The sequence below is a fragment of the Lygodium microphyllum genome, chromosome 6 (assembly GCF_053477565.2).
Source record: "Lygodium microphyllum isolate KBCC chromosome 6, Lygodium_microphyllum_v1.1.10, whole genome shotgun sequence".
Taxonomy (NCBI): Eukaryota; Viridiplantae; Streptophyta; class Polypodiopsida; order Schizaeales; family Lygodiaceae; genus Lygodium; species Lygodium microphyllum.
In genome coordinates, this window is record NC_141140.1 from 83,119,088 (window position 1) to 83,259,756 (window position 140,669).

The 140,669-nt window shown below is 41.8% G+C and overlaps 1 protein-coding gene across 1 annotated transcript; it reads right to left on the reverse strand.

Annotated features, from left to right (window-relative positions):
* Window positions 1–50,075: 50,075 nt before the first annotated feature.
* LOC148034741 (P-loop containing nucleoside triphosphate hydrolases superfamily protein) lies at window positions 50,076–107,693 on the reverse strand. The gene is made up of 13 exons (XM_087679697.1): window positions 107,067–107,693; window positions 106,848–106,933; window positions 106,753–106,762; window positions 106,580–106,642; window positions 94,837–94,950; window positions 93,595–93,656; window positions 74,757–74,811; window positions 73,589–73,790; window positions 73,042–73,148; window positions 72,910–72,965; window positions 72,693–72,785; window positions 50,599–50,708; window positions 50,076–50,402 (listed from the first exon to the last, which is right to left on the reverse strand). The coding sequence occupies exons 1-13, from the start codon at window positions 107,548–107,550 to the stop codon at window positions 50,333–50,335; spliced, it is 1,512 nt and encodes a 503-aa protein (XP_087535823.1). The 5' UTR covers window positions 107,551–107,693; the 3' UTR covers window positions 50,076–50,332.
* Window positions 107,694–140,669: the final 32,976 nt, after the last annotated feature.

Below are 140,669 nucleotides of genomic sequence, written 5' to 3' on the forward strand. Positions count from 1 at the left end.
TACACACACACATTCTCTCTCTCTCTCTCTCTCTCTCTCTCTCTCTCTCTCTCTCTCTCTCTCTCGATCACCTTTCTCTATTTAAAAGTTTTTGGTCCAAGTATAATTAGACTAAAAGGTCACATTTTGATTATAGTTTCAATAGTATACAACTTTTTTAAATCTTTGATACATCTTTATTTTTCCACACGTACAATGCAAAAGACAATAGCCATTATATGTTATGTTAATTATTAGTTTTCTATGCTAGGAGAAAATAAAGTCCTAAAAGATAGAACTTCTTTTTTTTCATAAGGTCCAAATATTTCACTATCGTTTATTCAAAAAGACTCAATCTATTATATCTTATATTAAAACATATCATAAATATACACATAATTTGATCTTCCTAACTAGTAATTATTTTTTTATCTCTTCTCTCATCAAATATTATTTTAAAACTTTCCTCTTATCTTCTTTCTCATCAAAAAATTATTGAGAGATATATCTCTCTCTTCTCTCTTTCTCTAATGACTTTAAAGAGAGAGAGAGAGAGAGAGAGAGAGAGAGAGAAATAAAGATAACGGCCATGCACAAATACATACATATACACATATAAAGAGAGAGGTGCATATACATGTTCACTAATTAATTTATTATTGAGTCAATAATTTAATCACTAATTATTTTTTAATTAATTACTAAATAAAAATATAAAGAGAGGGGAGAGAGAGAGAGACAAAGATGAATGAGAAAAGGAGAAAGCCAGAGAAACGAGAGAGAGAGAGAGAGAGAGAGAGAGAGAGATAATGTGATTTACTTTAACTTTTTTCGGTCAAGAAGGGGATTGCTAGCAACTTGTTGGGAAGAGGGTTGCTTGCAACCCCTTCTCAAGATGTTTTTTTTTTTCACAAGTCTCCTCCATAATTTCTTTGGGGGGACTTGTGAAATTTTTTTTCGCCGAATAGGGGATTGCCAACAATCCCTTCTCAATGAAAGTTTTTTTCACAAGTCCTCTCTAAATTTTTTTCTCACTAAACATGGAGCTATTAGCAATCCCTTTCTAACAAAAAATAATATTTCATAAGTCCTCTTAATGAGATGGAAGCAGCTTGTCAATTTTTTTTGGCCGAGAAGGGGTTGCTAGCAACCCTTGCCTGGCAACCAAAAAATTTATATCCCCTTAGAGAGATGATGGAGGGGAGTCGTAATCCAAAGTTATATATATATATATATATCGCAATGAGAAAACTACTACAACATTCAAGTGAACAAAGATTTATTCTTCTAGTTCACATAGAAGATAAAGAGAATTTCAAACTAGATGACGATAGAGTCTCAAAAGTCATATGAGTTAGCAACATGGAGACTTCTCTATAGGCATAACTCGGTATCCTTTTATAGAAGCATATTTGCAATGGTATCTTGTTGATATGTTCTCTGTATGTAATAGAACTATAAATGGTAGGTTCATGTGTAGGTGATTGGAGAAGGGGATGCAACAAACTTTGCCAAGGAAATGCATAGATTAGGTGCACTTGAAGGAGAAGTAGCTCATACATAAGGATCACCAAATTGAGCAACAGTGGAATGAGGAGGTATATTGGAGATATTCTGTAAGAAGCTGGGAATAACAAATTAGTGTTAATAACATTGATATTATGCCATGTCACACTGACATTGGTATAAAAGGAGAGAAGATGTAATTTTTCACATCTTTTTAACACAATAATACAATTACAGACTTTCTCTCCCTTCTTGCTCACAGCTTCTATGGCTTCCCCATCTTTCCTATCTTTCTCTCTAAATCTAGTCTTTCTCTCTCCTCGTCACTCTTCTTCTCTCTCCTCCTGCAGTCTTTCTCTCTCTTCTGCAGTCTTCTCTCTCCTCTTTCTCTCTCCCTAGTTCTCTCTCTGACAAGTGGTATCAGAGCTTGAGTCTTTGATCCATTCTTTTCTTCCATTTTCAGTCCTATTTCAAAATCAATTTCACACAAAAAAAATGGTACAAGATAGTGACTAGTGGAGTGTTGTAGGATATCTACAGTTAGTAAGAGACTACATCTGGAGATATCCAAGGTCAGATATGGTGGATAATGGCTTAAATGGCAGGATGTCATCAAATTTTATGCAAAATTGGAGGTAATTAGGGTAAAAGATGGTTAACCGGGCTTAGTTTGGGAACAAACTATGGTTACTTTGAAAAGAGGGAGTTCTCTTTCCCCTTTCCTAGAGTTTCTTGTAGGTTTCATGGAAGTTCAGCACCAAGATCTGTTCATTTCTCTCAAACCCCTGATCTTCTTGGCCAACAATCACTTGGATTAGCTTCCCCTGATCATGAGCTTCAGAATGAGCACAAGGTTGCTCAACCTTCAGCCAGGCAGCCAGGAGCAGCCCCGAAAATTGCGACGCAATTTTCGGGCTGATTCCAGCCTGCTCCCTGCTCAGTCTGCTCTTCCCTTCAGCTCTGGCACTCTTCCTAGTCTCTTGCAAGCATAAATCTTCAGCAAGATGAAGGTTCTCAACTCTATTCAAGGTTCTTCAGCCTCTTCCTAAACCCTAGGTGAACAGTCCATGGCAGCCATGAAAGCTTCAGCCCGACCTTTCAATTTTCAACAATTTCTTGAAGATTCTTCATCCTTTTAGCCCGCGGGATCATCTCAGCAAGGATTCTTCAACAAATTGCAAGGATTAAGCACAAAATGGCTAAAGATTGAAACTAAGAGCTTCTATGGAGAAAAAATTTAGGGGAAACGAGTTTAATGCTTCAATTTCAAGCATTTGAGGCTCCAAGATTATTCCTAAGTACCGGATAAACAAGCCTTATGGATTATTTTACCAACATTGGACAATTGGGGGCTCTATCAAGCATATGAGATTGATCAAGTTATCCTCAGCCATGTCAAAGGTACTCTTCTTCAATTCTTAATCTCTCTCATTATTCCAATTGCTGAGCTTAATCCATTTGATTGAGAGATTAAAGAATTGAATATTATTCATCAAATTCTCAGCCAACCTTTGCTTGAGTCCATCTATTCATGAATGCAATGCTTGCTTTATGCATATTAGCAGTGAATTAGAGGCTTCAATCTAAAATTTCAGCATAATACTTGAATCCCATTGACTGAATCCATTGATTGATGAATTTTTTTTACTCTAATCCAATTGATTGGCTGAATTTCTTTTGCCCAAGTTGAAATATTGTAAAAGGGTAAGTACTAGCAATCAGTGAGTCACTAAATTGCATTGGTAAGACCCTTCTCCTATCCCAATTTTTTCAAAATCTCATTCAATTGCATCTCATGAAAAGCTGAATGAATATTTCAGAAATGCATATCATGCTGATTGCTTAGAACACTAGCCTCTACCATGTTGATATTCCCACCGAGGAAAAAGGTGGATGCCGGGGGAGATAGTGGGACAAAAGAGAGGTGACCCTCCCTCACTATCGAAGATCCCGAAGGGGTGCAACCAACCGACCCGGGGGGAACTTTGCCCACCTCCCGGTGATTCGGAGCCCGTGTAGGGAGCCTGTCATGCCGTTTTATCCCTCACACTAGTATAGCGAGTGGAGAATTGAAGATTGAAGACTTTCCAAGGGCTCAAGTACCTACAGGACCAAAACAGGGTAAAACAGGGAATTTACAGGTCACTTATAGGGTACTTACAGATGGTTACAGGTACACCATTCATTACTGAAGCACAGATGCAGGTACTACAGGGTATCCACAAGTCCTATGTACCCTTTTGTAGGGTTTGGTAACCATTTGGGGTTACTATCTTGCATTACAGGGTCAAAACAGGGCACTTACATGTCTAGACAAGGTGTAGGACTGGACAGTTCTGACTCTGAAATCCAGCTACAGAATTTTCTATCCTAAACCTGTTATAGCGTGCTATAGCTCATCTCGAAGAGGGCATTCTTAGCTTCAATTTTCACTAAAAATTTCTGAAATCGGAGCTCCGTAGCAAAAGTTATAGCCATTTTTCTGATAGGGGGTACTATAAGACTACACTAATATGGCAGGACATAAAGGCAAAAATAAGGTCCAGGAAGATTATGCTCAGCAAATCAGGGATTCCATGATGGATAGTACACTTCAAGAGAACCCTGAAGAGCTTCAACAACAAGGAGAAGTCAATATACTCAATAATACTTTGTGTGCCCATGAACAAAGACATAGGGAACGACATGAGGCCATCTTGTCACGAATGGAGCAGATGGTTCTATCTACTGATCAAACCAAGGCTTCTATTGATAAGTTGGTGGAATCCAATGAACAAATTATGGCACAAATTTCTAAATTCATGCAGTTGCAAATGGCATTAAGAGAAGTTAATGAGAAGGCTTGTTCAAACAGTGGCCCTTCAGCCCCACTTCAGCCATCTAACCAAAATGGTCATGGAAATGGGATTATTGGAAGAAGAGGCATTCCCAATAGTCAGTATGAAGTAGGAGAAGCTTCACAAAGGCATGATGACTATTTGGGCAGTTTGAATGGGGCCAATACTCAAGCTTTTGGACTGCATACTCAAAATTCCAGGGGTGCTCTACCAACAGGAAGATTACATAGTAATTCTTAGCCACCTATTGGAAGATTTCCGTCTCAATTTGAAGGTTCCGTACTTGGTAATCCTGATCAGTCAATTTTGGGACAGCAACCCTTTCATGAAAGGGAGTTTAAGGACAAAATTGTTTTAGCCAAATTTAATGGCCAGTCATCTTCACCATCTGATTCAGAGGAATGGACCTCTAAGATGGAGTCCTACTTTGATATATACCCTAAAACTGATGATATGAAGATTCACTTTGCTTCCTTGCATCTAGAAAGATTTGCCCATACTTGGTGGAGGTATATCAAGAAAGAAAATATACTTGTAGAGAATTGGGAAGCTTTCAAGGCACTTATGAAGTCTTTGTTTCGCCTCTTGAGAAAGAGAAGTTAGCACGGAGATGGTATGGTTTGGAACAAAGGGGCCTAAGTGTAAGAGAGTATACAAACCAATTCCTCAACTTGACCATGTATGTGGAAAGCATCAGTGATGAGGCTAAGCTTCACAAGTTTATGTATGGTCTGGAACCATCTTTATCAGCAGCAGCTGATGTTATGGCACGAAATCCTACTTCACTTTTTAAGGCTATTGAGCTTGCGGAGTGCTATGGAAGAAAGTATAGAAAATAATCTTCATTTCAGCCTGGTTTTGGACAGCCAAGGACTGTTTTAAAGCAGGGACAAGTTGGTAACACTTATGGCAATAATCATGTGCCTAATGGGAGCTTATGGGTACCAACTTATCCTCCATTTAATGCTTCTAGGCCTCAAAGTAATTTCAGGACAGCAAATAGTCCAAAAGTTGATTTCAAACAGGGGGACGGCAAGCCTAAGTCCATTTCAGCTAATACAAATCTCAAATCTATTCCCATGGATCTTTACAAGGAAAGGAATGACAAAGGCTTATGTTTCAAGTATGGGGAAAAGTTTACACCTGATCATGCTTCAAAGTGTGTATACAAAAATGCCAAACTTAAGCTTCAGAGTATGTTGGTTTTTGAGGATTTTGAAGATGACATAGATGAAGCTAATGCAGTGGCATTTAATGCTAAAAATGAAGATCTTGAGGAGGAAGTTGGACAGGAGTACTTTTATGATCCAGCCGACTCTTTTCCTTTTGATCCAGGTGAAAATGTTCCGTTTGATCCTGGTGGATCTTGTGATGAGTTGCTTGCTGCCACTAATTGTTCTATCTATATGGATGCTTGGACGGGGTCTACGAGCCCTAATACACTTCGTATGAAGGGAAGCATATGTGGAAAGCCAGTGTTCATCCTGATAGACAGTGGCAGCACTCATAGTTTTGTTAATAAGTCCATCATGGACAAGTTAAATTGTGTTCCCAAAGACTTACATCAGCCCATTAGAGTTCAAGTGGCTAATGGTGAAGAAGAAATCAGCACACAGATTTGCCCATAGGTTTCTTTGCAGTTGGCTGAAAATTTTGAAACCAAAGTAAACCTGATCACTCTGGAAATGGGGCCCATAGATATTGTACTCGGTTGTGATTGATTAATGACATTAGGCAGGATCACTATGGATTTCTCACAGTTATATATGGAGTTTATCTCCAATGGCCAACTTATCCATTTACAGGGGATTCCTAGTAGATCAGATTTTCAGCTTATCACCATTCAACAACTCAAAAGAGAGTACAAGAAGCGCTCCCAAATATTTGTTTTGCATTTGAATAAAGAAACACAGGATTTACCCAATAATTCAGCAAACCATCCAACCTTGACAGCTCTTCTTGAGGAGTACAGAGATCTGTTTGAAGTACCTACTTCATTGCCTTCTAAGAGAGCAGTGGATCACCCCATTGATTTGGAGCCCAACTCAAAGACAATCAATAAGCCACCTTACAGATTATCAAAGTTTGAACGAGAGGAAGTAGCCAAGCAAATCAAAGAACTTCTTGAAATGGGATTCATTGAACCAAGTTCTTCACCTTACGCATCTCCAGTCCTGTTAGTTAAAAAGAAAGATGGATCTTTCAGAATGTGCATTGACTAGAGGGATCTCAATAAGATAACAGTGAAGAGTATGTATCCTATACCCAGGATTGATGATTTTCTTGATGAGCTTAAGGGGGCTCGATTCTTCACGAAGATTGATTTGAGATCAAGGTATCATCAAATTCACATGCGAGAGGGTGATGAAGTCAAGACTGCTTTCAGGACTGATCATGGGCTCTATCATTTCTTGGTGATGCCATTTGGGCTTACAAATGCTCCAGCTACCTTTCAAATACCGATGAATAAGATCTTGCAACCTTTCCTCTTTCAGTTTGTCTTGGTGTTCTTTGATGACATCTTGATCTATAGCAAGACTTTACAGGATCACTTGGCACATATGAGGAGGGTTTTTGATGTACTGAGACATCATAGGCTTTTTGTTAAGGAGAAAAAGTGCTCTTTCATGCAAACTGAAGTGGAATACTTGGGACATATTGTCAGTGAAAAAGGAATACAGGCTGATCCCAAGAAGGTACAATGCATAAGAGATTGGCCAATGCCTACTACTACTACCTCTCTTAGAGGATTCCTTGGTCTATCTTCATTCTATCGCCGATTTATAAAGCATTATGCAACCATTGCAGCTCCTTTGACTGACAAATTGAAGAAGGAGGCTTTCTTTTGGGATGCTCTTGCTGATAGCAGCTTCAACCAGTTAAAGGAACTCCTTGCTTCTGCTCATATCTTAGTATGCCCAGATTTCTCCAAAGAGTTTACTATACAGTGTGATACTAGTGGCCGTGGCATTGGGGCTGTTTTGCTTCAGGAACATGGAGTAATTGTATTTGAGAGCCGTAAGCTTACAGATAAGGAAATGGCCATGAATGTTTATGACTAGGAGATGTTGGCTATCCTGCATGTGATCAAGAAGTGGCACCATTACTTATATGGCAGCCGATTCAGAGTACATGGTGATCACAGGGTACTCAAGTATTTCCTTACTCAGTCAAATCTCACTCCAAAGCAACGTCGTTGGGTAGCTACATTACAGAATTATGATTTTGACATCACTCATACAAGGGGCAAAGATAACATAACGGCTGATTCTCTTTCTCGTATGTGGGCCTGCAAAGTTTCAGCTATGAGACAGAATTACATAATGACTGGATTGAAGAACTACAGGAGGCCTATCTTTTAGATGAGGAATTCAGCCAAATCTTCCAGAAATTACAGCAAGGTCTTATGGAAGAAAACTCGCATTACCAGCTTAAAAATGGTCTTATTTGGTGGAAAGGCAAGATTGTTATTCCCTCTACTTCTTCTTTTAAGCGAAAAATTATGGAGGAGTTACATTCTTCGCCTCTAGCTGGACACTTAGGAGTTTTCAAGACCTATGACAGGATCAGCAAAAGCTTTTATTAGAAAGGACTGTGGAAAGATATCAAGGACTTTGTAATGAAGTGTATGCCTTGTCAGCAAAATAAGGACAGCACCCATAAGCCAGGAGGTTTGTTACAGCCATTGCCTATTCCTACGGGTAAATGGACTCATATTACTATGGATTTCATTACTGGCTTACCTACTACCAAGAAGGGGTGGAATATATTTATGTGGTGGTAGACAAACTCACCAAGGCAGCTCATTTTATCCTAACCAAGATTTAGTTTACTGCTTCTCAAGTGGCCAACCAGTTTATGGAGCATATTTTTAGACTACATGGATTACCGCAGGTGATTGTCCATGATAGAGACTCAAAGTTTATGAGTAACTTTTGGCAGGTGGTATTTACATCTATGGGCACTAAATTGGCTCCATCTATGGCTTATCATCCTCAAACTGATGGACAAACAGAGATAGTTAATAAATGGTTGGAGACTTATCTTCGCCATTTTTGCTATGATATTCAAACTTCATGGGATTCTTGGTTACACTTGGCTGAGTTTGCTTATAACAATTCCACTCGTACAAGCATAGGAGTTTCACCATTTGAGGCTTTGTATGGTTATAAGGTGTCCTTACCCACAGTCATCTTTAATGAAAAGATCAATGCTCATGGGAAGGAGGAGTTGAAAAGAATGCAGACCCTTCTTCAGCAATGCAAGGTGAATCTAAGGAAGGCTCAAGATCAAATGAAAATGTATGCTGATGAGAAGAGGAGGCCTTTAATGAGAAGAGGAGGCCTTTAGAGTTCCAAGAAGGAGAGCTAATTTTGTTGAAGGTGCCCAAATCCAAGTACTCTACGTTTAAAGATGGATCTAGTAATAAGCTTGCCCACAGGTTTTATGGCCCTTACAGGATCCTCAAGTGAATTGGAGATTTGGCATACAAACTAGAGCTTCCCTCTTCTACAAAGATTCATAATGTTTTCCATGTTAGTCAGCTCAAGCCCTATTATGGTGATCCAGTGGATATAGTTGATGAGCTGCCACCCATTGATGAAGATGGTCTTATTCAGTACATCCTAGAGGCTGTTATAGGTCAGCGAGAAAAGAAGCTTCGATCACGTTCTATTGTGGAATATTTGACAAAATGGAGAGGTTTACCATCTGAAGATGCTTCTTGGAGACCTGATTCTACATTGGATGAGTATCCATACTTGAGGGAGACATTGGTCGCTGAAGCCTATTGCTTATGGAGCTAGTAATGATGCATACTGGTTCAGGACAGCATGCTATTTTAGAATAGTTTTTATCGTACCTAATTTTCAGAGTTAAGCTATCTATATAGGCTTAAAGTACTCTTCAAGAGCTTCGTTTTGATATATGGTACATCCCATTTGGACACTTCTATCAAAAGTTATGGCAGATTTGGTCCAGCAGGGACTGTTTACTCAGCAAGCTGTCTACTTTGTTCTGGGATTATTTATTGAAGACTTTATGGCTCCATTTGCCTCTGAAGTATTTCAAATCATGTATATAGCTGAGCTTACTTCCGTTCTTCAGATTCAGCTCATGTAGTGGTCATCTTTCATTCATTTCCCATTTGTAAAGCTATAAAACAGAGTAGTACTCTGTTCTATCCATCTCCTTTCTAGTTGTTTCTAGGTTTGTTTTTTAGAACAAAAACTTTTGGGATGGGATGGATTGTAAGAAGCTGGGAATAACAAATTAGTGTTAATAACATTGATATTATGCCATGTCACACTGACATTGATATAAAATGAGAGAAGATGTAAATTTTCACATCTTTTTGACACAATAATACAATTACAGACAATCCAAAGACACGAAGATGCGCATAAGAGGAAGGTTTTTCAGTCCATACCTCCTCTACAACCTGGAAATCCAAACCACTAGAGGGTGATCTGTTTATGACATGCACAGCTGTACTAATTGCCTCAGCCCAAAAGCTTTGTGGTAGGCCTGCATAGCTAAGCATACTGCATACATGCTCCTGGATGGTTCTATTCATCTGCTCAGCCAAACCATTCTGGGGGGGGCGTACGGGGTGGTCAACTAACGCTTAATACCCCTCTCATCACATAGCTGCTCAAAAGCACGTGAGACATACTCGCCCCCATTATCTATCCTTCGGCATTTTAGACTATACCCAGACTGGTTACCAACCAATGCAAGCCATCTCTGAAACACAGCCAAGACATCGAATTTCAACTTAATGGGATAAGCCCAAACTTTCCATGAAAAATCATCTATGAATGTAACAAAATACTTTGCACCACCCATAGACTGACAAGGCATGGGCCCACAGACATTCGAATGTACCAATGCCAAGGGCTCACTCATGCGTGGCCTACCAGACTTCTTATGTGTAGACCTAGTTTGCCTGCCATAAAGACAATTCTCACATGAATCAAAACATGCATAATCAAGGGGCGGTAAGTACTGCAAACCAGAAAGCATTTTCATTCCCTTCAAAGACATATGGCCCAAACGGACATGCCAAAGAGATACATGTGGGATAGAATCCACAGACAAAACATGATCAAGAGAAGAAGCTGATACAATCAAGGGGTAGAGACTGTCACCCTTGGCACCTCTCGCAATCACAAGTCTGCCACAAGTGATCTTCCATGTAGAGTCTCCAAAACATACATGATATCCTGCATCATCAAGCTGTCGAGCTGACATGAGACTACGTGTCAAAGCTGGTACATGACGTACATCCTACATAACAAAACTGCTGCCAAAAGGAAACTGCACCCTAACATCACCAATGCCCACAATATCAAGAGAGTTGTCATCACCCAAGTGCACAAAACCTAAAATAGTACGGTATGAATGAAACCACTCTTGGCAAGGTGTCACATGAAAGGACGCACCTGAGTCCAAGAGCCAACACTGTGCATACATAGAGTGTATCTCTGTCATCTGCGAAGCAGTAGAAGAAGCTGCTAGGATATAATCATCATCATCAACATTCTCAAGCTGCATAACATTAATCTCTTCAATTTTAACACTAGACTTTGCAGGTACTATGCTGTAATCAAAAGACTTATCCTGCACTTTGTCTTTCCCCTTATCTTTGCGCCTTTCATTGCGCAATTCATGGCATTGTGGCCTACTATAGCCCTTTTTCCCACAATGGTAACAAGTAACATCTGCATTCCTGCCATGGGATTTGCTACGTGACTTCCCACGAGACTTGGACCGAGATTGCTGAGAATCCCGTCCACGGCCACTACCACTGCCATGCTTTCCATATCCATCATTCCTGCCTCTAACTGTCATAGCATGAGACACACGAGAGGCATCCAAATTCTTACGGTTAACCTCTTCCTGCAGAAGAGCACTCTCAACATCAGATAATTTCAAGGTAGCAATAGAGGCACATAATGCAGTGTGGAATATATCCCATGACTCATTAAGAGTACCAAGAAAGAAAAGAGGAGTGACATCCTCTGCAAAAGTGATGTCCTGCAAAGTCAAGTTCTTGAGTACAACATGGAACTGGCTCAAGTGAGCAAACATAGTCACATTCTCCTTCATGCGCAGATCCATAAGCTGCTTAAGCCCAATACATCTAACTTGTTGGACTTTTCTTGACATAGAGATTTTTTATCTTTTCCCACAACTGCCATGCACTCTGTTCTTCCTCAAAGACATTATAGTGAACCTGTTCTATGAGAGACAATACAATAGTGGACTTGCATAACTCATCAAGCTCAAGCCATTCCTCATCTGGCATAGTTGCAGTCGGATGCCCGCTTAACCTCAAAGGTTTGATTTGCGATTTCTACACCAACACCTGCCAAATCTGGCTCTTCCAATAAGAGTAATTCGTACCATCAAGATGTTGAAAATAGCATGATCAGTGGATGAACTCACCATAATGTAGGCTGGAAGACTGTAGATAGTTCAAAAGTGCTTGCTGTTTATTGCAGAAAATGACCAAAAATTTACCAAAATCGAGGAAAAATGGCAAAGAAAGTGAAATCAAAGGCGCTGCCCACCAAGTACTAGTGAAAGTACATCATTTCAGAGTGGTTCAGCATGAAAAATCCATGTCAGTTATACGCTTACTGTAATAAATTTCAGATTTCAACAAAAGAGAGCTAACAATGCCAAAATCGGATCCCAAGGCAATCAGATACTGCCAAGACCAAAGCGGGCATCATGCGGGCATAGCATAAGCATATGACGGTCGATAAGCATGAATCCAACACCCAAGTATGTCATACAAACATCTGCTAGTGAGTAGGCACACCTCCCAGGCAACGAGGCAAAGTGTTCCTGCCACTACCAAAACTTGACACAAGTAGGTGTCAATTCACAAAGATACGGATCCAAAACTAAGACTTAGCTCATAAGCATACAGTGAACCAAGACATATGATGTATCATCCCAAAAGGTAAGAAGCCCCAAAGTCGCAAGTGTCTGTAATTGCTCAATAGCATGTAACAGCTCAATGCATAAAAGTACCACCTGCTCAATGTTTGATAAGCATTCAAGAATGCTCCCACTGGCATAAAAGTCATATGTACGAGCTCAAGAGCTCAAGCCAAGGCAAGACACAGTGCCAATGACATAAGTCCAAGACAATACATCAATAGTACATCCCGAACATGTAGGCGGTAGAGCATCCGTATGTAGCATCCATAAGCATGTAAGACATCAAGTACATCCCAAGATACAACTTTCATAAGCCAATAAATAGCTCAAGTAAGCTCCGAGAATCCAAGGTCAAGCAAAGACCAAGCTCCAATAGCAATAGGCTCCAAACAATGTAATTAGCATGTAGTAATGGCATAGGCTAAGTATGTCAAGACCGATCAGACATAAGCAACATACATGCCATAAGTACATTCAAGACATATCATCCAAATGCTTTGCAAAGTGCGCTCAAGCTCAACCAATGATCCCAAATCAAAACCAAGCGCTATGTCGAGCCCCAAGTGTCAATACATTACCATATATGTTCGAAACATAGCCTGAAAAGCATAGGCATAAGTATACATAAGTAAAATGACTTCAGCCCAACTGTGTATAGCAATGATTTACTATTCAAAACTGAGAATTTTAGCACCAAAATCTGCTCCAAATGGTTGCCAAACAATAGGCATTACATTTCCCTAACATCCGGGCATCAAACGAGACCAATCGGGCATCAAATGACAATGCCAAACAAGCTGTAGCATCAAATGTCAATGTAACACTGTCATAAACTACCTGTGGACTATTATGACAGTCCCAAAACAGTGTTAAATCAGTCCAAATGCTATGCTAACACATCAACCATCAAAACCAAGCATCAAAGCATGTTCATATGCCCAAAATGGAGCCTTTCCAAGTGCCAATGGAGGGGGAGAGCTGCTGTTGTGACTGTCAATGCTGAAGACACATATGGGAGGGCTGCGTGATTCCGCCAACTGTAAATGCTGGTCCGGGGGCTGCAAAAAATGGTCGCCAAGCTTCGGAGGGGTTTGGTCAAAGCCAAGGAAGACCTCAAATAAGCTCCAGCAAGTCTTGTTCAAAGGCAAGTGATATAAAGCAAGGGAGCTTCAATGGTGGCTGTCCCAATCTTGTTTACAGCCTGTGAGACCTGAGAACTCAAGTAAACCCTAAAGAAAATGATCAAATACCTCTGATGTAATGCCCTGAAGGTACCCAACAATGTTGGGAAGGTGCTCGGGAAGCTGGGAGTGTGACAGGAGCTCGAAGAAGTCGGATATGGCTGCCGGGAAGGAGACCCAATGCAAACAGGGAGTCGATGGGATGCTGAGAATGCCACGAACCAAGGTCAAGAGTCGGAAAGGAAAGCTCTGATACCAGTTGAAAGGGAGCGATGGATCGAAGGTTGGACTCGAGAGCTATGGCGCGAGAGCAAGAGCAAGAAAGGGAGAGACTAGAAATGGGAACTCCAAAAGTCACAATGTGTGACCGGGCCTTCCTTGATTCAAACTGTCACTAAAAGAATAAAGAATAAAGTGACGGTGATGGGCGCCCGCCACCTATAGTGTGCAGTGGCGGTGACTGTCAGTGTAGTAATACACGGGCAGCTAAGCAGAGGCGCCTTTACCCCCCAACAATATGTATGTGTAATTGAACCATTAACATTGTGATAATATTATCAAAGATAAGGAGATACGCTTAATCTAGTGATGTAAGTAAGTTAAGCAGAGAGAAGTACTAATGCATGGTGAGAGAGAGACACACACAAAGAGAGAGAGAGAGAGAGAGAGAGAGAGAGAGAGAGAGAGAGAGAGAGAGAGAGAAAGAGAGAGATGATAAATGTCAGAGATGGGGGTGAAAATGACAGAGAGAGAGAGGGTGTTATTGAGGGGGAGGAGGAGAGGGGAATGCATGTTGTGGGTCTCCAAAATATGAGAGAGAGAGAGAGAGAGAGAGAGAGAGAGAGAGAGAGAGAGAGAGAGAGAGAGAGGAGAATTGATTGTGGTTCTAATGAGGAGGAGAATCAAATGTGGTGGTAAAGTGGCGGTGCTAGTGGTAGAATTGTTATTGAGGGAAGTGTGATATCAGTGATTTGTCCCCAACATATGAGCAGAGAGAGAGGATAATTGGTTGTGGTTCTAATGAGGAGGGGGAGAGTAAGATGTCATGGTGATGGTGGCGGTGCTAGTGGTGGTGGCAGCAATGGAGGAGTAGCATTGGTACTTGATATGTGCCCAAAAGAAAAAGAGGACCAAGTGGACTATGTGGAATAAAACTCAAGGTTGCCAAAAAAAGCTAGCCCAAAAGCTCGCTTCTCACACACACTCAGAGAGAAGAATATTTAGAAATCTACAAAAAACGTATAAATAAACTACTTAGCCAAGGCCTGATTGAACCAACCATATCCCTATGGTCTTGGGAAGCATTTTATATGAAGAAGCATTTGGAGTAGAAAAGTGGAAAGAATGGATAAGAAACCTCTTAATAAATTCCTCATTGGGCCATGGGGTCAATCTATCCTAAACAAAGATTTTCTTATCAAAAGAATTCAAAAATACAATAATTTTAGCGATTTTGATCTAAAATCTAGATTTTTGCAATTAGTTTATCAAAGAGGAAGATAGGTTGAAGATAATATTCTCTATTTCCCAAGTACATTATCAATGGACTATTTGACCATTTGGCATCAAGACAAGACCTACGTATTTCTAAGGATGGAGAGACACAATATTTGGCAAGTTTCACTTTTTCCTTCTTTACATAGTTGATATGTGAGTGTCGTTTGAAACTATAGAAGCACACATATCTGATCTCAAATAGTTTATCGAAGTGGTAGAAGAAGTAGGAATGGTTTTTCACCAACAAAGTCTATTATCTTTGCCACAATAGTAGAATTCCTTGGATTGAAAATTTATCATAAAAAAGTTGGACTCGAGCAAAATGTTGCTAAGAAAATTTTAAATTTTCCAGACACATTTCCAAATGTTAATATGCTTTGGATATCTCAATTGGATTAATTTCTCAACTCCAAATTGGGCTCTCTACAATGTAGAACTGTATCCTCTCCTTCACCAAAATAGTTTCCATTTGGAAGGTCTACATACACTTTTACCTCCCTTATACTTACCCTCTCATTATGATCTTGTATTCTATTCAAATGCCTCTGAGATAGGTTGGAGGTGTGTAACATTTGAAAGTATTTCAAAAAAAAATGTAAGGAAAAGGCTCCAAGTTCGTAGATATGCTATGGGGTGTTTAATTCCACCCAAAAGAATTGCCATATAGGAGATTCTTGATATTATCAAATCTATGACATATTTGATGAGGTAGGTATCACTTTTGAGAAAATTAAAGTAAAAGATATTGTTCTAGAAAACCTACTCTTCAAAAGGCCTAACATCTCAATTGATGTGACATATGATCACTTTTTATCTTTCCATCCTATGAAAAGTTTCATTTTTATTATTATGCATTGGAAAGGAGAACATGCCTAATGTACTAGATTCTCTTTCCACCATCTTGATATAACCATTCATAATTCATCTCCCTCAGTTGTATCTATATAAGGGCAAGACCCTCTCATTTGTGAATAGGCAAACATTAAGCAATGTATTAGCCTCCTTGTATACTCTCGTCTTCTTGAGTATCCACTACTCTCCATTTTTCTTCTCAGTCCTCTCTATTCTATCCATTTCACTCGCTTCCCATTGTGCTCACTCAATGTTTGGTATCAGAGCCATTTCTTTAAGTGTATATTCTAAATGCTTTAATTCTACCTTATCTAAGAGGGTTTTAGTGACATTGTCATGGTTGTGGTACTTTGAAGATTGTTTGCGACCATGTTATCATGTGTTGTGATGTTGATGTGGTGAGGCCTTAAGTCATCAAAGAGTGCATAAGTAATGGCAATGATGAGCAAGAACCCTTTCTCATTAGCTCTCAAAGGCTTAACTAATCACTACAAATCATTGGGAAATTCTACTATCATAATAGATGAAGCAAATCTAAGTGCAAGATGGATCCTGTCCAAGAGTGATACTACAAACATCTACAGAGAAGAAGACAATGTTCAAGGTTAGAGCTTTAAATCTTACCTAGAATATTATGACTCCCAATCCACATAGAACACATCACCTGCAATCGAAATCACTTGATCCATCCATGCATCACCATAAAAAGGCCGCCCTGACTTGCTAGGAAAGACAACTTCAATCCCTTGATTGATGGTGCATTCAACATTCAAGGAACATAATGTGGTCAATGCTTTAAAAATTTTTGAATATGCTTAACAAACCCCAACTGCTAACTTCTGATTAGCCTCATCAAGAACCACATACTTTATAACATTGAGATTCAAAGCATCTCGCTTAAGTAAGTCAAAAATTTTGCCAAGTGTACCGACTATAACATGTACTCCCTTTTGAAATTTCCTGATTTGACCATCAATAGATACATCTCTATAAACATTGAATATCCATAATTGGGCATGATGCTTTAACCATCAATGGTGCTTTTCCATAACCCCTTGACATATGACTATTCTCCTTTATAATACTATCCAAAATCGAAATACCAAAGGCTTGAGTCTTCCCAATTTGTCTTCCATCCCCCCCCTCCCCTTCAGTCATCAAAGAATGTTTTTTTCCATAGTTACCTGCTTTTGATTCAGTGCAATTGTGTCCTATTCAAAAAAACATGCTTCCAAAATGTACACAAATGCTCAATCACATATGTGTTGAGAAAAAATGCAAAGTCAAATCCATGCTATGCAATCATACAAACAATGCTCCACACGAAATGATGGATGCACTGAAAAAATAGTGCCTAGCCTAACTACATGTGCATGTATATTATGCAAAATTGCAAACACAATTCCTTGATTTAATTATGATCCTTAACCTCACCTCTCATCTCTTAGCAAGAAAAATATTGTACTTCTCTCCACCCTCCCAAAATCTCACATTCTCTCAAGAAAATAATGGTCCTCAAGATGTTGACCAAGAAAAAACCCCATCTTACAATTGAAGGCATCCTTCACAACCCTCAAAACTCACCCAACCACCTTTCCTACTCAACCAGTGGTTCCTATTTTGGTGATGAAAATCCCAACACTCGTGTGTGCAAGAAACAAGGTGTGCACAATGAAAGGTGCTCTCTCAAGTGTGTGTGAATCTAAGATCTACTGCATATAGCTACAATGGGCATCATGCCGTACTAATGCTCAATAGTGGTACAAAACATGCATCAACCCAACCCATGGCATGGAAATATTTGATAAAATCAAGAGGAGACGACCATTGAGTGCAATGCATTGAACAAGTGCAACGTGAAGTGCTCATGAACCCATAATCCCCATGATGCGGAAAATTATCAGCATGAAAATTTACATTTTTTTAGATGTTCGACAGCTACCAACAAACTCTAGCTCCAATCTGTCCAAGGAAACACAAATCTCAACCAAGGCTATCAAGTTTCCACCAAATAGTCACACAAATAACTAAGTTGTAAAATCCTACCTATCTAAAGTTTAAGGGTTTTCACTTTACTCAAAAATGCTCGACAATGTGAAGAAAGTTTTCATACTGCATTCTCAAAAAATGAAAGTAATAAAAGAGCCAATGAAGGTTATGAGATCTACAATATATCCCATGTACTTCCACTAGAAACAACCAATATGCACAAGTTCAACCCCATGAATGGGTCAAAAATATTCTCTTTAGACTTTCCACAAATTCCTACAACTTATTCTTGCAACCTCCAAGACAAAGGCAAAAAAATTCTCAAAGACAATTTCTAGAGAAGAGAAGACCAAAGAAGATAATAATATACAAGAAAGCTAATATGTTGCTTAATGTTTTCCTATTTACAAATGACAGGGTCGATCCCTTATGTAGATACAAATGTCAGATGAATGATGAATGGTTATATCAAGATAGTGGAAAGAGAATCTAGTACCTTAGGCATAAGACTTTGTGCAGTGTTTTCCAAAGAACCTTAGGACTAAAAAAGAAATACTCTACACTTCTACAAGCATCCATCAACAAATAAATTCCTCAATGCCACTTGAGCAATGAATAGAGCTCTGAGATGTCAAATAATTGAATCAAAACCAATTCAAGCCATGGACAAAGTATTTGCTTAGCATAAATACACTTGGAGGGGGAGGTCCTATCGTAGCTATTTGTGTAAAAATGAGATTTTGAGGTAAATTAGCATGTTCCAAAGAATCTTATGGATATAGGACCTAATTTTATAATAATTGCTCCATTCGAATTATTTCCTTATACTACTATTGAGGAAAGGATCCCTACCTTCTTGGAGATTTCAAGCTCCCTATTTGAATTCAACTAATGAAAGGACTAAATTATGATCTAATTATTACAAATGATATCCTTCAACTCAACATATAGTTTCATAACTTTTTGTTCTAAGCATACCACATTCAATTTTAAAAGATAGCAAACAAGAGTTACAATGCTTAAGGAGCATATCACATTTAGTTTGAAAGGATAACATATATGATTGACAATGTTTAAAAATATTGGTGACACCATCTTCACCATGACTCAACTACCGAATGAAGAGAAGGAGAAAAAGAAAAAACAATGGCTAAAACAAAAAATGCTATAGCATGAAAATGAAGTAGCCCAAATCAAATCTAAGCATCAATATTTATATGTCTCGAAATCCCCTTGAATTCAAAGAAAAGAGAAAAAAAATTGCTATCACTTTGCCTTTAAAAGAGCATGCTAAGTGAACCAAAGTAGTGCATAAAGGGCATGCAAGATGAAGATGTAGAAATCTATAAAAAAGGATATAAATGGACTACTTAGACAAGGCCTCATTGAACCAACCATATCCCCATGGTCCTACCAAGATTTTTATGTGAAGAAGCATTCGAAGTAGAAAAGAGGAAATAAGAGATTATTGATTATTAATTAGAAACTTCTTAATAAATTCCTCACTGGTCATGTATATCCTATCCTAATCAAAGATTTATGAATCAAAAGGATTGAAAAATTCAAAAATTTTAGTAAGTTTGATTTGAAGTCTAGATTCTTGCAATTACCTACTATCAATGAGGAAGATACATAATTGCCAAAGTTTGAACTTGGAAATTACCTATCAAAGAGGAAGATATGTTTAAGACAACATGCCTTGGATTACAAATGTATAATGGAAAATTGAACTTTAGAAACGTGTTCCTAAGGAAATTTTAGTATTTCACACTAACGGGGGGTTGGGGGGAATCATAAGACCATCACAAGATCCCTCCTCACATTCTGTTGGTCCTAGAGCTAGCACAATGTGAAAAGATGTTGCTCGATACCTTCTATCCCAAGCCTACTTTCATATGATACGAGATTGACAAAAATAACAAGGAGGATTTAAAGAAAACAACAAGAAGAATAGAAAGCTACACATGGATGATAAACAATATCACTATTTACTATCTTAAATTTCTCAAGATCCTCTTACTTTATGTGCTTCAATAAATCCCCCCCACAAAAAAACTTAAAATATTTTATCCCTCCTCACATTTTGTTGGGCCTAGAGCTAGCACAATGTGAGAAGACCATTGTCAACACAATGTGAAAAGATGTTTCCTGAGACCTTCTGTCCCAAGCCTACTTTCATATGATACGAGGTTGACAAAAATAGCAAGGAGGATTTCAAGAAAACAACAAGAAGAATAGAAAGCTTCACATGGATGATAAACAATATCATTATTTAGTATCTTAAATTGCTTAAGATCCTCTTACTTTATATGCCTCAATAAATTTCCCCCAAAAAACCCTAAAATATTTTACATTGAAAATGATTAAAAATGGAATAAAATATCTTTTAAAATGAAAACTTTTCTATTTTACCATGATGGTAGCTCTTTGTCTACTAGTTGAGACACTTTCTTTTCCTAAAACTAAAAGGCCCAAACATGAGTCCCAATTTTTGCTAATGCCGCATGACTATGTCTTCCAATTTCCTATTAACATTAGCAACCCCCTCCTTTCAAGACAACTGCTAGTCCTATGGAACTCACGTCAAAGATACATGTGGAATGGTGGGATGAAGCACTAGACCGATAAAATGATGGTCTTGACAAAGAGTAATGTGTGTTGTTGGTAAAGAATTGTGGTTAATGAAAACAATGTTTCTACTAGATGATTGGTGTACTCATAGATGATGAGTGAAGAAGTTGTGATAGAATGATGAAAAGATTATGGCTACTTGAAAAATCATTGGTAGCATCACTAACGAAGAAATGTAGATCATGGAATGATGATGATATAGGAGCCATGTTGATGGGTCTTCACATGGTCCATCATAAAAACCTTCAAGTCAACTTGTGCTCTCCTTAAGTGTTGTATCTAGCTTACTTGTGTAGTGACTTATATACATGCATATGGAAATAGGAGATGGATCGAACTCCAAGAAAACCTAAAGTGTTATCCCTAGCTAATCAATGTAAATGGGCTTACTAAAGATCAATCCAGATATAGTGCATGGATTTGCCTAAGGATACTAGTGTGGTGCTAAAACATGTTATTCACTTGAGTGATTGGGAGATTAACTAAGCATTTTTTTAAGCTTTCATGCTTGCAAAAGGCTATGATTTCCATGCACGCATGATATTTTTCTTCTTGCAACAAAACAAAACCAACTCATCAAAGAAGAATCATCCAAATTTTCTTTCATCATCAAATCGAGAGCAGATTCAAAACTTTGATAGAAATCAAGAAGACCATTGACAATAATCTACACAAATAAACTATCTAGCAAGATCATCTACATCAATCAATTACTCCTTAAGATCTTTGATATTTGTCAAAGAACTATCTATAGATTCACTTCATCCATATGGTTACTCAAGTTAATTGCTTATGTAAAAAGCAATATGGGCTTCATTTCTTCCTTGATACAAACATGTAAGTATATCCTCAGCATTTTAAGTTGTCTTACATGAGTGAATATGTGAGATTATGGTATGTTTAACAAATAATGAAATCAAATCATAAGCCTCTCCATGTCTAGCACCCCAACAAATCTGCTCAAGAGTAGGTGGTGGTGGTGCTCTAGCATTAATTGGAGCAAAGCTAGAACCTCCAACATCCTCAAGAGCATTTATTTTTGTCATACTTGCAACTAATAGAACACCACCAAGCCATACTTTAATTTCACATGTAATATCCCCTTGTATGTGAATCCTATATATCACATGTGTTCAAGGGGTATTAGAAAATACACTTTCCTTACATGTTGTAAGGCAATAAAATTACCCCTTTTCCTTTAACCAGACTTACAAATTCTTTCCAAATTGTCATTTAAAAGCCCCTTCTATAAATATAATCCCATAAATTTTACTAAATAAAATAACCCTTCTATTGATCACACATGGTACACTTACATTTTTTGAGGTGTCCCTCCCCCCTTCCCTAGGGAGGTCAATCATTAATATATGTATGTATCATGTGGGTTCAACATAAGGAATTTTTAAAATACTATTTTTACACTTTTTTACATCCAAAAGGGTCCCATATAAAAGGGTTACTTACATATTGAATAGAAAAGGATTATGGTTTATTAGGGAAATTTTCATAGATAAGGATGTTTATAAATAGGCCTTGAATGCACGTGATATAGAGGGTATAAATATAGTGAATTCTGTAGCACCCCCCAAACCTCAAGAATGTTCCAAAGCCCTTTTGCAACCAACATGCAATGTATCATATAAGCCCACAATAGATTGTTGGTTCCATCCAACTTGTTCTCATTATCCAACATACAGAATATAACCTTATTACTAGCCATGGCCATTAACAACATTTGCTACAAAAGTTGCTTGTATAAAGGCAAATATGCATATTAAAACTAACATGTGCTATATAGTATATACTAGGTTGTAAAGGCTCTCACTTGAAGACTTGATTGCTATAAAAAACTATGAAAAAAAGAATGAAATGGCTTCCATAGTAGTACCAAAAGTGCAATCAAGAGCCAAAACCATGGCTTGAATGAAAAATCCAATGCTTATATACTAATCACATCTTGTCCCAATCAGACAAAATCAAGTTGATGTTGTTGATGGCTTTGCCCAAGAGGTGGATGCCCATTGTGATATTAATTATTAGATTTAGGATTGTAGAAATGCACACATGTAGCTTGGAGAAGAAGAAGCTTGAGAGCACACAACTTACAATATATTAAGTGGCATCGATAGATAAAATTTATATGACCAAGTATACCCTAAATTGAATAGGTATATATACAAGGTCAAGCAACAAAAACTCCTAAAGCGATATAAAAGTGCATCAACATGCCCTAAGTGTATTCACACCCATCACTACTTGAAATGGTAACATAGGCTATGAGTTATACATGTAAAGTAGTTGTAAGATTGCATTCATTTTGAATACAACCTCTTTTGTACAAAAATGAAGGGTTAAATATAAGTAAGAACTGTTGTAACATTATTAGAGATAATTTGAAGTATTGATGTTGAATCAACTATGTGATATAGTCAAATAATGGTCTCTAAATAATACATCCATGAGGAAGTAATATATGAAATGTTAGCATGCTTTCACATAATGGATGCCTTACCAAATATTAATATCAAAATAAATAGTATGAAGAAGCATGTATATTAATTGTTTCTACCTACTATAAGCAAAGCTAAGTATAGCATGCCCCTAGCATTATAAAGACAATAATCAATTTGTATTTCTAGACATCACTATGATGAATAACCATACCTACATTATGTGGAAAGACATATAAGGGTAGTTGTCTTGATCATGAAGAATGATAATAGCCATATGGGGTCCTAATCCCACCTACCCACCTACTTCTTGAATTGCTTCAACACCCAAAAAAACATTTATTACATTGATTTAATAATTGCTCCATTTAAAAGTTCAAAAATTTTAAAGCATAAAAAGGTTGATGAGATGGGTTGGTTTATTAGGTGACTGCTGAAAAGTGACACTTATTGCCATTCAATGCAATGATTTTACAAAAACTACTATGGATCACGCCCTCTCCCATTGTCTATTATGTTTGAAAACCCAAAACCAGTTGCAAATTAAAAAGCCATGGGGAAATGTGAACCTAACAATGGGTCTCGAACTTGATTGCAAGCCTAGTCTTGGTGGGAATAGGAACTGAAAAAACAATTATTCTACTCAAATATAGATGCTTATCAACATAAGAAGGATGCTATATAAATGTTTATCTAGGGAGCATTACTTCCTCCGAATAATGGATTCTATATGGATAATTTGGAGTTTTCCCAAATAATACATGTACATCCAAATAAATAGTCTCTCGATTAAAAAGGTTTTTAATCAAAAACTTTTCAATCTAAAACTTATATTACACAATTGGTACGTGTTTTTGCCAACTTTAAATGTCTATTGAAAGAGTTTTGAACTCTTGACCATCAAGAGGTCCTGCCCTTATTAAGCTATTGGTGTAGGTGGAAGGATCTCCTTGGCAATGTTTAAAGTGCTAGAATAAAAGGTTATATTGGTGTAGGTGGAAGGATCTCCTTGGCAATGTTTAAAGTGCTAGAATAAAAGGTTATTTTGGAGATGCACCTAGAATTGAGAATAATTGGCCTTTTGATTCAAAACTTCTAGATCTAAAGCTTTTAGGTATAAAAGTCTTTTTTATCAAAAAAATAAATAACTCTAATATGACACAAGGGGAATTCTAATCGTTTATAAGCTTCTACATTTCAATTGAAGCCTTTTTGAGTGAAATGTTTTTCAATGGAAACATAAGCATTATTCAATCCTTCTCCAAAATAGTTATGTGCCATTGGAATTTTTACATACTAACATAAAATTCAACCATTATTCACATTAAAAATGTATTTTGAATAACATAAGATGCAACCTAAATGTTTATATATATAAGTTCAAACTTCTAGATTAGTAGCCTATGCAACAAAAGGGGTGTTTGGACCACAAGTGGCTATTGCTAGGACATGATGTAATTATATTGTATAAAATAAAACATTATGTAATATAATATTATACTACATGCCTAGAAATCATGGCTAATGGTTGTGCAAGCATGGAGATTCTCCTTCGGTAGGCATTATTGGTAGGGCTACCCAATTTTAATATAAAACTTGTACATATTTAACACCTACTAATACATGCATGTTAATCCTACCATATACAAATGAGAGGGATCTACACAAGTAAGCTAATAATTTAACTACACAGGTAAAATTGACCCATAGTGCTAGCATGTTCTAGGGCAATGTAGTTTAGCTTGAAGAGGGAGTCAAGTATGGGGATGTATGAAAGCATCATAATCAATAGCATCATAACTAATAGTGAGATGTTATAAGAATGAAAGGAGAGTGTTGAAATAGAGTAGGGGTGCCATCAAGCAAAGTGTGTTTCTAGCATTGATATACTTGAGTAGATTAGGTGATATAGGATATTTAGACTTGGTAGCCATGGATTCACTATCATGAAGGCAACCATTGCTACGATAGTTGTTAAGCAATGAAGTTAAATACCATATAAAGATAGTGCTCAGTAAGAAGTGAATGTAGAGAACTTAGATGGTAGCTCCACCATCTTGATTGGAAGATCCACTTTAGCATATGAGAGGAGGTTGTGTGGTCCATCAATAAAGGGGAAGAGAGAGAGAACTGAGAGTCGAGGAGTGAGACTCAACCTATGGAGGAGGCTTAGAGTTTATCCTCTCTTGGTCATTGCATTACAAAATATCTATACTCCATAAAAGAAAAAGAGGGTCTTAGTGATAAGCTCCTATTTTTATAATAAGGATAAACCCTAGAGACGTGGGCTCCCCAAGAGGTGAATGCACTATTCCGAGAGAGAGAGAGAGAGAGAGAGAGAGAGGCATGGAGCTTCATTTCTCGTGTGTGGATGTTGGTGACATAGCAGCAAACGGTCCGTTCTCGAGTAATGGACAAGATGCCTTCTTTGACCACCTTGCAGCCAAATCATCTTTGCTTTTTCCATTTCTTGAGATGGATTGCTCTTTGTCACATAATTTGGTACACCCATAATGCCTTTGTTTTCAATTCTGCCTTAGGTATCGCTAGTGGTCGAGGATTACTATCATAGCAAATTTCTTCCATGGTTTTCCCAACCCCTCAAAGTTGCAGCAGTGGCTATGGCGGCTCTACTTCAAGGATAAGCCCTACTCGTGCAGGGATGAGGATAAATAACTTTACATTAAGTTTGTCATTTTCTCCAAGACACAGACATGTGTGGGTTGCCTCCGAATGGCACGCTCAACAATACTTAGAGAAAAAACGGTAGTGCAGGAATGAAGAAAAAATTAGGTGTGCAAAATTTTATTACCCAAATACTCGAAGATATGAAACCCAGATAGGTTTCCGGGATTGCATCACCTGTGAAGTTTGGACACGGAACACTCGACCTTCATGATACGATTATTACGATACCATTGAATTACCAGCACGCCACATCAATTTGGACGAACGACTTTGCTTTTGTTAGCAATCTACACACGAATAGATTCTCATAAATTAATTTTTAAAATGCGGCGCATGACATCGGCGCCCCCGCCGCCGCCGACACACACAAAAATTAACACCCGGAAACCGGCTACTGCCGGCACCTTTGCATCGATATTCCTCCTCTAGTTTACTAATGCACGTGCAACTGGACGGATGAGCAAGCCGAGAATCGTTGAAGCTCGTGTGATATCAGATGGTGGGCCCGTGCCGAGCGAGGCGATGGTGAAGCAGAAACATGCGCATGCATAGAAGGAGAGCGCATCAATAGAAGAACGCACGACACCATGCGGCGGATAATTAAACAGACCAAAACTAGTCTCTCTTTTAAATATTATAAGTGCTGGACGTCGGAGATCCACCACCCGGTGAGCGCACCCACAACACACGGGAAGGATCTACGCTCTCTCTCTCTCTCTCTCTCTCTCTCTCTCTCTCTCTCTCTCTGAGATGCATGCTTGTGTAATATATACAATCAACGGAGGCCTCCTCAGATCGCTGAGGATGTGCTATTCTGTGAAAGCAAGGTGTACCGCAAAACCACCTAGTTTGGATACGCCTTATCATCGCTGCTTCCAAAACTGGGTCTTGATATTCTTCCTCAAACGCCAGCTTGCTTTCTGCCTCCCCCCGCCCTCTCGTCCTGTACTGTGCTTAGTCTGCCGCATTTCTCCCACTCCGTGATTCACGAGACGACGAACATAGGATCAGATGAATGGGCAATATTTTATACGAATCTACGTTTTTGCTTTTCTGCATTCTCATCCGATTTTTAAAATGCGCTTTTCCATTCAGATAAGTAAAGAAATGTTTATATCGCCCTTTTAAGCGTTTCAGGCCATTGGCCATTGACATACAAAATCAAGGCATTGAGCCTAGCTTTTTGCCAAAAAGCTTGAAGATCCAGTGCTTCTAATTCTATAGTTCTAAGTATCATAGCCGGTTCAGCATGAAGGGACTCAGACCAATTGGCTAGGTTGTTAACTTGGGCACTTCTGAAAAGTATATTGTTTCTTCTGCTCCAGATATGCTTCATGACTATTGTTGAAATAAGCAATATCAATCTCCACGTGGCTTCATCCAAGTTGGCCTTGTCGCCAAAGAAAATAGTGGTAAAGCCAAACTCAGCATTCAGATTTGCACAGCGGGCAATCCCATAGTAAGTGTTTTTCATCCTCTTCATGTCTATTGCACAGCGGGCAAAGTGGAGAGATGGGGATCTTTCTAGCTAGCCTTGCCCTTACGGGAAGCTTCTTGATAAGAAGTCTCCATTTGAAGCAATTGAGCCTATGTGATGGTGTGTTCTTCCACACTCGCTTAGCTCGTCGTTGCCAAGTGGCAAGAGTGGCCAAAGGGCTGCATTTCTTCCATTTATCCTTCAATGTGAGAGGGATGGCCATAGAGGGAGGGCTAAAGTCCTTCAAAGACTTGCATTTGATAAGTTGTTTGCCCGCTTGGCTAGTTAGTGCAAGAAGGGGCGGTGAGTTCCTGGACACCGGTGAAGTGGACCAATCATTTCTGAGCTGCGCAAGAACACTCTATAACCACAATGACTCCCTACTTGTCAAGCCAAAGTTGGTTTTGACCGAGTCAAAAGGAGACCAATCATTGCGGGTAGGGTCCCAAAGCTGCAACTAGAATCTTAAGCCTTTAGTAGCTAATGTTTTTGCAAGAGATCTATTGTGAAGCATAGGTCAGCCTGGAGGATCAAATGGAAAGGGATTAAGCCAAATTGACGAGGATAGGGCCGTGTCACCTTGCCTGCTAAATTTAGGAGAACAGTCATATTGTGAGATGACAACTTGCCAGCTTCTTACTAAACTTTGGGCTGTTGCTGATTGCGGGATGTGTAACATTTTCTGGTAATTACATACCACATCGGTCCAAATTGCCCCAATCCATGCTCGTTCAGCTTTTCCTTGGAGGCCGTGATCCATGTCTTCAATATTACTGACCATGGCTGGTTGTCATTCAGCCTTGTGAGTACTCTAAATTATACTAGTCAGTTGGTCTTGTCTGCTAGGGCTTCTATACCAACACCCCCTTCATCTCTTCTTGAGGTGATTAGGTCCCATGAGATTTGGTGCATTGCAAGGCCTTCCTTCTTCTTCCACAAAAACTATGTGAACATCTTTTCGATTTGCCCCCAGGCTGTCTTCCCAAACACGAAGAGGGATGCCATGTACACAGTCTGTGAAGACAAAACATTCTTGATCACGGTGATTCGCCCTGCCATAGACAAGGATGAATTCATCCACTTGACCATTTTCTACTGGATCTTCTCTAGATACCATTTAAATCTTTGACTAGGAGTTATGCCAACCCATATTGGAGCTCCAAGGTAACGTACAATTTCCCCTGGCTTTACCACCTTAAAGCCATAATCAAGCATCCAGTTTTGTGGGTCCCCCAAAGTAAGAGGGATGAATTTAGTCTTGCTTCTGTTTATGACCAAAGAGAAGAGTAGTGCAAAGTCATTGAATGCGCCCATCAATTCATCCACTGATCTTAAGATCTGCTATCATCTGCAAAGAACTGAGGTGGTGAGCATGATCCGTCAGGCAAGGGCATCCCTTGGATCTTGTACTTTCTTGTCTATGTTGCGAAGGAGTGGATCAGTTATTAATGCAAACAAAAGTGGGGCCACACGGCACCCTTGGCAGATCGACCTCCTAAGAGAGAAAGGCTGGGTCACTAAGCCATTAAGGTCCACAAAGAATAGAAGATTTAACACTGCCTCGGGTGTACAATCTTACCCATTAGGTTTTTGATTAGGAGGGTAAGAGCTTTAGAAATTATCTTATAGTTGAAATTAAGCATGGTGAGTGGGCACCAGTTGTTTACCTTATTTCTCATAGGAGACTTAGGCAACACCGTCTTGATTAGGCCTTGATTAATTTCTCAGGTGATGCATCCAGACTTTCGGATGATGTTCATCATGTCCAGCAGGTCTTCCACACACGATGTCTAGAGGGCTTGGAAGAGCTTGGATGGCAGTCCGTCAGGGCTAGAAGCTTTGCCCTTCTTCATTTTGAAGACGGCTTACTAGACTTCCTCCAAAGTGAACGGTCTGTCTAAGGCAAGAGAGTCAACTGGTGTAATGGGGATCACAACTCCTTCCAAGAATCTAGCAACCTGCTGGTCATAGTCAAGGGGTAGCTCAGGCTCCTCCCCTACTATGGAGGACCGATGCTTCTCAAAGAGTCTCGAGATGGTGTGCTCATCAGTGTGGAGTGTTCAGTGTTTATCCTCAATCCCTGTGATGGTCTCTCTGGTCTGTTTTGCTCTAAGTGATGAGAAGAATAAAGCATTAGGTGCGTCGCCAAACCTTTCCCATTGGCCCCTGAGTAGAGTTTTGGCAGTCTCAACTAAGTAGTCCTCCTATGTTTTCAAGAAGTGCTCTATTTGCCTTAGATGGCTCTGAGCGGTGAGGTCTCCAGGGGTCATTGCTAGAACCCGCAGAAGGTGTTCTCTAGCATTTACAGCAGCTTGGATGTCCCTTTGCCTTCTCGCTGCAATCATTCAACCATGCTCTTTCGCAGTTTTGATGATAGCGTTCATGCATTTTTTTCCATCTAAACTCTAGTGCACCATGAGTTGGAAGGTGGTCAAAAGCTGTCATTTCACTTAGCATGTGGTATTTAACTCTCCCACACAACCACCATGCACCATGAGTTGCATAGAATTTATCAAGCCTGCGTGCATGCCACGTGTCGCCCACATGGCGATTATGCCAAGTGTAGGGAATTGTGTGCCTAAGGCAAGTGTGGCCACATCTCTTAGCTCACACGAGGTCTCAAACATGTGCCATGCTTCCAGCTCCTCTTGGAACATACACCGTGTGTCATGAGAGCAGTCTATGGGGAGGGCTGTCATATTCCAATCTCCAACTAAGAGTGCAGGCACATCCCCAATATGCTCCTTCATTAGTCGCCATTTCTTAGCACGCTGGGCAGAATTGTTGGCTGCATACACAGTGATGAGTATGAAATCTACACCATTGGCGTCCATTTTCACTTCCTATAATGCTATCACATGCTATTTGTATTTTCTGATTATTCCATAGCACACTTATTTGCGCCCGGTCTGAACTAAAACCTCTTACATTCCAGGAGATCACTTTTAGTCTAGGTGACCACTTGCTCTGTTCAGCACAATACATCAGGGGAGTCCATGAATTCGTGGTTATCGATGGCAGCATAGAAGTTGCGATCCACCAGTTGGCTGACAAGCATGCTATTTAATGGAAGGTTTGCCATTCTTCTTGTTGTTGCCCTTCTTATTTGGCAATAAGTTCTCCTTATTTTGTGTTGATGCATGATTGATGGGTTTTGGTGCCGCCTTCGAGGAACTAGGCTTATCCTTGCCATTAGCCTGGGCATCAACAAGGGGCTAACCTTGCTTTTGCTTCCCTTTGTCAGGGATTGGACTCGAAGCTTACCCTTTGCTGTCTGTTTGAGGCTGAGCATTGGAATTTTGGGGTGAGCTATCCTTCTTTTCCTCCTCGCTTTTTTCCTCAGCATGGCATTGGGGGCACATTTTGGGAAAGTGCCCGCTCCCATGACACAAGTAGCATGAGTCAGGGAATGCCGAGAACTTAAGTGCAAGGGTGATCTCCATTCTTGACGCATCTTGCAATTGGAGAAACTCCAATGGAGGGTTCCTATAGCCCCAGAGGAAGGGTCGTTGCAAAGGAGTCCCCATGCATTTGCAATGGTTGGGGTGTAGAGCACCTTCCCAAGTGATGAGGCAATGGAAGCCAGTTCTCCGTCTAGCCAAGGATGTAGATCCATAACATTAACCTAGATAGGGCATTCATGAAGTACTCCTTCAGGGGAGAATGTGGACAACCTCCATTCTTGACACAACTTGCAACTGGAGAAACTCCAATGGAGGGTTCCTATAGCCCCAGAGGATACAGAACCAAGGGTCGCTACGGAGGAGTCCCCATGCATTTGCAATGGTTGGGGTGTAGAGTACCTTCCCAAGTGATGAGGCAATGGAAGCCAGTTCTCGCCAAGGATGTAGATCCATAACATTAACCTAGATAGGACATTCATGAAGTACTCCTTCAGGGGAGAATGTGGACGACCATGGTAGTGTGTAGACAAGGTTATCACGGTAGCCGACAGATGAGGCAAGAAGCCAATCCCGCTCTGACTTGGTGGCGAGGATGACAAGATAGAATCCTTTTCCAATGAAGCGGAACTGGAGGAGGGTGGCCTTACCTTGGTATGTGCCTTCAAACCATCGTGTGAACTCTTCCTCCATCGGGGGTCTCCCCAGAAAGTACAGGTAAACAACAGTAGAAAGCAGATCAGAATACCTTTGCTTAATCCTGTCAAAGGATAGGGAGACGCTTGCTTTGTGGACTTTGGCTCCTTGTTCGATCTTGGCCCTGCAATCAGCGCTCCTTCTAGACTGATCGAAGCGTAGTGTCCTCTCCACTTCCGCCATATCCACCGCATTGCATTTCAGATCCTATTTGTAATCTTGCTTCTCATTCTGCAAGTCTGAACTCATGTCCTCAATTTGTTGTGTTTTGCAGGTCCTTCCTGCATGCATGCACAGTCAACACGTCTCGCATTCTTGCACCATGATGAGGCAAAAAATGTGGTACCAAGCGTCTTGAAGATGAAAGGGAGTGCCAGTTCTCTCTCTCTCTCTCTCCCCCTCTCTCTCTCTCTCTCTCTCTCTCCCTCTCTCCCCCTCTCTCCCCCTCTCTCTCTCTCTCTCTCTCTCTCTCTCTCTCTCTCTCTCTCTCTCTCGTTCCTATGCTACCAAAGGTTCTTAGTGCACACTACAAAGTTGCAGGTATAAAGTGGCATCACATAGCACATAAATTCAAACCTTTCCTGCATTCTCATCCGTTGGTGAGCATCTCCATTCCTTTTATACATCACGATAGACCACCCGAGGTAGATAATTGATATTGCCCCAGCCCTGACCTTGCCTTGCAAGATGACACACCACCACAATGCCACACACCCCCACCCCCGACTGAACACGTGCATGAGTTTAAGAGAGAAAATCATTTAATTTAGTATAAAATTACTGATTTATCATTTACATCAACCCACCTTCCATATGGTCCCAACTCAACAAAAATGATGATGATCATTATTATAGTCTTTTGAAAGTGGTTGTGCGATAAGGTTACAAAAGGACAATGAGTGCCTTTGAGGCCAATTAACATGGGAGGAGTTTCAAAATCCACATATTCATGCCCAATGTTAGTAGCATGTTCAGTGATGTTAAAGCAATTGAAATCCAAACAATGGCTGTTTTGCATAAAAATAAATCAAATTAAGGACTCAAACAAAGAAAATGGAGATGTTGGCTTGATCATAATCCATTGGAGCACCTTATATAGATTCTACATGCATTCTTAACTATTTTGCCAAGAAGCAAGTTAATATTGATGGACTCAAACAAAGAGCAATTAAGTGTATATTTCACTACAAGTCCTAAAGAGCATCCTATGCAAATTGTATTTTCATTTTAATCTCAACAATACAATGTGCTTTTTCATTGCCCCTAAGAGTAGGGCTTTTTCATTGCCCCTAAGAGTAGGCATAGGTAGCATCATTTATGTACTTATTTATAAACTTCAAATCTAGCACAAGCATAATCATTAAATAGAACCTTATGAGCCCACTATATATTGTAGTACAAGCATGTTAATATTTAAGTGATGTAACTCTAAGGGTTTCTATGTAACATTATTTGGTGCTTTAGTGGGGAGCAAAGGTAGATTAGGTAGTCACATATGTGACAATAATTTTACCTTGAGATACAAATTTTTTTTTTGAAACCAACAATCTATGATGGGCAAGTGATCATTATAGAGAGTGTCGTTCTGCATGATAGTGCACAATCTATGAGACTTTGCATATGATTAGAATTGTAATGGAGCCTTAAGACTTGATGCTACTTTGAATATGCTTTTAAGAACTCGAATATTGCTATGTACATAGATACACACTAGTATGTGGGTAGTAGCTTACCTAATGTACATGGATACAAATGGAAAAGCACATATCGACCTCAACCCGAGGCTTGGAGGGAGGAGGGGGTCAAGTGTAGCTATTTTGTTTAGAGAAGGTCTATGAGATATGATCCATGTGATGCATAGAGATGCAAAAGCAAGATGCATGTGGATTAGAGTGTGCATAAATAAGCCACATGATATCTATAATGCAATATGTTACTTTCCCCTAACATACTCTAGATTCACTACTAGAGAGATATCACCATATGCATCACTTTACAAGTACATCATGAGATTCATGAGTATTGGAGGTGTCTTACTAGTAGGAGATTTCAATGCTTGCATAGGGAATATCCAATCTACTTTCTATGACACAAGTACTGAGATGTCTCAAGAGAGTGAACTAGACAAGGTGGAGTTGCTCAAATCAGCCCAAGATAGAGGGTTGACAGAGTATGGAATACACCTACTGGCATTGGGAACTGCACAAAGCGTGGTTATCCTTAATTGACTATCATAGTGGGCAGGATCCGATGGTTTCACATGCTAGAATAATAAGAAAGGAGCGAGTGCTGTGGATTACTTGATTGGTTCACCGAGCTTAATACCATATATATCAGGATTTTGGAGATCTCAAGTAGACCAATTGGCTAAGGATCAGACCATGCTATCCTGACTTTCATAATGGCATGTGGTCATGCACATGAGGCATAGTCATATGTTCCTAGATTTCCATGATATGTATCTATGGAGTCAACCTCACATGTATACAACACTACAATCCAAAACTCATTGCTAGTGTTAGATTTGCAAATTCTATTAGGTGAGTTCATGAGACATTTGGCTAAGATACTACATTCTTCAATAGCCCATGCCTTCCCACACACGGTGCCATCCATTATAGCACCAAGAAGCTCAACCCCACAAAGTGATTGGTATGACGATGATTGTAGAGAGACACACACACATTTCTGGTGAGAAATGGCACTTGATATATGTACCCATAAGCATACTCGTATACTTTTCACATGCCTAGTGTGAAAAAAAAATGAGAATATGTAGCTAGATTAAAAGATAGAGATGTATTGTACGTTTTTGGTGCAAGAGAGAAAAACAGCATGGAGAAGGCTTTAAAAGAGCCCACATCGATAGAGATTACTAGACTTGAGAATTGGCATGGTTATGCTTGTATGATTTATGATGTTCGAGGTCAGCACCCTAAGCCCCTCCTATTGGCCTCACAGAAAAGAAAGTGAAATAAGCCATTGCTTGCTTATATTTTTAAGAGACTAGTTTGTGAGGGATTTATAGCTAGTTGGTTAGATCATACCATTATACTTCATTAGGGCCAAAAACGCTTCAAAAATGGCACTTGTAAGAAAGTGATTAAGTTGCTAATTAGTTGAGGTTTAGGAAGAATAAAACCTCTAAATTTGGTTGTCCAGATGTGATTAATGAGAGAATATTTGGTTCATTGAAGAGGTCGGCCATTAATTGCCCTCATCTTTTAATCCAGGTCAGGGGTCACCTTTTCGGCCGTTTATTGTCTTGGAACTCGAGAGATTTTGTATTTTCGAGATTTTCGTACGAACTTCGCATTTGTTTGCTCCCGCGTTTTCTTTCTATACACTATTCTCTTTTACCATTCCTTTTGCTGCACTTGCTTTCTATCACTGTGAGATTCTTGCTCGGTTCATTTGCTAGAATGTCTAGCAATACTACTTCAAATAACACAGGCGCAAGCACACGTAAATACAAGCTATCTATTCAGCTAGATCTGACTTACACATCTTGGAGAAGTATACATCATCGAGTATTGATAGATGAGATTGAAGCCAACAGGTTGCGAACACAAGGAATGAAGCATATAGATTTGTGGGTGGATGGAAATATCTATCCCAGGGATCCTTCTACAGGTAAACCACCTCCTTTTTTGAATGTCCATGACTATATAAGATATCCTGGAGAAGGTTACAATGGAATGCTTGGCTACTGTATGAGGTTATACTCTGCATCTTACACATATATAGCTCAAGTGCACGAAATGAAAAAAGCACTAGAAACTACACAAACAAAAATTTTAGAGTTGACAAGTCAGATTGATATTTTGAAAAATGTTTAACAATTCATTGCAGAATAAGCTAATACGCTTGAGAGAAACTCCAGTAGGATTTAGAGAGAGGAAGAGACCGTTAAAAAATATAACCAACTTGTGTGAGAGAGCAAAGAAAAGGAGACTAAATCTTACAAAGAAATATGTCTCTAACATATTAGGCATAAATATCCGAGAGAATGAGGAAAGAATCAAACTTTTGAAGGAAACCATGAATAAGAAAGACATTTTGAGGATTCTTAAGTCACCAGAAAATGTGGATTTGAGAGGTCCAACTCTGAGAGAGTTAGTGAAGGATTTAAAAGGCACAGTGAAAGCAAATGAAATCGTAGAGACATGCGATACTGTGGGTATAAGTCGAAAAGGTTACCGTGCTATCTCTGGATTATGGTTTAAAAATCTTAAACGCAATAGGGTAACTATATTTGGATTGCCCCGAGCCCTTGCAGTTTCCACTGCAAGAATTTCCATGAATCGCAAGATTCCACATGTTTTTGGAGATTACTTTCACATCGAAAGGTCTATGTCCTATGAAAAACAAAAAAAACAGGAAATTTTTTATTACAATGAGTTTAACAATATATGGGTTGATCTAAAAAAGGTGCAAATTGCAATGGTTCACATGTATAAAATCACAGTAGAAGAAAGTTATGGTGTTCTAAAGTTTGCCTTGAAGTTGGATGAAGCACAGATTCAAAAGGAACAAAAGATGGAAAGAATTAGCATTTGCCTCATGAACATGGCATTGGACCATGGCAATGGCGAGGGCAAAGCTCCATTGCATAAGATCCAATCCGAGATGGAGATTTGGTGGATTGGTGCAGCCCAGGTACCAATTGAAAATCATCAAACGTTGAAATGGTTGTTCAACCATACAGGTATTCCAAATATCATTAAGTCTCAAAGTGAAGGCGAAATGTTGGTAGTTGATGGGGTTGGTAAATTTAATGTGGAATGGCATATGAGTGCTGATTTGAAAACTATCAAATGTATGCTTGGAATATGTAATGGTGCAAATGCAAAATATCCTTGCATTTATTGCATGGAAAGTATTGGATCCAAAGATTGGAGTAGTTTGCGACCAGTAAGAAGAGCCCCAAATAGAGACTCTATAGATTTGAGTAAATTTAAAAACATAGAAGACATCTGGGATCCCATTCTTTCCATCTCTCTTAAGAATGTTCATATTTGTACTTTGCATGCAGAGATTAGAATAATCGATAAGCTTCTCAGGTTGCATCTTGACTACGCATATTCCATTAAGCCATTATCTTTATCAGATGAGTGTATTGATAAATGCGAGGCATTGCTATCGAAAATGGGATTTCATGGGGGCCAAGTTCACTTGAGAAAGGATCCAATACTTTCAGGAAAAACAAGAGACATCTTGGCCGATGTCTCTATGGGAGGCTCAAAAGCTAGATGATTCTCAGGAAACCATTCAGGAAAGCAGGTGAATGCGGCTTGGGAGTGTTGGAGAGAGCTATGTGAGATCACAACAAATGTTGCAAGCACGCCGAGGCTTGCGTTTCTTAGAATGGAGATCTGGATACACCTTGATGTTTTTCTGAAACTCCTCAGGCAACATAAGACAACATATACATATGCGGAAGAGTTCAAAAGATCAATCACAAAGCTTGTTCAGGCGATAAAAGAGGCATGGGGAGAAAAAGATATCACTTTTTATCTGGTAAAGTAATAATTATTTAATATCGGCTTATTTTGACAAGTTTTTCAATTGGTATAAAATTTGTGTTACTTTGTATTGCAGCATATTCTTCATATTCATGGACCTTTCTTTGTGGAGGAGCATGGCCCCTTAGCAACTTATAGCAACCAAGGCATGGAAAAATCCCACTATCAAGCATGCACAAGTTATTTTCGAAGCACAAGGCATGGGGGAGGAGTTACAAAAAGCAATGCTTTGGAGGAGCTATTCAACTGGTTTTTTCGACGACAACTTCAAAGAATGCAAATAAAAGACGGCAATGACACATGAGCGATCGCACTTTTATATATAAGAAAGAATATATACAAAGCTAGTTTTTCAAAACTCTCACATTCTCTTCCTCCTCAGGAATCTTTCCTCTATAACGTAGAAATTTTTTTCTCTTGTAGCCAGCTATAGATTTTACATCAGTTCTGTCTGCAGCTAAGGCGTAGGATGAAAACGCCAAAAAGTATCCTGCTCTGGAAGCAGAGTAACCTGGACTGTAGCCAAAAATCCTAATTGCTGCAGTCTTTTCCAAAAACATTATTTTGTGGGCATTATATTGTAATCCTGAGAAACCTAGAAGCCTTGTAAGAGCTTTAATACAAAGTATCGGCCATGCTGCGTCCTTTGAGAAACTACTATGAAGTACAAAAAAGGATTCAGGGTCAATCCTAGCCAAGTAGTGGCCGAGTGCAATGTCTTTGGTGGTGTTACTAGCAGCTCTCGATCCTTTGCCACGCCCCAAGAAGTTATCTGATGCTGTCTCATTGGTGTTAGTCAATTCTTTAACATATTCAGACTCCTCTCTTCCAAAATTGGAAATGTCGAGCTCGCTTTGAATGCGATCGAAGTCCTCATCAGTAATACTCAACTCTTTTTCAGCTTCTTTGGCCTTTTCAAAACAAAGAGAGAATGCCTCACCAGCATCAATAAACTTATCATCTAGAGTTTCTTTATCAAGTTTCAGAATCTCTTCCTTTGATTCATTTTCTGTGTCAATTATCCCATTAGCAGCATCAGATGCCTCTGCAATAATTGCAAGACAATAATCTTCCCTGAGATTAAAAAGTTTTTGAATATCTGATAGTAAAATGTACTCCTTGTCCTTGAAAGGTATACATGGCAGGGAAGGAACAATATGGTGAGAACTCTCATCAGGTTGAGGGTTTGTATCTCTTTGGCTCTCCTCAATGATAGTCTCAGCTTTGAAGTGAGCAACATCCAAATTCTCAGCAATGGAAGCCTCAAAATCTGTATCTACAACCTCCTCTGTTTCCCTTTCATCTGCCAGATCATCCAACATGCAAAAGCTGGCAGTCTTTGCTCCTTCCAACTGTTGCTCCTCAGCTTTCATAGGGTATTTGACAAGGATGAATATAATAAAAGCAGCAGATTTTCTCATCATCTTGCAGTTTTTGGAATGAGTGCAGCAAAATATGTCTGTTGAATGAAACCTCTCCAGAGAGTGGGCCCTGCACTTTCTAGTAAATACTGCCTTTTCATTTCCTGTTGACCCAATGGGAACATGGACATATTCAATTGTGCCAACTTCAACAGAAGGACCTGCAAGAGTTTCAAACTCCAAAAAGTCCTCCACAATATATTTTTCACAAGATTTCAGAACTTTGTCAAGTTCCCAATCAGGATTAAAAATATTTTTCACAACTCCATAGAATGAGAGATCCATTCCATTCTGAAGCATAAAATCAAGTAGCCTCTCTGATGGAGTGATATCAATGAGCTCTGATACTCCTTGACCTCTCACTACTGGCATTCGCTTCCCTGGAGATGTACTTGGCTTTCTCACACTGGTGGCAGAGGATGGAGAGGAAAAAGAATGCACAGGCTGATCAGCTGTTGATGCACTTGAGCCTTTTGAAAGCCTTCTTCTTTTACCAGTTCCTGAAGAAACCTTGGATTGTATGGGTTCAGACATGTTTCCAACTTCTGACGATACGGCGCGATAAGAGAGAAACGATTCAGATGGAAAGGCCCCCTCGCGCCGTATCGGTGATCCCAATAAGAAGCGCTAGAGCCACAACAAAGGTGGTCACACGAGCTTCAGGAACGCTGAAAGAAGACTAGATCTACAGAACCTCCAAAACGAAGCGAAGAGAGGAAAGCGAAGAAAACCAACAGTCGCTCTCGCGCCGTATCAGCAATACAAACAAAGGTCAGAAACCGAAAAAAACCGTACAGATAAGAAACACACCCTTATGTAGGCGCGGATTATGCCACCTGGCAGTATCCATTAGTCTCATACACGTGGCAGTAGCCGTTGGGCAACACGTGGCCGAAAACCACGTGGCGAACAAGTGGACCGGTCATTACTTGACACGTAGCATACGGACCATAAATGCAGATACGTGGCACAATCAGTATCGGACACGTGTCTGACACGTGTCATGATTTACCTGGGTATATAAGTGGTCATTTGTCCGACGTGTACACTTTTCATCTCTCGAGCTCTTCCCGCCTTGCTTCCCGATACGGTGCGATAGAAGTCCTTTTTTCGCTAGCAAAAAGAGGTGTGCCGATACGGAGCGAGGGCGTCCAAACGGTGTGCTCGTTTTCTCCTAATCACACCGTATCGTCTTCTCATCTCCAATACGGAGCGAGGGCGTCCAAATGGTGTGCTCGTTTTCTCCTAATCGCGCCGTATCGTCTTCTCATCTCCAATACGGAGCGAGGGCGTCCAAACGGTGTGCTCGTTTTCTCCTTATCGCGCCGTATCGGCTTCTGATCTCCAATACGGAGCGAGGGCGTCCAAACCGTGTGCTTATTTTCTCCCTATCGCGCCGTATCGGCTTCTCATCTCCAATACGGAGCGAGGGCGCTGTTCCATTCTGCTCGCTTTGTTCATATCGCGCCGTATCGGAATTGCTCATTTCGTCACTTTCCTCGCCAGTTTGTCTTTCAGTTATTGTCCTTCTGGTTGTTATTTTTCCTTTTCTGGATGGCAAGGACAAAGCAAACTGCAAGAAGAGTGTATCTAGATGGGAAGGACAGTGGGGGTAGAAGAAAGTTAAAATTTGATGAATCTAAGGGGGTAGAAGAAGCTGGTCCATCACAGGCTCCAGAGCATTTTACAACAAAAATCCCTCCTACACCAGGTGTTGTCCTTACATCTTCCATAAATGTTTCTTCACCTGAAGTTGAGGAAGCAAAGGATGAGGCTAACCCTGTGAAAGATTCATTCCCTACAATGGTACCTAAGCCCATATCTGCTGAAGCCACTGAACACCCCAAGCCACAAAAGAGAAAGAGGAAGTCCAGGTTCTTCTATATGCAAAGATGTTTCAGTGAGATCAGGAAAGCCCGGAGAGCTACACAGCATGTCATTCCAAAAGCTGCTTTTATAAGGGTGGTTAAAGAGATCTCTGATAGATTGTCTCAAGTGGCAACTGTCTCTGGTCTAAATAAGAAGTGGCGACTCTCAGCCATTCTTGCCCTGCAAGAGGCCGCAGAAGATTTTGTTATTGATTTCATGAACGACGCTTACATTGCTGCCGCCCATGCTCATAGGATCACCCTTATGAATAAAGATTTCAGCATCATTAGCAGAGTGAGGTATAGGTTTGACAAAGTCCTGAGGCCCTTGCCTTCCAATGATCAAAAAGCCTTTGAAATCCTTAACATTCCCCCAAAATTGTCCATGAAAGAGAAAAAGCTAAATGTTGAGGATGTTAGTCACCTTTACCCTACAAGGGGTGCCACCCAGCAGGAGGCTTTCTTGAGTGAAAAAAATCAGGAGGTGTTTGAAACTGAAGACGATGTTTACAAGAGGAAAGCCGCATCACTTGCTCCCGTCAACAGCGAGAGGATGGGCAAAGTGTATGGGCAGATTCTTGTGAATGTTGCTGGGGAATTTGAGGAGGAATATCTTAGTATATCTCCCGAGGACAAGCCCATGTTGGAAAAAAGGGATGTCCAACTATCTGACTCCGTGGTATTTTGTTGCATAAGGTAAGGTTTTTTGTTGCATAAGTTAAGTCTTTTCAATTATATTTTGGATGAAATTGGTATTGAATAGCTTTTGCTATTATCTGCAGGGCATTGGTGTCCTCTCTCACTCTCGATATCCGAAGAACCATATACATTGTTGATCCACTTCTCTCTGTGGGACTTTTTGCAAAATCTGGTTCTAATATTTCACCATTTTTTCGTAGCTTCGATAGTGTGAGAAATTACCACATCTTTTTCCCTTATGTAGAAAGGTATTTTTCTTTTTCTGTAGAGGAGAATTTATGTTCATTTGCTTTCACCCTTCTACTCACCTCTTTTATGAATTTGCAGAGGGCATTGGAGTCTCATCTACATTAATTGTCTTTCAAGGGAAATTATCTTTATGAATTCTCTCAGCGGTGTTCACGGTCAAGCACGAATGTATGTTGGAAGAAAATTACTTACTTTGATTTCTTTTATAAATAATATTTTGAACTTACAAAGCTTCCTTTTGCAGTGCTGGTAGACTCGTTTCTACATTTTTGGATACAACATACGAGGATCTTGCTAATCCTCAAAGGCCGTATACTTTTCTTCTACAAGAAGTTCCATTGCAAAGCGATGCGCATTCTTGTGGATGGAGAGTTATCTCAAACATTTGCAGAACAGTGGATTCAAAGCTGTTACAAATAGAAGGAGTGAATGTAAGTTTATTTCATTTGATGTTTGTGTAACCCTTATCATGATGTCTTTTCACTAACTTATAACATTTATTCTTACAGTGTAGAGACTATCCTGAATCATATGTTTGGTGGATAAGGGAGAGATGCATCGAGCTGATTCTAGACAAAGCAATCACACCGTATGATCCTGACTCCCCTCTTCCTCCCAAAACTTCAATGGCAAAGGGCACAAGCAAGGGAAAGGTCAAGGGAAAGGGTAAAGACAATGGCAATGGTAAAGACAAGGGCAAGGGAAAAGGCAATGGGACCACTGCTGCAGAGTCTAAGAAAAAAGGAATGCCAGTGCTCTCTCCTCTTAAATTTGATCCATCCCCTCTTAAACCCCAAGAAAGGAGACTACCTGTAAAGGTCAAATTTTTTCAACAATCAAAGAAAGGCCCTGTGAGAAAAAATATCTTTGAAGAAATCGATAAAGAATGAAAATAGCAAACATAAGCATACACGAGCCATTTTATTTTGGCTTTGTACATTTTTATGCAATTTTTGTACCTCATTGTGTAATGAAAATTTTCACTTGTAAATCGAATGTAATGTACATTTTATACACGAGCCTTATTATTTTGGCCTTGTACATTTTTATGCAATTTTTGTACCTCATTGTGTAATGAAAATTTTCACTTGTAAATCGGATGCAATGTACATTTTATTTATGCACATTCGAAAGGCGACTTGCTTCACGATAGCTTATGAAGTTCCCATTAAAAAATATCTTAAGGACAGTCTATTAAGATAAATTTCTGCCAAGTTTTCATTCTTAAGGCCCCAAACTCACAATTGTGGGAGACAAACAACTCGTACAAAAGAAAGAGCGCTCGGCTCTTTTGCCAATTGTTACACCATTCACTTTGAACTTATATCTAGGGGATGTATTGTCTAGCAATTCCAAGGTATCCCTCACATCTTTCACACTCCAATTGGAAGTAACACTCACCTTCTTTACTTCTTCATGCGGAAAAACGTGCACCACAAGTTTATATGGTGTGTTCTCTGTATCAGAATCCAAGGGAACCCAAATACCCAATCTTAGTTTGTATCGCCTGTAATCAAAGGCCAAAGCAAGATTTTGGCGAGGGATACTGTAAGCCAAAGCCAAGGATTGAGGGCATGCACTGCACCTCAAGATATCACCTTTATGATCGCACTCTCTAGATTTCCAATGCGTCCCTATAGTGTTGTCCAAATCCTCTTCCGAAAAGTTTCTACTTAACCAGGATACCTTCGTTCTTTGTAAATTTGCTGTTTTGAAGCAAGCCACGAAGATATGGAGGGGTACAAACCATGATAAACGTATTCTTCTTGAGATCCTTCCAGCTGTCATGGACTTTTTAATATCCTGAGATATTTTGAATTTGAAACTCTGCACTGTTACCTTGTCAGGAATCTCCCGCCATGTAAACATGTTGCACCTTGACAAACCAGCCTTCTGGCATAATTTTGAAGGCAATGATACGCCCCTTCCAGTGATGTTTTATATCTTCTCGTTTTCTTCTTTTCACCTTATGGGAGCCCTTGCAAGATGGCAGCATGGTAACCCAATCGTTTAGAGCAAAGGTTTTGGGCTCAAAATTTCCATCTACTCCCTGGCTATAGACTGTGCAAGAGTGTATTAAACGAGAAGGGCGCCTGGAGGAAGCCATGAAAAGAATGAAAGCGCGGAGAAAGAAGCTCAAAGAGGGGTGAATGAACTAAAAAGTAGCGCCAAGAACCCAAATGAGTATGTATTGGGCGCCAAAAACAATATTGAAAGATCTCCCGACTTTCAAAAAATTCATTATTAATTTCATCACATCTCTGTCATGTATTTTGTCAGATTTGTAAGTAAATAACGTCTTTGGGACTCCAAAACATGTCAGACTTTAGGGGTTTTGGCTAAAAAAGAAGAGAGAATCACGAAATGGACTCCACTATCTCTAAAAAAGAGAAGACAAGAATACCATATTCTTGCACACGTGGCGAACTCTCTTTGGCCCTTTCCTTAATCCCGTGATTAACAAAAGTGCATTTTTTGAAGCGTTTTTGGCCCTAATGTCTCTTTAAGAGTGGAGACACTATGAAACCAAAGTAATTACATAACAATTATGAGATCTACTATGGAGCAAGCCTTGAATGATTAGGCTGAGAAACATGGCATAAGATCAAGAGGTCAAGCTTGTTTCGAAGAGGGATATACCACACTCGACCATATCTTCACTCTAAGGGCTATTATTGAGACATATTATTTCTTTGTGGATTTCCATAAGGCATTTCATATGGTACCATGTGCCATAATCATGCAAAGATTACACGATATTCATGTCCCTCCGGAGATATAGTAGAGTGTCTATGCTCTATATATGAGACAATGATAGGCATAGTACAACAAGCACTAGGGGGTATCTCAGACTCACTTGGCAACACTGTCAAAGTGAAACAAGAATGCTCACTCTCACCCACCTTGTGTAGGCTCTATGTAGATGAGGTCTCAAATTATTGATTTTGGAGGAGTTGGAGCTAGTTTAGTTGGAGTGCTAGTCTCAATATTTCTTTATGAAGATGGCATTGTGCTTATATTCAACTCACCTAAGGGACTACAAAGACATTTGAAAGCACTATCAATCTTCTACAAAGATAGAGAGCTTAAGGTGAACCTTGAGAAAAGGTTGTGATATTCAATACCTCAATCACTTTAGTGACAATATTCAAAGGGCCACAATTTTCTTAGGGAGATACATCGGAGACTTGACTAGTAGGAGTGTATGCAGCATTGGGTGTATTAGAGAGACAATGTGCATATATATAGTTCCATGAACCACACACCAAATTGTGATTCTTTGATACAATGGTTACACCCACACTCCTCTATGGGTCAACCATTTGGGGCCAAAGCCTCTATTACATAAGAACAAAATGACTAACAGACCATGATGGACCTGAGAGGAATTTTTATGATGGATGGCAGCATATGAAGTGACAATTAGTGGTGATTAAATCACATATAATATGAGCAAAGAGCTCAACCCCACATGAGATCATCAAAGTAGAGATGGGGGAAGCACCTATGGTGGTTGAGGCCTTGCTCTAGGCAATGAATTTTCTTACATAGATTATGAGAGCTACCTCAAAATTAATACCCATGGTTAGCACTGGCTTTATCTACACATTTAGCAACAGAGGGTGACAAATATTGTTCATATGCTCAAGTGGGTACATGGATGAGTTTGCATGGTCTGCACAAAGATAGATTACCCATGTGAGTACAATTTGGTTTGCCATATACGTGAGCTTAGTCAGTCAAAGCTAAACCATCCAATCAGAGTATATATATTGAGATTGGATATAAAGATGAGTTAAGTTAACCCCCTTTTCTTACACGTCACAAGGATGGCACACTATCATAGTTATTTCCTTTACCTCTATGGAGATGGTTTTGTCACCCAACCAAGCTATATGGATACTCAACTACCACATGGGTTACATACAACTATTGGGTGATTCTACACCTCAACACATCACTTAAGGATTGAGACACGAAAATGGGAGGGCATGGAGATTGAGGATGCCATGTGCCAACTTTGTGATAGAAAGCCATTAGAATGAGGAGCATTACATCTATCAATACACAATATATTATGATATTCAAGGCACATACCATTGTCTATTTCAAGAGTGTCTTGGCTCTCTACAACGACACATGATAGAGTTCGAGGATTAGAGATGTTTGGGATTTTCTTCTTTTGGATCTTCAAAGGTTTAGATATTCTACGGAATAGAAGCCCCCCCATAGCCACACATGATTAGATAGAGAGCTATCACTAACTCTTTCATTATCACACAGTCAAGCACGAGTTTGGCCACCATTGCTACCGATAAACAACCAGCAATGCCAAGTCATGGAGGAGCTTCACCTTCATGGGATATTTCCTTGGATAGAGCACTACCACTCAAGCAAGCAAGATACCCACACTCACTTATAACGGTGCCTAGACACCCTTATCATAGATAGGTTAGAGCTATCATTAAAGCACCATAAAAGACAAATACCAAGGTACCTCAGTCACAGAGAGCTGGATTTCCACTTAAGGGAGATACTTCATTGAGGAAAAGAATATTTCTATCTTTCTTTTTCTTCTCTCTTAATAGTATTGCTTACATCTGCACCACAAATATACTCTTACAGAGCGTATCGCCTAACATCTAGTCTCATTGACCTATCTTTTATCTTTTAAAATGATAGATACATTTCTTTGTATATTTTAGTGTAGTCTCATAGGCCACATTGGCTTTTTAGATATGTTAATTCTCTCTCTCTCTCTCTCTCTCTCTCTCTCTCTCTCTCTCTCTCTCTCTCTCTCTCTCTCTCTCTCTCTCTCTCTCTCTCTCTCTCTCTCTCTCTCTCTCTCTCTCTCTCTCTCTCTCTCTCTCTCTCTCTCTCTCTCTCTCTCTCTCTCTTTATTCTCCCCCCTCTCTCCTCTCTTTTTCTTCTCTCCCTCTCCTCTTTTTTCCTTTTTCTTCTTCTTCTTCTCTCTCTCTTCATTCTCTTTTTTAATTTTCTCCTCTCTCTCTCTCTCTCTCTCTCCCCCCTCTTTTATTCTCCCCCCTCTCTCCTCTCTTTTTCTTCTCTCCCTCTCCTCTTTTTTCCTTTTTCTTCTTCTTCTTCTCTCTCTCTTCATTTCTTTTTTAATTTTCTCCTCTCTCTCTCTCTCTCTCTCTCTCTCTCTCTCTCTCTCTCTCTCTCTCTCTATTCTCCCCCCTCTCTCCTCTCTTTTTCTTCTCTCCCTCTCCTCTTTTTTCCTTTTTCTTCTTCTTCTTCTTCTTCTTCTTCTTCTTCTTCTTCTTCTTCTTCTTCTTCTTCTTCTTCTCTCTCTCTCTCTCTCTCTCTCTCTCTCTCTCTCTCTCTCTCTCTCTCTCTCTCTCTCTCTCTCTCTCTCTCTCTCTCTCTCTCTCTCTCTCTCTCTCTCTCTCTCTCTGCCTCTGCAATCCAACATCGTTTGACTATGACCCATGACAAGGGTAGGTGTAGAGATGTGATGACCATTAAAAATACAACCTGGAGGAACTAAATGCATGGCGACAAGACATGATGAATTGACCAACCAAAGGGTGGCAATGGAAGACAAAAATCATCTCCTCTTAAAGCTTCACACACACGCACGCGCGCGCACGTGCACGTGCATGCACACACACACACACACACACACACACACATACATACATACATACATACATACATACATACATACATACATACATACATACATACATAGAATATTCGCCACTCCTACCTACCTCTTCACATTACATCATTAGATCCCCAACTTGAATTTGCAAAGATTGCACTTAATCTCCAAGGCCATGTTTCACCATGCCCCAAACATCCAACCAAAAACAAATATGCCTTTCTATTAGGAATCCTTATCTAAAAGCAAATGTGCAAGTAAACCATATCAATAGAGCTTTGTTTTGGAGATATATAAAAAGGCTAGCAAGTCCAAAAAAATTTCAAAAAAGAATAATGAGAAGGTGAAATTCAACCAAAAGAGCCAAGAAAGTCTTAGAGACATGGGAGTCACTACTTTTACACAAGTAGGAAAAAAATTTCAAAATTTTCTGAGTGCTAGATATAAGATAGTATTGTGATGGTGTAATCAAAATGCTAGAGGTCTCGTAACATCAATGATGCAATTGAGAATAAGGATATAGCCAATAATAATAGTATATCAATTGTTATCAAAAGCTGACAATACAAGTGTTTTCGTGGACATCAAAGATTTCGCAAAAGGTTGCAAGGGAATAGGCCTCAAGGTTAGCAAAGGGTTCAACCAAGAGCATGCCATTATTTTGGAGCAAACAATCGATTTGTTGGACTTTCGATAAGGAATAAGGCTAAGAGAACATCCTCATAGCATGAAATTGCAAATGACAGATGGTTGACATGACTGTCCCACCAATAACACCCATTTACCTGGGTAGTAGTGATATAAATAGAGATGGCTAAGGAAAGTGAAGAACGGTATGGTTCTCACATCAAAGTAGTTGAAGCAAAGTGAAGAATGACAAGGTCCCAATATCAAACTATTTGGAGCTTGTAGGGAGACCCAATCCAAAGAGTTCTCACTACGGGTGAGATAACAAACAACCAACGAAGTCTACAATGAGCCCCATGTTAGATGTAATTGTTGAAATGCATTGTGGTTGAGGAATGCATGGAGGAAGTATGGCCATTAATAGATGCTAAAGCCCAAGTCAATTTGTGTTACTTAATTTCACTATTCTTAACGAACTTTGAAGGAGTTGCATGGTAGAGATTTGAATGTATGGGAGAGAATTGTCCATTAGGAAAAATATAAACTCAAAAAGGGCATCATAAGAAATTGAATAGGAAAACTTACACTTATATTAGCCCCTCTTCCATGGTCATTATTACATGCCTTTATGTCCCGTAGCCCCCTTACATTCCTAAGGTCCAACCTACCTTTTGCCATGAACTCCATCTAGAAAAAAGGTCTTCCCCTTTCTTTTCACCCTATTCACTACTCTTTTTCATCAACCAAGATAGGATCCACTACTTTTCCAAATGTTCCATATAAACAAGTAAGTTTTAAAGGAGGCTGCCTATGTGTGCACAGCATGCAATTAAGTAAGTTTTAAAGGAGGCTGCCTATGTGTGCACAGCATGCAATTTTGCATGCCGTCTTACTTGACTAAAATTTAATGCTTGTCATATCTTACTTACCTGACTCCTTCCTTCTTTTACTTTCCTTTTGTAAATACTCTTACACTTTGGTTTCTATTTCCATAACTCCATCTTCAATCTTCCTATCCCCTTATAGCCCCCTCCTTGCCAACATTTCTTCTAGCATCGTAAAAAGTGCAAGCTCTTTGATAAGTGACTCCTTCAAGACCACATTTTTGTCTCAAGTTGCAAGCTCACTAACAAGTATTCCTCCCAAAGGCTTAGCTCTCACATTGGCTTGGGTGATTTTGCCAAGATTATAGAGAAAGTATTTGGGAAACTCTTATTGTTGAGGCAACAACCAAGTCTAATCCTCCTCTAACTCAAAAATTTACATCTCCAAAATAGATAGAGCACTCCAATAATTTGAATGAATGGAGGTGGCAAAAATGCTCAGGTCCCTAAAGAAAATATTGTGATTTCTAATGTCACTCCTCAAGAAAACATATTGCATTACAACTGAATGAATATTGTGATTTTAATAGAATCTACTCACTATTTTGAACCCAACAACATGACTACAAGAAGCATGATTATTACCCCTTGTTAGCCTATTGTCTCTACAACTCTTATATATTGTAAAGAGCAAAGCCCCTCTACACTTGTAAAGTTTAACTCTCGTCTCTTGTAATACAAATTCACTACAAATTTATAAGTGGCAAGTTGAGCCTATTTGATTGCCAAGTTTCAAGTTCAATTATTGATTCAACCAACCGAGGTACTTTTTCCATTGCTTAATATTGCCAATTTATAAATGGCAACTAAGCTTATTTGATTGCCAAGTTTCAACTTCAATTATTGATTCACCCAACCAAGGTACTTGCTTCATTGCTTAATATTACGCCTAAAATGTAAGTAGTATTTGCTTCATACTTAGGTTTCATTGTCAATACTCTACTGATACATATTGGCATTTCTATTAGTGAGTGTAGCTCCCTTATGCCAATTGTTTATCTGAACTAACTGCAAAAATATTTGCTCAAAGTATTGTACTAAATAAGGGATTGTATCCCATAGTATCCAACATAATGTGTAATTTTTCCAAATAAACAAAGTAACAAGCAATGCATATGAGAGTATTACATAGGTTCTACAAAACAAAACATTACATTTTTGAAATGATGAACGAATTAGAGTTAAGTCACTTAATGAGTGCATTACGAATCAACTTGGGGTGCTTGTTGATGGAAGTTTTTCATTGGGAATGAAACTCAAAAATTGAGTTTCATTCCCAATGAAAAACTTCCATCAACAAGCACCCCAAGTTGATTCACTACTTTCATTTATCCTTTCCTAACGATCATTTAGATCATTTCCTACCAATGCTTCTATATAAGGTGATTTTTCTTTTTTTTTAAGTGACAAATAGGGGTATTCAAACACCTTAGCAAGGATTTTGTAACCTACAAACAAGATAATTCAAAACCTATGGAGCAAAGAATAGTCATTATTTATTCAATCTAAGCGCTATCATCATGTGATTCAAAAAAAATGAAATTTAAATTTAAATCACAATGGCAACATCATTTTCTACAAAGCATGCTTTCACCGACTTGCAGTTATGTGCCGTTAGTTTCAATTGGTTAAGAGATTTTGGGCAGGCAACCCATGTAACTTGAATTGCGGACTATCACATTGCTAACGATGTGTATGTGCATATTATAGAGGAATGTACATCCTTCATGGTGGACAATTTCATTACCATTGTCACCAAACCATCATATGCATAGAAAGTTGAGTTAATGCTTTACCTATGTCATCACATCATCATCATTGTAGAAAACAAATAGGATTTGACATTGTCTGTGAGCCAAACTTTTTGAAAACCACCTTTGTGAAATCAATTGATCCTCTTTAGCAAAAGTCAACCAAATTACATGCTTTTGAACCATAAGGAGAGGAAGATAGGGTCTCTTGCAAGCAAGCTTGAATTGAGACAAGACTTTTGTTTTAATAAAAACCTTGAAGGATAAGGGGGGAAATCTTATGTCACCTAAGACAATAGCATATGGTCAAATTTATGAAACTGAGGTGCATGTGCACAATATTAATATTTGTATATTACAATTATCAAAACCAGTATGGTGTATTCTTCATTCTTAATATTACATTGCATTGTAGAGTCACCAATATGACACATTTTAACAAATTAGATACCGGCACGTAATGTGGAAATCCTAAGACTATGCTTCTCTTCTTTGCCTTGAAAATTGGAGGGGCACATGCCTTACTAGTGAATGACACCTTGTCGTTAGACTCCCCAAGCGTGCCAACCTCTTCTGATTTCTTTTTCACTTCTTTGCATGTTCTCTCTCCTAGCACTATTCAAGAAAATGTCAAAGACGCAAAAAGGTTGCATTATATTACATCAAACTACTACACACCTAAGCTATACATATCTTCCTACTTACCAAAGAATTTGAAAAAATGACCATCTCATGATGCACCTAAGGTCACCTAGCATGCAATTTCTAATACATGCATGCATTGTAACTTCACATCAATGAGAGTCCTGGCCCAGTTCCCGTTTGCTTTTTCATGTATTCATCTGAGAGGCGCATTTGCATCACCATATCTTGCTCCTCCACAAGAGACCTCCCAGCCTCTATTAAATTTCCTACACTTTGCTGAATGTGAAAAAGTAAATGATTTAGTTCTCTCTCTCTCTCTCTCTCTCTCTCTCTCTCTCTCTCTCTCTCTCTCTCTCTCTCTCTCTCTCTCTCTCTCTCTCTCAAACACACAAACACAAAGACACACAATGAAAACCTCCATACATAAGTAATAGGCTCTAACACTTTGCTAAATGTGATATTGAAAACCTTTCTTCTTTTAATTTGCGATGCAAAAACACTAGAAGGTAATTCAATAGAATAGGATGCTTGGGGATTGTGCCCCCTAAAATTGTCTTTCGCACCAAAGGGCCGGTCTTTTATCCTTTCCCTGTATATTTTCCTTTCCCTCAAATATACAAGGTGTAAGTTTTAGAGAGTACTACAAAATTGCTGGAGTCAATAGATATCCAATTTGAGACCACATCCATTCTCATGATGAGAAAAAGCCATAGAACGATTAGAAGTTCAACAATTTGACTAAGGCTGGAGTTGAGGCTTTGAATCCCTTTTTTCACAATATTCCCTTGGTATGTTGGAGTGGAGATTCTTGATTAGGAATAGAGTAAGAAAAAGCAAGATTAGTCACACAAGTCATGTGTATTTTGTTGGAGTTGAGGCTTCGAATCCCTTTTTTCACAATATTGCCTTGGTATGCTGGAGTGGAGATTCTTGATTAGGGATAGAGTAAGAAAAAGCAAGATAAGTCGCACAAGTCATGTGTATTTTGATGTGTTTGGTGGACTTCTATGAAGACTGTTTGATTACCATCACTCAGTAGTGCTCAATGACTAATGATTGGACATGTAAAAGGATTCTTACGCTTATTGGAGGTGGCCTGCATATTCTCCTTCATTCTTTTTCTTGGTGGCGTTTATGGCATATATGGATACATTTTCTTATGATTGGCAAGACTTAGTTAACTCATGCTATTGGCAACATTCTTCTTTTGAGATCTTTAACAAAACAACAATAACCTTGCGTTCAAGTAAAATTTGGGCTAAGAGAATAGCGCGATAGCCTCACTTGAGGTTTTGCAATGCCATTCACATGGGCCTTTCAATTGGCCTATTGTAAATGTTGAGTCTTTTGATTACCTTTAACTCTTGTTTTTCTTTTGGGTGGGGTATGTGTGCACGTGCACACGCGTGTGCGTGCGTGTGTGCATGTGTGTGCATGCGCTTGGGGGGTGGGGGGTGTGTGTGGGCACATGTTATTATCAATGTTTAAACATTAAATCGCCACCAAGCATTTTTGTTAAATATATAGCCTACTAAGCAATGCACAAATCTAAGCACAAAACCAAACCAGGCAAACAAAATGGTGAACACTCCGAAGAAAATTAAGTCTAACCACATCTGCTTGTTGAGCTAGATTACCATTAGGTTTCATTAAACAACGCCAAAACTCAAATTAATGAATATCAACCATTCTTTTAAACAAGGAGTGATTTGAGAGAGTTTCAATGTTCCACACGTAAACCCTAATTGGGAGGACCCAAACTTTCTATAAATAGAGAGCTTGCCCTCCCATTCAATCTAATCTCACTTTTGCAACTTTCAATCTAATCTCACTTTTGCAACTTTCAGGTGCTAGACTTTCATTGTCCACACCTTGTTCGTGGAGGACACCTATTTCTAGCCTCTACCTCGCATTTTCTGTTATTGCCAACCTTCTAGAAGCTACATTTTGCAACTACCGGTTTACTTAAGGCTACATTTACTGCACTAACATCCTCCCTATCAATTGATGACATCATACCAAGCTGTGTTTGCTATTCATCAAGCTACATTTGCAAATATTCTTATGTTTTGATATTCGGAGAGCTGTCAAGTCTGCCTACACACTAAAGGCTATGTTTTGCGGTTTTCTCTCTCCTTACTACTGATCCAGCATCTACTGCTACATTTGCTGCTACCAAATGTCTTCAAAGGTTGGCTTACTACGTTTCAAGATCCATTAGAGTATGACACACTCTCCAACTCATTAACTCTGCATCAGTCCTTGACACATGAGAGTTTAGGATACAATATTCATTCACTACATAGTGTGTTTACTACATAACCATTGTGCTATACAGATTTTAGACTCTTCGTTGTGTTAATTGTCTCTAAGTTAGCCTATCCCTAACTATATTTTGTTCAATTTGTGCTTTGTCGTACGATTTTATTTGTATTTCAATGTTATGGTATTTTTTTAAACATGGTATCAGAGCTTGGATCTCTCTAAAGAAACCCAAGCTTTTGATATGAAAGCCCTTCAAAAGAAGCAAGAACAACAAAGGGCAAGGTGACTTTGAACATGATATCACCATTTCATTCTCCAAAGTCAAATCCATCAATAAACTAGTGAGAGTGGGTCTCACATCTTACTCGTCCAACATCCGATATGGCCAAAGAGACTTCAAACTACATGGAGTCCAAAGACCATACAAGATATCTAGAGCCGAGCACAACTTATTCTCATGTATCGGGCTCAACAAGAACTCTCTCTCTCTCTCTCTCTCTCTCTCTCTCTCTCTCTCTCTCTCTCTCTCTCTCTCTCTCTCTCTCTCTCTAACAAATGCTGCCATGTATTCAACCTAACAAGATGAGGTAGCCACTATAGGTTGTTTCTTACTTAGCCACGAAATGCATGAGCAACCTAGAAAGAAACAATGTCCACTAATAGACTGCCTAGTATCTAAATCACCAACCCAATCTAAATCATTGGAAGCCTGTAGGTGCAAGGGCTCCCCCCCTCTCTGACGGGAAATAATACATATAACTAAGTACCTTGCAAATATCTGAAGATCCACTGAACAACTTGCCAATGTATTGTTCGTGGACTATGCATAAACATACTCACATGCGATACTACAAACTGTATGTGAGGACGTGTTGCAAACGTAGATAAAACAGCCAACAACCTCACTGTAACTTGCAGCATCAAACATCTCTTCACTATTATGCATGGACAGCTTTGACCCTAGCTCCATAGGAGTGCACATAGGTTTGTAATTTTGGATATTAAACCTATGCAAAAGCTCATCCACATATTGTGATTGCAACATGATGATGCCATGTTGATTTTGGGCGAATTGAATCCCTAGATAGGAGGGTAAGCAACCCATATTTGATATAGCAAAAGCATGTAGCATACAAGTACACACATGACCATGCAACAAGGTTGGCTCGAGCAATGCCCTCGCAAGGGGTGAATCATCCATGCACAAACAAGAGGGGAAGTAGATGAAGTATGCACAAACAAACCAAACCTTGAAAGTATACTAGAAAAGAGGCAATCCTCCTCGTACCAAATTGATGCCGATAGTGGAAGAAGAACCAAGACCCACCCTTAACTCGATGTGGAGGGGAGAGACCTATACCAATGCTATCATGCAAGCACTGGAGTGTGCTTGCATGAGTGTCAATCCATTGACCCCCTTCATGAAAAGGTCAACAAAAGATTTGGATCATAAGGAGAGGGCCAAAGAGATTGCTTCTCAAAGAACCAATCTACTCAATGATATCAAGCCAACATAGCTTGTTTCAGCCCATAAAGGGCTTTCTTCCAGTGAAACACCGTGTCCTCGTGGCCACCACTTTAAGTGGCTAAGCCACATAGACCTCCTCTTCCAAAATACCATTCAGATAGGCACGTTTTACATCCATCTAATGTAGTGGCCACTTATAATGGGCAACAAGCTCGAAAGGACATGGATGAATGTCAAGCATGCAGTAGGGGCAAAAGTCTCCTCAAGGTCGATACCTTCTTTTCTAATAAAATCCAAGCACCACTAAGCAAGCCTTATACTTGTCCAAAGTACCATGTGCCTTATACTTAACTTGAAAGATCCACTTCTTGCTGATCACCTTCTTGTAATGAGGATGGTCAATAAGATTTCAAGTCCCATTTCAATCCATACTCTCTAGTTTGTGCTCTATGGTTGAATGCCAATCAAGATCTCAGAGACCTGCCTTCCATATCTCAAGCTCACTATACGCAAGATAATCAGTTATAGGGACTGACTCATTAAAAAAGCATCTAGGACCATCTAAGGGAGTATCACAATGAAGTATACCCAAATCACACAAGGTCTACTAGTAACAACAAGGCAATGGGTCCCTCAGAGCTTGTCCAAACGTAGACCACTCTATTATGGGATCAAGAGCGAGAAGTGATCTAGACTCACAAGGCATAAAAGAGAGCATCTCATCAATAGATGGAAGAGAATTTAGGATATCCCTCTCAACAAAGGTGATAGCTCACCTAGTGTAGATCTTGTTTATGTGGGGATCAAACACCCAATAAGCCTTTCCCTCTAAAGAATTTCGACCACTTGTCATCTCTCTTTTTTGTGTGTGCACACACGCATAAGCACAACACCCAACTTGCACGTGGGCAAGAGAAGGCTTTTTGCCATAAAATGCCCTAATGGGGGTCAAACAAGGTACTATCATAGTTGGTGAGGATATACACCATAGTGTTAACTACATCAAACCACATGCACTTTGAAAGCTCCACACCAAACAGCATTAGAACAAGCCATATTCATGATTGTCCTATTATGTCACTCTACCACATCATTCTATGCGGGGCACTCTTTGTTAGATGAACTCTAGCACAATCTACAAATATATTTGGCTAATTTTAAGCAAGGAATGCCATCAACAAGCTTTCTCCCAATGACTCATAAAGAGTATCATACAAGATGTGTCCAAGACGATAGTGCCATAAACTATCTAAATCAAAGGAGTCTCAAGTCACATGTGTGTACCTCCTGAAACTCGAGTTCTGTGTGTGAACGAGAACTCAGTCATGTAATAGAGGCCATCCAAATGTGTAGTGCCACAAGCAGAGCTGGCAAATCTAGATAACCTAAAGTAGACTGACTCGAAGCTAGAGGAGAAACTAAACTTCATCAAGCGTGGCTTGATTTGGGCCTTAGTCAGTATCAAAAAAATCAAACAAATAGTAGAAATTTAGGCCTTAGAGTCATTACAATGACAAATAGATCCACATTTTGTGAGATGAAAATGTTGCAAATGGGGCCCATATGGTGAGAAGCACCACTACAAACAATCCATTGGATTGGATGGCCCTAGAGAAGCAGGGGTGGGCCTCAATTGACTGCTCTGACAACTCAATAATTTGGAGTAAATTGGTTCTCAACAAAGGCTAAATGGGCTTGAAGACCAAGGTCCATCAATGGTCTAGCTAACCAATCAGATATATCCTTATATCCTTTTAATGTGTGAAAGGGTGCTCGCTAAGAGGGATTGCCTTGGGCTGCCTTACCAACAAGTTGTGTATTGCACCACTCATCGTTATGAGTATTTTGATTTAGATTTTCAGATACAATGTTTCCCCCTCTTTGCCCTTGTTTGTCTAGAAATGCTAGGGTTAATCTCTTAGGCCTTGGCACAACATGCAATGTCCATATGGCCATGTCCATATGGCCTGCCTTCAAACACTGGGTATAGAAGCCGTTTTTCTTAGGCATATTGCGCCACAACTACTTAGGGTCCAGTTGCGTGGAATTATTTTGCAGAGTATGACCTTTTCCTTCAGACAGGGCGGGCGGCAAGGGGGGGGGGGGGGGGGGGGTGGCTCATTACGTTGCACAGTATGACCTTTTCCTTTAGACTTGACCCATTAACCAATTTTCACTTATGTGAGATAGAAAGTAGGACAACTTCTAAAGAAAGTGTATTTTTCTTACGAACTTGATCATGTAGCCTTACAAAGGATGAGAGATGGCAATCAAGGCACATGAGGTGATGAAATGATTAGCTGAAAAAAAATTACTTTGGAGGTAGCTTGTTTAAAAATTTGTGATTGTCTTGTGGCTTTGGTGTGTGGGTCGAGAATCTCTAGTTAACTAAACTGACTAATCATCTCTGAGACCACTAGCATGCTAGGTGCAAGAATCAAGAGTCCATGTCTTTGAGCGCCTAGAGGCATGCACAGACTTGATTCAAAGGAATCCCCATCATAACACTCCTAAATCCAATTGGCATAGTAGCTAGGACCTGGTGCACATATGGAAATCCTAAAATTGGAATACTCGATAATAGACCGTAAGTCACGTCCACAAAGGCTAAGGGTTTGCCTGATGGAAAACCAAAAATCTAGCTCCTAGTCATGCCCAAGGAAACTGGATGGCCAAGAGAGGCAAAGTTGGGGACATGTCTAGGGATAAACTACAACGAAATTGAAGTCCCTATGTGAGTGTTACCAATAGTCTCAATACGGCATCCCAAGATATTTAGATGGCAGGAAGAGATAGGAGAATTCATGTATGTGTGTATGGAAGCATTTGTAGGTACTACATGAGATGAATCGTTCAGCAAAGAACCACTAGAAGTAGGAAGTTGCAAATTAAGAGAAATAACTGCTCTGTGATGGGTACCTCACTTGTTCTAGTTCACATAGTTTTGTGCCAAATTTTCATAGTACGTTTTGTTGGTTGCATGTTAGCTAAAACAAGATGAAAGAAATGATTTATAAAAGAGTCATGCAAACCTGACTACAACAAAGTGGTCGTAGGATACCCCTCTTGGTTGAAAGTGGTCAGTTCTCTTGCAGAAGAAGATACTAGATTTTCCTCAATTACCTTCTCCAACTATGTGCTACTTCCAAATAGCCTATTAAAGTCAAAACTTAGATACTGTGAATTCATCAATAAAGATGAATAGAACTTCCTCATAGCTTAAATCGATGGACTTTGAGAGGACTTGAGGAGAGTGTTGGTGTCATGAGGACATGTATTTGTGCAAGCTTCACTTAACATGTGGATTAGTTTTTAATCACAGGTTTAAGTAAATGTTACACATGTGAGGTGCTACTAAGGTTAGTGCAAATTTATGAGCTCAGGACCTAAGGGAATTAATAGATGTCAAAACAAAAGTTACAATTATCACACTAGGTGGTATCTAGTGTCACAAGTGTCAGTTGGTAACACTAGAGATATGGCGTTTAATGGTACTTAACGTCGATCTAATAGTCAAGAATGGCACAAGGATACTCAAGAGATGAAGTGCCCAAACCAAGTTAATTGGTTAATTACTAGCTGGTCATACTGTTTATCTAGGTATTGAAATAATTATTATGTATTGATTTCAATAATTGAGACTGAAAAGTAACATAATAATGTGGATAATGCTGAAAATCCATTTGGAAAGCTTGCCACTTGTTAAATTTTCTAAAGGGAGGCTCGAAAAAACGTGGAGAAATCTAGGAGAGCAAAAACAGGGCCTTACACACACGCGCGCACACAAAGGATCATTCATTCTTGCTGGAAACACATCATGAGGAGCTAGAGCAACCATCTTGAGCTGAGTTTCACCATAACTATTAGGTATTTGGAGATTTGGAGCAACTAACAACTGAACGAGATCCCAGGTAGCTAGGCGATGATCCCAGACTGAAAGCATTAGCAAATTTTGGGTCTCCAAGTGTAGGTGATAGCATTTATTGCTATTGGAACAAGATTGCAACTGCATTTGACTGATTTTCAATTATTTCTCGTGACAAAACTCTGAATCTTCTCTCCCCTCAACACTCTCTCTGATTCCCTAGCCATTTCATAACCTTGCTCCAAAAATCTTAGCATTTGGATCTTTGGAGGTTGAGGAATCTTGATTTTCTTTGCTGTAAACCCTAATTTACAACAAAAATTAAGGTTAAGCAACTGCCTCGGAAAGCGTGCTAGACTTTGAAGACTCCAAGACTTGAATTATTCACGACTAAAGGTGATTTTCAATTGAAATTAGGTGGAGGACCAACTAGCCATCAAATTGGGGCATTTCCAATCTTTTCGAAGTGGATGAAGACCAATTGATTACCCAAATCAAAGGGCAAATCAAATTGAAGACTTGCTATCACTTTGGACAGCAAGGGAAGTTTGAATTGGAAAGGGGATAGGAAAAATCCCATTGTAAATCCACTTCTACTTCGATAAAGCAATACCAAAAGGGGTGTCAATTTTGAGGCAACTAGGTGTCCATTGTCCAAAGAATTATAGGTAAATTTGTATTTTTAGTTTTGCAATAAATGCTTAGTGTTGTAATTAAGTTGTAATCAAGGAATTAGCTCCCATCCACTGAAGGAAGGCTGGCTACATGGTTCCGTTGCCACAATACCATCAAATCCTATGAATCTGTAAGCCCATGGCACTTGATTGCAACTGGCAATCATTACAATCTTGCTGAAATTGCTCTCAGCACTGAATTGCAGCAAGTGTGTCTTCACATGGTGATACGGGATCAAGTGGAGAGGATGCATCACTCCTTGGCCATTCATGCAGTGAAGGGGGAAAGTGCAATGATTGTTGTTGGACATGGTTCTCAACATGGAAAACAAGCTAAAACGTGAGAAATGACCCAAATGTTGGCAATTCTGTGCATCAAGAGGCTGATGACCAACAAGAGGTTGAAGAATTCAATAATAGCTCAAAGGATCGGATGCGAACAATAGCAAAACTCTATGCTGAATTAACAAAGTATCCCTAGTTTACCCGATTCCTGAAAGCTCCAAGGAAGGACAGCAAAGGCAAAGAGAAGAAGACCTCTTCTAAAGCTTCAAGATAGTCGAAAGAACCAAAGGAGATGCCTAAGCCTTCTTTGGAGGAGCCCAAAAAGCTTGATGAGCACAAACAATTGGTACATGTGGGACAACAAGTGCAAATGCATGGCCAACCTGGTAGTGCTAATCCATGGGAGTATGGATAGCAAGGTATTCATGCAAATGTAAGCTTGGGGCATCAAGGATACTTTGATGGATGTACCATTTTTCAAGCTATGGTTGAACAAGCACTAGATACAGGAATGTGTGGCACGAATCCCTATAGTATGCAACAACTAATGCATGGCTCACAACAACCAATATATCCTGGTAATGTAAGAGGAATGCATAATCCTATATATGGCAGCATATGCATGATGCCTAGGGCACAAAGTGGACCACATGGACATGTATCTGCACCCCCATGCTGGAGCACAAGGATTTGGTACTAGTCATGCAAGTGCACCTAATAGTGTTGGTTTTCATGTAAATACAACAAATGCACCCCTTTTGCAGCAGCCTATTTATGATAATTTGACACCCATAGGACCACAAAAGGACTATGATGAAGGTGGAAAAAGTATGATGTTTGATCCTTTCAGTGGTGCACAAGATAGGCTCAAAGCACTTACCTTTATTCAGCAGTTTGATAAAGCCTATTTTGGAGGCAACTTCACAGAGGCATTTAAGATACGCAAGGCAACCACATTCTTGAAGGGAAATGCATTGCAATGGTGGTCTACATTTCTCATTCAAGGAAAGGCACCTACCACTTGGGTCAAGTTCAAGTAAATGTTTGCTTCAAATTGGTTGACAAGTACCTTTGAAGTGGACATTGTGACAATTGGTTGGATTCCGAGGATTGCAAGAACTTGGATCAGTACAATGGAAGTTTTGGGATGCTTTGTTGCATGTTACTTCCTATTGGTCAGTACCCCTCTATGAGCAAGTGGAGAAGTATGTTTGTGGTTTGCCAAAGGGTATAGGGGATTTTTGCATAAAGTCCACTGTTTCTAGTATGCCTCAACTCATAGAAACTGCTACTACAACTGATGCATTGGCTGTGTGGAAAAGATACATGGTTCCAGGACATTGATGCCAAGTCACATATCAAAGAGACCAAGGCTGAGAAAAAGGGCAGATCTGAAATAAAGGTTGAAAATCAAAGCAAATCTGACAATAGGGTTAAAAAGAGGAACAAATGGCAAAGAAAGAGTGGGAAAAATAATGCACGATGTAAGAAATTGATGGATGTGAATAAATGCTTTATTTGTGGGCAGAAAGAGCACATGGCAAGGACCTGTCCTAGTAGGGAACATGCATTGATGAGACATGATCAAATTTTCTCTCTTGATATGGCAGCCCGTTTAGGCATCAGAGAAGATGCGATGGGACCCATGGATGAGATTGGTATGGCATGCAAGGAACATGCAGAGCTAGTCACTCCTATCATTGAAAAGCTTCCTTTGCACATTCAGAGCTATGTGGATAGTGAAGAGTTCTTTATTGCTCATTTGGAAAGATGTCATGTCTTGCTTGGTATGCCTTGGTGCCATCGTGCGCATGCAGTGATTGATGCTCATGATAAGATTGCGACCCTCTTTCACAAGCAAAGTTTATACTTTGGATGTAAAGTTGAAAGGGAAATCTCTCCCTATTGTATCTATTTCTGCTATTTCCAAAGTAATGAAAAATCATCTTTCATCTTACTTGGTTTTCACTAAGGATAAGAGTGATAACGAAAATGTTGGGAATGTCACTCGTTTGGATAAAGATCGCATGTCGTTTTTGCAAATGTATGCTGATTGCTTTTCACAATCACTTTCAGGACACTTGGTACCTGAAAGGCCTGAGGATCATGACATAGATTTAATCCTCGACAATAACCCTCCTAATAAGCCGCCTTATAGAGTCAATGCAGCCTAGCAAGAGGAGATAATGAGTCAGGTTAATGAGCATGTGCACTGACTATCATACTTTGAAAAAAATCACGATAAAGAACAGATTTCCAATCCCTAAGATCGATGATATCTTAGACAAATTGCAAGAGGCAGCCATTTTCAGCCGCATAGATTTGAAAAGTGGTTACCATCATATTTCAATTAGACCTAAGGATGCATCCAACCAACCTTCTAAACATCTTTTGGTTTCTATGACTTTCTTGTCATGCCATTTGGGCTTACAAATACTCCTACCATGTTCAATAGAATGATGGATCGCATCTTTCAATGACAGAGAATTTATGGGCACTTTCTTTGATGATATGATTGTTTATTCGAAGAATGAGGCCAAGCATCACAAGCATTTGGCGATAGTATTCAATGAGATGCACAAGCATCGATTGTTAGTTAATGACAAGAAAGTGATTTCTTTTTGCATGAGATTCACTTTTTGGGCCACATTGTTTCGGCAAATGGCATTCGTATGGATTCTACTAAGGTCGACGCAATTTGTTCATAACCACATCTTTGGAATGTATGTGAGATCCAGAGTTTTATGGGTTTTTGTTCGTACTACAAGAAGTATATATAGAACTTGAAATTGCTTCTCCATTGCATGCTTTGCAAAAAGAATGTGCCATTCAAATGGACAACAGTGAAATTTCAACATTTAATGCATTAAAGGATAAAATAACTTCGGATCTTGTACTTGTATTGCCTGATCTCAAGAAGTCATTTGTTGTGCAGTGCGATGCATGTGAGAACAACATTGGGACTATTTTAATGCAAGGTGGCCATGTAATTGCTTATGAGAGTTGTGTTCTCCATGGTGCAAAGAGAAATTTGCAAGTCTATGAGAAAGAGCTCTTGGCTGTAATTCATGCACTTTTCATATAGAAACACTATCTTTTAGGGGCTAATTTCAAATTGCAGACAAACCATCTGACTTTGCACTAAACTCACACGAAGTTATCTGACAAGCATATATAGTGAGCAAATTTCTTGTCTATGTTTCACTTTCAAATTGTACACATAGGGAATAAAAAGAATGTAGTAGCTGATGCACTATCTCTAAGCCTCAATTTTTGACTATCAACATGGTTTATCACACTTAGTTGGATGCCATGGAGGATCACTATGCTTCTAATTCAGACTTTGGAAATGTATATGATCAGTTTTGTAATGACCAGAGGCATTATCGCTTTGTATTTTGAGAGAGCTTTTTGATGATGCATGGACAACTGTGTGTCACAAAGCAATTGAGGACTAAGGTGATGATTGAGAATCATGCTCCTCCTTATACGGATCATAGAGGTATTAATGCTACGATTAAGGCAATTGAGCACTTCTTTTATTGGTCAGCTTTGAGGCATGATGTTGTGCAGTTTGTCCAAACATGCATAGTATACAAGAGAGTCGAGTATGATAGGTAAAAGATGTCAGATTTATTGCATCCCTTGCCTATTCCTGATAGGCCTTGGCATAGCATTGCTATGGATTTTTATCTTTGATCTTATACATACATCCACACGGAATGATGAGATATGGACTATCATATGCAAGTTCAATAAGCAAGCCCACTTCATTCCAATGAGTCAAAAGATAAAAGCTCATCATATGGTACATCTTTTTATGCAGTATGTGTTTAAGTCCTATAATATGCCAGAGTCAATCATTAGTGATCATGATCCTCGGATGACAAGCTTATTTTGGAAAGGACTATTTGACAATATCGGCACAACGCTGAAATTCTCTTCAATCGTCCATCCACAAACTGAAGGTCTATCCGAGGAGGCTAACTCCACAATTTTAGACCTTTTGAAGTGCTATGTATCAAACCACAAAGCACAGTGAAAACAGTATTTGTTGTTGGTTGAGTTTGCATATAACAGCACGGTGCATAGTTCCGCTGGTAAGGCTCCTTTTGAGGTGGTAGAGGTGGTAAGAAAGTACCCCCTATTTTGCACACAAAAGATGAGATCTTTGAGTCTGATCGCTATGTGAAGAGCATAGATGCAACTTATTAGAAAATTAAGTATAAGCTTCAAAGATCATAGGATAAGCAAAAGAGAGTAGTTGATCATCATAGGCGTGCTTTCCACTTTGCAAAGAGCAACTATCTGTTTCTGCGTTTTGAAAAGACACAACTGAAAAAGACCAAGGGCAAAGAGAGATTATATCCAGAGCTAAGTATACAATACTATGGGCCATTTCAAGTGTTGCACAGAATCAGTGATGGATATTGTAGGCTGAAATTGCCTCCACACTGACAAATACACAATGCCTTTTGCATGAGCTTGCTTAGGCCTTTTCATGGTGATGTGCCACAGGATGTATTTGCTTAAAGGTTGAAAAGCTTGATGAGATACTGGTAGCAAATCAGAATTTGGTACACAAAGAGCGGAAGATCGGGGGTAAGGTTTCCACACAATACTTGGTGAAGTTTCAAAACTATTCACCAATGGATGCCAAATGGATGGAGGACGATGACTTGGCAGACCCCCCCACACCATCCTCAATTGTTGCAGCTTTACCTTCATGCTTTCTAATTAGAGCCCTCAAGCTCAATCAAGTTCAGCAAAGTAGGTGTCCAGATTATTACCCAATGCTTATGAGGGAGCTAGCACCTCCACTCCTGAGTGATGGACAACTCTAGATGTAGTGGATCTTAGATGTGTTCAACATACATTTAGGGTACTGTAGTTGACAATATGTTTGGCACCAGATCACTATTCAATGTCCTAGGCACTATATGTTTGGTATGCATTGTCAGAGTGAAGCAATGCGGAAGCGAATGACCAAGACAAAGAGTGAACGAGAGAGAGAAGAGAGAGTGAAAGAGACAATGAAACGCAGAAAATCTAGAGTGAAGAATGTTGTACAAGGATCTGCATCCGAGAATCTCGATCTCCACCTAGAGGATCTCAATCTTCGTCAGCCCCGAGAGCAATCTCCACAATCTGCATGCTAAAATCAGTGAGACACAATCGCCTAGACTGCAGAAAACACAGCCTATTTATAGGCTGAAAATAATGCCTAAAAATGATCAAGTCAGCTGCATTTAATGCAACCGACTAATGCAATCCAATTTTTGCCACGTGGTAGCTTGCCTACGTGGCCAAGCCTGCCGATCCAAGGAATGACTCTAAAACCGCCTCTCAAATCCTAGACAAGGTAACAGACGGTTCCGTCTTAAATATTCCACATCGATGGTCTCATCCAGAAGCTTCTCCCTAATGAAGTGTACTAGATCTCTATGTGCTTTGTTTGGGCATGGAATACAAGATTTCGTACCAAGGCAATGCAACTCTCATTGTCGCACCTCAAAATAGTAGGACGAGTCTGGAGGCAACCAAGCTCCTCCAACAATCACCGAAGCTACACAATCTCACATGTGGTAGAAGGCGCGGCCCGATACTCTGCCTCAGTCCAAGATAGGGCTACCATGGGCTGCTTCTTGCTACTCCAAGAGATAGCACCAGCAACCACGGTAAAACAATAACCTCTAGTAGACCGCCTTTGGTCCACATCGCCAACCCAATCTGAATCACTCCAACCTGTAAGAATAAGATCAGAAGCACATGTACATACTGGATAGGAAATCTCGAGGTCGGAGGTCCCCCTCAAAAACCGTAGTATCCTCTAAGCATCCTGTCAATGCACCTACTGAGGTGTATTCATGAACCCAACCAAGAGACCTACATTAATGTCTTTAGCTTCCGCCTCGATCGATTCTCATCAAAGAGCAACCAATCCTTGAAGTTGGAGAAAGCCTCCGACTTCAGCTTCAAGAAATAGGCCCATGTAATCCTGTTGTAATCATCTACAATGAGCATGAAATACAAGCTCCCTCGAAGGGATTCCATCCTCATCGGCCCACAAAGATCAGTAGAAACAAGCTCCAAGGGTGCTGAAGACTATCTCAAAGCCTTACTAGGAACAATATCACGAGTCTGCTTCCCACAAATGAAGGATACACAAGGCTGCTGACTCACCACAATATCCAGCAAACCTCGAACAAATTGATTCGACGCATTCCAAAGGTAATCATAATTGAGGTGGCCAAACCGAGCATGCCAAAGCTCAGGCTGAGTTTGAGAGGTAAGAAGAAGAGAAGTCAAGGCAAAAGAAGACTACATTAAAGAAAGAACCTGTCTCGATCTGCGATCAAGAATCTGAAAAGAATCCACATCAAATTCGACCAAGAGCCCGAGGACACAAATCTTGTGCATCGAGAGAAGATGATAGCCCAAAGCTGGCACATAAAGTACCTCAGATGCATGGGCACCACCACACCCATCTAGAACAAGATGCATGTTGCCCCGTCCCTGAATAGGAATAGACGAACTATCTCCAATGAGAATCTAACCATGAGAAGGATGCAAATGAGTAACACCTGTGGAAGGAGTCATGTGCCTAGAGGCACCACTATCAACAATCCACTCCCGAGTGAATGGAGCCGTCAATGCAGCATCAAAAGCCGGCAGGGTCAAATCCTCAAGTACCTCCAAATGGAGAAAAGCAGCCGATGAGGGAGCAACCACCGCTCTAGAATCCTTTGAAGATTTCTCCTTCTCCTTCTTCTCCTTGTCAGGGCAATCCTTCTTCCAATGACTTGTTTTGCCACAAATGTAACAAGTAGACTATTTGTCTTTGTCCTTCTTAGATTTTTCCTCATTCTTTTGGTCCTTCCCCTTCTTCTAAGAGGATTAACCAACCAAATTCTCAAATTTCGAAGCATTGGTTCCTTTCAGTTGCTCCTTTTGGTCCAAGACCATAGAAACCAACTCTTCCCCCCGAAAAGTCTCAGACCGCCCAGAAGCACTCAAGGTCAAATAAAAACTAGTAAAGCAAGGCGGTAACTGTGAAAGGAGAGTTATCGCCATGTCTTTAGAAGTGATCACCTTCCCTACGTTTTGAACCTGCATCTTTGAACCTACATCTGAAGCTACCTTAGCTTGTTGATATGCTCCCGCATGGACGAGACTTGTTGACACTCATGGTCCTCATTTGCACTTCCAAAAAGACTCACTTCATGACGGTCATCCGATTATACATCTGATCCAACTCCAGCCATATCTCCCTAGCCACCGTCAAATGCTCTATATGAGAGATAACAGCTCTAGTATATGAGAGAATTAAAAACGAGCGAATGCAAGCATTGAGTTCGTCCCAATGTGCTTGAGCCTTTGCCAACTCCGCCTTCTCACTGAAAGAGAGTTTGGACTCGTCTCGCGAAGAAGGACGATTGATGGCCTCCATAGCAAGCTCCACCAAATCATAGGACTCCAATATGGCAAGCATCATGACCAGTCAGATGCAATAGTTCTCACCATCGAGCTTTTAATCTGAAGGAAGAGCCTATAAGACGGACACCTTCCAATCCATGATCGCTTGAAACTCTCTCTCGACCTCAAAAGACATCTTCACGTACAATGCATGCACCAAAAACACAAAGAGTAATCCCCTCTGACTGTGAAAATACAACCTGCTAGGGCTTTGGTTCTTTCGTTCCGCTCCTTCTTCACCCCTGCCGGAGGCGATGAAAATGTAAAATTTGCACTTGAAGGCCCAAAATGCAGCTTCTTCCTTCTCTTACAGCAAAAAACAGCAGCAGCTTCAGCAAATCTTCTCTTTTCTTGTACGCCCACGCTCGTCTCAGCCTTGTTCTGATGTGTAGCCCACCTACTCGCACTTGAACATTAAAAACGCAGCCTTGTGTCACACTGAAAACTCTCCAGATGGGTCCATCTTAGGTCAATCCTTCAATGCTCTGATGCCATGTCAGAGTGAAGCAATGCAGAAACGAATGACCAAGACAAAGAGTGAACCAAAGAGAAAAGAGAGAGAGAGAAAGAGACAATGAAACACAGAAAATCTGCAATGAAGAATGTTGTATAAGGATGCAGAATTATACACACATGCAGAGATAATATCTGCGTAAGTCTCCACCTCGAGGACCTCTATCTCCGTCAGCCTTGAGAGCAATCTCTACAGTCTGCAAGCTGAAATCTGTGAGACACAATCACGTAGACCGCAGAAAACACAGCCTATTTATAGGCTGAAAATAATGCCTAAAAATGATTAGGTAGGCTGATGCAGTCCGAGACTGCTGCCACGAGGCACCTACCTGTGTGGCCCTACCTGCCAGTCAAGGGAATGAATGACTCTAACATGCATATGGTATGGTTTATTATTTGCATCTCTAAAATTGTACATTCGCACGCCAATTAATGATAATTAGGGACTGATTATCGAATGCTAGTTTTCAATCTATGGTCATTAATTTTCAGTGGTATTCAGCTGATTTTATGAAAACACATCATGAGCAGTTGGAGCAGCCATCGTGAGCTGAGTTTCAACCATTACTAGCAAGCATTTGCAAATTTAGAGCAACCAACAGCTACATGAGATCCTAGGCAGCTAGGCAACAGCCCCAAGCTGAAGATGTCATCAGATTTTGGGTCTCCCATTGCAAGCAACAGAATTTATTGCTATTGGGACAAGGTAACAACTGTACTTTAATTGATTTGCAATCATTTTTTGCGACAAGACTCTAAATTCTCTCTCCTCTCAGCACTCTCTCTCATTCCCCAACCATCTCACAGCCTTGCTTCAAAGATCTCAGCATTTGGACCCTTGGAGGCTAAAGAATTTCAGTGTAAACCCTAGTTTACAATAGAAATCAGGGTTTAGCAACTGCCTCACGAAGTGTGCCAAACATTGAAGACTCCAAGTCCTGAATTATTCAGGGCTGAAGGTGATTTTCAGCTGAAGTCAGATGGAGGACCAGCCAGCCATCAAATTTGGGGCATTTCCACTCTTCTTGAAGTGGGGAAAGACCACTTGATTGCCCAAATCAAGGGGCAAATTAGATTGAAGACTTGCTGGTCACTCTGGATAGTTAGTGAAGTTAACTCATGCCACCCTTCGTCTCACAATAGCTCTGGTACCATGTGACGAGAATACATTAGGGTTTGCAAAGAAAACACAAAGTGAGTATGGACTCATAGAGTGAAGGAATAACTCAATGAACTGGCCAAAAAAAAACTCAAACTATTGTCTCTCTAGGAGCAAGTGAGCAGAGGAAGTCAATGGAGACAGCCTCCAAATGATCTCGGAGCACCAAACCACCAAAGCTTGGACATCCAAGGATACCATGGAGGCTAGAGAAAAATGCAGCTGTAGCAATCCCGAAGATGTGAGCAGCAGTAAACCCAGCCTCTAAAGAAGAAAATGCATCTATCTAGATGATCAGGGAAGCAAGGAGCAGCACAAACAAGAGAAAACACAGGCAGCAGACTGTCCTGATGATGATGTCAACCAGACCAGTCAGAACAGCAGCAAAACACAGCTGTTCCGCTGCTGGCAATGCCAAATAGACTGCTCCAAACTGGTCAAACCACGAGCCTGGAGTAGAGCCAGAAGTTGGCAGCTGTACGGCAACAAGGCGGCCTCTTGGCCAACAAACACAGCTGATCTAGGGGTGCCAGCAGGTTTGGCAGCAGGCAGCAACACATGGACAGCAAGGGTGAGGATACAATTGATGAATGTTAAAAAGGGGACTAAAGTTAACTAACCTTTTGTTGCTTAACAACTCTCTCTCCATTCTATACTCCCTCATGCCCTCTCTACACCCACGAGCTCTCCATACTCTCCACTCCCTTAATCTCTCCACCCTCTCTATCCTTAAGCTCTCTTTCCTTGAGACACTAACTCTCTCTACCTCCCAAACTCTCTGTGAAATGTCCCCCTAGGATCCAACCTGCACATGAGACACAACACAAGCCAAACTCACCATGAAAGGGACTGGACATCAAACTCACCTCCCACCCATAGAGCCAAATGAGCTCACCTTCGAGCCTCCGAGCTAGTAGCACTCCAAGTCACAACCGCATCCCAAGGGTTGGCATCCCATACCCCCAACTTACACCATGCTGATGTGCAAATGCACCGGCCAATAAGCCAAGAGTCCAAGAGTGGTAATCACACAATGAATGTGCACAATAGGACCTTGAGTCCTCTAAATAGGACTCGACTGCCCTAACCCTGAGGTGCGCTTAGTGCATTCATACTAAGTCACCCCGTGACCACTATGACCAATGCTACTAGCGCCCATCCACGTGGCCAAGGACAAGCACATAACACTTCCCCCCTTTTGAATGATTGTTGTCCTCAGCAATTTCCTCAAAAATGAAGTGAGAAAAATGACTCTTCAATGAACATACCGACTTCCAAGTAGCCTCCGCCTCCAGGCGGTTTTTCTCCTTTACCACATACTCACGATAGACAATCTGATGGGGTTGTTTAGTCCTAAAATCAAGAGCCCATTCGGGATCAAGTGGAACATAATGAGAAATATCCTCAAGCTTTGAGACTTCCTCAATCGGGACAATCTACACACCTTGTCCCAGACGTTTTTTCAAAAAACTCACGTAGAACACATGGTGAACTTGGATTTCCAAAGGTAAGTCCAACTCATAGGACATGCTACTTATCTTCTTGGTAACTAGAAAGGACCACAATACCTCAAAGATAATTCATAGCACTCGCTAGTAGTCAGTAAATTGAAACCCTTTGGGACTTTAAGGTAAATCCACATGCCTTCCTTGAGCTTTCTAGGAGTATGATATATCATATTGGTTAGCATTAAATGTAGCACAATCCTAGGCCATTTTAATGCTTTCCCTAGCAATCATCATCATCTCTCGCATATCATGCAAAAAGTTAACTATGGACTACATTGTTTAGAAATTAATCCATCAAGCACACACACTTTGCCTTGTTTATAAAGCAATCCTTCTCCGCCATCCTTCTCTCAGTAGCTAGCTTACAATCATCCAAAACGCTAGACCTTCTTGGGTTACTAGGTCTCTCTTGAACAGTGAACTATTCACATCTTCCAAAAGTAAAGATAATTTTAGCAACACTCTTTGAGAGAAAGAAAGAGATTAGTGGAAATTTTAGAGAAGGTTAAGACATTGACTTCAAGAATTCGACTAACAGCATCGACAGCCATATTAATTGCGCCCTTCCTATAGCAAAGTTCGAAGTCAACTCTTCTATAAGCTTTGCCCAGCTTGCCTTGCAACCATAGAGATCGGATTGATCACATAAGTATTTCAATGAATGGTAATCCATCCAAATAACAAACCGAGCATGATACAAATAATAATGCTATACTTTAAGAGCATAGATAACCACCAATAATTCCTTCTCTTGGGTAGTATAACGTGTTTGGGCATCGGTGAGCTTATGGATCTCGAATGCAATACGCTGGGCATCTTGATAAAGGACAACACCTAAAGCATAGTTCGTCACATCCATATGAACTTCAAAAAGTTTATTCAGATTGATAATCTACAACATTGATGCAATGATAAATGAGTCGTTTCAATGTTTGAAAACATTCATCGAGCTTACTAGTCCAAACAATTGGTGGACTAACATGATTTTTCTTGCTTCAAATATCTTTAAGCAAATGTGTCAAGGGTTCAACAATATGGGCCTAGTCCTTTATGAAATTTCGAAAAACCCGGTAAAACCTAAAAAAGATTTTGTTTGCCTTATGATCACCGAAATAGCCAATCAAGGACTACTCCTACCTTTTCGAAATCAATCTGAATGCTATCAATCAAGATAACATGACCAAGATATAACAGCTCCATGCAAAAAAAATTGCACTTGGATAGTTTGGCAAACAATTACTCTCGACTTTAGAGACATAAGACGATATGCAAATGTTTCACATGTTCCTCAAACACCTTACTATAAAAAAGGATGTCGTCGAGGAAAATAACTATACACTTTCTAGGATAAGGACGAAATAAATCATTCATGATCTGCTAGAAAGTTGCAAGAGCATTGGTCAATCCAAAAGATAAGACCAAAATTTCATAATATCCATATTGTGTTCAAAACTCAATTTTCAAAACATCCTCCAAAGCTATCAATATTTGATGATAGCCGAACCTTAGAATAATTATGGTGAAGTATTGCGCACCACAAAGCTAATCTATAAGGTAATTCATCCTACGTAACAGCAACGTTTCAATCCTATGATCTAAGGTTCCACGAGAGACGATGGAAGTTTGACAGCTAGCTCAAATGGAAAGGTGTCAACATAATCATGAGGAAGAAAATCTGCCCTGAATCCCAAAAGAATGTTGAATACAAATAGGACTGATTAGTCCTTGCATGCAGCCCAAGCCGTCGGTGAGGGCACTGAATCAGGCTAATGACTAAAGGTAGCACCAAAAGACAAAGAAGAATCCTTGTATGTTGGAGCAACCTGAAACCTGCAAAGGATAAACCTGTAGCAATGTTGCCGCCCATTGGATCTGCTAGTCACCTCATGCTTGCCAATGTTAACTTAGTCCAGATCCACTAAAAAAGATATGTGCTGAGCTGGAAAATAATCAGCCAGTGTGAACACTCCTACATCCGACTGAAAATGAAATACATGCTCTAGAAAAAGTTGCCTCCTCTATCAAAACACAAGACAAACTAAATGTTAGAGCTCCTAATGTCCCCATTGGGAACTCAAACTGAGAGGCTCGCAAGCAAGAGACCTAATAGAAGCATAGGAAAAAGCCTAGAGCAATTTGGGGATACTATCCTTGCTATAGTTGCAAACACATTTCCAAAGAAACAAACAACAATATCCTTTCTTAGTTTTAATTAGCATATTAAAGGGCTCCTAATCAAAAATCTTCTTTTTTTCCCCTTATAAGATTCTCTTCCAGCAAACCTACTCCGAAAATGGAGAATGATCATGAGTTTGAATGAACAAAATTAAGGACCAATGGGAAAGGATTTGATAAAGCCTGCTATTCTCCACTAACTAGAGTCCTTCTGATGGGAGAAGAGAAATATTCAAGTGTATAGGGCTTGTGGTAGGACCCAAAAATGATGGCATCTTGGATGATTGAGTGGTGGAGTAGGTCATGGCCAGTTCTACCCATCATAAAACCCTTCTCAAATTTCTAAAGCAAATATCCATTCAATGTTGGAAGTATGAATAGTGCTTCCAAAGCACAGACAGGAAGACAACCCTTTTTCTTAAAACCTTGCAATCTTGAGATATGATCTCTTCTTCAAGCAAGGGATTGGTGGCAGGTTTCAGACATTATTCATCAGAAGCATATACAATCAATTACCCTGACCAAGGTTCTGTTTGCATTCCCCAACCAAGAAAGTCTTTTAATACGCAACCTCTTCTCCTCTAAATTCAAAAAGAAAGTCTTTTAATACACAACCTCTTCTCCTCTAAATTCAAAAACTACTGTGAAACTATCTCTCAGTTCTATATATTTTTCTCATTGTAAATTACCTAAATCTTATGCATGAAAAAATGCAAAAAACTTCAACACAACTTGTGGTACGGGATGGTTCATCATCAATTATATATTTATGAAATATTATTTGAGAACCCTGGCATACTGAAAACTGAAATTGCAGCAATCACTTTCTGCATTCATAGACTTCTTGTGCTTCGACATTAAATGTAACTCACCTTTGGTGCCACAAATTCCGGGAGAACCTCCTCTTTTGGTCTCCTTAGTAATTTTTCACCCAATTTCTCAGGTCCACCAATTTTTTCAACCCACTACATCAACCAATATAGAAAACACACAAAGACATGTGATACTTTCAAAAAGTGAAAGTGTGACTTTGTTAAAAGGAAACCATACATGCTACCAAAGACATTTAAATAAAAATCAGATGCAGACCTTCAAGATGTGTTGATCATATGTGTGAGACCGAAGAGCACCATAGAAATCTAATGCTGCAGAAAGACATAAAGTTGGTGTGTCAATACTTCAAGTTTCTACTTCCACATCTAAAGCATCTTCTAATAATACCTTGATTTGGAAAGGTATCTAAGATCTGACTGATATCTTCTCTTGATAAACCATCTTTTCGATACATTTGAAAGACAATGTTCAGAAGATCTTCTCGCGTTGGCTGCCTGAAAGATCCAATTAACCAAAACATTACTTGCTACCCTAACTGAGACAATGTTCATTTCTCAATCATCTATGTCTCTACTATTGCTATCTTTTTAACTTTTGTCTTCTGTAGGAGCTTTGTTACCAGAATAGCAGTCTGTTCCAATTATGGCATGGCTCAACTGGAGTGATGAGTCAAAAGGTCTCTTATATTTTCAAAAGTGCAAAGCTCACCAAATCTTTCATGTTGTTGGCAAGCCTCTCCCCACAGAGACAAGGCTACTGCATAAGATGGACTTGGCCTCTAAACTATAGACTCTTGCCAAAGACATGTTTCTTACTATGCAGGTAAGGGAAATAAATATGGCACACTTTCTAGTCATTACTAGACAATTATGTATGGAGTTATGAATTCAAATGCCTTGGATGCTTCCATGCTTCAATTTGGTGCTAAGCTTACCAATAAAACTTATCCATACGACCATCTCTAATCAAAGGTGCCCAAATTGTAGAGAAATCGTTGCCTGTCACAATTATTGGAACACGATTAACTATGTCTGCCTCTCGCCAATCTTGGCCAACGCTAACACGAGTTGGATTATCGGCGAGGTTCATAAGCGTTCCAACAACCATCTGATTGTTCACCGTCAATTGGGTGTTCTCTGCAAGTAACCATTTGACAATGAACATTATATAGAAATTTATCATCAGATATCATCGATTTTAAACAATCAGCTACTTCTAAACTAGGCAACAGCACATAAGATTGTTTTCTCAAGGTTAGGCACATTTTTCATGTAGTAAATCAGAGGCTGTGAAAAAAATCATAAGACGATTATAAAGACATTTAGTTGGTACCTTTTGACCCTCAAAACATTTTTATAATTTTCATTGTGACCAAATCAATCTATGACAAGTTGTCTGACTTGGCTATGACACATTCTACACAAAGATGCCGAGCAAGTAACAACCAGCCATGATGAACACTCCATGCACAAATAACGGCCCCTCAAATCTGAGGTAAGAATTCAATAATCTTAACCCTCTTTGACCCAGCAACCTGCTGAAGTGAGAGTTTCCAAGACTAAATACAATCAAGGAGAAACAAAGACTCAAATTGTCAATGCCTTGAAAAGTTGATTAATATACTCCGTCTGTATGCTAAGTTCAGATCCAGCATAAAGAACAAGAACGAGGAGGAGGAAATATTGGTTGAAGAATATGGAAAACGCAAGGTGCTTTTGGTGTTCTTTTCTTCCCTGACAGACAAAAAGGACTCCTCATGGGTCTGAAAGAGGCATGTCTAGGTACTTGGTAATAAATTAAGAACTGATGGGTTGGAATACTCATTAGATTGACAACATTGAATGGGAAAAACTTATGACCCAAACATCAACACTTTCGAGAGAGTTACAAGAGTAATAGAAGAACTTATGACCCGAATCTCAACTTCTTTCAGAGCAGTACATGTAATAGACGAAATAATACAACAAATTACAAGAAAATTAACCTCATCAACTACTATCATTGCCGTCCTAAAACAATACAGAAACCCAATATCCACTACCAACATTTCTCAAAAACACTAGTGTTTAGATATACACAAAGTGGAGAAGCTAAACACACACCAAATCGTCCAATACCCGCATCAAGATCATTAATCATCAAGCAACTCAATACTCCCTGAAACACAAAAATAATTTTAGAAACTGCAACAAGTTTCAGCAAGCACCCCTTCCCCTCACCTTCCCTTGCACCCCTCCCCCCAAATCCAAAAAAAAACAAACAAACAAACACAAGAAATTAGAAACAACAAGTGATTTGCAGCAATCCTCCCCCTCCCTCTCTCTCCCTCCCTCATCACAAAGAAATGGCTTTTATTGCATTGTCCTCACTTGAAAAAGCTTTTTCGTATAACCAAAGGATTTTGACATAGCATTCATGAATCCTTCACCTATCCACTTTGCATCGGTTGTTGCTAGATATTTATGTTTCAATAAACATTTAAAGTTTAGGATTCAAGGCAAAGGACAGTTTCGCAAAGAAGTATCATCTTTGATTAAAAGATTCTATTGGAATATCCCAAATATCAAAAATAACATTTCTTAAACATACTATAACCAACATTTTGTATATCAACTATTACCAAGATGTATTGGCTCAATGATTCAAATTAATTTGACACTCACGTGCCTTGAAAGGTGATTTTAATTATTTGAGTGTTTCAAACTATGGTTAAATGTTTCTGTCTCTATTTAAGGGTGGCCAATGGCCAAAATGCCCTACAATTAAACTTGGGTCATCATTGATGAGATGCCCAATAGAAATTAAAAGATCTACCAAAAAGCCCAAATGACTAAGAATTGTTAAGTCGGATAGTCATATCGACTAGAAACCCATATAATGTGTGGTTTCAAAAAGCAAAGCCAAATGCTCATGATCAAACAAACAAACTATGAACCCGTAAACCTATACAATTAAGCTATTCAGAATCTAAATTTGGCGACTTCTAAAATTTAAGAGGTTACTATATTTGAATGTTGCTCAAATGGAGATTCTATTCATGTCAAAGGCTCTGAAATTTTGCAAGAAACAATTTTGTCATCAACACAGCTATCTCAAATTAACCTGACAGGTTTGTTCCTGGTGCAATTAATGTGGCTGATTATGTCATGCTGATAGACTGTGGTGAACCATCTTGCTTCAAAGAAGCAATGGACAGACAGGACAGCAAGAAATGGTATAAAGCCATGCTGTCAGAGATGGAATCTCTTGAAAAAAATGACACTTGGGACTTAGTGCAGTTGCCTAAAGGGCAAAAAATCCTTCCATGCAAATGGGTTTACAAAATGAAGGTCACTTCTGGTTCCTCACCAAAGTACAAAGCAAGATTGGTTGCAAAGGGATACAAGCAGGAGCATGGAATTGATTTTGATGAGACTTTCTCTCCTGTAGTCAAGATAACTACATTGAGAACCATTTTGGGCTTGGTTGCAATTGAGGATATGGAGCTCATACAGATGGATGTAAAGACTGCATTTTTACATGGTGATCTGCATGAAGACATATATATGCAGCAACCTGAAGGGTTTGTTGAACAAGGGAAGGAAAAAATGGTATGTAAACTCAAAAGGAGTTTGTATGGGCTGAAACAAGCACCAAGGGAATGGTATTATAATTTTGATACATTCATGCAGTCCCAAGGCTTTCATAGAAGTCAAGTGGATCATTGCTTGTACACCAAGAAGGCAGCAGATGGCAGCCTAATTATCTTGGTTTTGTATATAGATGACATGCTGATTGCTGGCAGGGATACTCATGCCTTGGATTCATTGAAGCAAAGTCTTCATGGCAACTTTGACATGAAGGATCTGGGTGATGCAAATCACATTCTTGGCATGCGAATACTCAGAGATAGATCGAAAGGCTTACTCTGTCTATCTCAACAGGAGTATATCTCCAAAGTTTTGCAGCGTTTCAATATGGAGGGGGGAAAAGCAATTGGGGTTCCATTGCCTCCATATGTGAAACTCAGTGCAGAGGACAGCCCTACATTTGATGATGAGAAGGCTGAAATGGCCAAGATAGTTGTTGGTAGTTTGATGTATGCTATGGTTGCTACACGTCCTGATATTGCTTTTGCAGTGGGAGTGGTTAGCAGATACATGGCAACCCCTGGCAAAAAGCATTGGGATGCAGTGAAAGATATTATGAGATACCTCAAAGGCACAAAGGAGTTGTGCATCTACTTTGGAAAGCACAAGGCATCTGTTGGCTTTACGAATGCAAACTATGCTGGTCGTGCAGACTGCAGGAAGTCCAGTTCTGGGTCACAGGAGGAGCAGTCTGTTGAATCTCCAAGCTACAAAAGTGTGTTGCATTGTCTACTACAGAGGCAGAGTATGTGACTGCCACTGAGGCATGTAAGGAGGCTTTATGACTTTCACGTCTGGTGGGAGAGCTTGGCATCACAGAGTTACCTGTTCTCCATTGTGATAGTCAAAGTGCTATCATGCTAGCACGGAATCCTGTCTTTCATGCAAAGACAAAGCACATACAGGTGAAGTACCACTTCATTAGAGATGTACTTGACAACAAGAGCATTGGAAGGTTCTTGGAAATAAAGGGCCATCGTGCCTTTTATATGTGCAGGGGTGTAAACACACCCTTAGCACATTGTACTTTCAAACATATATCTATCTAAAAACCTAAAGTGGTACACTCGTCATTGTACCGAAAAAAATGTTCACTCTCTACTCTGCTCTCGGACTCTCACACAGCGTGCAATGACTATCTACCTCAATCTCCATGCCTAACCTCGCCCTACAGCCCCCCTCAACTGCAATAAACTGTATGCCAAGATAGTAGTGCAAGTGGCCAAGATCTCTCACATCAAAAGCATGATCCAATTCAGCTTTCAAAGCTAAAATATGTGTCTCATGAGGTCTAGTCAACAACATGCCATCTACATAAAGAATGAGAATCAAGAGGCTATCCCCATCCTTGCAGATGTGAAGTGTGCTCTCGGTGTGAATTATTGAAGCCAAGAGCAATCAAGTATGCATATATCTTCTAATACCATGCCCTAGGTGTCTACTTTAAACCATAGAGGGCCATATGCAAACAGCACACTTTGCTTTATGACCCTTTTTTAACAAAGCCCGAGGGTTGAGTAACATAGACCTCCTCGTGAAGATCACCATTCAAAAAGTTGTCTTAACATCCAACTAATGCACACGCCAATCATAATGAGCAGCCAAAGCAATGACACTACAAATGGTGGTCATATGTGAAGTGGGTGCAAACATCTCATCATAGTCAATCCCATGATGTTGGGCATACCCTTTGGCAACAAGACGTGCCTTGTAGCAATCAATGCTACCATTAAATCTATGTTTTTATTTATAAACCCAAGTAGTGCCAATAGCACGCTTGCCAACACGCAAGTCACATAGCTTTCATGTTCCATTTTTGTGAGGTTGAGGATCAAAGCTCAGTTGAGAGTGCAATAGACAATGTGGAGAGTGAAGCATGACACCCAATGCAATAGATTGAAAGAGTGTAAGCTGAAAGTTCAAATTACAACCCTTAAACATTAGGATTGTAGGGGGTGTTCACATCCGAACATGATAAGTACCCATAAGTGTGTAATGTAGGCACATACAAAAGAAGAGAATACGTTTGGGGGAAAAAACCTCTCATACCGAGAGTAGAAAGTGGCCTAGTGTCCTACTGATCACTGACACTCCTCTGTGAGCGTAGGCGTAAGTGAAACCCAACAAACCCCCCTAGAGTGAAGAGTGATCGAAAGTACAAGGATCATCCGCCACCAAAGGAGATCAAATTTAAAGCATTGCGAAATGCTTCAAATTTATAACGAGGAAGAGCTTTGGTGAAGATGTCTGCCACATTGCTGGTGGTAGGACAATAGACAAGGCTGATATCACCTGCATGTAGCCTCTCTCTGACAAAGTGATAATGTATCTCAATGTGTTTCGTGCGTGCATGAAGCACTGGGTTCTGTGCCACTGCAATGGCAATCTAAATGTCAATGAACAAAGAAGTAGGATCCATAACAGATACATCCAGATCAACTAGCAAGCGTTTAGTCCATACACATTCAACTGTGGTAGTGAAAGCTGCCTTGTATTCAGCTTCACATGACGATGTGGCAATAGTGGATTGTTTCTTGCTAAGCCAAGATATGCAAGATGAGCCAAGAAAAAAAAATTGCCACTAGTGGAGTGGCGTGAATCATAATCACCAGCCCAATCAGAATCGTTGTAAGCATGTAAATGCAGTGGTCCCCCCTTGGCATAAAGCAATCCAAGAGATCTAGTACCTTGCAAAAGTAACGAAAGACACGCTTAACAGCTTGCCAATGTGACATGCGTGGCTGATGCATATATCTGCTCAGGGCTGAAACTGCAAATTGTATGTCTGGCCTAGTGTTGCATAGGTAAATAAGGCATCCAACTGCTGGAACATATGTGTATATATCAAACAAATCATTGTCATCATGTAATGACAACTTTAGTCCAGGTTCCATCGGTGTACAAACTAGCTTGCAATCCTGTAAGCCAAACCTCTCAAGGAGTTTACCAATGTACCTTGACTGTGATAAACCAATACCTTTAGCATCATGAATGAACTGAATGCCCAAGTAATAATGCAAAGACCCCAAGTCTGACATCTCAAAAGTTTGCTGCAAATTTTGTTTAAATATTGAAATCTGATCAACATGTGTCCCTGTAAACAAAAGGTCATCAACATATAGACAAATGATCAACATGGATCCCCCCTCTTTACATACGTAAAGGATAGACTCAAATGAGCTGTTTATAAACCCTTGGCTGAGTAAAAAGGCATCAATCTTTGCATACCAAGCTCTAGGAGCTTGTTTCAAGCCATATAAAGCCTTTTTGAGCTTGTAAACCAAGTGTTTGGATCCCTCAACTGCAAAGCCAATGGACTGTTGTACACATACTTCATGAAGTTCCCCATGTAAAAATGCAATTTTAATATCTAACTGATGCATAGTCCATCCATAATGGGCAGCCAAAGCAACCATAGACCTGATAGTAGTCATTTAGGAGGTAGGAGCAAATGTCTCCTTGCATAGCTACCATCCAATGCACACTATGTTGTGCATCTTCAAAACATTCAGACTCCTCGTCATCAACTGTACTTGCTGCCATAACAAACTCCATGGTATGTGCAGTATCATGCATACGAGCTTGTCTTCTAATACAACTAGCTATGGGTGCATCCAGATGACTATGTTTCATAGCTTGTAAATACCATCTAGGCATTTGTCTAGTCCCCCTGACTGTGCACAAGCTCTTGCTGAATTTCAGATTCAGCACTTTGCTGAATATTCAGATCAGCCAATGGCTGATTTTCTGCATTTTCCAATGGAGTAGTTGGCTGAACATTAAGTTCACTTACTGAAACTCCAAGTGAATCACCAAATGAAATGGGCAGCAGCCCTTCAAATACATCACGGTCAGCCTGATATGTGTCAAAACCAACAAGGGATAATTCTGATTTTTCATCAAAGAGTACATCTCTACTGACAAATACCTTTTTAGACACGGGATCATAGAGTGTGTACTATGTAGCCTTGGCTCTCACCACTATATCCCACAAAAATGCATTTGACAGCCTTGTTATCCAACGTTTTTCTGAGTACCTAAGAAATGTGTGCATATGCAAGACACCCAAAGATACGAAAGTGCCCAACAGAAGGTTTCCAGTTGTTCCAAGCCTCAAAAGGTATAACATTCTTTAATGCTTTTGTGGGGCATCTGTTTAAAACATGGCAAGAACACATTACGGCTTCCATCCAAAAACTGTGCTGCGAGCTCTTTGCTTTCATCATACATCTGGCCATCTCCATGAGTGACCGATTCTTCCTCTCTACAACCCCATTCTGTTGTGGAGTATAAGTAGTAGTGAATTGGTGAACAATGCCCTTCTGCTTCAAAAAAGAATTCAGCATAGAGGACATATATTTCCCCCTCGATCGGAACGGAGAGTCTTTATTTTACAGCCAGATTGGTTCTCAACAAGTGCTACAAAAGCCAAAAATGCATCATACACTTCTGACTTTTTAACCATAGAATAGACCCAACAGAAGCGAGTAAAGTCATCAATAAAAGTCACAAAATAGTAACATCCACCCAATGACTTTGTCTGCATAGGGCCACATACATCTGATGCACTAATTGTAACCTAGCTGTGGCTCTAAAGGGAACATCACAGGGAAGCGAAAACCGATGCATTTTCCCCAAAATACATCCTTCACATAAGTGCTCAGGAGGTCTCTCCAAAAGAGGTAATCCATCTAGCATCTGTGTACGCTATAAGAGCATCAAGCTACCATAGTTCAATGCCCCATGCGAGCATGCCATAACTCCGTCTGTAACATAGCAGGAGTAAAAGTGGATGCTAAATACACTAACTAATCAACTAAAAGAGCATCTAGCTCATATAACCCATGACATAAAGTGACAGTCAAGACCAAAGTCATGTGTTCCTTATCTCTCACCATGCATCTGTCATCATCAAAGGTGACCTGCAATCCACAAGGTGCCAAAGAAGAAATAGAGAGCAGATTCTTCTTTATACCTAGCACAAAAAAAGCATCCTGTAGTCGGAGAATAGAGCCATCAATGGCTATGAGCACAATCTCCCCAATACCTCTAACAGGGTATGATGCATTGTTGGCACACTGAACAGACTTGCCAACTGGAGCTGCACCAACAAAAGCAAATAAATCTCTACGAGATATGATGTGCCTAGAAGCACCACTATTAAAAAACCAAGTGCATGCATCCTCAATAGAGCTAAATACTCTCTCAACCCAAGAAGAGTCATAACTGCATGTATAAAAGCAATAGTCCCTGTCTGCAACAAAGGACGCTAACTCAGTAGCAATGGAAGGAACATCAAAAACAGACATCCATGACTCCTTTTTCTTCTCCTTGGCGATGTGCTTTCTACACTCAATGATGTAGTGGCCTTGCTTCTTGCAATAATGGCATTTGTCTTTTTTGGCTTGCACCCTTCTGTCTTGCTATAAAAGCCTGCTTAGAGGCTATGACATCCACACCACTATTTCTTCTTGTTTGCTCCTCCTCTAGAAGCAAACTGACTAACTGAAGAAAAGTGATCGGTTGTGGGGCAATCCTCATGGTGAGGTTTAGGGCCGTATGAAAGGCCAAGCACGAAGGAGGTAATGAGTTCAATGTAGTAGATATCAACTATGCATCTGAGTAGTACTCATCAACATTCATAAGCTGCTCTCGCAAGTCTTGAATTTTGTTCAAGTGATCCTGCATAGAATCACCCTCATCCATCTTTAATGTCTCACGCTCTTTCTTTAAGAAAGAGATGCGGGTCTCGTTCTTACCAACAAACATCTGCTCCAAAGTTAACCAGGCTTCTCGTGAAGAAGCAATAGACCGAATGTGAGGGATGGTAGACCGCTGAACTGCCAATGCAATCAGCAACAAAGTCTGTGCATCCCATGTATCCCATGCTTTTTGAGCTCTTGATCTCTGGGGTAGTGACTGAAGTGGAGCAGGCTGAACAGGCTGAGATGCTCGGTGTCCACGTCAAACCACAACTCCAAGCCTAACTTCTTCTCTGCTTACATAGTCCCAAAGATTTTTCGCAATTAGCATAGTCTTCATCATGAAGGACTAAAGTGAGTAGTTGTTACCATCCAATCTCTCCTCCTTGGATACACAGGTAAATGCATCACCTCCCTGATTTGCCATGATAATCAATGCCAAAAGAAGCAAAAGAGCAATGTCCAAGTTGGACCAACCTAGAAATCTCAAAATTTCCAAAAATTACAGCAAATAGCTTGCTGCAATTAGCAAACTGAAGTACACTCTGTCAAAACTGTCTATAATGCACACAGTCCATGTTCAGCAGTACTATAGAAGCAAAAGCCCCAAACTTTCTTGCTCCAAAATTGTCAAACAAAATCTATTTCAGACTGAGACTGCAGTACATTTGCCAACCTTTGAATTTACAACAAAAGCTCCAAATTTTCACAAAATCTCTGCGTGAAATGTGTCCCAAACACTTGCAAATGCAGAGATATGCTGCCCAAGCACAATGCTTTCCTGCGAATAAGATTTAAAATAAAAATTTGATTTTAAAAAATGTCTTTTTACCCTGATCTGGCTATCAAGTAAGCTCGAACTACAGGTTCACTGAGCCACACTGGCGAGCCGCTGCTGCGACGTGCTGGGGCGTGCAAGTCCTACATGCACGAGCGCCGCAGTTTCGGTGGCGAAGTGGCTGACGACTTGCAAACTGGCAAACTGGTGGACAAGTAGCGCTAGCACGGGGTGTAGGCTAGGGGCGGGGATGGCACACACTAGGAGCAGGCCCACAAGGGCAGCGCACAGCACGGCAGCAACCGCAGGAGACGGAGCAGGTAGGTGCAGTGCCAAAGGACTGCTCAGAAACCAGAGGTGGTACTGGGGTGGCACTGGACTGGAGGCAGTCGAGTGCTGCTGGCAAACTGGAGGCGGACAGCTCCAAGGGGAACTGGAACTGTGCATGAGCGGGCAGTACTTTCGAGCTACAGGTGAGCAGCAGTTGAGACCAGAGCAGAGCTGGACTAAGATGGGACACTTGTAGATTGAGGCCAGAGCAGAGCTGGCTTGCTCTGATACCAAATGTGAGGCTGAGAGGATCGAAGCTCAATTGAGAGTGTAGTAGACAGTGTAGAGAGTGAAGCATGACACCCAATGCAATAGACTGAACGAGTGAAAGTTAAAAGTACAAAGTACAACCCTTAAACCTTAGGGTTGTAGGGGGTATTCACATTCGAACATGATAAGTACCTAGACGTGTATAACATAGGCACATACGAAAGAGGAGAATAAGTCTGGGGGAAAAAACCTCTCATACTGAGACTAAAAAGTACCCCAATGACCTATTGATCATCGACACTCCTTTAAAGAGCATAGGCGTGAGTGAAACCCAACAATTTTTATCAATAGAGTTTAACTCTCATTGCATAATTTCCATCCAATGTTCATTTTGTAACGTATCATGTAAAGAAACGGGTTCTTCATTGCAAGCAATAGCTACAAGTCCCTACACAACCAAGTTACCCTATGCATGGCAAGTGGCTGCTCTAGTTCTACTAGGAAGAGAAACAGGTTGTTTGCTGTCCCATAATGTATCTAACAGCCATCTAGGGACTGTTTTAGCTTCCCGAATAGCAGCCCTCTCATTGGCCATGTCATAATCAACAATGCCTTGATCAATGGGCTGAAAATTAGGCTGTTGTTCAGCATGAGTTTGTTGCTATAACCCCTCAATAGATTGCTGAAATTGACCAAAATCAGATCCCCCTTGCTAAAATAAAGGCAACAAACTGTCCAACATGTCCATAGGCCCCACATTGCGCTGATTTTTGCACTCCATGAAGGGCTAACCAGCATATTCAGCGAATACCACATCTCTACTAACAAAAATCTTGTTGGTGGAGGGTTGGTACAAGTGGTACCCTTTACTTTCTGCACTATAACCAATAAAGATGCATTTGACAACCTTGTCTTCTATTTTATGTCTTTGTGGTTGTGGCATTATAGCATATGCCAAACAACCAAAGACACGGATGTCAAAAATAACAGGTATGCTCTGATACCATGTCAAAATAAGTGATAGTACAAAGAGACAATAGGGTTTGCAAGGAGTAACAGTGAGTGTGTACGGCAAACACTCAGAGAGAAGAGAAACTCAGGAACACAAAAAGAACACGGTGATGATGCACTGAATCATGCTATGAGAAGAAAAGCCGATACATCGAGCCAAAGCTCAAAAGATAACTACACTATCCTATATGAATCAAGCAAAAAAGGAAAAGATCTCTACACTGAAAAACGCAGGTGAAGGTGGAGCCTAATGAAAAAGGGTACTGACGCCAAGCAGATGATGGTGATGCCAACTGGAAGATGCTCCAAACCCAAGGCCTGATGTTGGAACAAGGCGCCTGAAGTAGAAGAGGAAGGGTGAAGGCAGCCACGAGCCACGAACCGCAATGTCCTTCTAAAGAGGTGTGAGGGTAGTGGAAGGAGCTGCTAAGAGAAGAGAAGGGTGTCTGATGACAGAGGGTGAAGAATGACTGAAGAGTGATAGGAGTGGTAGAAGTGCGGAATGAATGAAGTGACTGCCTAATTTATATGCATCAACTGTCTAGGGTGGTGCACCACTATGTGGGCATCCACTAAAAAACTGGCCAAAATGTGAACATCAACCCGTTTTGGGATTGTTAGTGTGAAACCCTAAATGAAGTGTGTAAATTGAAGAAGTGGTTTCTCAACACCCCCTCTCAAGCCCAAAAAGGGATGAAGAAAAAGGAACGAAGAGAGATACGATGAAAATGTAGAGGATCCCGAAGATCCAATATTGCCACCTGAAAGGTAACCCGTAGTAAGAAACAGTAGACCATATGAACTATAGAAACTGAATCCACCTTGGGAGAGAAGCCACTAGCTCCATAACTCCATGCTGGAAGGATTTCGAAGGCCTCATCAACAATTCGTGGCTAAACCTCCAAGGCCCCAATCTAGGTGGTCTTTGAAGATATTGGGTATCAATAGAAGAAATGACTGCCCAAAGATAGCCATTCCAAAAGAGTGAAGGATAGATGATGAACTTCATAATGAGGAGGTGCCTCCCCTAAGGGTGGAGGTGCAAGGACCCCCTCTGAAGCCGAACAAGTAGAAGCTCCCTCTTAGGCAAAGAGTATAGCCCCCTTTGAATCCCCCTCTATGAGGGAGAGGGAATCTAAAAACTCATGGATCACGAACACTGAATCATCTGATGACGAAGAAAGTGTCGTCCATCGTGCCGAAGAAAGTATCTAGGTTATCGAAGATATTGGAGAACTCCTACAGAGAGACAGTAGGGTTTGCGAAGAGTAACACTGAGTGTGTACGGCATGCACTAAGAGAGAAAAGAAACTCAGAAACACAAGAAGAACACGGCAATGATGCATTGAATTGTGCTATAAGAAGAAAAGTTGATACATCGGAGCTGAAGCTCAAAAGATAACTACATTGTCTTGTCTAAATCAAGCTGCGGAAAAATCGACACAGTGAAGGGAGCAAAACGCAGTTCTCCGGCCAGTGGGCTATCGAAGTAATCACTGGAAGGTAAGAGACAACTGTCAAGGGAGCAAACCACAAACCTTGATGCAGTCGAATATGTGGAAGATGATGGATCACCAACAGTCGAAGGAGTAAACCGCAATCCTCTAATATCGAGGAGTGACCTGGGCAGCAAACGCAAATCCCAAAGTGTCGGAGCTCTCAAACACAAGGAGAGCAGCCCAGATGTTGACGCCAGGTGGATGGAGAATGAGTTGGGCTGCAAAAATGCAGGTCCCAACAACCTCTATGAGGGACTAATGACGCTAGGTGATGGAAGGGGAAGCCAGGCTGCAAAAACGCAAATCCCAACAACCCTTGTGATAGACAAATGATGCCAGGTGATGGGAAGCCAAGCTGTAAAAACGTAGGTCCCAACAGCCCTTGTGATAGACAAGTGATGAAATCACTGATGCTCCATGATGTAGATTGGTGCTAGAGGCTAGGATGCTAATGTCAAGCTTGAGATGATGACGCCAAGTAAGGAGAAGATCTCCATATTGAAAAACGCAAGTGAAGGTGGAGTCTGATGAAAAAGGGCACTAACGCCAAGCAAATGATGGTGATGCCAAGTGGAAGATGCTCCAAATGCAAGGCCTGATGTTGGAACAAGGCACCTCAAGTAGAAAAGGAAGGGTGAAGGCAGCCACGAGCCACAAACCGCAATGTCCTCCTAAAAGGGTGTGAGGGCAGTGGTGTGAGTGTGCAACGGAAGAAGGAACTCGAACACAAAGGAAGAGAGAGACAATCTGCAAGAGAAGAAGAAAAAAAACCTGCACTGAATAAGGAACAAATGCTAAATACATAAGGACTGATCAATCCCTGCACACAGTCCATAGCATCAGTGAGCGCACCGGATTAGGCTGATGATGATAGTAGCACCGAAGATGGAGGAAGATGACGGAGTCGGAGTGTGCACCTGCCAAGGAAGGAGGGAAGATGATAATCTACCTCACTGCCAAGTGGAAAATGGCTATAAATAGCCAAAAAACCCAAAAACTCGCCAACCTGAAATTTGGGGCCAAAAATATGTTCGACCAACATTTAATGCTAGTAAAAATGCCAGAAATGCTCACAAAAATCCCGAAAAGGGTGGACAATGTCCAACAGGTGAGGCAGGCTGAAGAATGCAGAAACTAGCCCGGGGAATATATACATAAAATCACGACTAGAGGAGAAAATGCACTAAAATGCAATAAACTGAGTGCTCTAAAATGAGCTACCTCCTTCGTCAAAACAAGTGATAGACAAGTCAGAGCTCCTAAAGTCCTCATCTAACTCAGATTGCAGCTCGCAAGCAAGAGATGGCAAGGCATGACAAACATAACTTCTAACAAGTGGAAAGGGTTGATGAGAGAAGGAAAGGGTGTCTGATGACAGAGGAAAATGGGTGAAGAGTGGTAGAAGTGGTAGAGGTGAAGAACGAATGAAGTAATTGCCTATTTATAGGCATAAGCTATCTAGGGTGGCACACCACTGAGCGGCTGAAAAAGTGGCCAAAATGTGGACACCAGCCCGTTTTGGGTTATCAGTGCGAAACCCTAAATGAGGTATGTAAACTGAAGAAGTGGTTTCTCAACAACAGATATGTGACACCACTCGTTTCTGGCCGTTCCAAGCCCCATAAGGTATACAATCAGCCAATGCTTTAGTTGGCCTACGATTCAACACATACATTGCACACATGACAGCATCAAGCCAAAACTTTGGGGACAATTTATTGTGTGACAGCATACCACGTGCGATTTCCATCGAAGTGAGGTTTTCTTTCAACCACACCATTTTGTTGAGGTGTGTAAGGTGTAGTACACTGATAGATAATGCCCCTTTCAACCAAGGAGTGGAACTCCTGTGACATATATTCCCCCCCTCCATCGGTACGGAGTATAATCAACTTACATCCACCGCCATTTTCAGCCAAGGCCAATAAAATTTGTGTTTCAAAGCATATGCCAAACAATGACGAGTCATGTTATCAATGAAAGTAACAAACTGCAAGTACCCTTCGATGGACACATGGACCCACAAACATCACTATGCACAAGCTGTAATTTTTTATCAACACACATAGTACCACCCTTAGGAAATGAAGCTACGTGTGGACAATCAGAGTACTCTAGCTTTGGCAAAGAACCTTGTGTTTCACGATCGCATGAAGCACATGGAGGTTCAGTACCACTATGTTCAAGAGCAAATCCTGGATTCCAAGTTAGCGGTGACCTATTGTCTCACTGAGGACAATGCGGCAGATGTCTTCACGAAGCCTTTGCCCAAGGCTTCTATGCTTCATCACATGAGGTTGTTGGGTGTTCAAATACTCCTAGGATCTGAGAAGGGGTGTTAGCCTACCTATGTTAGTTATGTCAATCTATCATCTCCTAGTAGTGAGCTCCTCTCTGAGTCTAACACAAACGTAGGAGCTTTGGTAGTTTAGGTGTATTTTCTCTATTTGTCGGCTTCCTGTGTCCATTCCTAGGCTAGGTACTGCTTTCCACAGTCTGCCTACACCTCCAGACATTGTCATTGTCATCTAGGATTTTTCTAGGGTCACGCCTATTTTTCTACCATTTTTTTCTTCAGTGACCAGCATTTATTGCTGGTCGGCCAACATTTATGGCCTCTTGTGGTGCAAGTTGGCTAGATTTGGGCATTTATGGCTATTATAGCTAGCCCCCCCCACTTAGCAAACACACACAATCTTCAATCTTTAGTCTTCTCTTTGCAAGTGCCTCCAACTCTTCGTGCTTGGTGCTGCCATTGTCATCAGCCTGATCTAGTGCCTTCACTGACGCTTTGGGCTACGTGCAAGGATTGATCAGTCCATCATCATTGTATCAGCATTCTTCAACCAGTGTAGTATTCTTCCTTCATCTTCAGCTTCCTCTCTTTCTCTCACTCTACTTCTCTCTATGTTCGTGTTTTTCTTCCGTTACGCACTCTCACAAGACCATCATCAGAGGCCAAAATCTTGTAGCCTCGATAGGCATTAAACTATTGTTGATATTTTTTTTGTCAATTAAATATTTAATGCTAATGCAAGATTAAATGTTGCCGTTACATTGAATTTTAATGTTAGCATTCCTTTTAATTTTTACATTAAGATTAAATGTTATATGAGTATTGTAATGAATGTGGGTATCGAGGAGAGAGAACACTATTGATGATGATGGAGAGAGAAAACAGTTGTGATCGAGGGGGGAAGAGGAGAGAGAGAGAGGGAGGGAGAAGTGTCTCCAATATCCTTTTACGAAAAAAAAAGAAGTGTCTCCAATAGAAGACAGAATGTTAACCATTTTACTCATGGTGAGAATTGAAGAGGGGTTTGAATTTGGTTAAACTGGGTGACAAATAGTGACGGACAGAATGTGCAAGGAGTGGAGTGAATGGAGATGAATGGGCTGGGTAGGAGGCATTAGTGGCATGGCCCCTTACCCTAGCTACCGTGGTCACTTGGTGGCCGAACTATTGCACGGACTTGAAAGGTCCGCTTGGCACATGGATTCTTGAAACATCCTGTTGGTAGTCTAGATGCTCTAGTTTTTTTAGTTGGGGGGTTACATGTTGTAACCTTTAAAATTTTCTTACCCTTCTTCACCATAAGTTATCCATGTCCAAATCCGTTGATCAACCTTTTGTAAAAGGGTCAAGATCTCATCCCTTAAGCTATACCCCCCCACCTTACACTTTCCACCAAAAAAAAAGAGTCAATTCTGTTAGCAGTCCAGACAGCTCATGTGAGAGTCTGTGGGCATGGCTAGGTTATTTAGGCATTTTATTATGGTTATTATGATGCTTATTTGGGGCATTTTATGCTGGCCCACCAGCACTAAATGCTGGCTAACCTGCCTCTATTTGGACATTATTTTCTTTTTTATGTACCTGGCTCCCTCCTCATTTAGTTATATCATCACCTACAGGTTCTGTGGAGAGAGGGAGCCAATGCCAATGCCTTGGAGTTAGAGACTCACTATTGTACGCATCATTCTCATGTTTGGTATATGGATTTCATTTCCCGAGCACATCTCTGAGTTTTCTTTTGTAGTATTCTTCTGTTTTCTTTCTTTTCTATCTTGTGTTCAACAATTTATTTCAGCACTTGTGGTCTATGCTTCCATTGCTGCATTTTTGCTACAATTTTTCTATTGATTACAGGTTTTTCTTCCCCTTGTTGCATAGCAACATGGAATGGGAAACGAGAACTGGGAACACCATGATTTGCTATATAGCCAAATGGAATAGGCATGGAACAAGGATGGGGAATGGGGAATGGGGATGAAGAACCCAAAACTCGCCATTCCATGTTGCTATGCCTTGCTGATCAGGCCTGCGTTTTTTAGACCAGCAACTTGTGATTTCAGCCTCCACCTAGATTCTAGCCTATAATCGTCAATTTGCTGCATTAAATGCTCCATCAACATGTGTTTTTCATTTTTTTCCCTTAATTGTTGTTGGGCGACTGTACGTACAGGCCGTTTTTGCTGTTTCTGGCAGCTTTTGACTGGTTTTTTTTTTCATTTTGCAGCAGTTGGCCATCATTTCTCATTGGATTTTTTGTTACGCTGCATGTGAACTCTCATTTTGTGAAGTCTTTGCTGTTGGTTGGCTGTATTTCCTCTCCCTATACCTTCTTTCCTCTATCTTCTCTTCTTCTCTTCTCCAAATGGCTCCTCCGTGCAGCTCTACAAAAGATAAGTTACATGGCCCTAACCATCTTACATGGAGTGCTGTGATGAAAGCTTGGTTTGAGTAGAAGCAGATTTGGTACATTGTCAATGGAGCTATTCCTCGACCCCAACGTCCTTTTTCTCTTCCCAATGATTTTGATGCGGACAACCATGGGTAAGCTTTTCTTACATGGGATTCAAACGATGCATGATACACTTTAATGACGCCCAGTGCATCAGGCAAATACAACTTATGTTACAAGGGAAGGCACATGCTTGGTGGGTAGGCATATGCCCTAAGCCGGTAGCTTGGACTGATTTTCAATCCATTTTTTGGAAACACATGGTGATGGATGATCGGATTGAAAATTTCTGAAAATTATTTTAGCAAGGACTTCGTTTCGCTCCTTTTGCAATGCGAATTCCCTTCAGATACTGCCGCAACATTGCGGTCATCTTTCGAGCTTCAGCTTCACTGTATCAGCTTGGTTCACGCAGCATGATTCAGTGCTTCATCATCATCCTCTTCTGTGTTTTGAGTTTCTCTTCTCTTTCAATGTTTGCCATGCACATTCTATGTTTCCCCTGCAAACCCTAATCTCTCTCTGGTTTCCTTTCACAGCAGTCATTTCTTGATAATTATATTGGTTATGCTATGAAAAATGAGGTCAAAACTATCCCTCATTTAGTGGGCAATTTAGAAGATTCTCATACAGCCCCATAAAAGCCAAACTCAAAAGTTTGCTTTTGGCATTCACTCTACCCAACTCTCTTTGAAGGGAGCCACTTTTTCAACCTAAATATATCCCATCATTTCACACTCTAGCCTTCTACAACCACTCTACTACCACACATTAACACCTCTATTTTAGTGCCCAGAAAATTAATCTGACCAGCCAACAATTAAATTGGCTAGGCCAATTCATCTTCCCAATGTTCCCAAGTCTTCTTTAGCCCTCGGATTGGTATTAAGTATCATTGAATGCCAAATCCCTAATGTCATCAACCAACACTTATGGCTAATAAAATGTCTTAGGCTGATTTCTGACACAAATACCACCTAGCGTTTGTGCAACATTTACTTAAGACAACTTTTGCCTTTGACATCCACAAATTTCCTCAGGTCCTTGGCTCCTAAATATGAAATAATCTTAGTTGCACTTCACATCTACAAAAACATTCGATTAAAAATTAATCCAAATATTAAAGTAAAGCAAGCAAAATTTCACATCCTTGTGACAACCAATCACACATGGCTTGAAGTAGTGACCAACAAAGAGCAACCGTGTCAATCTCAACATCCAAAATAGCCCCATCACCCATGCTTTTGGGAGTATGGAGTCTAGACATGGCTCGACCTCTCTCTCTCACACAGGAGAAACTACACAACCCTCTATGACTAGAGGTCTAGGGCTTTGGGCAGCTAGAGTGTTTGATCACATCATGGATCAAGAGGAGTAGATGGTATTCAAATAGGCCTTGCAGAGAGCAGATAGCTAGCACTTAAGGGTGAGACTTTCGAGAGAGCCTCATAGCTTTGTGTTTTAGGGTTTCAACCAGCAGCACTGCTTGAAAGATAACAAAATGCAGCATTCTGAAAGGGAATGATGATGTGGCAAGCTGTAAACAGCAGCAGCAGCAGCAATGTGGCCTTTAGAAGGGAAAAATGCAAGAGTCTGGAGTGGTCATTAGGTTGAATCAGCTGTATTGTGCAGACTGGGTAGGTCTGGATGGCAAGATCATGACATGGTAGCCAGCTAGAGCTGCGTTTGATGCAGGAATGATGACGTGGACCACCCAGGGAAGTAGGTGGACAGCAGCAAACTCTTGGTCTCTACTACAGATGCGACTTTATCAGCTCGCAGTGTGTTGATGTCTTTCCACATAACCAGACGGGTTTTCCAGATCCCTCACGGACACTGTGATTTACAGGGAAAGATCTCAATGCAGCTACAAGACTGATAGCTCTTCACCACCTTGATTCTGATCATCCTTGGCAGGATTGGAACCTTGAGGCTTGCTTGAGTCTGGAGGATGCTTTGGTTAACTAGATATATCACCTTCTGATCAGGAATCACCATTGGTTGGTGACCAAAGCCAATGCCATGTTTGGGATCTACATAAAAGCAAGGCATGGTGGAAGAAAATAGTCATGGAAGGCGGGCTTAATAAGACTCCATTCAAATGAAGAATTTTTCTTTGGAGAGTGATAATAGATGGCCTGCCCCTTTCCTCAACTCTTTCCAAGCAACATACGTATAATGGCAACTATTTCTTTTGTACTACCAGTGTGGACTCATCTCGCCACAGATTTATTTCATGCCCGTTAGCAAGAAAGATCTAGTCCCTCCTATCTAACATTTGGAGAGTTGTGATGGGACCTTTGCTGCATCCATCTGATTGGAACTTTGGTAAGGCAAAATATCCCACTTCCATGCAACACATATCAAGATCATGTTTCATTTTCTTAGATTCTGGGGCTGTTGGCACCACTAGATCACCCAGAATGCCTTCATCTTTGATTATGCCTCCAAGGTTCAAAGTCATATTCAGCATGCTGGCCTTCTCCCTAGGGAGGATTTAGTTGCTTGGCGTACAGCAAGGTTCTTCTACTACTCTACCATGACTCCTATATTTTTCCTATGATCAATATACCTACTCATTACGAGGTGTTTTTGAGACCAAAAGAAGGGTGTGATCACATGATCGTGAGCTTAACTGACTATTGTGGACATGATCACACCCTTCTTTTAAGACCAAAAGAAGGGTGTGATCACATGATTGTGAGCTTAACTGTCTATTGTGGATGTGAGAAACAAACAAAAGCTTCACATCCAAAGCTTCACAGCTTCATAGCACAGCTAATTTGGCCAGCCTCAAAGCCAATTCTCACACAAGATAAAAGCTAGATAGTTGCTTTTGAACTTTAAAAAGAAAGGGAAAGTTTAGGCAAAAAGCAATCTTAAGTTGAACTAAATCAGCTCTTTACTCAAGAAAAGAAGAATTAATTTTTGAATTGGAATTCACAGTGCCACCGTACCATTGTCAAGCCAATGCTAACAAAGAAAGCATGAGCAGCCCAGAAGCAAATATGCAGACCAAGCACAATAATTACTAACCTTATTTTTAATAACTCTTGATGCCGAACGGTAACGATCTCTTATAAGTTTCCCAGGCGCTCCTAAAATTATGAAAACAACAGTATCTATAGTCAATGAGCTCACAAGTACCTCTCTCACTTCCAATGTAAAGACACAAAGAAACAGCAAAGAAAGTGAGCAATAATCATAATAGTGAAAGTAAGGCAGAAATTTTATTAATAGTTACTGAGCTAAATCAGATGGTCAAACTACAAATGAACTCTTTATACACAAATTGGGCTAAATTCGACGGCCCTGACTGCTCAGTAGTGACTTTCCATAGTAAAGACCACTTCAAGAAAACACCTCATTTGAAAGTTGAAAACATATGACTCAAGCAGTAAACTATAAACTGAAAGGAGGAAACAACATTTCTATAGTGGTCAGATAAATAGATAGAGCCTTAGAGAGAGACATTTACAAATGCGAGTCACTTATTAGTAAAGCCTTAAAGTGAAATTTATCAGAAATTACCTGGAATTTGATAATTGTCTCAGGTACAATGACCTAACTTAAGAAGACACGTGCTGGCTATTTGAAATGTTAGTTATACATTTCTTTTCATCATGTGTAAGAAGGTGCGGCTAAATTGACAAACTTTGTCCTGTCCATTAGCTGAATCAAGACCTTGATATCCTCAAAACAAACTGAAAGAGCTTGATACTGCTGCCACATGAGTTACACTTTCCAAACAGATCAGTTCTGTTTTCTTTTTTGCACTTTTGAGCAGCAGAATGAGCTACAATGTACTATGATTTCATTTAAACTGTTACAATACAGAGTACATGAGATAGCATGCACTCTACCATCATATGCCTGAGGGGGCACCCAAGGGGCCTTGAGGTAATCCTATGTTAATGCAATCCATGCTTTATATCAGGGAGTTTCCTTCTCAAATTCACTATTACTCTCCTATTTTGTGTGTATAACAAAGAACAATGAGCCAAATGTTGAGACCTTTAACCTAGATTGTGAAATCTCTATTCCCATTCAACCAGATAAAAGCTTATGGCATCAAATCTAAAGCCTACTTTGGTATCTCAACAGTGACATGTGTTGACGGTCACCAGAAAATAATCAAATGCTGCAGATTTGGGGTACACTTTTGACTTCTTTGGTTGAAAATGGTATCTGTCACTACACGTGTTTCTACTTTTAGACATAGTACATAGTTTTCCCACATACTTTAGTTCAAAAATTTTATAGTTTAAAAAGCATTACCAGCCCATTCTGACTCAAGCTCTCCTGCAGATAATATTACAGGCTCAATCTTCATAGCCTTGAAAATCAGCTCTGTCTGAAACGATTTTCCTTGTCCTTTTCCACCCCATACACCTGAGTAGTGACCATAAAGTTCAAACACTTTTTAATAGTTGCCCTTTAAAGTGGTTTTTCAAAAGCTAAACAATGTGACCACTTGAATTTATGAATCTAGCAGATTACATATCACTGTAAAGAAACCATTCATCACATGGAAGACAAACAAGCTACATAAATAAGAGCTCCAGCTTCCATGCATAAGTGATACGTTAGTTATGGTATGGAACAGCTGCATTTTTACCAAATGACCCCAGGAGAGCCCCACAAAGCTGCATATATTACCCAAACAGGTCCTATGCTGCTGTGATTTCACTTGTGGCAACCTCCATCAGGTGCACAAGAAGACAAGTATCATCTACTGAAGAGATCCTTTCACTCATCCAGACTAGGAATAGAAACGTCATGCAACTCTATTCACATAACTGGTCACCTGAAAAGAAATTATTATGAAAAAGGCATTTTATTCGACAGTAGGACAATTGTCCAAAAATCTCCTATAAAAGGAAATGTGGGCATCCATTTTCTATCCCTCATTCCCACATCTTTGTGCCAGCACTCCATCACCTTCATTTTCATGATCTTCCCTCTCCAGCTTCTGCCTCTGCATTGGTCGTTGCTGCCAGCCCAGCCAGCTGCCACCCATCCTCGGGTGGCTGCAGCCATGCTGCCACCAGCCTGTTGAAGGTTCCAACCCACTCAGCCAGCTGCTGCCCCTGCTTTAGATTGCTGCATTTTTTTACTGCTGATGCTGCCACCAATCTTTCTCAGCTGCCATCCTGCTTTTTGGGCACACTTGGTGGCTGCCTTTAGGTCCAGGTTGACACCCATCTATTGTGATGATGTCACCTGCATCATCTACACTTCCAGGTGGCTGTGTTTTCACCGCACGCTATCATTCTTTGCCCTCAGAGATTGTCACCCGGCAGTACATTGCTGCATTTCTCTGCAAAACCTAGCATATCGTCACATCCCATGTATTGCCATTGTGATGAAAGTGATAGTAAGCCCCAAGGTGTGTGATTAAGCTCCGAGTTTTGACTATCATTGTGATGAGAGATTAGTTTTTGTAGAAGAGAGTCTGGTACATCACTTTTAGTGCAACTCCAAGACTTCAACATGTCACCTCCTCTCGACGATCTTGATGAAGACAACTTTCTAGACACTTTCCTTCTTTGGAACCACAATGATACCCTCACATATGTGCTGTTTCTCCAATGCACCTCCAAGGAAGTCCTCTCGGTAGTTACTTCCTATGGGACATCTCCAAAGTTGTGGGTCAAGCTCTGGCTCATGTACAAGGCTCTCCATCCACCATGCAAGTTGTCACCCCCTATGATAAGCTCCAAACCATTCGCTAAGAGGCCACCAACATGTATATGATGTGCCACACTATGCTTCTATACCACACCCCATGGAGTCGCCTCCATGGGGTGTGGTATAGAAGCATAGTGTGGCACGACTCCATGGGGTGTGGTATAGAAGCATAGTGTGGCACATCATATACATGTTCTGCATAAAGCTTGCCATGTCCTTGGGGCGACTCCATGGGCTGTGGTATAGAAGCATAGTGCGGCACATCATATACATGTTCTGCATAAAGCTTGCCATGTCCTTGGATCCTTGATGGGTGTTTGGCGTCTGGACTCTCTGAAGCTCCGCTCTAGGGTGATCATGTACTGTCACCATGCATAGTAGAAAATCTTGCATAGATTTGGTGGCCTCTTAGAGAATGGTTTGGAGCTTATCATAGGGGGTGACAACTTGCATGGTGGATGGAGAGCCTTGTACATGAGCCGGAGCTTGACCCACAACTTTGGAGATGTCCCATAGGAAGTAACTACCGAGAGGACTTCTTTGCAGGCCATCTACATCAGCAAACACCTCTCCTATTGTCGCCTCAGTTCCCTAACACTTTGGTGATCAGCATTTGGTGTTTCCCACACTTTGACGCTCTGACTAATGGTCACAGTACTTGGCATCCATCTCCATTGGACATCACTCTCCGACATTGCAACACTCTACCCTTGGGCATTCTGTACGCTCTTTCATTCATTTACGGCATTCATTCACTTCATAGTTTCTTCTCTCTATGTTTGTCCCTATGTTCGAGTTTTGAGTTTTTGCATTTTGCGTTTAGGGTTTGAGTTTTACTTCTCTATCCGAGTCTTTTGTCTTTCCGTCTTGGTCGTATATGCTATGTTTCCTAAGTACAAACCTTAGTATATCTTCACATGGTATCAAAGCCGATGCTCTTCTAACCTACGGTGATTGTGGAGACTAGTCTTTGTGCAAGACACATGCATGACTTGATTCTCACTCATAATGTCTCAAGCACCTTCTTTTTCAGATCCTATGACACCCTATCAAGCTTCTCCATCATTGGAGGCTCTAAGGCATTATGGTCTCAAGGAGAAGGTAGACACACCTTCACCTTTACCATCTTCTTATTCTCGTTTTGGTTATGCTATCGCCTATAGCAAATGGCTGAATTCTGCAAAAAAAACTAATCAGCAGCTCCTCTCTCTCTCTCTCTCCAACTAAATGCACTAAATGAGACTCTCCTAGCCCCAAATAGCCTTGTCTCCCATTGCATGGGCATTTTGGCCAAGTGGCAGCCTTCTAATCCCATTTTCCAATCATTTTCAGTCATTTAATTAATTCTTCCTATCCACAATTTGATTGGCTAGGCCATTTGCAACCCCAAGGGATCCCTACCATCGATTGACCCTTAGAATGGCATTAATTAATTAATTAATTAATGCCTAGTCCCTAGTGTCACCACTACTCACACTTAATGGCCAATTTAGCTATCCTAGGGCCAAACTGACACCAATTGACATCCAAAATCCAATTGGTATAACTTATCACAACTTTTGCCTTTGACACCCACTGCTTCCTTGGGGTCCTTGACTTATTACCATGAAACAATTGCCATGTCTATCACATATGCCTTACAACCGTGCACATTTTATTATTAAATTAATCAAATGTTATTAGGAAGAGTAAAGCATCTCAAAAATTTCATGTCCCCGTGACATGAGTCATCCAATTTTCAGCCTACAAATTTCAATCTTCTGCAGGTGAGAGAGATCTCCAACTGGTGATACTCCAAAAGTCTACTGTATCGATTCTTCTTCAGTCTACATACTTTGTAGTCTTCGGCATTCAACTCTCTATTTCTCTCTCTCTCTCTCTCCCTCCTCTCTGTGTTCACTTCTTTCTTTCAATTCAGTTATACCCTTCCACATTCACATCACTCTTAACAACAAGAAACATGGGATCAAGTCACCACAAGATATGCGTCATTGGCACTTCTAGAGATTGTCCCCAGACATACCTATAAAAGCCATATACCAAGCCATGGCTATTTGATACCCTAGTCACTCCAATTCTTATGTACTCAACAGCGGTCTAGGCCCCAAGCCTAGGCACATCAGTCTGGACACAAATAGAGAGACCTCAGATTATTTTGTTGTCACGAATGATATGCAGCAAACCCTCAATGCCACACGAGATTCTTAGAGCACAATTTATTGCACCACACATGGAGGTAGAGCTCACTTTCAAATCATCACTTTTATATAGAGAGTGCAAAGCACAACACTTAACATGTTACCATGGAGACCACTAGCAACTTCTCAACAGATGGCCCATGAGAGCTCATGGTACTTCCAGGTGGAGCAGCTACTTGCCAAATATGATCTTGGCATGATCAGCTGCCCCCTCCCCCTTTTCCCAATATGACCCCAACTCCAACTCACATGGATAGAGAGAAACGTGATCATTAGGTGAGACCTATGTCAAAGACATATATACAAGACCTAGGTGGCACTCCTAACCCCTCTTCACGGAGGACCAGGTCCATCAAAACCATCGCAGGGATCTAGCATAACAGTAATCCTCCAACACAGGCCACATGACCACAAATACCAGAGGCCGAATCAAAAATGAAGGCATCATGAGTGCACCAAATGCGCCAGAGAGCCGTCCATCTAAGAAAATGGAAGAGAGAGGAATTATCTAACAGCAAAGTGGACAAAGAAGGCATCTTGCCCATGACCCAAGAACAGATGGGCATCTCTTGCTGTTGAGTCACGGAGGTCCACACAAGGAAAACAAAGCTCAAAATCTGTCTCGCAATAGGCAAGAGGTGAAGAGATGAGTTGTGGTCTTGTTGCATATAGTGCAAAAGATACAATGGACACAGGAAAACTTGTGAACACACACTTGTGAGCACACACCATATCCCAGTGTTCAGACCCCCAACAACCAGCCACCATATGAAAACTTTCCGCTAATAAGGAATCTTGGTCTTCCACAGTCGAAAAAATCTGTCCCACCACTTCCCCCTACTATCATGCCATACTTTATTGGCTTTCTTCGTGACCCGTCCCTTATCCTCCACCATCTTATGGTAGATTTGATTAGCTAACTTTTTTGGAGTTTCACAAATATCCAATCTTGCTAAGGAAAAGAAGGCTGAAAAGCAAGCAATGGACTATACTACTAAATCTGCTCCTGCAAGGTCAAGCAATTTGGCTATAGCCTCTAAGCACCCCAAAGTATTGGTAAACATAACAAAAAGAATAAAGACGAGGCTTCCCACGAATGGCAACATAACATACTGCTTGCAACCCCACTCTAGCTATCTGATCAAATTTATCTCTTTTATGAGGCCAATCTAACAACTCAAGAGTGGCTAATACTTCTGCCTGCGATGAATTAGCCTCCTTTTAGAGATCAAGAGGACACCAAACAATAAAGCAAAGAATCTCCTACCACGAGCCAATCAAATGGGTAAGAAAAAAGAACTATGAAATTTTAAGAGGCCACATGAAATTCAGCACATGCCACCAAGAAACCCGGATAAGTATACGACCATGTGAGATACCAATCTCCTCAATAAAAGATTTGGTAATATCAGTCCAAGGATGACTCTACACACACATGGCCTGCAAAAACACCATTCTCAAAAGTTATCCTATGGAGATTGACATCCAACAAAGCTGCTCCCCCAACCGTTTTATGGTAACATGCTACCAAGATATCCATGCCTAACCCAATGATTCCCTTTCTTTTTCCATAACATAAAGCAGATGGGCTGCACTGATTTCAAGAAAGACTTTTCTTGGTCCAAGGAAGTAAAGGCCAAAAATATGAGACCATACTAATCATGATGGACTGAGCCGCACATGAAAAGGCCAGCCCTAAGATTTCCAATACATAAACATGTCATACCAAGAGGACATCCAATCAAGCAAGGCCCCAAGAGCCACATCCACACCAATTTTTCACCTTTAGAAACAACGACCCTGCCAACCCAAAACTTGCAAATCAATCTCCATACAAGAAAGTGGTAAGTGGTGTGGATTTCTAAGCATTAATATGAAGCTTCAAAGCTAAGCCAAGTAGACTCCAAATAGTCATTGCTCAATTCACATTGGTCCAATCAGCCCTAAGAGACATAAAGGAATCATCTACCAAAGATTGATCCAAAAGTTGAGCACCACTAGGAAGAGTCAAACCAACGATCTCCCCATCATCAGAGCCAACCTATCCAACAAAGGCAGTGGCGCGTGAGTGACCAATGCAAACCATAAAGGACTAAGAGGGCATCCTTGATGAAGAGAATGAGACAAGGCAATCTCATATGTAACCCCACAATTAAGCACAATATGTGCCACAACATCCCAGCTGATGGTATCAATAAGAGAAGTCATGTGAGGAACAAAACCCATGGTAGACATCAATGCCGTTGGAAAGACTAACTAGCATGATCAACAGCCTTTTCAATATCTAGTTGGATTATAACAACCTACTGGCCAAAGGCTCTGCATGATCAATCGGCATCTGAACATTCAAAACATTATGCATGATGTTTCGTCCCTCATACCGATGTGGATGAATCAAATATAGAAACACTTTCTGCAATCTATTGACAATGCTTTTGGAAAAGATTTTGTACAAGGAACCCACAACAAAAATGGCTCTGTGTGTGTGTGTGTGTGTGTGTGTGTGTGTGTGTGTGTGTGTGCACTTGGACCCACAACAAAAATATCAATATGGAATTGTAATGGAGCCCTATGCTTGGACGTTGGTTACTTTGAAGATAGCTTCCGAAACATAGACATAGCCATGTACACAAAATCACACCAATGTAAAGGTAGCCAACTACCAGACATGCAAGGATACACGTGGGAGAGTGCATTTTCTCCAGCAGTAGAAAACCAAGAAGCACTAGGGATATTGGAGGTGTGGCCATACTATACCGAGAAGACCTCAAAGGGATGGTGTAGGTAATGAAGAGAGATCATGATGCACAATACTTATGGATTAGGATACATGCAAGAAGACTATGTGACATATTCATTGCAATATGCTACTTTCCTCCTACAAACTCAACCTATGCCACATGACATGGATCTCCCTTTGATGCACTTTACAAGGATATTATGAGATATGCTAGCATTGGGGACATATTATTAGTGGGAGATTTCAATGCGTGCACTGGAGATGGACAGAGTGACTTTTATATGCATGATAATGCCATGTTCAAAGAGATTGACATAGATGAAATAGGCCTATGCAAGAGAGCCAAGAAAGGAGGGGCAAGTACTATGGGTTACTTGATAGGTCCTCTTGTGGACATAAGACACATGGAACACCACACCTCTCTAAACATCCCAATACCACTTTGTGGAAGACACCTCACACATCTACAATGGCGCTCTACAGAATAGTTTACATATATTGGACTTGAGTAGATCATTGGAGGAATATACAAGGGACTTAGCAAAAGCCATACATAGATCAACCAAGTATGCATTCCCACACACCATGCCATGATGTAGACCCACACTCTCTACTTCTCCCCAAAATAGCTGATATGATGATGAGTGTAGAGTTATTCGAGCTAGCTTACAAAGAGAAGTGGAGCGAGGCACTTGGTCACACCGTGGTAAACCTTGGGAAGACCAAAACCTTGGACTTCAATACCTCAACAGCATGGGTGACTAGATCTATGTACCAATTCCCATTTGGAGGAGACGTAGTGGAGTATGTGAGGAAATATGTTTATCTGGGAGTCACCTTCTCTAGCCCACGACTTACATTGAGAGGGGCATCAAAGACACATCTAGCATGAGGCTTTGCAGCACTTGGGGCACTCGAGAGTCGATATGCTCACATATAGTTCCAGGAGCCTTGCACCAAACTATGGTTGTTTGACACCCTAGTCACACCTACATTACTATATGAAGTAGAAGTATGGGGCTGCAGCTTGTACAACAAGGGTCTCAATCCACTCACTAATCAAACCGAAACGCAGAAAGATTATTATGATGGCTCAGATAGTATGGAAAGGACATGGATCATGATGATAAAACGTATGATTAGGAGTAAGCCCTCCACCACACATCCCATTGTCAAAGCAAAGCTGGGGGCAGCAGCTATAGTCACAAAGGCACTCTTTAGGGCAATGACCTTTTGGCATAGATTATGGGATCTCCCATGTCTATGGGCACTAACTTCATCTAGACAACTAGTAGTAGGGGGCGAGAAGAATAGTTGGTTTTCACACATAACTATATGGATGAGTCTACATGGTTTGGATATTGAATGCCTTCCACCTTTGACAACAACCTTGACTACCTACACTTTCTCTCAGCCGATCATAGCTAAATAAAGTGATCAGAGTTGATATCTTGGGGACTAAGACAACAAGGACATGGATCCACCCACCACTCCCTCTAGGATGGAGGATGGAGTTCTACCAAAGTTACTTCTTATGCCTCTCTGATGATGGATTCAATATTCGGTCAGCATACATGGACACCCATCTCTCCCATAGCATACGGGCTGATATCGAACAGATTCATACCTCCTATCACGCACTACAGATGGAGAAAAGTAGATGGACAAATACTCTAGCAAAGGATTGGACTCGCCAACTTTGTGGCCAAGAGCCTAAGATAGAGGAGCATTACACATGGAGATATACAGTATACTATGACATATAAGGGCATTACCACTGCCTATTCCATGATGGTTTTCGACCTCCTCACAGCATCATGGAGTGCGAGGACCAAAGATGCCTAGGTCTTTTCCTCCTAGAGCTCCAGAGGAGCCACACAGCACTATTGCAAGACAAGAGGCCAGCCATGCAGATGTATAGTATACTATGACATACAAGGACAGTACCACTACCTCTTCCATGATGGTTTTGGACCTCCTTGTTGCATCATAGAGTACAAGGACAAAAGATGCCTAGGTCTTTTCCTCTTAGAGCTCTAGAGGAGCCACACCACTACTACGAGACAAGAGCCTAGCTCACCTAGAGGGACCCACACAACAAGCAATGATAGATTTTTTTCCCCAAATCCCGACCCTACTAACACTACTAGCCTTACAAAGATAGAGCCACGCAGTGAGATACCTCCCGTTCCATGCCATGGAGTTGCATTGGATAGATCCATTTCACTTTCTCGAGCATGACAACCCCATCTACTAGGACCATGTCCAAGGAGGTTGCACCACATTGGGATCAAAGCCATTATCACAAGGCACCGAAGACTCACAATCAAGCATATCAGTGGAGTAATTAGGGACCGCATGATAGCTAAGATCATATATAAACCTTGAGATTAGCTACAACCTAAAATCTTCACCACATTTTTTTGAACATAGTTTTGTCAAATTTGGGTTTCCTTTTCTTTCTACCAACGGGACAACACTAGACGTGGTTCTACTCTGGCAAAGTCCCAATGTAAAGTCATTCTTAGAATTATTTCAAAGGCCACTTTGGATTTTCTCATAGGCCACATTGGCCTTATGTAGACAGTAATCTCTCTCTCTCTCTCTCTCTCTCTCTCTCTCTCTCTCTCTCTCTCTCTCTCTCTCTGTGTGTGTGGCATTTTTACCAACATTAAATGCTGGCGGACATATTTTTGGCCCCAGATTTCAAGTCGACTAGTCTTTGGGAGATTTAGCTATTTATAGCCATTTCCCACTTGGCAGTCATATATAGAGTCAATGTTCCTTCATATTGTTGAGGAGCCTTATTCACTGGTTGCCTCATCTTTTGAGAGGCCTTGGTTGGTTGATAGTAGAGCTTCTAGTCATATGACTCCACAAGGTGATTTGTTGTAGGATCTTTGCCCTTCAAAGGGTTCACTCACCATTGGTGACATTGTTTTGGTGCTTATTTATGGTGTTGGCACTTTGCCTTTATTCCCCGACCACGTGTCAAGCTTCCTTTCACATGCCCTTTATGTTCCGGATTTGGGCTTTCCACTCCTCTCAATTTATGGCCTTACAAGGCTTGGTACTCGGGTTGCCTTCACCAAGCAAGCCGTTTGTATTGAGGATTCTACTACAGGGGCTATTGTCGCAACAAGTTGGCAGGAGAGCAAGCTTTATAGGCTCTATTCCCCTTCTCTTATGCGGGATCCTCCATGGCAGTTGTCTATTGCTACACCTGTTCCCATTGGTACACCATCTTTTCCACAAGTTCCTTCCCATCCCCCACCCTCTCCTCTGGTGGTTCCCTCCTATCTCCCATCCCTTTCAAAGGGGAACGATCTCCGTGATGTGGTTGTGGATTTCCTAGCCCCTAGTGTTTCAAAGGAGGTTTCCTAGGATTATGAGGAGCTTCTTCATCAATAGTCTTTCTCGACAAACTTCATCGACATTGGCATTGCTCTTGCCACCCCAAGAACCATTTCTTCCTTGGCCCTTTGCCACATCCAAGATCTGAGAGGGGGTGTTAGCAGTCATGTTTGTCATGCCTTGTCATCTCTTGCCTATGAAGCTCAAGATGAGGACTTTAGGAGCTCGTCTATCATTTCTTTTAAGTGAGGAGGTAGCTCATTCTAGAGCACTCAACTATTGCATTTCAATGCATTTTCTCCTCCAGTCAGGATTTTATGTGCATTTTCTGCGCAGATTCTGCAATCTTCAGCCTACCTCACCTGTTGGACATTGTCCACCCTTTTCAGGATTTTTTTGAGTATTTTTGGCATTTTTACTGGCATTAAATGCTGGTCAGCCATATTTTTGCCCCAAGATTTCAGGTTGGCCACTTTTTGGGATATTTGGTTGTTCATAGCGTGCTGCCATCATCATCAGCCTGATCTAGTGCCCTCACTGACATTGTGGGCTGTGTGCAGGTACTGATCAATCCTCCTCCTGTATTCAGCATTTGTTCCTTGTTCAGTGCAGGTTTCTTTTCTTCTTTTCTTATAGATTGTCTCTCTTGCTTCCTCTGTGTTCGAGTTCCTTCTTCTGTTGCACTCTCGCAAATGACAGCATATTAGAGAGGTCTCATAATGCTGATTTAAACTTTGGGGTGGTAATAGACTAGCTCACTAAGATTATAATATTTGTTGGAATATAATGATGGAGCTTTTGCCTCTGGCAGGACATAGATTGTCAATTGCTCCTCAAATAGTTTGTCTAAGCCTAATGGAGATGATTGTGCCAGCCATGGAGTGTTGGTAGGAGTATCATGATACTTTTTCCAAGAGAGAATTAATTTGCCAATGAGTACAAAGTCCTAAGACCAAACTTCCACCGATCCTTGAGAGCTTAAGAAACTACTCAAATCATAATTCAATCTTCAAATTAGTTAGTTTATGTCCCTGGAATTTGACAAGGTCAAGCAAGATACTATTAGAACAGAAGAAAAGCAAAAGAAAAAACATCGTCCGTTTTGAGGACAAAAGATGGAACCTTTGCTGCTGTTGATTTCTAGAAGAATTGTCTCCACGATCTTTCCTTCCACAAGTGCGACTTCTCACCAAGCATACTAGGGGCCTTTGTAAGCTCAAGTACGGTTCATAGTTCTCTATCCATTCACAGCCTTCTCCTAGGTAAACCTTGTAGGTTTACCAAACGGGCATTTCCCAGTTGATCCAGCAGCTTCTTCAAGGCATCTATCTAATTATGCCTCAAGTTGAATGCGTATATTCATAAGGAATGGACACTTGGGATGATTGTATACCTTCACAGCTTAATTTACTACGGTTGATTCGGATAATCACAATACAGTTTCCTAAGTTTCAGGTACTTCTAGAGTGATGGTAACTGTCATGGGTTACAGAACTATTTGTCAAAACTTGGAACTTTCTAGCAGGTCTTTAAACAGCCGGTTGCAAGTGAGCAGTGCAACTAAGGATATCTGCAATTTCAGTGGGGACTGTAACCCACCGGGCTTCACAAGATGAACTTGGATGTTTCACATTAAGCATAGAAAGACAACTGAGGCTTTTTAATGGGCCTAAAATTGTGCAGGAACAGTACATATTTGAGAGTTTAAAGCAGTTCTTGAGGACACATGAATTGTTTGTTGGACCAGGTCATATTCAAGATGAGGACAGGTTTAACCCAGCAAAAGGAAAGAATGTATGCATGATTACATAACGTATTATTGTGTGTATGCATTCATGGGCATGTAAATAGCATCAGAAATGTGCATCCACAGAGAATAAAAGAGAAAGGCTATGGCATTTGATGCTTAACTAGAAAAAAAATGTAAATAGATTGAAGAAATAGAGATTTTGAAAATAAAATGCTAGTGCAATTGACGCTTAGCTGAAACTAGAATGTTCAGATAGGTTGAGCAACGCTAAAGGCATTTGATGCTTACCCAAAATGAGTGGCACTCGAGTATCCATGCGATCAGCGACATAGTTTTTCACAATGTGCAAAACTAGAGTCACAAAAATACGCTGATAATCAGCACATGTTCACTCATTTAAAGAATCTAACAGATTCAGTTCAAGCACCAATGGAGGCTGAATATAAGGTAAGTATACTCACCGATCTTTTCCTGCACAAGCAAAAGGATGAATAAAAGCTATGCCACATCATATACAAAATCGTGATCAAGCAAAAAAAAAAAACTTGCAGCATACCATGAAGGCAGGCGCTATATAATAGTCTCCTTGCAAGTGCTCAAAGGAACGCGTCACTTTCTGCCGGTAGGTGAAAACTATGTCGGCTGATAACATCATCATGCCCTTAATCAGCGTCAAGATGACACAAAAGCTAACAAATTGGCGAAAATAGGCATCAATGTTACAACATACAATGTGCTGCAACAAATTACTTGAGGCTTGGGGCACTGAACGTACAGTCCTTTCCCAAGAAGTCCCCAACGAACAGGTGATCGATGAGGCCCTGCCTTGCTCCAACGGAGATATTCATGTTGGAGGCTTCACTGCCGAGCCGGTACAAGTAATCCTTGCCCTCCGAATCCTTGGCGTCCCAGGAAGATTGGAACTCTTTCGGCCTCCTTTTCCTCGACGAATTGTCTTCTTCAAGCTTCCCGTTGTCCAGATTATTCTTTTCCAAATTATTCGTATCCATGGCTTCAGTGCCTGCGGAAGATGCTTCCTGTTTGTCTGATACAAGATCGCCGGAGGATGATGATGATGCGCTTACTCGCATTGAAAGCGTGCGGGAGGCACAATGTGTTCTGCAGGTCTGTTGTCCTCGTGTCTTCGCGAGAACACATGACGGCTTCGCATGATGGAAAGATGATGACAGGAAACGAGGTTGAAGGGGGGAAGATGCAGCCTGTGAGAGGCGACAATAAGAGGAACCGAAGGCATTCATGTCGCGGACAGAAAGCTCACTCTAGACCTTGTCCTGCGCCCTACCTGGCGAACGGAAACATTTTAAGAGAGAGACACTCACGGGAGGGGGAGAGAGAGAGAGAGAGAGAGAGAGAGAGGCTTCAGCGCGAGGAGGATCGAAATTGTGGCGCCACTTGTGGTTGTAAACGAGTGCTCTCTTTCAGGTATACGATTGACCACAAATCGCCACGTGTCATTGTCTCGTCACCTAAGAACTAGTCACGTGAGGTTGAGGATTGAAACTCACTCCTAGGCATTAGAGCCGAGTCACACCTTGAGACATGGAGAGAGAGAGAGAGAGAGAGAGAGAGAGAGAGAGAGGCTTTAGTGCGAGGAGGATTGAAATTGTGGTGCCACTTGTGGTTATATACAAGTGCTCTCTTTCAAGTATGCGATTGACCACAAGTCGCCATGTGTCATAGCCTTCTCACCTAGGAACTAGTCACGTTGAGGTTGAGGATTGAAACTCACTCCTAGGCATTAGAGCCGAGTCACACCTTATGTAAAATCAACTTGCACAAGTTCTACATGTGAAGTCACACACAGAGTACGTGCTACGCTTTTGGATGTGTAGGAAGTAAAAGATGTTACATGTAGTATCTTACTTAAGCCTCATACTTGCTATGAAAGGGACTAACTCGCTTATTAAACATTGGAAAAGTCTAGTCATGACCTATGTGTGGCATGACATTAAGAGCCAAAGTCTTAAATCGATAATAGATTTACTCACCTTGATCTCTTTGAAAAAGGAACTTCTCAAAATCAATTTAACACCCTCAAAAATGAGGGTACTACATTTACTTGCTTATGTGGATATTATATGAGGGTCCATCGTGCTTATATCTACTCATGGCCATTACACTCTATTTGCAACTAGTCTCCAACGTAGGTTAAGTGACCTACGTGGGGCTAGCTTCTTAGAGCATCATCACATAAGCATATGTCTGGAGATTTCAACTTGCAAAAAAGTGAAGATCTTTTGCATGGCCATTGAAACATAAGCAACTTCTCATGTTGCAACAACGGTCGTCGACTCAAATGTAGGTAAAATAGATTATTTTGGATTATATCTTTTGATTTACCTACTTCAATGTATATAGTTGATGAAAGCAGAGATCTAGGCAAGCTTTTAATTTTCAAGCTAGCAAGTGTGTATAATTTTCTTTGTGCAAGGATCAACACTATCATTCATTTTGAAGCTTTGAGCTTCAATAAGAGAGTTTTAATTGTCCAATATAAACCACTTCACCATCCCAACTATATATTTTCTTAGTGCATGCTAGTACTTTAAAATTTATGACATTATCACAACGCCTCAGTAATGGCACCCTTACCCTACAGATACGTGTCAAATGGCATGGAAAATGTCACGTCTATAGAAGGCTTAAAAACTTCATAATTTTCCTCAAATATATGTGATGTTGACATCCAATGAAACCATAACACCAATGATTACTTCTTTGTTGTATAGGACTTAGGTCATCAAGGTGACATTCCTCTTTCTTCTTCTTATTCTTATTCTTCTCTCTATTTCCCCCCCTCTCCCCTCTTTTCGTTCTCTCCTCTTTTTTCCTTCTTTTCTCTCTTTAAATTTTTTTCTTTTCTCTTTCTTTAAATTTTCTCTCTATAATTCTCTCTCTGTGTTCAAATTCTCTCTTCTTCTTCTTATTTTCTCTCATTTTCTGCTCTATGTCTCTCTCCCCCCTCTTTCCTCTCTTTTCCTTTTTTCTTTTCCTCTCTCTCTCTCTTAAATTTTATATTTCCTCTCTCTATAATTCTCTTTCTCTATCTTCCTCCTCTCTCTCCTCTTTTTTCTTTTTTGCTCTTTGTATATATATATCTCTCTCTTTCTTTATTTTAATTAAAAATAAAGTTTCTCTTTTTTTTCTTAATTTTTTTTCTCTATCTTTTAAATTTTATCTTTCCTATGTCTATAATTCTCTTTCTGTGTTCAAATTCTTTCTCTTCTTCTTCTTGTTTTATCTCTCTCATTTTCTTCTCTCTATCTCTCTCTCCTCCTCTCTCCTCTCTTTTCCTTTTTTATTTTCCTCTTTTTCTCTCTCTCTCTCTCTTAAATTTTATCTTTCATCTTTCTATAATTCTCTTTCTTTTTTTTAAATGTTATCTTTTCTCTCTCTATAATTCTCTCACTGTGTTCAAATTCTTTCTCTTCTTCTTATTTTCTCTCTCTCTCTCTCTCTCTCTCTCTCTCTCTCTCTCTCTCTCTCTTTTTCTATTTTCTTTTCCTCTTTCTCTCTCTTAAATTTTATATTTTCTCTCTCTATAATTCTCTTTCTCTCTATTCCCCCTCTCTCTCCCTCCCTCTTCTCTTCTTTCTTTTTTGCTCTCTCTCTCTCTCTCTCTCTCTCTCTCTCTCTCTCAGATTAAACTTTTAAATGTAAACTTTTTGTTTAATTAAAATAAGGAGAGAGAGAGAGAGAGAGAGCTCTCTCTCTCTCTCTCTCAGATTAAACTTTTAAATGTAAACTTTTTGTTTAATTAAAATAAGGAGAGAGAGGGGAGGGGGAAGGAATTTAATTAGAAAGGGGAGGGGGAAAAGAAAGAGAGAGATTATAAGTGTGTGAGAGAGGGGGGGGATTTAATTTAAAAAAAGGGAGGTGAGGGGGTTGGGAGGGGAGGGAGTTTTGAAAAAGGGGGTGTGTTTGGGAAGCCCTCTAGGGTTCAGGGCTTTTCGAACCTATAGCTAAAATAATATAGTAGTAAGATATACATTAGGACTAGGGTTTCACTTTAGCTAGTGCACCCCCTACTCTTTTCCATCAGTGATCATTTCTTCTCTATCCATTTATAATACTCAACCTTTTAGACTAGGCCTTTGTGGTTTTCCCATGAATATAGAAACAACTATATAAGACTTTTCGTTTTAATCTTGAGATATTTAGTATGTACAAGCATGCTAGATATTTTCGTCCTACCCATATGTATATACAATTTGCAAGTGAATGAACATGGTGCTTAGGTTTTAAAATATTATTCTCCATATACAACAAGTTGTTATGCAAGTTGTGATTGATGATAACTCTCTCACACAACCAAAAAACGAATGACAAGGAGTGGCGGTGACTTTGTCTAAGTACAATACAAAACAAAAAAATTGGATTCTTTACAACTAAAACACCAGCAAAACTGATCCAAAATATACGATAACTTTGCCTTTTATAGCCTCAATTACAACGAAACCATGCACAATGTACAACATCTAAGACCTTCAACAAAATTTAAAATATGAGCTTGAATAAATAACCACATACAACCTTCACACCTCAAGAGGTTGCAGTTAAACACCGAGCCTTCAACATCAGATTTGTGGAAATTCAACACACTAAGCCCCGCAAGCTGATAAGTGACCCTCCTCTCTTCTCACATAAGAGGTGAAAAAACAAATCATGAGAAGGGCCCTTTGCTATTTGTTTTCTCTCCTTTTATAGACTTCTTCTTGGTCCCGTAACCAAAAGCTAGATGTTTTTAAAAAAAACGTTTTGCTTTGGTAAAAAAGCCTTAAGGCTTTTTCGTTATCGGCCGCCATCTTCCATAGCCAAACACTCCTTTTCCTGCATTTTGAAACAGTCTGTTTACCCATGTGTCACAGCTCATGGCCCATTAAACAAAGCACACAACCCATCTTTTCCTTACGGCCATCCTTACGACCAATTAAAAAGCATACGTTGCTCAACATACATGCCACCCTCTCTACTATGACCTCTATAATCCCAAACTACATCACACAAAAGAATATCTTTTCTGCCTCGGTAAGTCCAGGTCCACTAGTCACAAAACGCAGCTCCTCGATTTTGCATACCATCCCTTGCTTCCATCACGCCAACCCCTCTATCAATCGACCTTGCGTTTTCAGTAGTAGCATGAAGCACACAACCCTGTCGTGCATTTCGTTTTTGCAACTTGTCAACTAACCTTCAATCACCAGAAAAATATTGATCGCTCATTAAGGTTTTCATATCTCTCATTTCTCATGACTCCAGCATTTAGTCTAGAGTGTGTAGCTACCATTGCACCAAGTGGGACATCACGCACTAGATCTCCATGCATAACAAGAATGTGTTTTGCAGTAAAGTCATTAGCATGTTTCCTCAAAACATCTGTTGTTTGTGAATCCTCTTCACATGCCTAGACCTTTATCCATGCCCGCGGCCATCATACATTCCCTCCATCCAACTCACAACTGTTGATTTAGCATCCTCGCCCTCAAAAAAATTTGTAATTCTCTTAAGATTGTTTTCTTCAAGAAGATTCTGCACATAACATAGAAGAGGCCAGTTTCCAACACGGAGCATTGCTTTAAGAAGCTTCTGAGGCCAACAATGTCGCTTATGTTCTATTTTAGTTTGTCTTTTCCTCCAACTCCCAAGCTTCCATCAGAGACACCAACTGATAATCGTGGACATAAGAGTGATGTCATGGAAGCATTCAGTCTAGTATCAGTCTTATTCACATGCAAGATGGCCAACCGCAACATATGTAATTGAAGTGTGTCAGTTTCGATATCTTTCGAATCATGAACGAGTTTCACTAGTCATGAACTCTCCATTCATTTCTCCTTTCTCAGAGAAAACACAAGCTTTCATTTGAAACCTACTGAAAAACGTAATTGATTGTAATTCTTGTCAAGGCAATCAGCAATAGCCTTTGTTTCTAAAACAAGTTCTCTATTCAAGAACTTGTGGATAGCATGTTCAAAGTAGAAACATGCAAATGAACTTCCACTTTTGATCCAAGCAGTGACTATAAACCTATCACCACTTCTTAAAGGTGCAAGAAACTTGAGTGACAATTTTGATAAGGCCAAAGCTTCCCCATTTCGAGCAATTGCATCTGGCTTTATTCCCATTACTTCTAGTAGTTCATGTCATGCATGTCGACAATAGCTTGACTACACCATATTGATTCAGATCATTGTTGCGAACCTTAAGCTCAACTTCAAATGCCTCTTTCAAGTTGGTCTACTTGCTTTTAGTAAGAATAACTACATCCTTCGCTAATCCCCAATTTGACTTCTCTTCAAATGTTTAAAATGCTTTCTAATTACTCTCTCTCTTATTCTTTGAGCCCATCATCTACCTTTTATAGTACACGTATATACCAAAAATATTCAACTTGTACCTCATGAACATATCTTGAATGTATAGCTTTGTCAAGGAGCTCCTAAAACTTCCCTTGAGTCTTCAACAAGTGAATATTTTCTCAGATGTACTTGGTGTGATGTAATGCAATGTGTCCTAACTGAAAATATGCTATTGAAAATGAACTTTGTACTTCATGACACATGATTTGAGAAGTAATGCAAAGTCAAATCTATGCTATGCGATCATACAAGCAATGCTACATACGGAAAGATGAATGCACTGAAAAACATAGTGCCTAGCCTATCTACATGTGTCCATGAGATATGCAAAATGCAAACATAATTCCTTGATTACTTTATGATCCTTAACCTCAGCTCTCATTGCTCAGAGGAAAAAAATATTATACTTTGCTCCACCCTCCCAAAATCTCACATTCTCTCAAGACAATAGTGGTTCTCATGATGTTGACAATATAAAAAATAACTCATCTCACAATTGTAGGCACCCTTCATGACCCTCAACTCACCCTACCACCTTTCCCACTCAACCATAGGTTCCTATTTTGGTGAGAAATATCCCATTCTTGTGCATGCAAAGAACTGTGCATGCATAATGAAGGTGCTCTCTCAAGTGCACATGCAACTAAGATTTAATGCATAAAGTTGTAGCGTGCATCATGCCGTGCAAGTGCTCAACAATGGTGCAAAACATGCATCAACCCAACCCATGGCATGGAAGTAATTGATAAAATCAGGAGACAACCCCCGAGTGCAATGCATTGGACAAGTGCAATGTGAAGTGCTCATGAACCCATAATCCCATGTGTAGTGGAAAAGATATCGATAAGAAAATATATCTATTTCAAGATATTCAGTATAGCTATCCTCAAGGTCCTGCTCTAATCTCTCCAAAAAACTCCAATCTTGACCAAGGCTATCAAGTTTCCAAACTCAAAAATGCAGATAAAATGACAAAAACAATTCTTGATCTAGATAAACATAAAAAATCCAACTATACAGAAAAACAAAACAAATAGTCACACAAAGGACTAAGCTAACAAAAATCCTACCTATCTAATATTTTTCTAGGGGTTTTCTATTTACTTGAAAGTGCTTGACAATGTATTTTAGAATTGACTTTAAAATATAATGGACTAGTCACAAATATAAAAAATGATTAAAGATATAAATTGAAGAGATGCTAAGCCTTAAATATCTCCAAATATTGCATTATTATTTTCTAGGTTCCCCTTTAGTCTCTTCTTGTTATTCGACTATCACCTTGTATTTTAGTAATTAGCTACTATTATTGATAGTTTTGGAATAAGGTTAGTATGTGCCCCCTCCTTGATGAGTGCTAGTCCCTTGGCACTCTCCATCATAGGTAGCTCATACCATAGATGTGAGGATTTTTCGGGAGTGTTAAAACAAGACTAAGAAGATCCTTCAAAAAATCATGTACCTAGCCATGAAAGGAGGAATAAGGTTAGCATGTGCCCCCTCTTAGACGAGTGCTAGTCCCTTGGTGCTCTCCATCATAGGTAGCACACTTGAGCTCATACCCATAGATGTTGTGAGGATTTTTTGGGAGTGTTAAACAAGACTAAGAAGATCCTTTAGAAACTCATGTACCTAGCCAAGAAAGGAGATTCTCAATATTTTTTGGCATCTAAAGTAATTCAAGATTGGGGAGGGAGCATTAGAAGGACATTAGTAAACAATGAGCATGAGACTCTTCATTATGAGTATTTCAAGTTCAACATGAATGAGGTCATACTCACTTGTCAGTGGGAATGGTGCATTTTGTTAATATATGGGGAGGACACAGTCATAGCCCTTGCATAGGAACATGCCATAATAATTTATTTTTTAAAAATATTTCTCTACTATGGAGATATGCCATACATTTTGGCCTCCAAAAATATAACAAAAGAGAGGGAAAAGATGATGTTACAAAGGAAAGATGATACATTAGGAGGAGACACCTCTTGTGGAGGATATAGTGCATCATGTGTGTTTGCTCATGGCATGAGGGAGGAGGGGATGATCAAAGAGGAGATAGGTCTTAGGATTACTCATCCTGGCAGTTATAGTACGCCATGAGGCTAAAAATAGGCACTATTATGAGGCCTATGAAAGGCCATATTAGGTCCTGACATGAAGAATGGGGAGGGAAGGTTAGTTTAGAGGAGAAGATAGATAAGATCTAGGAGGAGTAGGTGCTAAACATGGAGGAGAAAATATATGTAAAGATAATGGCTACAAAAGGGAGGTATATATCCAGAGAAGGCATTGCTTTGTGGGCGGAGTGAGGAGATTTTTAGAGAGGGTAGGTACTATTTTTTGAGGGTTCAAAGGGGCTGATTTACATAGTAAGAAGGAGAAGAAAGAAGATGGTGAGGTGAAGAAGAGACTAGAAAATACGATTGTACTTACTGCTCAAGTACATGAGGCTACTCAACATCAAACTCATGAAGCCCATACAAGGGAACAAGCAAGGTTTGCGAGGCTACTACTAGTTCTTATTCAAAATTGAAGACACTAGTCACAAGTAGTAGGAAGGGTTTGTGTTTTGTAAACCAAGTAAATTGATGAGAGTGGAGGTATTGAGTCTACCTTGTAGTCGTTTCCCATGTGAGTATAAGTCTAAAGTTTCATCGTTTAGTTTTAAAGTTCCTAGATTGTGTCATTTACAATGTTGATGCTGCTCATCATGAGCTATGGGTAGATAGTTGTGTATTTGTAAAAATTACATGACGTAATGAGCAAAATTTGAGCAAGGAGTACACAATACATAGCAAATATGAAAAGAATAGAAATTTCTTAACTCCAAAAAAACCAATACAAAGATGGCTTTGTCCACCCGTGCACTTCCATTGTGAAGTTTAGATAGTGATCCAAATAAATGATAGGCGACAACAAAGCTTAAGGCTACTTGGAAGAACTTTGACTAGGTGAAAGATAGATTGATTATGGCCTTTGGAGGGGTCTCCCTTTTATAGCTTGGGAAGGTAGTTTAGTTGGCTTGTTCGAGCATATTATGAATATTCTTGAGTCACCCATGGAATATTTCCTTGACCATCAAGTCGGGGGGTGCTACCCCTAGACCCCTATCATGGAGCCTCCTTAACACCTCCTAGATAATAGGGGTGACTTTGGAAGCCCTCGAGCCCCAAAATAGGGATCCCTAATAACTCCCACATGCCATAACTTGATGTAGTGTGCCTCAAGTTGCTACTAGCTTAATACCTCTATCAAACCCAAAGGCTAAACCCACAAAGGTCATCTTTTTGCCATTCGATCACATAGACCTTATCTAGCATACAAGTCAAGACCCAACCAATGTTTGTGCTCACACATGGCTTCTCCTCATAATGGGGGCCTCACAACTTAGAGCCACGGATCATTGGTGGACCTTATAAGAGTGGGGCATTGAGCATATCTAACTTTATTTGTTGACAAGAATTATAAATACGAGGGAGCAATTATATTCTCCAAAGAGAGTGTGCTTGTCTTTATCGTTTCAAAGATCATGTCAATTCCTTTGAAGTTCCCCAATGGTGTCATTAATATTGCATTTCTAATTGAGCAGCTTGTAAGATAGACACACTATTATACATTGAATCTATCAAATCGTGGTCAATATAAGATTTTGATGTTTTTACCCTCCTCTTGAGCTATGAGAGGGGCATCTACTCTTGTATTAGTTCAATGTTTATATGATCAAATCTACTACTTATCATATTTCTTATTGAGGCATGAAATGCTACGACTTGAGTTATAGTTACCAACAATCTAAGAAAACATGAAGTAGTCGAGTATAGAAAATTGTAAGCAAGTGATGAATTGAGAATATGGTGAATCAAAAACTTTGATTATTGTAGAAGAGTGCAAAAGATAACTGATATTTCCCTGCCATGTGCTTCTATTAGGAAGCTTTGATAACATGTAGGAAATACTCATTTATGTATACAAAAAAGAGTAGCTATAACAACAAAAAGAAAGCCACAAATCGAGAGGCTAAAAACAGAGTGTTGCGTGTATACTTTTTTGAGCATGCAATCAAAACTAACCACCGAATGTATATACCATAGATCTACAAATTACGCATAGTATTTAGCGTAACAACCCTTCAACCCAAGGCTGATTAGCCCATTGCACCCCCACAAAGAGTAGCTCTACTCGCCTCTACCCCTTCCCCCAAGAAGGCTGGTGGGAAAAGCCACATCATGACAAGGCTCCAAATAAGAACCTAGAGTAGTAATGACTTTAGACATGTATGTAGTCAGGCTAGCAATGTGCCTATTGCAACAATGGCTTGTCTTAAATCTACCTAGCCATACTTATCCACCATTCGGTATTGAAACCAAGACCTACTAGGTGAATGTGCTACTCAAAATCCCCTCTCCTCATCTCGAGGGTTCATAAAGATAGAGTTAACAATTACCTACCATTAGGGGAGTTTTGAGGTCTCGAAAATGCCCTGTAAGAAATCCTAGAGAGAGAAAATATTTTAGAAAATAAAATTATTTTTTATATTTAAAAAAATATATTTTGGTAAGTAAATATATAAAAAATTGTTAATAAGTCATTGTCGTGATATTCTTGTGGTCACATCAAACCTAGAAATCTAGGCCGCCATAAAGGTGACAAAGTTTGTCATAATGAAGATCTTTGTAGAGACGAGCTCACGCTCAACTGCCAAGACCCATGGACCGCTTATTGTTCAAGTGTTTCAAGTGAGCACTAATGGCTACCTCTCACATAGCTAACACGCTATCCCTCTCTACGAGTGTAGTGAGCTTACCTTGATGCCCGATTGAGTTGCTTCCTCCCTCAAGCACTTTGATAGCTCCATGATTCGTGATGTAAGCTCAAGCATTCTCAAGCCTCTTCAAGCCTCTTCCTCCAAGCTCCATCCTTCATAGCCACGCACGAGATGAGAAAAGAGAAGAGAAGAAGAAGAGAGAAGATGGTGGATAGCTTCACCTCAAAGATCCCTCACTCTCACACACTTACTCCCTCACTCACTCACAATCCTTCTCTCAAGCACTCAGAAGCAAGGAAGAGAAGAGAAGAAGAGAATAAGAAGAAGAGTCCACTTTTCCACACACCAAAGAATGAGCTCTCATTCGCTTTTTGAACTTTATATACAAAACCCTAAATCTCTTTTGGGCGGTCTCCTTTTTTACATGGCCGGTTGTGGTCTAGGTCCTTTTTCCCATTGTCCTCCTATCTTCCTAGCTTCCTTCCTACCGCCCATCTACCTTTACAATTTGCATAGGTGAGAGCCCAATGCTTTAAAATAAATCATGGTGCGCCTTGTGCTCTTTTATGAAAGTATTGACTTCACGCTTTTTCTTGTGTGCCTCTCTCCTTGATTTAGGATTTTTTTACACTCCTTGTGTTTTTTGATTTTTCTTGGCGTGCCTTTATCTTTCATTCCACTTTTGCCTTGGCCTTGTCTTTGCTTTAAATTTTTTGGATTTTCCGCCTTGTTCGTCTGAGGGTTAACATTACCCCCCTCCTTGAGTATCAGTCCCATGGCACTTGTTAGGTGGTGAGTCGGACGGTGTTGTTGGGTAGCCATGTGGCTTTTTGAGGTTGTATACAAGCTGTATTGGGAGGTATGTTGGAGGGATTTATGGAACTAGAAGGCCCTTGAGTTGGGTATGAGGCCTAGTGTTGGAGGGATTTATGGACCTATTGGAGGGATTTATGGAGCTGAAAGGTCCGTGAGTTGGGAATGAGCCCTGCTGTCGGAGGGATTCACGGACTTGGTGGAGGGATTTATGGAATTGAAAGGTCCTTGAGTTGGGAATGAACCTTGGTGTCGAAGGGATTTATGGACCTATTGGAGGGATTTATGGAACTGAAAGGTCCTTGAGTTGGGAATGAACCCTAGTGTCGGAGGGATTTATGGACCAGTTGGAGGGATTTATGGGACCGAAATTGAAGGTCATGTTGGACAGATCCCTCTGTTGGCCCTCCGCACTTGTTATTTCTTGCGTTGTTCCAAATGAGCTTCTTCATTCACTTTTTGACTGGGGTTGTTGCATCCACCCCTTACTTTGTTGTGCTTGCCTGGTGGCACGTGGTATAAGATGGGGAGTGTGTTGCATGGATGATGGGTTATGTGGAGCCAGTGGTCGGGGCCTTTGTTTGTACCTGGAAAGAAAGAAGATGCACTACTTGGGGGTGTGTCTGCCTTACCGTGAAGTGCATTGTGCCAGTGCTTGTGGGACTAGGAGACGGGTCCACCAACCTTGGGCAAGCCCTCGGTGTGTTCCCACACTTGCGGACCTAGTTTGTGCATAGGGGAGGTGCGATGCATGAGGCTTAGGATGACATGTCTAACCATAGGCAAGAATTACCTTCCTAGGTGTGTCCTACCCTTGATGTGTCCTAAGCGTGAAGTGGGGAATCAAAATGAGGCTAGGGGGTTAGGGACGAAGGTGGTTGGACTGGGGCTATCGGACGCACCTAACTTGAGAACCCCTAGGTGTAGTAACTATGATTTATGTGCAACGTGCGGTTTGTGCGTGGTGTTTTGTTGCATTTCTTTGTCTTTCTCTTTTTTTTTTTTTTTGGCTAGTTTCTTGAGTTCGGTGGGGTAGTACAAGATAGAGGATCTATGCTTCGGGTTCTTGAGCGTGGGATGGAGAGGGAGGGGGATTTAATGATTTACTAAGGAAGTACCTACTTAGCATGTACTCTTTTTGGCCTATTCTAACATGGAGAGGGGTGGTGGACAAAAATGGATGGCTACATTTGGTGAATTGGCTGTCGTTCATGTCCTCAAGGAGGGCCATGCAAAATGATGGGAGTAAAGCATCACGCAGCATTAGCTGAGTAATGGTGCATCCATCTATTCCCGCATTAATGTCAAAAAAGAGCAGCAGAAGATGGTACTCCGTTGGTGCATGGAGTTGCTTGAGGAGATTCCTAAGTAATCTAATATAATTACATGTTGTTACAAAGGCAGGGTCTGGGCAAGAGGAGAATTCCATTAGGAAATGGGCCATGGAGTCCCATAGATCTTGTTTCGAGAAGACGAGTGCTTCCTCTAATTTTTTGCATTGATGTTGTAGATCTTCGGGACGCCATATTGGCCATGGATGTTGGGGTCAAAATCTACTCCCACCCTTTGAGGATATGGTAGATAGGTATGGTCATTTTGTTTGAAGGGCAAGGAACCACAAAACGACATCCACCCGTCCACGTTGCCGTTCCAAACTCTTCTCCTCCACTTAGGTTGGGATTTGTAGCCTTTCATAGTGTGGGGCATCTCCTTAACCTTGTTTTCCTAGTGATCCGGGGATTCTGTTTCCCAAACCATTGGGTTTCTCTCTCTTTCAGCAAGCCATTGGTTGCCAAGCCTTCTTCCCATGGTGATTACCTCCATTACTGCTTTAGTGGATAGTACTTTGCTCAAGGCTGCTGGGTATCAGAAGGTGAAATTGAAGGGTTGGCGGCAATTTTCCCACTGCTCCCAATTTGATAACTTCGTATTCCAATTTAGGGGTGAACAGTCCCTTTTTAATGGGACGGGAGGCTATGGAACTGTAGGAGGTTGTGCTTTCGCCCTTTTGCATCCTTGATCCAACATTCTGGCCCTCTTCTTTTTCGCTTTCGCCCTCCTTTCTACTATGGCATCTTGTTCTTGAGGGGGCTCTAGTTATGGTGAGGAAGGTGGTGGGATCCACTCCTCGTCTCGTTGTGCTCCTTCGTGGCTTGACCTTGCTTCTTCCTATTGTGGTTTTTTTTCTTCGGGGAGCCTGAGTGTGTCTACTTCTTGCGAGGTTAGGCTTGCCAATAGGAGATAATGGCGTTGGTCTTCCAGGCTTGGACTAACTCTGCTAGGTTGTGGCAGCATCTGTAGTCCTGCTTTCAGTGCTTTACGAGCCATTCCCAGTTTCCTTTTCATTGCCTCTATGGACTCTCCCTCTTCTGTTTGGGTGACGTCCCAATAGGGTATCCAAGAAGGCACGTTACTAGGTCTGGAAGCTCACTTGGGCAGCCTCTACTCTGCTTTCAGCAAGTATTTTTTCCTCTTCTACTTGAGCGAGACAACATGCCACCGAGGCTTTAATGCTTCCTTCATTGTGGGTTTCCCACTCTTCTACTCTCTTCATCACCTCCTCAGAGCTCTCCCCCTACCTGCGTGTTAGGGATGTTATGATTGATTCATGTTCCTTCTTCTTGTGGGTGAGCTCCTTCTTCTCTTTTTCCAAGTGTTCAATTTCTCTCTCTCCAATCTCTCCTGCTCATCGATTTCTAAGAATACTCTAACTACGAGGTCTAGACCTCTCGGTGATGCTCCTCATGTTCTTATTTCCATTCTGCTTCTCTTTCTGCTGCCAACTCTTCCATGCGTGATTGGACTCTTTGTAGTTGAGCTTTCAAATCCTAGTGCTATAGTATCAAGGTCTTATATTCGCGTTGTAGCGTCACTAGCTCTTGGTTTTCATCTTCGAGTTGCTGCCTCCAGGTTTTCTCATTTTCCTCCTTAGCACTGAGGTTGGCCTTTAGCTCGCTAATCTCTTTTTGGTATGTGGTGACCTGCCGAGTTTTTTCCAGTTGGAAGGTTGCCACCGACTCTTTCTCGGCTTCCAACTTAGCCACTGCTATTTTTTTCTCCTCCTTGGCTTTCTCTAGTTGAGAGAGAAGCTCCTTTACATATTCATTGTGTTCTACGGTGGCCTCTCTGTTGTGGGGATGGAGGTTATGGAGCTTGCCACCCTTTGCCTCTTCGGGTCCTGCCTCGACTTGGCATTTGCACCTATAGCTGGTCTTTTGGTCCCTACTAGGTGGGTTCCTTCTCCTACTCCTTGGCCCATTTCTTTATTCACAAAATATTGGACCCATGCCATTAAGTTGTTGGTGCATGTGTAGTGATGAGGCGTTCTTGCTGCACTTGTTTGCGGGAGACCTCAGTGGCAATCAGCTTTGCAGTTGCTTCAGAAGCTTTGACAAACACGAATTCCGATTCTTCCCAAGAACAAGGGAGTGTCTGTATTTCTGTTAACCCCAACACGAAGAAAGCAAAAGAAAAAAGTAAAAGAAAGTGGAAAAGACGCAGGGCAAAGGCGGAAAAAAGATAGCCCGACTGAAGAAAGAAGAGAAAAAAAGACCAAAAGCGCAAGGGGCAACTTTAAAAGTCCAAGGGAAATGCAAAAGGGGAAAGGCGCATTTTAAAATAAAAAGGCGTACCTTGAAATCTTGTAAAAGAGCATCGGGCTCTTACCCGTGCAATTTGTAAATGTAGACAGGCGGTGGAAAGGAAGCTAGGAAGATAGAAGGACAATGAGAAAAGGGGCCTAGGCTAATGGCCGGCCATGTAAAAAAGGGGGATGACCGCCCATGGAAATTAGGGCATGTATATAAAGTTGAAAAGTGAATGAGAAGCTCATTCTTTGGTGTGTGGCAAAAGGAGCCTTCTTCTTCCTCTCTTCTTCTCTCCTTCTTGCTTGTGTGTGCTCTTGAGAGAGGGAGTGTGAGAGTGTGAGGGAGTGAGTGTGTGTGAGAGTGAGGGATCAAGAGGGCAAAGCTCTTCACCATCTCCTCTCCTCTTCTTCTCTTCTCTTCTCTTCTCTTCTCTTGCGCGCGCCACTATGGAGAATGGAGCGTGGAGATGGACGAGGCTTGAGGATGCTTGAGCTAGCATCTAGGATCGTGGAGCTACCGGAGTGCAAGAGAGAGGAGGGTACTCGATCGAGCATCAAGGTAAGCTCACTACACTTGTAGGATTGACGACGCGTCGGCTAGGTGAGAGATAGCCATTAGAGCTCCCTTGAAACGCTTGAAAGAATAAGCGGTCCGAGGGTCTTGGCGGTTGAGCAAAAGCTCCCACATTTTGGTTCCGTTGCCGGGACCAACGGATTCAAGCTTGAGCACTTGCGCGCCTCATATTGAGCATCGAAGTAGGGTATTCATCCCCGAAATGGAGCTTGAGATAGGTAGGAAGTTGGGTGTTTTCGATCTTCAGAACACATAAGTATTTTGGGATATTCTGGTTGTTTGATGATTGGAAAACATGGAGAAACTAGTTCTGTGTTTTGCTTTCGATTTATGTTGTGTTTAGGGTAGATTAACAATAGGAAATCACACACGAAGAGGCAAAGGGTTACTGCTGTGAAACAGGGAGAAAATCGGAGAAAACAGGGGGGAAAATAGAGGAAATGCGAATGTAACTACGTAGGCAACGCCAAGAGAGGAATCTGTAGTGTTCAGGGAAGGACTAGCAGGGTATAAATTCTGGAAGGGCAAGAGAACCCCCATTTGCAACCAACGGAGAGAGAGAGAGAGAGAGAGAGAGAGAGAGAGAGAGAGAGAGAGAGAGAGAGAGAGAGAGAGAGAGAGAGAGAGAGAGAGAGAGAGAGAGAGAGAGAGAGCTTGGCGACCGTCCGATCGACCAGGGCACGGAGTGACATTGCATTCGGCGATCCCCAGGTACACCGATCTCCCCCTCACCACTCCAACTCCATCGCTGGTGAATTTCGTGGTCAATAGTAATAGACATTTGGAGATATTTGGGCGAATCCGTGTGCGCAAGCTCGTCGGGCCAGCGGACTCGGACGTCCGACCCAGTGTTCGATTCCCAGAATCGGACACTCGGACAACCGTCCAATCAGACACTCGGAGACTCGGACACTTTGACTCGAACCCACCCTGTCTGATCAGACGAATTAAGACGTCACCAATCGAACCACCTGCCCGGTCCGATTCCCAGAATCGGACCCGCCCTTGATTGTACCACTAGGATCGGACACTCGGACCAGTCTGCCCGATTCTAGAAATCGGACCACCCTGTCCGATCGGACCATTCGGACGAATCGGATCACCCAAAATCGGACCCCGGACCCCCTTGTCCGATTCATTGAACACTTGCCTGTCCGATTTTTGAGAATCGGACACTCGGACTTTGAGACTGCCACTTAGCCCTGATACACCTGGTCCGATTCCTAGAATCGGACCACTGGTAAATCGGACGTCCGATTCCCAGAGTTTAAAAAAAAAACTTGACCCATCCAGGGACACACTGGGGCACTCCCCAGCGACCCACCCCCGCGTGAACAACAGGAAGCAGCACAAGACCCTAGAACCCGTTAGAACGGCCACGGTTGGAGTAGCAAAGCCTATCAAGCCCGAAATGAGCGAGAGTGAGTAAGACGCCGGGGAATTGCTTGCAGCACTCATGTTGAATTTCCGCACTTGAAGTACACTTAAGAAAGCTGAAAGCCTGATTGAGCACAAGTGCACGAGGAACAACACACTCACGAGTGACCATAAGTTGAGCACTGCATTCAAAAATTAAAGGAACTCACTCACATAAATCGCTCAAAAAACCCACCAATAGGAGAAGACCCAAGGTATAGGCAAACGCGCGAAGCACAGGGTAAAATCAAGCAAGGAGCGTCAACGACAAGGATCTGTCTCACGACCGGTTAACCTGATCGAGAGTGCAGCGAGGTGCAAGAATTCAACCATGATAGAGGAAGGCTCAGACCATCGGTTTACCGAGGAGCTCGATGTGAGCGCATTCCCAGACGCTATACAGCAGATGGTGAGCAGTTACGATGCGCATGCCCGGTACAAGCACCGTGGCAGGACAGCATATGCAATCATTGCGGACCTAGAGGAGGAGAGAAGGCTAGCCCGCAAGGCATTGCAGGGCATAGCCGAGTATAATAGGGATCAACAAGCCAGGAGCCTAAGGCAAAGCATGGAGTTGCATGAGGTGCAGTGAGTGCTGAACTTGGCTGGCCGGAACTGGACAGACCAGGAAAGAGCACTAGAGGGAGACCTGAGGCTGAGCGAGCTCCTCATGAAATAGCTGCTAGATAACACCGCAGTAGAGCAGAGTGCCACTACACTAGCGACGTCGCTGCTTGCAGGATTAGGGGTAAACCGGGGCTCAAAGAACCATGCCAAAATACCGATTGTTGCCAAGCAACTCGACAAGTACCAGCCACGTGATGATCCGTACAGCTTTGTTGAGCAGTTTGAGCAAGTCTGCGAAGCCAATGGCCTCAACGACCAGACTCAACGTTCGCAAGCATTCGGACTTTGCTTAAGTGATAAGGGTAGGACGTGGTATACAAGCCTGGATGCCGTAGAGCGAGCCAACTTCAATAATCTCAAGGATCTCTTCGTCAAGAGGTTTGCTGAGCCTGGATACTCTGACAACCTGCTAGTACGCTTGATGAATGTCAAACAGAAGGAGAAGGAGGACATCCGCGACTATGTGACCCATGTGAGAAGTCTCTTTAAGAGAATCCCCTTGGGCGAGCGACCAACGGACAAAGCAGTATCAATTGTATTCATCAGCGGAATTAGAGATGAGGAGTTGTACAAGGCATTGACAGGCAATTCAAGCTTGCAGCGAGACGTGGTGGCCAGGGTTTTTGAGGAAGCCATCAGAGTCGATGACCAGCTGAAAGAGCGAAGCTCTAGGAGCTCAACTCTGGAAGAGACTAACCCACGAAGCATAGATCGAACGTCAACCTCTAGTGAGCGATCAAACCCATCATCCCAAGATAAGGGGAAGACCACCGAGACGGACCATGGCTGAGGTCAAGATGGAATTGGCCAAAATACAAGACATGTTGAGGCGACTGACGCGTCCGCACATCCAGTGCGTGTATTGTGGAGGAAACCACCTGCCAGCAGAGTGTCAAGACCCTAGGTCAAGACCTTGCACTAACTGCGGTAGGTTCGGCCACGATGCTGGACACTGCAGACTACCACAAAGACTACCATACGCGCAACCCTACGGCCAGCCTTATCCGGCTAACAGGCTGCAACCATGCTTCGGATGGGGAGCCCCGCTAGCCCTACCTACGCCTAATGATATGAAACCATCTGTCCCTAGACTGGACATAAATCCTACCGGCATTCCTAGACCACCTGGTCCCTATGTGACCCACCACCGAGCGACGCTCCCGTACACTACGTGGAGGAGCCTAGTGACGAAAAGACCTACATATACCCTTATGTCTCGCATGATGACGAGGGCAATGCGGTCCTCATGGATTATCGACCCGTGCCGGTGATGGCATTAGGACGAGGACGGGGTAGAGGCCTAGGAGGGCAGCCACACGATCCGGTCACTTGTTGGACTTGTGGACATCCCGGTCATGTCTCATCGTGCTGCCCCGAAAGAGAGCAGCAAAACATGGACAAAGCTGACCAAAGGTGCACAGAGTGCAGAATCACCCATCTTTTCATTGACTGCCCAAAACGGAAGTCGCCCTCCGGTTCAGCTAATTTGCCATCCATCCCGTTGGGGCTGTTTGGTGTTGAAAACCCCGATGGGGAGGCCACACCTATTCCCTTGCGAGTTATGATCCGAGTACAAACGAAGCAGGCCGGCATCTCTCTGCCAGGACCTAGCAATCTTGACGCGACCTCAGTAGGAAAGAAAAGCCGTAGGCGGAAAAAGAAGAGATCGGAAGCTAAGGTCGCACTAAAAACCGACAGTATTACGACCTTACCTAATGGGAAGAAAGTCTCAAACGCAGAGGTAGAGACTTCAGCCCCTAAAACAGCCCAAAAGGGAAGCGCTAAGATAGGGGAATACCCACACCCCAAGCGGCAATTAGAGGCCATAGAAAAGGTGAAGGAATGGGTGAGGGAGGCTCAACAGCACCTCAAAGATGTTGAACCCATCACGGAGGACGAGATCGATGATCTCTCCAGCATAAGCACGCCAATGTCACCGCCTCAACCTAAGTCGACCTAAGTCGGCCGAGGCTACTATGCCACAAGCAGTGCCATTGAGGCCAAGCCTAGATGCAACAGAGCCGCAGATCAGCCACGGCCATTGGCCCGGATAGTCTAGGCTAAAGGAAGGACGAGTGTTTAGCAATCTCCTGACCACACTAGTGACCACCCCTGTAACGTTTGGCCTGGGAGATCTGCTTAAGTAGCACCCTGACCTATGGCAAGACCTCAAGCAGTGGGTCGAGGGATCGCAAGAGCAGGCCATGGCAGATCCTCAAGACCAAGATGTGGAAACACAATTGCCAAGTTTGACGCTACACTCCGGGCCTAAATCCTTGCACGTCAACGCCTTTTGGGAGGGCTCGGAGATGCACACAGTCCTGCCGGTCCTAGCCCTGGGGGACGCAACGAGGAAGGGAATTGTAGACACAGGAGCTGGGGTTAGTGTGCTTAGCGACGAAGTGCTACAGATGTGGGGAAACCCGCCTGTTGAAGCTGCTCGGTTTAATGTCATGCTAGCAAACGGTATGCGAGTGAAGCCATTCGGGGTCTTGAAGAATTGGCCAAGTAAAGATTGCAGGAGTCCAGTTCTTTGTCGACTTTATAGTCATGAAGGGAGTGGACTACGATATCCTATTGGGTCGACCCTGGATGCGCAATGCTAGAGTCATCGAAGATTGGGGTAACAGCTTGATCTTCCTTGGCAACCGAACTGATGCCGTGAGAATAGAGATGGACACTTGGAAGACCTCACCAGTCGACCTAGACGCCATCTCTACTATGCTCAAAGGGAACACTCAGGTCAAGGAACCCTATGGGTCCTTAACTAAGTATATCCCATGCCCAGAGGACGAGTGGGATTGGATGCACGTTCTCGCTACACTTGACCTGCCATTCTCAGACCATGAGGCGTACGAGCAGGCTATCAAAACATTTGGCAAGCCAAACAAAACACTCTCTACACCTGTCTACATGATGGCAGCAAGCCTCCATGAAGGGCCTAAGCATGTCATCTTCCAAGTACCATCCAACAAAAGGGAACTCCAGGGGGTACTGGAATATCTAGCAGACCAGCTAGCGGGTAACCCGGCTGCCAACTTCAAGCTGCTCCAGGATCTCTTAGAGGATCCTAAGTGGCAATGGACCAGAGTGCACGAGCTGAACCTCATGTATAACTGGGCCCCGATACGAGACCAACGAGACGGAGCACTCCAAGCCCTAGGAGACGATGGGCAGTTGAACGACAAAGATTCCTGCGATGAATACGAAGATTGCCAGTCTTTCAGCGGTGAGAGCGAGGGTGAAGTGGACACCATAGAGTACGACACAGATGGACGCGAAATTGAGCAGATACGAGCAGATGCCAAGCCACAGCAAAGGCAGGCCCTTAGAGTGGAGCACGGAGTCATGCGCATGGAATGTGATCGTGCGTGGTTGGAATGTATGGGGGTCATAGACCTGGAGCAAGCAGGCCTAGCCCAAGCAAGAACGGCATCAATACTTAGAACCGAATCGCCATCCGAATTGCTTCAACCACAGGGGACACTGCCTCTTCCAGTGAAGATGGAGGGTTTGAATCCGAATCGGAAGTTACTTCGGATAGCGACCCAGAGATCCCTAGGCCGCCCATGACCAGACGCACCAAGGGGGACTTACCCGTCCACCTGAGACGCAGACGGTCTCACCAGGATAGGGCAAAGCACCCCAAAGATACACGATCAGACGAGCAGCGGAAGCCGCAGGACCTCCCTAAGCGATTCACTAAATTCAAAAAAGGGGATAGGGTAGTGGTCTTGCTAGGCGCCAAGCGTCAAGGATAGACAAGCGAACCGATCGAAGGACCAGCCAAGGTCAAGGAGGTTAACCTAGCCCTGGAAGGGGGGACACCCCGACCAGTGTTCATTGCCAGTGACTTAACTGGTAAGGAAGAGTTGAGTCTTGTTTCTCTCTTGCGGGAGTACATGGACGTATTTGCCTGGTCCTTAGAAGAGCTACGGGGGGTAGATCCGAGTGTTGTGACTCACAATATACCCATGACATCGGATGCAACGCCGGTCAAGCAGCGACCGTACCCCATGAATCCAAAACACGCCCATGCTGTCAAGGAGGAAATTGACAAGCTAATGACAGCTGGATTCATTTATGAAATTGAGCACACAGATTGGGTGTCACCCATAGTCATTGTGATGAAGAAAAACGGCAAGATCCGAGTGTGCGTCAATTACAAAAAAGTGAACGCCGCTACAAAGAGAGACAATTATCCCTTGCCGTACACCGAGCACATGCTTGAGAGAGTGGCAGGCAAGGAAGGCTACAGTTTTCTGGATGGCTTCTCAGGGTACAACCAGGTGCAAGTGCATCCTGCAGACAGGCACAAGACCGCCTTTTCCACTGAGTGGGGCGTCTTTGCATACGTAGTCATGCCCTTCAGGTTAACCAATGCCCTCGCCACCTTTCAACGCCTCATGTGCACCATATTCAAGGACATGCTTCGCAAGGAGTTAGAGGTCTTTGTCGATGACCTGTGTGTCCATTCGACATGGATTGAACACCTAGACAAACTCCGCGCGGTCTTTGAATGGTGTCGCTTATACCGTCTCTCCCTGAACCCCTTGAAATCTCAGTTTTGGGTGAAGCACAGATGCATCTTAGGACATGTAGTGTCAAAGAACGGCATTGCCACGGACTTCTCGAAGGTCAAAGTTATCGTTGACCTTCCACCCTCAAGTAATTACAGGGGAGTTCAATGCTTCTTAGGTCACACAGGATACTATCGACGGTTTGTACTAAACTACGCTCTGATCGCTAGGCCATTGTACAAGCTGCTAATTGTCTTCGAGTGGACCGAAGCATGCCAACAGGCGTACGAAGAATTGAAAAAGGGTCTAACAACGGCACCTATTCTACGAGCCCCAGACTGGACCATTACTTTCCACGTACACATTGACGTCTCTAAGTTTGCCGTGGGGGCAGTGTTGTGCCAACCTGGTGAGCATAACCTAGATTACCCAATAAGTTTTGCTAGCAGGCAACTCACTGAGACGGAGATGAATTATTCGACAGTAGAAAGGGAGGGATTAGCCATGGTGTTCGCTGTGAAGAAGTTCCGGCATTACCTGTTGGCCACCCCCTTTACCTTCTTCGTAGACCATTAAGCCCTGCTCTATTTAGTGAACAAACCTTGTGCTACAGGATGTATAGCTCGATGGCGTTTCCTGCTCCTAGAGTTCGATTTCTCTGTGGTGGTGCGGAAGGGAAAACAACATTAGATGGCTTATCATTTGTCCCGTATACCCACAAGAGAAGCCGCTAGACAAGGCATCATGGACGAGTTACCGGACAGCCACTTATTCCATCTATCCAGCGAAGGAGACCTATTCAAGGCCGATCTGACACCATACTGGGCAGATGACATAGTCCAAGTGCTCGAGCATGGGCTGCCCGAACGACCAATAGAATGGGCACGGCTTAGGCGCTTGATCCCGAAAATCCAGCCCTACCAACTGATTGCAGGCCAACTCTATAGGCTGGGGCAAGACGGATTGCTACGTAGGTGCGTATGTGAGCATGAGATGCACGATGTGCTCTCAGAGGCGCACAACGGTATTGCAGGAGGATACTTTAGCGGAGACATGACAACACGGAAGGTGCTGCAGTCCCAGCTATGGTGGCCCACACTTTTCCGCAATGCTACACAATTCGTCAAGCATTGTGACGAGTGCCAACATACAAAAATCCCGATTCGTAAGGATCAGATGGAGTTAACCGCTATTATTGCTCGCCAACCTTTTGAAAAATGGGGGATTGACTTCATAGGACCCATCAGCCCTGCGGCGCAATACTCACAAGCCAAGTACATCGTGGTGGCCACGGATTACCTCACTAAATGGGCAGAGGCCAGAGCCACACGGAGAAATGATGCTAGGACGATTGCCAAGTTCTTATGGGAGCAAGTAATCTCGCGCTTTGGTTGCCCCATCGAACTGGTTAGCGACCAGGGAACGCACTTCATCAACGAAGTGATAGCCCATCTCCTATCCGCCTTTCAATATCATCCATCGCAAATCCTCACCATACTACCCTCAGGCTAATGGCCAAGCAAAATCAACCAACAAAATTCTCATCAATGTCCTGACTAAAGTGGTCTCAGCCTCACAAAGCGATTGGGATAACAAGTTGATGGCAGCCTTGTGGGCCTACCGAACAGCTTATAAAACGGCCATCGGTCAAACACCTTTTAGGCTGACCTATGGGACTGAAGCCATTCTCCCATTAGAATTCTTCATCCCTAGCTTGAGAATATCGCTCCAAGAACGGTGGGAAGGAAAGGAAGCATGGACGCAACGCTTGGTTGAACTGGAATGCCTATCAGAGATTCGTCTTCTAGCCACCTACGCACTTATCTGTGAGAAAGCTCGATGCAAAAGCTGGTTTGACAAACATGTCAAGCAATAGGAGTTTGAGCAGGGTGACCTAGTGCTCCTCTACTCAGTTAAAGGACATAAGCAAAAGATGAAATTTAGAGGTCTCCGACCCTTCAAGGTTCGGGCAATCAGCCGAACTGGTAATGTCGAGCTTGAGACACTGGATGGTGAAGGAATGGGCTTCTTCAACGGCAGCCATGTCAAGAAGTACTACCCGCCCACTCATCCTTTGCATGAGCCACCAATGGTAGAACCACCCGTCAAAATACGAGTAGCCACAATTACGGAAATCTACGAGAATGAGGAGGAGCCTGTAGAACCCGCCTACCTCCGTGTCACAATCACTGCCAAGCAAACGTACTCCTTCAACGCCCTGATTGATGAGGGGGCAGATTTCAATGTTTTAACACACAAGCATTGGATCCAGCTCGGCAATCCAATACTTCATCCCACAACAGCCAAATTAAGCCCATACAGGGCTCAATCCTACCCCCTTCTCGGCACATGCCAAGTCGCCATTTCTATCGAGTCTGAAACTATCCCCATGTTGTTTTACATGTTGCCAAGTACCATGGATGCAAGCACATAGTCATTGCTCGGGCGAACCTTTAAAAAGCAGACTCACTGCAATGTTGATTATGAGTCGCAGCGCATCCACTTAACGATCGGCAACGTGCATATTGTCACGACTTTCAGCAAGGGCCTCGTAACCATATCACCGCTCACAAGGCCACCGATAGAAACAGCCGTAGGTAGGACTAAGGAGGGGGGCATGCATATCTGCCGCACCCAGATCCCCATAAACCGCAGGCCACAGCACCCAAAGCAAAACCCCAACAGCCTCACTTGCAATGGGTACCTAAACAGCCTCGAGAACCGCCTAGAACTAGATGCGCATGTCTGCATAAGACCTACAAATCTAAATCTAGGAAACCAAGACGCCATCACCGCAAGTGCCGCGTGATTAAACAAATATGGGTCCCTAAAATCCTCCTACGTGCACAAGGCTACTATGAGGGGAATGCCTCGCTGTGGATCCCTAAAATCCCAACTGCCAAAAGCACTAGTCCTACGTCGACCTCAAGTCTGATCAGTCCTTGTCCCCCGATGCCTCAAGACCATGAATCGCAGTGCTCACCCCACTCATCCGACCCCTCTACGCGTCAACCCAAGAGAGTCGCACACGCCTATCGGCCCAAACAACGGCCATCACCACAAGTGGCATCATCCAAGCAAGTCAACCTGCCACTACGCAGCCTAGCTGACTGCAGTAGCATAACTGCTGAGATCAAACCCGACCCATCCATCTTGCCAACAGCCAGATTGCTGACTCAAACGGACCCCAACCGCAACTCTGTACTATCAGAACCTCCAGTTCCAGCAAACCTCAACCACCCATCCGCCTTAAGCCCTCCTATGAACGAAAGTCATTTCTAACGCTGGCCGCTGACCTTGCAGAGGACACTGGAGATGATGTGGTGGACTGCATCAAACAGATCGATGCCACCTTTGTTGCACTGGCCCTCAGCTATGATCGCCTAGACTTGGGTCTATTAGCAGAACCCTTTGCAACAGACGTGAGCAATATGCCTTGCTCTTGGGAGACTTTTGAATTCGCCTTTGCACAGGCTTCTCGCTTTGCCGCCGCTGAGTTGCTCGCTAGCGAGGTCTCCAAAGAGCAAGCCATTAAGCAACGCCTCATCACATCATTTGACCCACGGACAACGTCTGGCATCACTGACCAAGAGAGCCCAAGGTTATCCCACCTGGAAAATACGGGATCACCCTTCTTGAAGCAGTGGTACGCTCTTAGGTTGCAATGGGAAGTCGACGGATGTCGCATAATGACCAACGCTGAACAATGCCGAGCCATCAAAACGGCCGAGTATGATCCCACCTACGTCGCGCCTACCTCGTATAGAGTGTTAACCACTCTTCGGGGTCGGTCCATGGACGATCATATCTCAGGGCACCCTATCTCGACCGTCTCTTAATAGAGGAAGAGCTTCACATCGCAAGTCGGGTCGACTCCGGTGATTTGCTCACAGAGTCCTCACATATATCACACATGTAGGCATTCGACCCTGTGACCTGGACTGCGCTGCACAACTGGAATATAACCCCAACTTCTACGTTTGGCTCCTACACAAATAAACATGAACGCCTTGGCCCCACAATCTCCAATCCTGGTCCTCACATATATCACACATGTAGGCATTCGACCTTGTGACCTGGACTGCGCTGCACAACTGGAATATAACCCCAACTTCTACATTTGGCTCCTACACAAATAAACATGAACGCCTTGGCCCCACAACCTCCAATCCTGGGACGGATTCTTCTTTTCCAAAAGGGGGAAGGGGCAGTAAGGGGATAAACGAAATAAAATCTAAAAAGTAAACCAAGTGTAAAACGCTCAAAATTGAAATGCAATATAAAAGGAGGTGATAGAAGTCCGAAAGGAAAAGTTAAGGCTATGGGCAATAAATTCTGCTATGCTTTTGGTCGTCCAGCAAATTAGTTGCCAAAAAATACTAAAGAGAGAAATGGCTAAATGTGTAGGTGGCGACCATGGCAAGCCAGGACAAAGCAGGCAAGCCTCCCTTCTCGGAGGAAGAACAAGTAAAGTATAGCCTCATAGTGGAAACAAGAGCTTTCAACCAGTTAAAGTTCCGCCATGTATTCAACCTGGAAGACGTAGTCATCGAAGAACCGGCGGTACGTCAAATTATAGAGTAGTGCCACCTACAGAAGTACCTGGATGCAGTGGGCTGGAGGATAAACTACACCCCGTGCGCTGATTTCTTGGGTACCTTCAACAAAAACAGGGGCACCATCACGGTGCGTGACAAGGAAGCTACCAGACAGGTGCAGATCGAGCTAACCCCCGAGCTAGTGGAAAGGGCACTAAGGCTGCCAAATAAGGTGGAAAGGAAGCCAAAAAGAGATATCTATGCCATGTTGGGAATGGATAAAGTGAAGGTTCACACCAATGACGGAATTAGCTTGGCGGACATTTCCAACCAAGAAATTCAGCTGCAGGCAAAGATGGTGCACGCCCTGTTCTCAAGCCAGAGGTACAACAGCATTATGACCCGAATCAATGTACCTCTGCCCGACAGCATTCGGCGCAATCGCTCGACGAGGTGAACCTCAATGGGTTCGTAAGAAAGACAATTGAGGCTTCGGCAAAGGCCCTGGCGACAGGAGGAAGAGCCGTGGCAGGAGAGTCCGCGTCATCCCGATCAACCCGCAAAGCCTCATCCTCCAAGGCCTCCACCATAGGGTTTGGAGGTGTCCTTACGGCAATCACTCAAGAAGCGATAGAGCAGGGACAAGTAGGAGAAGACAAAGAGGGAGGTGACGAGAAAAGTGGCGAATCACCGTCACAGTCCCAGCCTCACGTGGAAGAGCAGCAGAGGTCGTCTGATGAAACGGAAACGGACACCGATGAGGAGGGAGAACCCCAGGCTACACCACAAAGGAAGGCGGAACAACGAACTAAGGCCCTACATGGAAAAAGAGAGGAGGAGCGAAAGAAGAAAGAGAAGGAAGATCTGAAATGGGCCCAAAGGGAGTCGGTAAGGGATGAGGAGGAAAGAAAAAAGAAGGCCGAGGAGGAGCTGAGAAGGAAGGAAGAGGAAGAATTGGATCTGGCAACCCGTCGCTCCATTGAGGAATAGCAAAGAAGAGACGAGGAAGGAGCAGAGGGTCCACACCAACCTGAGGCACCCGGTCCCAGTACTGGTGTGTCGGAAATTGCGCCCCTGCCCCCCGCAGAAGGAAAAGGAAAGGACCTAATCAGGCCAGCTTCCCCTCTCCTCATACCACCCATGCAAGCCACCGCTATCATGATGACACCCCTTGCCACCGCCACCCGAGGGCACACCCCAAAAGTCGACGAGAGAAATGTGGTCACCTGGCTGCAATTTCTGGTGGAAAGGGAGCTGGCAAGGGAAGCGGCCGTGGCCACCCCAGCTTCAGGAGCCAAAAGGGCAACCACGGCCGAACTGGAGCCAAGGTCAGAACTGAAAAGGCAAAAATTAGAAGAGGTCGCTACCACTATGACCATGCCCCACCCCCCCACCTCCAGCAGGCCAATACGACGAGTACGTGAAGGAGCTGCTCGCGCAGTTGCAATGGGCCAGACAGGAAAGGAGGATAGCCGTGGAGGAGCTGGCAGCGGAACGAGAATCACAAGCCGCCCTCCAGCTGGAAAGAATGAAGCAGGTAACAGAATAACAAAGGGAAATCGCTGTGCTCAGGGAGGAAGCCAGCAGTAAGGAGGCGGAAGAATTAAAAGCCTTGGAGGAACGTGACGTTGCCTGGGAGGGAAGAAGAAAAATCTTGATGGAGTGTCTCAACGGGGAGAGGGAAACGAATACCCACCTTCGGCGCAAAAATGATCAGTTATCTGCAGTCAACTTGGAAGCGCAAAGCCAGCTTGACAAAATCAGACATGAGGCTGTAGAGCTGGACCAATTAAGGGCAGAACAGGTGCGAAGGATGCAGGTAAAGCTAGACCAGTTCAATGCGCAAATCGCAGAGGAACGCCAGGAGCAGTCCCGCCTGCACAGTGAGCTCGAGGCCCAGCAGCAACAACTCATAGCAATGACCCTCCATCAGGGGGAGAGCCTGGAAGATATGGAAAGAAGGGCAAAAGAATGGTCCGATGATAACGAGCATAGAGTACGGGACTTAGCATGCCGGCTAGCCAAGGCCGAAGGAGACAGGGTGCTGGCTGAGAATCATGTAGAAGCGGCCCAGCTCTCCATGATAGCCCAATAGCACACCTTTCTCAATACGTTGCTCCATGCCACCAGACCAGAAGGAGATGAAGCTAATGATCAGCTGCAAAGGAAACTAACCGTTGCGCGCAGAGCTCTCACAGCAGGCCTGCACGTGCCGCTGCAGCTAGGAGGCCCACCACAGAGCCTAGAAGAGCAGAGAAGATATCTTGCACAGGTAGGCCTGACGGCGTAGGAGATAGATGACCTCGGTTTCACAGAGAAAAAAACACAAGAAGACGAGCAAGCAGAAGGGGGTGAACCGGAGCTCGATCTGGGACCTTAGAAGGAGGAATACGTCCCACCACCCCCTCAACCACAACAAGCCGAAGTGCAGCCCCTTGATACATCTGCCGAGAGAAGAGCGGCCCAAACCAACAGTAGGAAAGAGATGGTGGAGAAGGCAAGAAGAAAGCTGAATGCCAGACCTGTCCCAAGACAGCCTGCCCTTCTCCTACTGCGCACCCAAGATTCCCCTACTGAATTCCGTGTCGAATTGATTATCTGGGAACAGCAGAAGTATAACCACGACCCCTTCGACTTGCACTTTGAGTTTCCCACTGCCTTGAATAAGGTACTGCCCATTCAACTGGTGGAGGATGTCATTGCCATGGGGGCAAGGCTCAAAGCCAAATGGTTAGTGGAGCGTGAGGCTCACCCAACTGCTTGGGGAGTTGAGGACCGCAAGTTTTGGCAAGATAAAGTCCTCCAGGTGCCTAGATCAGTGGAAGGCTATAATTGCCAACCCATCTAGAGGAGACGCATTTTTGACGTCAACCTGGAAGCATGGATGGCATTTTGCAACACCCTCCCTTCAGAGAGAAACGACCCCACTTTTATGTCGTATCCTCGAAGGGTAGGGGTAGACTTCAATCCATCCATCCACGGCAAGTTCGATTTCCCCATCATCTATAATACCAATAGCACCTCCCATAGAAACACCCTTCTTTTCACCCTCCCCGACTTGTATAGCTCTATAGATAAATTTCTTAGCGAGTTCACCTCTTGCCCTGACCTTGCATTCATCACCACTTGTAATTATCTTAGGTTAATTAGGATCCTAGTCCACCAAGAGCCCGCACCCTAAGAACGCCACCTCCCACCCCTCTATTTTGACCCCAACGCCATAGATAGCAACACCATGACTCGCCTCATGATGCGTGCTTCTCTTTTGCCATCTTTTTGTGGTGCACTACTCGAAGACATGAACGACAGCAAATTCACCCAGTGCAACCACCCCTTCCTTTCTACCACCACCCTCAAAACCCGCCTCCACATCAAAGGCTACTTGTTGAGTCGAAAATTCCTTAGTAAGGCCCCCTGCCCTCCACCAACCCCTACCCACTATTCAGATGACGAGGAGTAAACTCCTGTCATGCCCTTGTACCGCTTGCCTCCATGTATACGCCTCCTCATGCTATTATATATATATATATTAAAAAAGGACGGAAAGATGCACCACAATCACCGCACCTAGGATCCTCCCTAGCACCACCCCCCCCCCCCCCCACTTCACACTTAGGGCACATCAAGGGTAGGACGTTCAAACCTGTCACCCTAAGACTTGCACTGCACCACTAACAAAGCACGAACTGGGTCCTCAAGTGTGGGACATTACCAAGGGCTTGCCCAAGGTTAGACCCATCTCCCAGTTCCACTGGCACGGGCACCATGCACTACACAGTGAGACATACACACCCCCTAGGAAGTGCACCACTTTCCTTGCATGCTATGTTCATGTTTCAAGAATAGGATGTTGGGTTGAAGGGGATCATCTACTACATCCTCCAATGACGAGGAATTTTTCCAGGAGTCGGCCATGACCCCATTATAGCAATTTCAAGAGCTTTGCTGCGAATGTTTCAATGGCTCAACGGATTTCATGTTGCCAGTCATCCACCTACTGATGGTGGCTGCATGACTGAACCAAATCAAGCAGAAGGAAAACCGCGGGATGGGCTGCCACCATAAGTAGGCGGATCGCTTATTAACACCATAAGCCTGAAGATTTTCAACTCAAATTTGAAGATCCTCTACTCCTCGACAAGGGCTTTCAGCCCAGGCCATGGCTTTTCAAGGCAAACAGCGTTCGGAGGGTTTCTCCAGAATAAATCCCTCCAATACCATCCTCCTAAGGGATTACTTATTGTTTCAAGCGTTTCGGATACTCAAAAGATGACCGGCTCCATAGGGGTGTCAGAATAGTGAGAAAGATGCCGCCAATCGTCAAGAAACCTAAAGCACGCCGAAATCTCTCCTGGTCATCATCATCAAACTCCATCACTTCTCATTCACAAGCCTTAGTGTCATCTACCCACCAGTTACACCTAGCAATAGCATCATCTATTCCCCTACTTTCCACCACAGTGCCATGGGACTGGCACTCGTCTAGGAGGGGGGTAATGTTAACCCCAACACGAAGAAAGCAAAAGAAAAAAGCAAAAGAAAGTGAAAAAGACGCAGGGCAAAGGTGGAAAAAAGTAGCCCGACTAAAGAAAGAAGAGGAAAAAAGACCAAAAGTGCAAGGGCAACCTTAAAAGTCCAAGGGAAATGCAAAAGGGGAAAGGCGCATTTTAAAATAAAAAGGTGTACCCTGAAATCTTGTAAAAGAGCGTCGGGCTCTCACCCATGCAATTTGTAAATGTAGACAGGCGGTGGAAAGGAAGCTAGGAAGATAGAAGGACAATGAGAAAAGGGGCCTAGGCTAATGGCGGGCCATGTAAAAAAGGGGGATGACCGCCCATGGAAATTAGGGCATGTATATAAAGTTGAAAAGTGAATGAGAAGCTCATTCTTTGGTGTGTGGCAAAAGGAGTCTTCTTCTTCCTCTCTTCTTCTCTCCTTCTTGCTTGTGTGTGCTCTTGAGAGAGGGAGTGTGAGAGTGTGAGGGAGTGAGTGTGTGTGAGAGTGAGGGATCAAGAGGGTGAAGCTCTTCACCATCTCCTCTCATCTTCTTCTCTTCTCTTCTCTTCTCTTCTCTTCTCTTGCGCGCGCCGCTATGGAGGATGGAGCGTGGAGATGGAGGAGGCTTGAGGATGCTTAAGCTAGCATCTAGGATCGTGGAGCTACCGGAGTGCAAGAGAGAGGAGGGTACTCGATCGAGCATCAAGGTAAGCTCACTACACTCGTAGGATCGACGGCGCGTTGGCTAGGTGAGAGATAGCCATTAGAGCTCGCTTGAAACGCTTGAAAGAATAAGCGGTCCGAGGGTCTTGGCGGTTGAGCGAAAGCTCCCACAATTTCCATCGCCAAAGGTTCCTCCAAGAGCCCCAAGTCTAAGCGGTCATAGCTTTTAGTAAGCGACATGAAAGTCACGTCTAAACGTCTAAGGCAAGCAACAAAGTCATCCCGTGTATTTTCAGCTAAGTCTACGGCCAAGGTTAGGATTGATCACCGCCCATAAGAGGGTTTAAGGCTGGTGGGTGGTTGAGGTTTGATAGAACTAGAGAGTTCAAAAGCTAATGGTCGTAGCTTGGTTTGCTCCTTAGGTTGTAGCTTGGCCTCATGTCCAATGGGTTTGGTTGTAGTTGTATTTGTCATGCTACTAGATGCATTTGAGATTTGAGGGGTATCATCAACACTAGAATTGGGCATTTTGTTAGTAGCAAGTTGCGATTTTGGGTGATAGATTGGTTTAGGCAATGTTGAGCTAGATTTTAGCGGTTCTATGGACTTGGCGGCCCGCTTCTCTTGCGGTCTGAGTGTCTCTAACTCACTATTTCATGTGGTGAAGTTCGAGGGTGGCATTTGAGTAGCAGTTTTCGTTGTTTTGACTTCAGGTAGCTAAATCTAGGGATTACCCTCATAGTAGCCTTGTGCTTGCAACAAGATTTTGGGGACCCATTGCAACTTGATTGTGTGTTTTTTTTTTTAGGTTCTTCTTGGCATCCTAGGTTTCGAGTGTGGGCCATTAGCCTTGGAGGCCATGGGTTTCTGCTCCTAGGTGGTGGCCCTTGCTGCTTAGGTACCAATTTAAACTGGGATTCATGGGCTTCACTATTGGGTTCAGTGGGTAGCTGGCATTGAGGCTTGGTAAGTTGTGATGAGTCACGACCCCCCTCCTTAGTCTTGATGGTGGGTTTCTCTATCGGTGGCTTTGCAGACTTGGAAGGAGTCATGTCGCCCTTCCTGAAAGCTGTAACTATGTGGATGTTACCCACGGCTAGGTGGGTCGCTACGACTCGTAGTTGACATTGCAACGAGCTTTCTTCTTAAAGGTTTGTCCTAACAGTGACTTTGTGCATGGATCTTTAGTGTTGGGCAACACATATAAGATTATTGGCATGCTTTCAGACTCGATAAAAACTGCAACCTTGCATTTTTCCAAAAGTGTATAGGGTTGGCCTCCATAAGGGGTGATCTTAGCATTATGGGCTGCTGCAACTGTTGTTTGTCAATTTGGGTCCAATGGTCATGGGTTAAGACATTAAAATTAGCTCCCTCATCGATCAATGTGTTGATGGTGCATGCGTGCTTAGCAATGACCGTCATGCTTAGATAAGCTGGTGCTACTGCTTCCTCATCCTCACAGTCCACCTTAGTGATAGTGGCTACTCATATGTGGATAGGGGGTGCTAGCATTGGGGGCTCATGCAATGGGTGCCTCCATTGTTCCTTCCTTAACCATTGCCATCTTAGGTGGACGGGTAGGTCCCCCTTGGTGCGTCGTCTTGGGGGGTCAAGGTATTTCAGGGTCACTATTTGAGCTGACTTGCGATTTAGAATTGAACTCTCCGTCTTTGCTAGAAGAGGGGCTCTCTCCTTGTGGTCATAGCACAGAAGGTGAGTCCGTTTGCAGCAGTGGTGCGTTACTAGGTTAGGCTAGGCTTGCCTACTCGTAGTCGATTGCACTTGTGTGCTCCAACCAAGTTCAATCGCAATCCTTGTGTCTAAATCCTTTCTCTACTCTAAGAGCACTCTGCTTACGTGGTCTAGAGTCTACTCATATTTGTTCAATTATAAGTCCCCCAGTGTCGTATTCTATGGTATCGATTTCCCTTTTGCTCTCATCATTGAAGGAACAATAGTCCTCATATTCATCATCAGAGCTGTCTTTGTCCGA

Excerpts from the sequence above, each read along its gene's own strand:
- LOC148034741 (XM_087679697.1), bottom strand. The coding sequence starts at position 107,550 with ATGAATGCCTTCGGTTCCTCTTATTGTCGCCTCTCACAGGCTGCATCT. Across the intron at positions 106,934-107,066 it reads GGACTTCTTGGGAAAGGACT|CCGACATAGTTTTCACCTAC; the intron begins GTACGTTCAGTG and ends TGATGTTATCAG. Across the intron at positions 50,403-50,598 it reads AAAAAGCAAACGGGAACTGG|TGCTAGGAGAGAGAACATGC; the intron begins GCCAGGACTCTC and ends TTTCTTGAATAG.